This window comes from Tasmannia lanceolata, unplaced genomic scaffold (genome assembly GCF_043159265.1).
Source record: "Tasmannia lanceolata isolate RefF3 unplaced genomic scaffold, GAP_Taslan_0.1 ptg000037l, whole genome shotgun sequence".
NCBI classification, from domain to species: Eukaryota; Viridiplantae; Streptophyta; class Magnoliopsida; order Canellales; family Winteraceae; genus Tasmannia; species Tasmannia lanceolata.
In genome coordinates, this window is record NW_027518714.1 from 63,120,522 (window position 1) to 63,236,615 (window position 116,094).

The following is a 116,094-nucleotide window of genomic DNA, read 5'->3' on the forward strand; positions in this document are numbered from 1 at the left end:
TTAAGGTGTGGATATGATCCTATGTGAGGAACTTTTGAGACAGGGCCAAAAGGTGCTCTTTCAGGTGAATAAAGTGGAGATGTTGGAGATCAACACCATCTCCATATTGAGTTCCTACTCTTACATGTTGTTTTTAGCACGTGCAGCCAGTATATTTTCTTACTTGTTACTTGGTTTACTGTGCGTGTGTGCTATTGCATAGATATAAATTAGGCCATTAACTTTTTGATCTGAGATTGCATAGTTGCACATAGTGGATGATGTCTAGTTTATTGTATCTAATAGGGTGTTTCCCCAGTGCAAGAAGTGTAATTCGAAACAGACTAAATTGTTGATAAATAGGAATTGCTTATGCTCTGCCTTTTACTTGATTTCAGATAACTCAGCAGGACTCAATTAAGGCAGTCTTTCCAGCAGATTGTGTAGCAGAGAGCATGCAGAGGGATTAGGAAAATGGGGCCGCCCGACAGCCTGATGAGACTTGTTATGTAAAGAATGGAAAGAGTGGTATTCTTCTGCTCCAATCAGCTGCTTCTGTGTCTTTTTTATGCATTCATTTTTTTCCCTTCTTGATGCTTTATTTGTTTATGACACATTGCCTTCTTTCCACGGAATGAGCAGAAAAAGGGATCCGGCCAACAAAGTCTTCAAGCTCCCCTAAGTACATCCTACTCATGGCTTCGTTTGTTAAGGAGAAGGCCACCATTTTCGTTGCAGGTGTGCATTGCTTCTGATGGTTTTTATTTGTGTCATAAAAACTAAGGATAATTGAATTTTTATGACTTCACATTATTACTCCTGACATAATATATATTTCTAGTTCTTTTTTATGGTGAAAGTGCGAAAATTTAAATATGTTTGAACCACAAGTTGACTATATTAAATTTCCTACTGCTATTAGTTTCTTGAATTGTCGTTTTATTTTAATAAGAGAAGTACAAGATGATTGTATGGCATTCCTGTTTGATATGTGCATGTGCTAACTTAATATTTTTTTCCACCGCGTTTAAAGCAAGCTGTTGATTTTTTATATATTATTTGGTGAAGGCATATGGCTAAGCACAATTATTCCTCTATGTTATGGAAGTGATGCTTCTGTAGCTAAATGAAGATACTAAATCTAACTTGGGAATTTCATCGTATCCAATTTTTATATTTATATGCAGTTTGCTTCATCTTTATTTAATGGCTGAGGTGATCATTAACTTGATCCATAAAATTACCTTTATTTTTTTTCTAGACAAGCAAATAATTAACTAAAATTAAGACAGAACTTATTGGTTTCAGTTTATGGATTGGGGTTGATTATTTTCAATTTGCAGGGCATCTGTTCTGGTGAGGGGCTCAATAATTAAACAAAAGCTTTAGCCCTGCATTAGAGAGGGTGCCTATTCATGATTAGTGAAGAAGACTTCACATCAATTTGGCTAAAGCCACATTGTTTTAAGTTGCAATTCATCAAAATGATATCTATTTGCTAGTGTTAAAGTATAAAATATTTAATAACACCTTCTCCTACAGCTTAAGCTTTTGGAGTTACTGGTTGTTTCAATTGGTATCAGAGCAAAGGTCATCAGTTCAAACCTCCTTGATAGCAAAAATCCACATGCAATAGCCAAACCCAAAAGAGGGGCCACATGTGCCACGTGTAGGCCAGACCTAGAAAGAGAGGCCACACATGAGGGGGAGTGTTAAAGTATAACAGATTTAATAACACCTTCACCAACAGCTTAAGTTTTGGAGTTACTGGTTGTTTCACAGCTGGCACTATGTCAAGGATCTCCTGCAGCTTTTAGCATTTCAGAATTAAACTTGCTGTTTGGGGCTTTCATCTGTTAGGATTATGATGTCAGTGTTACCTATCCATGCATAACATCTCGCACCAAGACCTACTTGGGAAACCCCGTGGTTTATGTCATCCCACAGTTCAGGGTCTCTTTACTTTGATGCATGTGAAACTAGAACACCTTTAGTTAGTTTTCTAAGGATGCATTTAATGTGTTATGAGGTTTGTTATCAAAATAGAATGGTTCTAGTGTTGTGAGTTTAAAGAATTTAGTTTGGGCTATTGTTGATGTCATCCTCATGTTATCTGCTGATCGGCACTCTAAGTGGGGCTTGGTAGACAGGTTGAGAATTAATTGGTTAATCATTCTCTAAAAAGTGTACCAAAAGAACAGTGGCTCTCCACCCATTGTTGGTAATTATGTAGAGGTTGTGAAAGACGTGAGTTGCCACTTCTGATCTAGGATGAATTAAGAGAAAGCTTCCGAGAGACTTCTCTACAGTACAAAATGAGCTATGGGATGTTTATCCAACTTATAAGGAATATGATGAGCCACTATTTTGGAGTTTAGAGCCATTTGGAATTTGGTATCATGTCCTGTTATTGGTCTTTGTTGGCAGAGCAACATAAAGTTACTCATGAGTTAGTGTGTTTCAAATGATGGTTCAAGTCCCTAAGGGCATTTATGCCTTTGTGCATCTTACTTGATATACAGATTGTAATATGTTTTTTAATGGTGATAATTTTATTAGAAGAACAAATTGATAGTGGATAATTACGCCCTCTTTGTGGAGTCAGGTGAGTCAGTTGATCACATGTTTCTTCATTCTAGATTGGCTAGAGAGGTGTGGGGCCGGATGAGTAGATCTGGCATGTCTTGGGACTTTCCGTCAAGGATGATCGACCTCTTAGAAGGTTGGTCCCATCCCACGTCCCCTAGCGATCACAAGGAAAAACACTTTGGAGTGTGGTCTTGACGTAGGGCAAGGTGCGGAAGCGAACCAAAAATTTCAGAACTTCTTTTCTACATCCAATGCTTGACCTAAACGCTCTTTAAATAGTTGCAATGAATTTTTTAAGGTGCATTAGGAACTTCAGAATATAAAAGAGTTTGTTTACATAATTACGTACCAATAACCATTATAGCATTTTACCTTTTGCAGGCTCAGCATATATCTGTCTCTAAATGTCTGAAACTCTGTCTTTGAGTCTAATATGGGATCAAAACTGTCAACTGAAGAAAGAAAAGGTCTTGGTCAGCACGAAGTAAAAACTCTGCAATTTTTCTTTCCTGAAGTGATGGAAGGATCTGAAGACATCCCTGAACCTTCTGCTGAACTTAGCGTTAGTTTTGGCTATCAGTGCAATACTTCTTTTCTGGCTCCTCATGATTTCCAGTTTTCCTCGGGAATTCAGACCCATAACACTAACATCAGGACAAGGAGCAGCTCATTTGCTTGTTTGTCTGGTGCTGCCCTTAGTGCGAATGCTACCTTGGCAAACACAAATATTTGTAATGGTCTCATTGGAGAAGAAATACTGCCTGGTCTGGATTCTCCTAAAGCATTTAGAAGGATGTCTTCTTCTCCTTCTCTTTCAAGGCTAGATCCAACATTATCATCTTCTCAGAGCAGCATGTCCACCTTGGGGGGCAGCCTATCAACAGAAAATGACCTGCTTGAAAGTGGAAGAAGTTTTTGGAAGCCTATGAGTGCCCCCACAAGGATGGAATCATCAAGCTTTCTCAATGCTATGGATGTTCAGATGGCTGGTGGGGCTGCAGGAGAAGACAGAGTCCAAGCTGTTTGCTCAGAAGAAAATGGTTGGTTGTTTTGTGGAGTATATGATGGATTTAATGGACGAGATGCAGCTGATTTTTTGGCTGGAACCCTGTATGAAAATATTGGATTTTACCTGCATTTGTTGGAATGGCGCACAAAGCAACAAGGGGACTCATCAAAGAAAATTTCTCCTAAATGTTCATCAAAAGATGGAACCATCAAAAGCAATTTATCTTTGCCTAATGAATTCGATACTTTAGATACAGAAAGTAAAGTAACTGTGTTTCCTCATTCTTTGGATGGAGAGCTCTCATCTGAATCTTTTCGTCTTGGTGTTATGGATTGCCTTAGTCGTTCTCTTGCCCAAGCGGAGAGTGATTTTATGTATATGGTCGAACAGGAAATGGAAGATCGGCCTGATTTAGTGTCTGTTGGATCCTGTGTTCTGGCAGTGCTGCTTCATGTGAAGGACTTGTACATTCTAAATTTGGGAGACAGCAGAGCTGTACTGGCAACAAGTAGTTCTTGCGAAAATGGTTTGTTGAAAGCCACCCAACTCACGGAAATTCATACGGTTGATAATGAGACAGAGTGCATGAAAGTTTTGGCCGATCATCCTGATGATCCTTCGGTCATTGTTGGGGGAAGATTGAAAGGAAAACTGAAGTTAACCCGCGCATTTGGAGTCGGTTACCTGAAAAAGGTATTCCTAATTTTGTTTTTTCAGGTTGCTGGGGTTGTGAGAGTTTCAATCATCTTATAATTTTCTTTTAAACTATACCTTTTCAGAGAAAACTGAATGATGCATTGATGGGCATTCTTCGAGTTCTCAATTTATGTAGTCCACCTTATGTTTATACTCATCCATTCACCATGCACCATAGAGTGTCGGAGCAGGACCTGTTTGTCATTATGGGGAGTGATGGACTGTTTGATTTCTTCAGCAATGATGAAGCTGTGGAACTTGTTCATCTGTTTATCCAGGCTAACCCATTTGGTGATCCTGCGAAGCATCTGGTTGAGCAGCTCGTACTAAGGGCTGCTGAAAATGCGGGTAAGCTAGAAGACTTGTTTCTTTTCTATTTTCTCTCTTCAGTTGATTATTTTCTAGTCATTCATAGGACTTGTAACTTTGACATGGACAAGTGTTTTGGTATCTGACATGGCCATGGGCCGTCAAACGGCTGTCATCGGGAAAGTCTGACATTCAGAAACTTCAGTAGAGTTATTTGATAATATTGGAATTTATTTGTATAAATATTAGTTTGTAGCAGCATTATTACCGTGCTTCCTAGCTGTCTCGTGCACGTGGAAATTACATTGATTGATATGAACTAACCTCATAGTACGATTTCAGAAAAAAAAACCCTAACCTCATAGTGTGTTTTTAACTTGGATTGGACGTACTCCAAACAAAACCATTGAAAACATGGTTAGAATGGTTGATTTTTGGGCTTCATCAATCTACGGTGAACAATGCCCTGCAACTAGTTCATATCAATCAATGTGGACCTCATGTGCATGATGTAGCTAGGAAACAAGGTAATCCAATGCATTGAGGAGTCGTTGGATCATTCCTCTCTCTCTCTCTCTCTCTCTCTCTCTCTCTCTCTCTCTCTCTCTATTATATATATATATATATATATATATATATATATATATATATATATATATGACGAAATGCTAAAAGACGATGTAACCTGATCCAAATTGTGCTCATCTAGGTTTCAGTACTGAAGAATTGATGAGAATTCCTGCTGGGCGGAGGAGAAAGTATCATGATGATGTAACAGTAATTGTAATCATCCTCGGAAATAAGCAGCGGACATCAACAGCATCGACAATGTTATAGGTAGGTAATATGCATTTCATCCTTCTCATTTTCTTATCAAAACTTTAGTAAATCAGGAGCTTTTAAGTGTTTTGTATTAGGTCATTCTGGTGTACACCGAAATATCTGGTGTAAATTGGTTGAATCGTACCTCAATTTTATGTTATAAGGTCTTCTCATTTTATTGGTAAAGTTTGAGGGTTCCAATTTGCTATGTACCAATAGTAAAAACTTCCTTCTAGTTCAGCTACAGCCCTGGACATAGTTACATATGATGTTAGTTGTGGAATACTAAATTGAAAAAGGGTACTGTACAAAGTGGAGAACCTGAATTTCCTGATTAATGTTTACAGCAATGTAAAAATTCACTTTCTTGCTCAGGAATTGAGCTTTCGTGGCTTGACTGAGGAATGTTGGGGGTTCCACGCAAAAAGCACGATCCCACATCAGAAACATTGAGGGATGTGGATGGGCTTGGAATGGGCACCCTCCCCTCAACGGCTAGCTTTTTAGGTTGAGTTCTATCCTGGTCCCTACAAGGAAGATCCAATCTTGCTGCTTTTAGATTGACTAAGCTGAAATTTAATAGGGCCTCAGCACATAGATCCTGGCCAAAGCAAGTCAACTTAGCCGATTCTAGGTTGATTGATGAGTTTTTGGACATCCATTACTCTTTTCCTTAAGAGGCAATTTGTCTAGACAAGAAAAAGAACCGTTTGAGCAGACATTGGATGAGAGATTTGCATGAGAAAGCCACATTATCAGGAAAATATCCATCATCAAAGATGAGAACACTCCAAACTGTAAATGCAATGTTTGTCTAGGCCATTAAGAGGTACTGTCTGCATCAAACCTCTTTCCTTATTCATTATGCTTATGAGTTTGGAATGTTGAGTTCATGGAGTCAGTGCAATCATAGTCCCGAAAACTCGGAGGACCAACAAATCTGTTAGAGCCTCCATTAATGACATCACCTTCCAATCACCAATCAGGTTTAAGAATGAACTTTGGTCCTCTTGTAAATCTTTTTTTTTTTTTTTTTGAAATGGCAAATTTTAGTTTGCCCATTTGTTTCCTTTTTATCTTTCTTCAGGCAGAAAAAATGTGTAGTTTTGCAGAAAATGATTTTCCAAACACAGCCTTACTCAACTGTAAATTCTTTAACTTGGTGGTTGCAGATTCTGGAATCCCTGATTTGTTTCAGTTACAAACTAAAAAATAGTGGTATGTCTCGCTAAATTTGTGAGTAGAAAACAAAGTTTGTAACTATTATGTGACAATTGGTATTCCCATGGTTTTGGTTTCCCGTTGATTCATAAATTTTTGAGCAGCATTGAATTAAGGCTCTATTTCTTTGGACGTAAAATTTGTTACCCTTATTTTTTTCACTTAAAATTTGAATAAAAAGGGAGTAATTGTCGTGGGTATGAGAGTGAGTGGGGATGATGCCAGGAAGCCTCCCCATTGTTTTTCTGGAAGCCCCAATTCAATCAAAATCAAATGCAAGTAATACACTTGGTAGGGAAGTAGAAGAGAGAGTGTGTGTGTGTGTGTGTGTGTGTGAGAGAGAGAGAGAGAGAGAGAGAGAGAGAGATAGACACGTGGCATGACTTTATTGCCCTGACTGGTCAGTACGCGCTTTCCACCATGATACGTGCTCTACTTTTTTTTTTTTTTGTTGGTTGTCTTTTCCTTCTTGACTCAATCCGAAGACTTGAGATCGACGTAATTTCGAGGAAAGAATGCACAATCGATGCTCTTAAAATCCACTAGTAGAGGGCTCGGCCTCTAGCATCCAAGTCACCTCTCTCTCTCTCTCTCTCTCTCTCTCTCACTCACACACACCTCAACACCGGCGTGGTCATGGCTTCTCCGACTGGTCCGAGGCCGACGGAGGAAAGCCTGGTGATCGATACAGATAGGCTGAGCCGTTTGAAGCAATCGACGGAGGGCGATCTGTGGACCAAACACTCCATCTACAAAGTCCCACCTTACATGTTCCATCCCAAGAAGAACGCATACGAACCTCATCTCGTCTCCATTGGTCCTTACCATCACGGCAAACCCCACTTGAGATCCATGGAAGAACACAAACACAGAGCTCTCCATCACCTCCTCAAACGATCCAACAAACACATCGATGATTATAGGAAGATGTTGAGCGACGTTCTCCAAGATCTCATGGATTCTTATGAGCAGCTCGACGATAAATGGCGCGATGATCGTGACAAATTCTTGCAGCTTATGATCCTCGACGGCATCTTCTTGCTCGAGCTCTTGTGCTCCTATAGCGGCATCATCAAGGATTATGGTATCAACGACCCTGTTTTTAGCTTTCATGGATCTGTCAATATCCTTCACTATATAGTATCCGACGCGTTGATGGTTGAAAACCAGTTGCCTTTGTTGGTTCTTGAGAGGATGGTTGCTGTTGAAAGCGGCACCATGGTTGAGAAAGATAAGGTGAGTGAGTCTTCTTCATCCACTCCAATTCCAATTCCAATTCCAATTCCTGCTTTACAAATTAATTCATCTTATTTCCACAATTCCACCCCGTTTTGTTTCACTTTTCACTCGTTGCCCTTTTGACTGATCGGAGCAGTTCACATATTTGGATGATCTAAGCCCTTCATTTGTTGCCCCCCAAACCGTTGTAGATGGGCCGTGCCCTAGATTTCTTCTCCGTAGCCGTAGGATTTATTTGGTGTAAATTGGACAGCTCAGAAAATTTAGGAAGACCGATTGTATAGAAATCTCAACAATCGAAGGGTCTGGATCCTTTTATGCAGAAGATTTCTGGGGCACGAAATATCTATGGTAGAGAAGAACAAATGAATGGTTTAGATCATCCAAATAGGCAGGAGCGAGGCCACCCTATTATCATTTCCTAGAAAGTAGATACTGTTGCACTTGTTTTTTCTCCTTCAAATTGACATACCATTTGTCTAATCTGCATACCTGTAAAATGAAGCTGTCTGTTGTCCTAATCGTCAAATAATCAGACAACTTTACCTATTAGATGTGAATTGTTGGTCAATTTTCATTTGGGTTAGGATCATCTGAGGGGTATGTTTTTCTGTCTAGCACCTATCCATGATGTGGCCAATGGATGAACGATTAGGATCTTCGATTGGGCCCACAAATCAGGACTTTACCATGAAGTTGATATCATGAGAAGAAAATTGATATATTTATGAGTAATATGGGATTGACCCTAATTTCATGAAGAAGGTGGGATTGACCCTCTAGTTCAATGGTCAAGCCTCTGTTCTTAATCCTAGTGGTAAACCTAGAGGCAGGACGCTTGATCTCCGCTTACCTACCAAAAGAACCGAGGAAAATTATATATTTGCCCGCTTTTCCTCCCCGGGCCACCCCCTTGTAGTGTAAATACTAAATAGAGAAGTCATTACTCATAAAAACACTAGAGGGGTGACCCAGGAAGAAATTGGGCACATATATCCTTTTCAGCTCTCATTGGTATGAGTGCATGAGTGTGACCTCCCAACAAGAACAAAGGGATTCCCCATTATCAGCAAGGAAAGTGATATATTCGCCCCCTTTTCTTCCATGGACCAGCCCTGTCTAGTGTATTTATGACTATCCTTACACACTATAAGAGGTAGCCCTGGGAAGGAAAGGGGGCGAATATATCATTTCCCTATTAAATATTGGTCCCATCGACACCACCAATGGAATTTTAGGGGTTGTCCATCCTTCTTTATTTATGATTCCCATGAAGTGAGAAAAGAAGAAGCGGTCAGTAGTAGTGGAAGAGGATCCAAATAGCCCAGAATCAGTCTCTCTTCTGGCATCGATGATCCATGCTCCAAAAATCTCATTCCAACCATCAAAATCTCAATAAATTGAGTGGTTAGGATCATCTTAGCGTGGGGTTTTTGGGCATGTCTCCATCGTGGACTACCCAAAGCCAAGGTGACCCGAACCCCACGTTTTACTTTAGTTTATTTTAAAGACAAATGGATGAATTGAAAAATATAAAGCTAAAGGCTTTAGTACAAATAATAAGTAGCCGCCTACCTCGGGGCCCACACATATTGGACTTCAGTTAGGAAGGGCAAAGTTTCAGGGACTGGTCCGAAAGGGCATGGGTTCGAATCCCATTCATCTGTTTTTTTTTTTTTTGTAAAAATACCTGCTGTCGATACGTATCATTAGAAGGAAAGAAATCATAATCTATTTTAGCATTTTCCATTAAAGAAATCCTAACAATTGTGTGTTTAAGTTTATGCAGAATTACAAAATCTTGAACAATCTTGTGGTGGGGTTCTTTATACCTTCCATGAAACCAGTCCCAGAGATAGGGGAAGGACTGCACGTGTTGGACTTGGTGAGAAAGGGCATGATTCTAGGCCCTCCAGCAAACACAAGCAGGCATTTACCCTCGGACGTCATCAGGTCGGCGTCGGACCTTCACGACGCTGGAGTTGAGTTCAGGAGGAGCAAAACAGAAAGCATCAGAGATATTACATTCAGTAATGGCATCCTTAGTCTACCAATTTTCATAGTGGAAGGTGGAACTGAGTCCTTCTACCTAAATGTCCTAGCCTTCGAGCGACTTCACCCAAGCACAGGCCGTGAAGTGAGTTCCTTCATTGCCTTTATGTATGGTTTGATCAATTCGGAGAAGGATGCTCGCTTGCTCCGTTCACTTGGGTTTATACAAAGCACGCTTGGTAGCGATGAATCTATTGCTGATCTAACGAAAGAGCTCGCTAGGGACATGTACTTTGATCCTTATAGCCCTCTATGCGAAGTGCGGGATGCTTTGAACCTATTCTATAAGAAGAGCATGAAGCAGTGGAGCAAACGAATTCGTGAGTGGCGTTCCAATCTCATGCAAAACTACTTCAAGACCCCTTGGACTTTAATCTCTGTAGTGGCTGCAGCTTTCCTTCTTGCCCTTACCATGACTCAGACCTACTATACAGCCCTCGCCTACTATAATAATAACCCAGCACCCAATCCACCTACCACACCACCTCATTGATAAACAACACAGTTGCTCTTCTCACTCTACACAAAAACAGCTGCTCTTCTCATCACCTGGTCTTGTATCTTCATCTTGTTTTATAGATTTTCTGATACTATTCTTTTTCACTCTGTTTTCTCTTTACTTTACTGCTTAAATATTCGTGTCGTGGTAACTCTTATGGGCATGTTTGTATGGCAACCATGAAAAAAATAATATTCCCTGGAATATTAGTGGGACCAGTCGTAAGAGATGGATAGTGAGCAAGAGACTTGAGAGGGTGGCAATGAGTTCCGAAGCGTGAAAGGCCCCTCGAAAAGCCCCAATTTGAAGTAGAGTATCCCCCCACCCCCACACGGTTTTTAGGGATTTTTCATGCTCTCCCCATGCTTCCTCCTCTCCAGCCTTCTCAGGTCTCTGTCCCTTCCTCCGCTCATCTCTCATATTTGGGTCCATGAATCCATGGAATAAGTTTTCATGCTTGCCAAACATGCCCATATATATGGCAGCGCATGGAGGTGTGGACCTCACTGTAGCGGATGACCCAGAAGATCATTTCATATAGTTTTAACTAGCCTAAGAGTATATTCCTAGCTACCCTTAATTGATTCTATGTAATGCAAGTAGGAACCCCTGATCCCAATGTAATTTTCATAATATCAATGAAATCGTCAATTTTCAAAAAAAAAAAACATGCCCTTATATATTAGTAGAGTCACATTCAAAAGATGGGATTGATTGAATCCTAATGATTAACATTAGGCCCCACATGAAAGTGTATAATATGAACCCTTGATATTGTCGAGGATCTTGGTATGACCCACATGGTCTTGGTCCCATGCCGATCTGACATCCCATTTGTAAGATTGATACCCAGAAAAAATCAATGCACTTTCCAGAACCACAAAAATGAGGCACCCTTCATGATATATGGCAGCAATTAGGATACTCTGAAAATAAGTCAGCTTATCCTTGGAAATAATTTCAATCTTCAAAGGATACTTGAAAGGAAAGGCAGCTGGCAATGAAACTAGTTAAAGGCTCTTAATTATTTCAAGTTTAAAAAATAAGGTATGATATTGTGCTTGTCTATTTCTACTAGAAGAAATATGGACAAGTAAGATACAAGTGGTGGCCACTTGTTCAATTATCGAAACCATTCATCTTCAAAGATTTAAAATACAGAGGTGATGTCTATTGGGGGTAAAATTGGCACTAACCGTTGATTAGCGACACGTGACACTTTCGAATACCCATTTGCATGACAAAACAAGTAAGAGGACCAGGATGGTTTCGACTCCATACGATGATAATTTTTTGGGGTTACCTAAGAACCTAAGAAGCCTAAAAGTTAAACTAAGGTAGCAGTTGGATATGTGTAAAGGTCTTCCCCATGAAATAGAGTTCTACATAAATTAGTTTTATGAAGTTTGAATTTGTAAAATATTGCAACTATTTCAGCCGGACTATGGTTCCCTAAACTTGAGTCATCAAAATTCAACTTAAGAAATCCACTGTAGGAAGGCTCCCATCATTTACTGACATAGTGGGGTGGGAGTCAGAAAGAAGTTTCTATTTAATTCGAAACGGACGACCTCTGATCGGAACTATTACATACCTCTCTCCACCCCTGCCACATATCATATGCAGACACAACAGAAGCTGGGCAAGACCGGCCCAGGAGATGGTTAGCACTACTATCTTAATGTAGAGAAACTGTGAAGATTTCACTACGCCTCTGAAAACCCTAGCCTTTCTTTCCATCCATATATAGCACTAGGATGGTAGATGATAGAATGATATTCTATAGAATTTTACCTTTACTTTGCCCAAGGGCAGAAGTTAGAGCGGTGCATTGAGGCTTGAGGATGATAAACCCAATGTTTCTTGACTGGGTAGTGGTGGAGGGAGATCCTTAAATGTTATTAGGAAGTTGAAGGGGAGTTCCCTGTTTCCTTGGTGGTTTGCTCATTGCATAGAGGAGATCTTGGATAGGTTGGAGCAATCCTCCTTTTCTTTCCGCCATGTTAGAAGGCCAGCAAATAGTGAGGCCGATAGGCTTACAGGGAGGGATTGTTAGAGAAATAATTATGTATCTGTTGGAAAGAAAAAAGCAGTAACCAGTTTGCTTCAAGGCGCGAAATCGCTTTCCTTAAGACAGATTTCACCCCCACTAGAAGTGTGCAAAGGGGATCCGCGAACTGCCACCAAGATACAATGAAGCCAGTAGGAATGTCCTACTAATTTGACGACGCTATGCACAAGCGGAGTCAAATCCGAAATGCCCTTAGAATCTTACAAGCCTGAGAGAATCAGTCTAATTTCTGTTACTGCAGTATAACAGTAATTAGATAAACAATAAGAAAATAGTTTAGTAAAACGAATTTTGGTGGGAGCAAGAAAGAGAGTATAATGCACTGGAAGTATTAAGAATTTGTCCAGAAATGGGTAAATTTGATTCTGCCTTGAAATGGCTGGGTTCTGCAACTTTTATAGAGCCTCTGGTGACTTTTCAGTGTGAAAAGCACCCCTGTATAGAGTCTTTCCAGATCGGTTTGAATTCTGGCCGTTAGATCGCGCCCATACGCAATTCAACGAACCAGATCAATCCTAGAGAGACTGTTGGGATATTTAAATTCCCGTCCTCCCATCTAACCGTTAGATGATCCATCTATGGTACAGATCGCACCCCTTAGATCCTTGACCGTTGGGGAAGGGACACAACCCAATGGATCGCACCCACTGACCGTTGGAGCACTGGGCCCGCTGGGCCGACCGTTGTGCTCAAATCAAAGCCCAACCCAATCGAACTATTCGACACTGGGCTTGGGCTTGATGGGCCTATGAACTATTCGGCCCACCCACTAGACCGATCCACAATCGTCTAGATCCAACGGTCCAGATCAAATCTGGAAAAATTAAAGGCTCCAATCGCTCCTCGCTACGATGCGGCGTGCGAAGTGCAAAGTGCGCCTAAAAAAGCGCCAATAAAGCGCCCTATAGCCCATTGCCCACGCCGCTCGTGCGTGTGCGCGGACGGTGCGTTGCACCGTCCCGCGGTTCGACCCACGGCTAAGACCCCATGTGCACATAAACAAATAAGAATAAAGAGTGAAGCTTTATAAGCTCAACTCTTTCTTTCTTACGAGTCGGTACGGGACTATCTTTTCCCTCTACTTTACACTCTTCTGTTTCTCTTGCAAAAAGTAACTATTTCCAAAGAAAAGTTTTTCCTTTTCCAAAACACACTTAAAGAAAATATTTTCCAAAAATTGTTTTGACAAAAAACACTTGATTTTGAAAAATCTTTAACAATCCCCCACCATTTTCAAAATCCAAAAAGGTTTTCTCATCAGGCTTGGAATTTTTATGCATAAATAAAGGTATCTTTCGATTTGAACCTTTACTTAGTGAAAACACATCAAAGTTAACCAGAATTGCATAGTAGATATGTCTTTGAACTAGCGATTCTATTTGGTTAACCGGACACATCTCACACATAAGAATTTATCTCTTTAGGCAATTTCTAAAAAACCGACACATGAATTGGCCTTGTGTCTATATCTTGGTTTCATGAGTGCTCTAGAACTAGCCAGGTCTCATAGGAAGCGGCACCACTCCCACACTCACATAGGTAGACTTATCAAGAGTACCCCTGTAACTATAACACTCCAACACTTTGTTATAAGTCTATTAAGAGCTCAAATGCTCAGCCTTTCCCTTTTATACATTACAGGTACCAAGCACTTTACCTTGGGATGGAAATATAATATATATTATAGTGCTTGCAATCACTCCATATGATGTACTTTGACTCATTGAACTCAAGACTTGATATTTATTCAAGTGTTGAGTCGAGGTTCCATCATTGGTGACTATTTGGTAATGGCTTTAACCCCATCCCTAATGATGTTTTACACACCATATCTCTCGCAAGAGCTTTAGTAAATGGATCAGCCAAATTTTGGCTTGATCTCACAAAATCAATAGTTACTACTCCATTAGTAAGTAACTCTCTCACAGTACTGTGTCTAAGTCCTATATGCCTGGACTTACCATTATAAACATGATTATATGCCCTTGATAGTGTGGCCTGACTATCACAGTGGACATAAATCGATGGCATAGGATTAGGCCATAACGGAATTTCCAATAACAAATTCCGAAGCCATTCCGCCTCTTTACAACATGCTGCCAGAGCTATAAACTCTGCTTCCATAGTGGATGTTGAAATGCATGTTTGTTTCTTAGAGGCCCAGGAGACTGCTCCCCCACCAAGGGTGAAAATCCACCCACTGGTTGATGTATGATCTATACGCTCAGTTATCCAACTAGCGTCAGTGTATCCTTCTATTACAGTTGGATACCCACCATAACATAAACCATAGTCTATAGTTTTCTTTAAATATTTTAATACTCTATAGACTGCATTCCAATGAGAGAAATTTGGATTACTGGTAAACCTACTAAGCTTACCCACAGCAAATGCTATGTCTGGCCTAGTACAGGTCATAGCATACATAAGGCTACCAATCACACTAGCATACCCTAGTTGAGAAATAGTCCTTCCAGAATTAAGATATAACTTCCCACTAGGATCAAAAGGAGTTGAAGCAGGTGAACAATCAAAATGATTAAACTTTTTAAGAACTTTTTCAATATAATGTGACTGGGTTAGAATCAAACTACTGTTATGTCTTATGATTCTTATACCCAAGATCACATCTGCTTCACCCATATCTTTCATATCAAATTTTTGAGATAAAAATAATTTAGTACTTTGAATACATTCAAAATCTGTACTAAATATTAACATATCATCAACATATAAACATATAATAACACCACTACCACCTTTAAAGTTACTATATACACATTTATCTGACTCATGAATTCTATAACCATTAGAGACTAACACCTTATCAAATTTTTCATGCCATTGCTTAGGAGCTTGCTTTAGGCCATATAAAGATTTGACTAATTTACAGACTTTATGCTCTTGACCAGGTAAAATGAAACCTTCAGGTTGTTCCATATACACTTCTTCATCAAGTTCAGCATTTAAGAATGCTGTTTTAACATCCATTTGGTGAATGTGAAGTTTGTATATGGAAGCAAGAGCAATCAAGACTCTAATGGTAGAAATCCTAGCAACGGGTGCATATGTATCAAAATAATCAATTCCGGGTTTTTGAGTAAACCCTTTGGCAACTAACCTAGCTTTAAACTTTTCTATAGTTCCATCTACTTTGATCTTCTTTTTGAAGATCCACTTACACCCAATAGGTTTAGATCCAGGTGGTAGATCAACTAAATACCAAGTCTTATTACCCATAATAGAATCCATTTCGTCATTAATTGCTTCTTTCCAAAAAGCGACATCCTGTGACTTTATGGCTTCCGTATAGGTTTGAGGGTCATTTTCTACATTTAAATCTAACATTATAGAAGATTTCAGTTTTTCTCTTGTCCTTTCTACTAGGTAAGTAATAAAGTCAGGACCAAAACTCTTTTCACTTCTATCTCTTTTACTTCTTCTTATTTCACTAGGTTCACCATCTTTTGATTGTGGTTCTAAAGAAAGTTCCACAGAAGTACTAGGCTGAACTTCTTTTGGAATTGAAGTGAACCTATTCTCATAGAAGAAGGCATCTCTAGATTCAATTATTGTATTAATTTGTAGAAAATCATTAGGTTCTATAACTAGAAACCTATATGCCTTACTATGGCTAGCATATCCTAAAAAAATACACTCTATACCCTTCTCACCTAATTTTCTTAATTTAGGTTTAAGAACTTTAACAATGGCCCTACAACCCCAAACTTTAAGATAATTCAAGTTTGGTTTTCTTTTCTTTCAAAGCTCATAAGGGTTTATATTATTCTTTTTACTTGGTACCATATTCAATATGTAACAAGCAGTAAGTAATGCTTCACCCCAAAAACTTTTATTCAAACCAGAATTAACAAGCATAGCATTAACCATTTCAGTTAAAGTTCTATTTTTTCTTTCTGCTACACCATTTTGCTGTGGTGTATAAGGGGCAGAAGTTTCATGAACTATGCCCACTGATTCACAGAAAAGAGGGAAATGGTATTCACCACCCCTATCAGATCTAAGGCATTTAATGCATGTTTCACATTGGTTTTCTACTTCTGTTTTATAAACCTTAAACTTTTCCAACAATTCATCTTTATGACTAAGTAAATATACATAGCAAAATTTAGTAAAATCATATATAAAAGTAACAAAATACTTTTTACCTCCCTTGGTAGGAACACTATGTATATCGCATACATCGCTATGTACAAGGTCTAACAGATTAGAAGTTCTATCTACTGAGGGAAATGGTTTAGTTATTAATTTAGTTTGCATACATATTTTGCATTTATCTACTAAATCAATTTCACATTTTGGAATTAAATCTAACTTAACCATATCATGCATTTTCTTAGTATTAACATGTCCTAAACGATTATGCCATAAAGATAAAGAGTCAACAACATAAGCAAAGACATTCACTTTATTGATATTGAGTTTAAACATCCCTTCATACATATATCCCTTTCCAACAAAGGTACCTCCCTTAGAAAGAATGAATTTGTCAGATTCAAATACGAGCTTGAAGCCATTCTTGTTAAGAATGCTTCCAGAAACTAAATTCTTTCGCACTTCAGGTACATGAAAGACATCGGTAAGAGTGAGGCGCTTGCCGGATGTAAATTCCAGTTCTACTTTGCCTCTTCCTTTGACTTCTGCCGTCGACGAATTGCCCATGTAAAAGACACTTCCATCTTCAACCGTTTCATAGGTCGAAAACAGATTTCTGTCTTCGCAGACATGCCTCGTCGCACCCGAGTCAATCCACCAATCATTGCCATCTTCAAGAATATTTGCTTCTGAAATCATGGCCACAAACTTGTTGTTGTCTGTTGGTGTTCCCGACTTCTTATCATTAAGAAGTCGACATTCACTCTTGTAGTGGCCTGGTGCCACTGGTTTGCCACAATTGAAACAAGCACCCTTCCTTTTCTTATTCTTATTATTCTTCTTGTCAGGGTGTTTGTTTCTCTTCCGATTGCCTTTCCCTTGTTGGTTTGGTTTATTGACATTTTCCACCAAGTGTATCTTAGAGAAAGAATTCTCATGATCTTCTTTATGATCTCTAATCCTTGACTCTTCCTCAATCCTGAGGCATAGAGCCAAGTCATCAAGAGAAATCTCATCTTTCTTGTGTTTAAGACTTTTTCTAAATTCTTTCCAACTTGACGGAAGTTTGTCAATAATCGACGGAATTATAAAGGAATCATCAAGTAAAATGCCTTGCAAATGAATTTGACTCACCATGTGTTAGATTTCATGCAGTTGATCAATAACAGGTCTATCATCTACCATGCGATAATTCAGGAAACGACTCACAGAGAATTTTTTGCTGCTAGCATCCTCCGCCATGTACTTCGCTTCGAGTGCGTTCCAAATTTCACTTGCCGATCCCATTCCCTGATATATGTCGAACAAAGTATCCGACATAGCATTGAGGATGTGCCCTTTGCAGATGTAATCATCTTGTTCCCATTTCATTCTTGCACGAGCCTGCGCTAATGTCTCATTTTCAACTGTCGTCGGCCTTGGGGATGTGAGAACTCGAACAACTTTGAGCGACGTAAGAATGAAGTGCAACTTCTTCTGCCATCGCTTGAAATTCCCTTTGTCAAATCGCTCAAGTTTGACAAAGTCTTGGGACATTTGACGGATTGAGTACAACGCCATTGAAGCAAAGAATAAAATCTGTCTTAAGATTGTTAGAGAAATAATTATGTATCTGTTGGAAAGAAAAAAGCAGTAACCAGTTTGCTTCAAGGCGCGAAATCGCTTTCCTTAAGACAGATTTCGCCCCCACTAGAAGTGTGCAAAGGGGATCCGCGAACTGCCTCCAAGATACAATGAAGCCAGTAGGAATGTCCTACTAATTTGACGACGCTATGCACAAGCGGAGTCAAATCCGAAATGCCCTTAGAATCTTACAAGCCTGAGAGAATCAGTCTAATTTCTGTTACTGCAGTATAACAGTAATTAGATAAACAATAAGAAAATAGTTTAGTAAAACGAATTTTGGTGGGAGCAAGAAAGAGAGTATAATGCACTGGAAGTATTAAGAATTTGTCTAGAAATGGGTAAATTCGATTCTGCCTTGAAATGGCTGGGTTCTGCAACTTTTATAGAGCCTCTGGTGACTTTTCAGTGTGAAAAGCACCCCTGTATAGAGTCTTTCCAGATCGGTTTGAATTCTGGCCGTTAGATCGCGCCCATACGCAATTCAACGAACCAGATCAATCCTAGAGAGACTGTTGGGATATTTAAATTCCCGTCCTCCCATCTAACCGTTAGATGATCCATCTATGGTACAGATCGCACCCCTTAGATCCTTGACCGTTGGGGAAGGGACACAACCCAATGGATCGCACCCACTGACCGTTGGAGCACTGGGCCCGCTGGGCCGACCGTTGTGCTCGAATCAAAGCCCAACCCAATCGAACTATTCGACACTGGGCTTGGGCTTGATGGGCCTATGAACTATTCGGCCCACCCACTAGACCGATCCACAATCGTCTAGATCCAACGGTCCAGATCAAATCTGGAAAAATTAAAGGCTCCAATCGCTCCTCGCTACGATGCGGCGTGCGAAGTGCAAAGTGCGCCTAAAAAAGCGCCAATAAAGCGCCCTATAGCCCATTGCCCACGCCGCGCGTGCGTGTGCGCGGACGGTGCGTTGCACCGTCCCGCGGTTCGACCCACGGCTAAGACCCCATGTGCACATAAACAAATAAGAAGAAAGAGTGAAGCTTTATAAGCTCAACTCTTTCTTTCTTACGAGTCGGTACGGGACTATCTTTTCCCTCTACTTTACACTCTTCTGTTTCTCTTGCAAAAAGTAACTATTTCCAAAGAAAAGTTTTTCCTTTTCCAAAACACACTTAAAGAAAATATTTTCCAAAAATTGTTTTGACAAAAAACACTTGATTTTGAAAAATCTTTAACAGGGAGTTTCCAAGGCAGCTCTCTTGAGACTTTCTTCCCCATTGAGGAGTCTGTCTATTGCTAGTTTTTGTTTGATCTTTTGTTGTTTTCTTTTGTATTGTATTGATCAGCTCGATCGCTGGGGTCTTCCACATGTTTTTTCCTCATTAATATAATTCTTTGTTATTCAAAAAAAAAATCATGACGCAATATTCCTCTTCAAAAAAAAAATTGTTAGTCTGAATTTGAATTCAACTGATTTGAATCCTTACGTTTGTGCAATTATTAAAACATGGCGGTTCCAGCATCAGCATCAGTATCCTAACCTAATTAAATGCTTCTATCTATCTTATGAATCGACTATTAACCCACAAGAGCAGAATTTGCTTTTATCCAACAATTTAATTAAGTTATATGTGGGCAAAAGAATCAAAACAATAAAAGAATTTGAACTCCTCCCTGAGATTCCCATATGGATTCACCTACCGGCAAGGTTTTAAATTTCGACCGAAATCAAAATTGATGTTATTCGAAACGTTACATTATTTCGGTCGAAATTTCATTTTTCTGAAATTTCGGTCCGAAATTTCAGGGATTTCGCCAAAAAATCTAGAATTTATTCGTTATTTAATATCTTCCCGTAATTTTGGCTGAAATTTCAGGCGGGATAAAATAATACTTTTTTGATTTTGTGGAATTTCGAACGAAAAAATTTCAGTTTTGGTGAGTACCGAAACGCATCCCGAAACTGAAATTTAAAACCTTACCTACCGGGTCTTCACCTCAAGTTATGGACTTCTCACAATTTAAGCAGGATGGCAATATCATTGAAAAGACTCTCTATGTGGACTCCCCAGCTACCCATTCGACAAGGTTAAAATATACTAGGATGTGCATCCAAGTCAAAGCGGACCAACCCCGACCAGATTCAAACTCAGAACAACTTCTGGAGTGATCATGCAACCAATCACCTTTGATTGGAAACCCAAGTGTCACGGGGAAACAGTTCAAGACACAACCGGTATTAAAATCCATCTCGTCTCGTCTCGTTGCGTCTTGGAAATGCGTTGTTTATAGCACCTTTGGTCGCCACTCGCCGCTAAGCTGGTTGGTTGGCCAAACTCTATAGGAGGAGTTGACCCCGTGACTTGCTGACTCCTCCCCCGTTAGGCCCAGCAGGTGTGGGCAGGAGCCTTGGTGGCTTGCTCATGGGTTGCAAGAGGACTTACTTGTGCATTTGTTGCACACAGTAGGAAATCATACTTCAACTCGTAGGCGTGCCCTAAGGGAACTTTGGGTGCGGACTGCGAGCTATCCATAGGGATGCTCCAGTTTCTTTGGTTGAGGATGGGGGCCAAAGACAGTGCATGTTGGGTTGGGTTCCCACATGCATTGCGCGGCGGACCGGTGCAGGGGGCTACCTATACTGTTTGCCCCTCTGCACCGCGGTACGTCTCGTGGGTAGGCCATTCTCTAGGTCTTCCATGGGTTCGTGCCGGGGCGACTTCGGTTGCCCTCACGAGGTGTACACCTTGCGGATCAGTCCACGGGGCATCTTGCTCCTTGGATGACCAAGCCCTAGTGCTTGGCGGATTGGTGCGTGGCATCGTCATGCCTCGTACTCGATGGACTTTGCATTAGGCCCCAGGGCCTTATGTTCGATGTACTCGTGATGCAGGCTGATCATGAGTGTGGGTATCTAGAAGCGCATGTCAAGATCTGAGCCAAGTAGCCTGTTGAACAGCTTAGAGTTTGTGTGCACATTCGAAGCATCAAGGGGTGTTGGCGTGTAGGTCCTTTAAAGGCTTGCACGATTGAAGGCTGGCCCTAGCATTCGTGCATGTTGGGGCGCCGCACAGGTTATTCCGTTGCTCAAATATTTGGCCCGTGACAGTTGGTATCAGAGCAGAATGTCCAAGCTATGTATTCAGAGTGTGCTTTGAGAATTGGTGCCAGATGGTATCTAGTGCCAGATCAGAGCAGTTATGAATCAAGAGTTTTTCAAGGAGCTATGATACAGTTGGTGTCTGTGTTGGCATAGTTGCAGCAAGTGGCAGTGTTTGCGGCTATGATTAGCGCATCTCTAGTGCATGTGGAACGGGAAATGCTTTCTGTTGTGGCGGAGTTGGAAAGAGCTTGAATGTTAGCACACCAAGTTGGAAGTGCTAAGTTGCGGATGTCTTTGAATCTAACACTTTGAAAGTCCATTAGTCAGCCGAAGAAGAGCTGAAATTGCGTGGGTATGTTCCTTTCGGGGGACTCTCCCTTATTCTACTTGAGTCGCGCAACAGAGGCGCGATGGCCTGCAAAGATTAGTACCATCAGTGTTTGTTCAAGCATTGCTCAATGGATTTGCTCGAAGCTTGATACAGTGTTAGAGCTGCAACCGTCAGCGAACAGGTTGGCATCTTTCAGTGACCCACCGATGTGTGAGATCGGAAGTGGCAGTTGGGGAGTTGTGAATGCTCCGTTGCAGTGTTGACTAACATTGATGTGTTAGCATATGGCCTTAAGGGCTTGCTATGAAAAAAGGGTTGGCTGGTGGCATAAGCCTTCCCCTATCAGATGAGGTGTTGAACGTGTCGGCACCAAAGCACTCATAGAAGTGAATTTGCTTGCTCAGTGTGATGGCATAACCAGTTTGACGAATTAGCAGACATGCTCAGGATGAAGAGCTGGTCAATGACTGAAGTACTTTTATGGCAGTTCACAATTACAATCGAGCATGAGTGATGCTCTTCTCAGAAAAACCTTGGAACGAACGCCAAGGCCGCTTAGATTTGATAATGGGTTTGCTGTGCTGATATGGGACAGTGTGGTGAGCTCAGATGGCATATGGGCAGACTGTGTTGGTATGGGACGACATGGTATGTTTGTGTGTTTCTTGCTGCTTTAGAATCTCTTTGTTTGTTGAAATTGAAAGGACAGCTCAATCTGAATGATGGAATATTTGGGTGGTTAGTAGTGTGAGTACTAGCCGCAAGTGCCCAAGGAGACCATTTGTGGCATAAGGGTTGATTGTTCAAATCAAGTTCTATAGTGTTGAACAGAAGCAGGCAAGACTAAGCGTCGCGTTGATTGATCCCAACAGGGGATTCTTGGCCTCAGGAGGAGGCGAGACCGATGTGGTGGTCTCTTTGCTTCGGAGTGCTTGTGGACTCCGTTGTTGGCTTGCACTTTGCGGGTGGCAAGTGCTGCACTTGGCCGAAAGTGAAGCAGGTGCTGTGCCGGAAGTGGTGGCACATTCAGGGAGAGACGAAGCGGTGCAAGTTGGTCATTTTCGGAAGACCACTCCAGAGGAAGCTCGAGTGTAGCTAAGGAGGAACTTGAGAGTTGCTTGAAGGAAGGATTCAAGTTTGGTCGCTCTGCCCTTATGGAGTTTGGTGGAGTGCTCAGAACCATCATCACCGGTTGTAGGTGAGCCAAAACCTTCCGTGCCAAAAGTGTTGGCACGTTATCCGGTTGTAGGTGAGCCAAAACCTTCTGTGCCGAAAGTGATGGCACGTTATCCGGTTGTAGGTGAGCCAAAACCTTCCATGCCGAAAGTGATGGCGTGTTATCCGGTTGTAGGTGAGCCAAAACCTTCCGTGCCGAAAGTGTTGGCACGTTATCCGGTTGTAGGTGAGCCAAAACCTTCCATGCCGAAAGTGATGGCGTGTTATCTGGTTGTAGGTGAGCCAAAACCTTCCGTGCTGAAAGTGATGGCACGCTATCCAGTTGTAGGTGAGCCAAAACCTTCCGTGCTGAAAGTGATGGCACGCTACCCGGTTGTAGGTGAGCCAAAACCTTCCGTGCCGAAAGTGGTGGCACGTCATCCGGTTGTAGGTGAGCCAAAACCTTCCGTGCCGAAAGTGGTGGCACGTCATCCGGTTGTAGGTGAGCCATAACCTTCCGTGCCGAAAGTGATGGCACGTCATCCACAGCGTTTGTAGGCACCGTCAGAAAACCTTCGCCTAGTTTGATGGAGTCCGGGAAAACCATCGTTGTTGAAGATAACTCCAGCAGAGCTATAGTGCAGTGATTGACAGAACTTGAGGCAGTGTGGTATGCAGTAGAAGTCAGAATACGCTGATTGTCAAAGTAGCAGTGGCAGCTGTTTTCAAGATTGAGAAGTCATTGTTATTGTGGAACTGAGCTTCACAGAGCGTTCAGTGTCGACGAGGGCGTCGACGTTATCAGGTGGGGGAGTGTCACGGGAAAACAGTTCAGGACACAACCGGTATTAAAATCCATCTCGTCTCGTCTCGTTGCGTCTTGGAAATGCGTTGTTTATAGCACCTTTGGTCGCCACTCGCCGCTAAGCTGGTTGGTTGGCCAAACTCTATAGGAGGAGTTGACCCCGTGACTTGCTGACTCCTCCCCCGTTAGGCCCAGTAGGTGTGGGCAGGAGCCTTGGTGGCTTGCTCATGGGTTGCAAGAGGACTTACTTGTGCATTTGTTGCACACAGTAGGAAATCATACTTCAACTCGTAGGCGTGCCCTAAGGGAACTTTGGGTGCGGACTGCGAGCTATCCATAGGGATGCTCCAGTTTCTTTGGTTGAGGATGGGGGCCAAAGACGGTGCATGTTGGGTTGGGTTCCCACATGCATTGCGCGGCGGACCGGTGCAGGGGGCTACCTATACTGTTTGCCCCTCTGCACCGCGGTACGTCTCGTGGGTAGGCCATTCTCTAGGTCTTCCATGGGTTTGTGCCGGGGCGACTTCGGTTGCCCTGGCGAGGTATACACCTTGCGGATCAGTCCATGGGGCATCTTGCTCCTTGGATGACCAAGCCCTAGTGCTTGGCGGATAAGTGCGTGGCATCGTCATGCCTCGTACTCGATGGACTTTGCATTAGGCCCCAAGGCCTTATGTTCGATGTACTCGTGATGCAGGCTGATCATGAGTGTGGGTATCTAGAAGCGCATGTCAAGATCTGAGCCAAGTAGCCTGTTGAACACCTTAGAATTTGTGTGCACATTCGAAGCATCAAGGGGTGTTGGCGTGTAGGGCCTTTAAAGGCTTGCACGATTGAAGGCTGGCCCTAGCATTCGTGCATGTTGGGGGCGCCGCACGGGTTATTTCGTTGCTCAAATATTTGGCCCGTGACACAAGGTTTGCAGCAAATGCAATAACTTCAGCGACATCACGGAGTGCAAGAATCTTCCAGATCAAAAGCCCCGCCAAACTAAAAGAAAATGGAGGCCTATTATGAAAAGTGGAGAAACCAAAAAGCTTCAAGCACTTGGGACTACGGTTTCTCAACTTAATGAAAAACCAGAATATTCCCAAGAGGACAAAATCTTCGTAGGGGGGGAGCGTCTGGAAAAACTGGCAATCCATCACCAAGACATCTATCAGGACAATCGGTTTTCAGCTCTTAAGAATCTTGAGGTTAACCCTACCCACAGTGAAGGAAGCTCTTAGACCCTGAAAGAGAACAAGTCAGATAATTTGGAAATGATCCCTTCGCCCAATTCCACTGATTCAAAGCGATCCCTCCCCTTCTTTTCCTTTCGTCAAAGGCATGCACGCCAGCTCCTTTCACAAAATCTTCCTCTATGGGAGAAGCTGAGGAAGAGCCCGAGAAACAGGAAGGTGGGCCAGAAGATGATAGCCCACCTCCCACTTAGGACAAACCATAAGAACAGAGCACCAGAAATTGAGGAAGGGCCAGAGAAACAGGAAGTTGAGTCGGAAGATGATAGACCTCCTGGAACATTAGGGGCATCGATTTCTTTGCCATCGGTTTGCTCATAGGTCTCTAAGAATTTTGGATAATTTGAGTCCTTTGTTTTCCCTATCTAGTGTGTCACTAGGATAGGGATGATGGCTTTCATTCTTAAATGTATTATCTTTCTTTCCATTTGATAAATCGGTATGGGTCCCAGATAAAACGCAGCTTACCTACCAAAAAAGAATCAAAACAATCACTCCCAAGACGCAAACAAGAGTTAACATCTGGAACCAAATACCCCATTTCAACTTTGAGAGCGCGATGAAAAGAATCAAAGCCCGTGCTTCCCTGTCACAAACAAGAGGAACAAAGGCATGAACCAAACACCTGATTTGGAACTTTGTAAGGAATTGGATTCGACTTCTCTGACATGAATTTGTTGCTTTTCGTACAGAATTCCTTACAATAATCATAACAAAGGTGATGGAATCATCCTGCCATATATAAAAACCTGCTAAGCTCTTTTCTTTTTCCCTTAACACTTCAACCATACTCTCCAAGGAAGGCCCAGTAAAATACAGGTTTAATGAAAGCTGCCCAAGAGATCTCTTCCCCTACTTAATTGTAAAGCTAAAGCACTGAAACTTAGATGGCTTCTTTTGACCTTCTTTATTACAATTGCCTAAAGAAAAGACAGAAGAGAAAAAGAAGAAGAAGAAGAGCTGATGCTGTTATAAGTGAAGAGGAAGAGCTTTTGATATCACAGAATATCTGTTTTTCTAGTGATAACAAAGATGATGGAAGCAAGAATGATGGGAGAGAAGAACTGGGTTCTTGACATTAAGGAGAAGCTCGAACAAATGGTTTGTTCAGATGAGGAGGAGCTTTGGAAGAAGCATTCAATTTACAGGTTACCCACCTACCTCAAGGATCTCAAAAAGAAGGCATACATGCCTCAGGTTGTCTCCTTCGGCCCCTACCATTACGGCGACAAGCAATTGATGCCGATGGAAGAACATAAGCAGCGAGCACTTATTCACTTTCTTAAGAGAACAGACAAACCCATTGAAAATTTTTTGAGTGCCATGGAAGGAGTAGAGCAACAACTGAGGGGCTCTTATGAAATGCTAGATGATGTATGGAAAGATGGGAATAAGTTTGTACAACTGATGATCCTCGATGGATGCTTCATGCTCGAGGTCTTACGCGCCGCCACTATGAGACCAGTCGATTTACAGAGTAGCCACCAGTCTCAAAGATCCAATGGCTATGCTCACAATGATCCCATCTTCAGCTCCCATGGGAAACTCTATAACATGCCTCACATCAGAAGAGACATGTTGATGATGGAAAACCAGCTTCCTCTATTGGTTCTAGAGAAGTTGGTAGCTATTGAAACTGGAAATCCCATGGTAAGAATTCTTCATCACATTTCTTTTTTGGCATGTTACATTTTGCTAACAAATCCCTGCTTGCTTAGTCTTGTTGAATGACTTCATCAAAACATCCAAATAAGAAAACGCTAGAGCTCCAGATATTGGCAATGTTTAAACAGTGGGACCCATAATTTGGATTTTGTGCTACACTAGGAAGATCGGTTCCTTCCCCGAAAAGAAGAAAAAAACAGTTTATAATCATTTAACTTGCTATTCTGATTTGCCGCACTTGATATGATACAGAATGAGGACTTCATAAACAAGCTCATATTGAAGTTCTGCAACCCCAACGCAGAAGTCTTTAAAGTGGCCGAAGGCCTCCATGTACTGGACGTGGTTAGGAAGAGCATGCTTCAAGGCCCACATAGTAGATCGCCCGGCCCAGCTCAGGAAAGCTCAGGCGAGATCATCCGGTCCGCAATGGAACTTGACGAGGCCGGAATCCAGTTCAGGACAAGCAAAAGTCACAGCCTAAGGGACATCAAATTCCACCATGGCATCCTCAGTCTCCCTGTCATTGTGGTGGATGATACCACTGAATCCACGTTCCGCAATCTCATGGCCTTCGAGCAATATCACATTGGCGCAGGCAACGAAGTGACTTCCTATGTATTCTTCATGGACAATATCATTGATTCGGCGAAAGACGTTAGCTTCCTCCATTCCAAAGGTATCATTCAAAATGCGATGGGGAGCGATAAAGCCGTGGCAAAGCTTTTCAATGAACTCTCTAAGGATGTGACACTTGACCCAGAGAGTAGTTTAGATGAGGTGCATAAGATGGTGCATGACTACTGCAAGAAGAGTTGGAATGAGTGGCGAGCCAACCTCATACATACCTATTTCAGGAGCCCATGGGCTGCTCTCTCCCTCCTGGCGGCAATTTTCCTTCTGGGTCTCACCGTGGCTCAGACGGTTTACACAATTGTTCCTTACTACAAGCCAAATGATGACTCTTTCTCCTCAACTATTGCACCAAACTCATCTCCATCTCCCCTTTGATTTGTTCTCTCTCTCTCTCTCTCTCTCTCTCTCTCTCTCTCTCTCTCTCTCTCTCTCTCTCTCCAAACAAGCTTTGCTGTCTATTTCGTTGATAGTGTCAATGGCACCATTCCTTCACATATCTTCTGTTGATTCTTCATAAATCTTCTTCATCATGATCTTTACTTCCTGATCGAATCTTCCTTTTACGAGTTGGGTTTTTGGTTGCAAGTTATCACGACGTTTGGTTTGATTTCTTTATACCTTATGCTGTTTGCTCCTATTTGTTATTTGTTGTTGTGATCTTTGTTTCTCTGATTGATTTCCTTCCATTTGTTCTCCTCTTGCATTCTTGGGTTTTCTCTGATGGATGTGGTACTAGTTTTGATGATTTCACAGACGCTTTGAGTTGTCACATATCCACATTTTAAATCAAGGTCCAAGATAGTTTAGCAGCTTATAGACACCTTGGTCTGTCTTTTTTTAAGGATTTCAATTAAATTGGGCATTATTTGTTCTCCAACATCATAATCATCCACAAATGGAGCCAATGAAGGACAAAAACTATGAAGCAATGTAAAAACCACCAGCATACAAACAATATATTTTGTGACAAATGTACAAGATATTGAGGAATTGTTATGCAGGTCATTTCCACCTAGAACGGGGAATTATTTTTTTACAATAGAACCGAAAAGTGATGTGCATCATTCAAGAATCAAAGTCAAGTTGCTTTATATGATGCTTTCCAAATTTCTATAACCTCTCCCTTTGGAGCTGTTATATGTAAGTGTGCATCCATTTCCTCAGGAAACATGTTATTTGCTGAAATTAAGGTGGCCGCTTGTTTGTGTGTGGAAAGTAAGAACAAAAGGAACAAAACCACATTCATTGTGAAAGTCTCCACAAATCAAAGGGTTAGGATGAGATTCCATGTGATATATTTGGGCCATGACATATTAATAATGCTGACTTATACATGAATAGCTTGGAACATTAAATAGGTTAACATATAACAGCCAAGACCCTTCACTAAGACTCTTCACTGTAAATAATAATAACTCTTTAAGCTATTTCACCAAATAACCAGTCACTACTTAGTAAGGATTTTAGAATTCAGATGCAGGATGCTTAGATGATGATGGTCAAGTGTAAATGATGCGGTTCATGTGCAAGGGAAAACTCAGATGATGCTGTTAAGTGTAAGGGATTCGATCCTGATACGTATTATGCAATGTATGATTAAGATGTATATCAGTCTTGCTGAATTCTCATACTGAATCGGCTCTTTACAACTCTCGAATTAGAAAGCATAGCACTTCTACGAAACGGAGAATCCTGCATGTCATTGCCTTCTACACCTGTACAAAACTGAGGCTGAGCCTTCTTTTCTTCCGTATTGTGTAACAAAAATGGTAGGAATTTGGGAGCTGATAAAGAGAGAAAAGGGGAGGGACATGTGGTTTCGCCTTCCCCAAGGAGAATCCTCGGAAAAAAAATGAGATGAGCTTTCTCCCTCCCTCCAAGCATCAAGAACCAATTCCAATTAAGCTCAACTGCAAACAAGAATCACAAGCAAACAACCCAATATCAGAACAGATGCTTGTTTTTACAAATGCATTCTTGTGAGGAAGAAAGATTGGGTTATGTTACAATGTTGTTTTGAGGGTTCCTCCAGTAGAAGCCCTGAAGTATAACCGGCAAGATATTGCAGGCTATTAAAATATAAATCATCAGGGCATGCATCCCCAGCCACTCCAAAACCATTGTTGGGCGCCTATATCCATACACATCAACCTGTGGAAGCAACAAACCAATATGATCCTCATTGTACTAGGACACAACAAGTGGGGTGACACAAGTATCAACTGCTTCACTAGCAGTAGCAGTCATAAAAGTAGTAGTAACAACTCTAAAAAGTTACAGTAGTGGGATATAAAAGTTGGAGGCGTAGAAAAAGAACAAATTTAAAGTTCCATTGAGAATTTACCGAAGCATAGTATGTTGAATAGGTCCAATATGTTCATAACAATAAAATGAATTATGTTTACTATCAAGTTTCAACACTTCTGATAAGTAAGAGATGAACATGTGGCCCCTATCGTTTTAGTTACTAGAAAACAATGACGCCTCACCATTGTCCCTTCTTACAAAAGTTGCAAAGTTGACTTAATAATAAAAAAGACAGCCAAGTAAGTTAGTTTTGGAAATAGCAAGAGGATTCTGGGCTTATTTGGAATGAAAATAACACCTTCAAACCTTAACCCATGGCGCATTCAAGAAATAGTTAGCTTAGCAAGTGTCAGATTCGAGTAATGTTTAGCTTGGCATGTTAAAATTAAAATTCAAAAGCCTCCATGAGAAGGGAGATTTAGAATCTCACCAGCACATAAATTCCAGTGAAGAGAATGCCAGCAGCACCAGCAGTGACGCATGTATAACTGAATGTGTAGAGAACCTTATTCACGTGTATTCCTGTATCAAGAAAATGATGGGGTTAAATCAACAACAATTAGTGTCTACTACTTCCAAATTGGGATGTCATTCACTGAGACACGAAACAAGAGGGGATTTCTAACCAAAAAAATCCAAGGAAAAGCCCAGGAATGCAAGGCAGAATGAAGGGATCATCCATTGTAAGATCCTATCCTTGTGGTACTGCAAAAAGTCGAGAGAAGAAATTTGTAAACTTTAAAAAAAGAAGTAAAAGAGGTTTACTGATTACCAAAATTTAGGATAAATTTTATTACCTTGAAATGAATTATAATATGGCCGAAGTGCAACCCAATCAAGCAAGTAACAATGGCCATCACAGAACTGTGATCACATAAATAAGAAGGGTCAATTTAAGTATACTAAAATACTTGTCTCAACAAATTTTTACTATAATGTAGAAACAGCCATAGAATGCTCTTATAAAAAAACATGGAACTGAGGGTGGTTTGAGGCATCATGTTGTCTACATGTAAAGTCATGTAAATATGGCTATCTTTATGAGTCATGGACCTGAGAATATCCATGCAGAAAAATATGATTTTCTAGTAGAATTCAAAGTAAAACACTTCGAAGAAATATAATATTTAGGAAGAAAGTGAACAAGTTAAAAAAGAAGAGGATTCGATGTGTGAAGAATAGTCAAACTCTGTGTGCTCTGGCAATAATGAATGTTTTAAAACACAGTCCCATTTGCATGTCTCAGAGGTTAATGGCGGAACATTAAAGGATGCAGAGCACAATGAGTGACTCACCGAAATTAATATATATATATATATATATATATATATATATATATATATATATAGAGAGAGAGAGAGAGAGAGAGAGAGGAAAAGGATTGTACGCTCGACCGTACCTAAAGTTAGGTACGGTAGAGTGCCAAATCACATGGGTCCCCCATTTTTGGTGGGCATCTAAACCATTCATTTGCAAGGCCCCATCATAGATAGGGTGCATACCAAAAATCAGCACCATTGAATCATCCTAACCCCTCCAAAACTGGAGGCCAAAATGGGCAGATTTGTGGACAAACACTGTCTGTCCATTTTGGCCTCCACAAATGGATGGGTTAGGATGATCCTATGGAGCTGATTTTTGGTATGCACCCTATCTATGATGGGGCCTTGCAAATGAATGGTTTAGATGCTCACCAAAAATGTGGGACCCATGTGATTTGGCACTCTACCGTACCTAACTTTAGGTACGGTCGAGCGTACAATCTTATTCCTCATATATATATATATATATATATATATATATATATATATATATATATATATAAGTGATTTCGAAATTGAAAGGCATGAAGAAAGATATCATCATATGCATCATATATGAGAAACAGGTAACATACCTCAAGAGTCCTTCGGGATCAAAGGGGGCTTGACACCATGAAGGAGCATCAGCTGGAAGCGGACCATAATCTGGGGAGTTAATACTACATTCCTGCAAACAAAAGATGAAAGACATAAAATGGCATTTCATGAAATTGATAATTCAAAAGAAGACGAAAGAGAGAAAGAATAGGAAGAAAAATACAATGCTATTCTATTCAAACCTTTGCTCGTGCGTAGATAGGCCGTTTATATAGATGCTGAATGCCAAATACTTTACGATCAATCATCCCAACAGCATTACAAGCAGGTCCAGTGTCACCCCTAACTCCACATTCCACCTTACGATAGAAAAGACTAAAATTAATATTTTGGGCCTGAATAATCATCATACATCGGGAAAAGATGTCCACTATAACATACTCCTACCATAAATTAAGTCTTACTTATAATGAAGAAAATGGAATAATTTGAATTGGACAACACTAGGAAGTCATATCAATGCTACCATTACTAATCTGTTTACTACCAGAATGAGGAAAAACCCAAAGCTTAAACTCACTAAAATTGTCTTTGATGCATCAGTGGAGCTTCCACTTGGTACTTGGTACTTCCAGTCAGGTACATATAAGCCGTACAATAAGACCATGTAAATGGTAGTAAGAATAGAAGCCACCAGCCTAAACAAAAAAATGGGTAGCAAGCAATTAGAATCAAGTCAACAATGAATACATGCATATTTTCCAAATTTTAGTTCTTTCATAAAAGACTATGCACCAATATACAAAAGGATAAACATTCAAATGCCACTCAAATGACCAATCATGCCTTGGAGTATGGGATACTTAAAAATAACATTGAACAATTGAAAAAAAGCAGCATTTAAAATACTTCCAGGTAACATCAGTTCGTTTAAACGGTAACATCAGTTCTGCTTCAGTGCCAAGAAATAACAATTTTACTCTGTAAAAGAGCATTTAATCAAACTTACAACTGGAACTGATACTTTTTCAGTAATGACGAGCCAGAAGTAACATCACCATCACCCTTGAGCCAAATCTCGCATACTGCTGCTACCAAAAACGCTATTGCTATTCTCTGTAGGAGAAAAGAAGTCATCAGTATCCTTCCATGCCATAAGCATATGAAGAACTTAGACTTAGTTTATGGGAATTCAGTTCATTTTACCACATGTCATGAATGTGGAATGAATTAATCCCTCACCCGTAGGCATTATCAATAATCGAGATTTTATATTTCACTCGGAATATAGCTTGTACAAAAATTATACTATAAGTAATGATAATCAGGAAACTAAGGCTTAATCGAGATTTTATATTTCACTCGGAATATAGCTTGTGCAAAAATAAAAGTAATGATAATCAGGAAACTAAGGCTTGTGTAGTCACTTGTTTTCATACTGGCAGCCTTCTATTTATGTTACATCACCAAAAGGCTATTAAAATTCAACCAGCAGCCAATAACAAAAGTTTAGTTATGATTGCAAAATATCAAAACAAGGGAGCATATGCTTCGTCTCCCCAATAATAACAATGGTGACCTATTGAATATTAAAGAAAAAATAGTAATAAAGATTATGTTGAATAATGTATTAGGTTAGTTTAGACATTACTTGTATTAGTTAGGGGTATTGTAGTCATTGTATGTTGTTGCCCTAGTTTGGGCCTATATATACATCATATTCATGAGGAGCTCCCGACTGGAGACTCTCCATCCTTCACTCCTCTTCTTCCTCTCATCTAAGCCTAATCTCATCTCTAACATGGTATCAGAGCAAATATCCTTTGGGAAGGGGTAGAAAGAAAGAAGAAGAGTATCTCCACATCATATCTCTCTTTGCCTTTATACGCAAGGTGTTGTTTCGTCTTTGTCCTTTCTCCTCTAGATTCGTTATCTTTTATGTCTTTTGTATTGTTCTTCAAGGTGCCCACCAAGTGGTCGGTGAAATGTCCGAAAGAGATTTGGTGCCTTGGACGTCTTCCTTCCATTTCAAGTTGAAGGCCCTTGGCTCCAAGTTGAGGGGGAGTGTTGTCTAGTGTTGTCATCTCTTTCTTTCCATTGTTTTGTATGTCTTTTGTGTTGATGTCATCTCTTCCTTTACATTGTCTAGTGTTGTCTTCTATGTCTTCTTATGTCTTTTATGTTGTTCTTCAAAGGTGCACACCAAGTGTTTGATAAAATGTCTAAGAGAGGTGGAGTGCCTTGTTTGTCTTTGTTCCTTTGTCTTCTTCTTCAAGGCGCACACCAAGTGTTTGATGGAATGTCCGAGAGAGGTGTGGTGCCTTAGTTGTCTTCGTTTCGTTGCAAGTTGAAGGTATTAGATCTTCAACTTGAGGGGGAGTGTTCTCATGTAGTTCTTTGTGTCTTTTCTTTAGGGGGAGAGTTCTTTTTTTTCCCCTTGCTTTTGTCTTCTTAGTCGTCTTTTCTTGAGGGATTGTTGTCATCTTTGTTGCCTTTGCTTTAGGGGGGTCTTAGTATTGTCTTCTTATGGGAGTGTTGCCTTATCTCTTCATGTTGTCTTGATATTGTCCTCCTTGCCTTGTCATGTCCGGGCTCATGTAGTCTCCCCCAAGGGGGAGTATTGCTGGTGATTACGTTCTTCGTCTCCTTCGTCATGTGTCTTCTCTTTCATGTCTTATCCTCTCTTTTCGGTTTTATGCCTTATCCTCTCTTTTCAGGGCGATGGTTTCCATTTCCATCGTTGGTCGGCTCTCTTACAGGTGACTGTCTTTTCCCGTCAACCTCTCCTTTCTGGGCTATGGTTTCCCCATCGTTGGTCGGCTCTTTTCAGGCGACGATGTTCATGCCGTCAACCTTGTCTCCAGGCGATGATGTCCCCATCGTTGGTTGGTTATCTTCCTATTCTTATCTTCAGGCGTCGATGTTCATGCTGTCGACGTTGTCACCAGACGATGGTTTCCCCATCGCTGGTTAGTTATCCTCTTCCTATCTTATTATCTTTTCAGGTGACGATGTTCATGCCATCGACCTAGTCTCCAGATGATGGTTTTCCCATCATTGGTTGGTTATCCTCTTTCTCTCTATCCCTTCTCTCCAGGCAACGGTTTCTCCGTTGACCTTGTCTTCGATGGTTTCCCCATCAGTTGCTATCCTCTTCACTTAGCGTTGTGCTGCTTCGCCAATGTTCGTTGTGCGCACCTTTGGTGTGCCCCTTTTGCTTGCTGGATTGTAGTTGTTCTTGCCATGGCGCCTCCATTGCCCTCGATATGCGGATATGTTCGCCGTGCTCTCATTCAGGGAGAGGCCCTATTTGATCGCTCTCGTTGTTGTGCTACTTCAGGGGAGCTACTCTTTTGATGGACATTGATCTCAATGTTGTTCATGGTGGCCTTTGTTTTTTTGTTTATGTTTTTCATTATGTATGTACCACACCAGCTTGAGGATGAGTGTTATACCAAGCTGGATGCGCATGAGCTTCTTGAACTTTTTTAGTTGTTGACGTAGTTCTTTGTAGCAAGTTGGAGCTTCATAGTATATACACTCCAGCTTGAGGGGGAGTGTTGAATAATGTATTAGGTTAGTTTAGACATTACTTGTATTAGTTAGGGGTATTGTAGTCATTGTATGTTGTTGCCCTAGTTTGGGCCTATATATACATCATATTCATGAGGAGCTCCCGACTGGAGACTCTCCATCCTTCACTCCTCTTCTTCCTCCTCTCATCTAAGCCTAATCTCATTTCTAACAGATTCATTAAATCTTGAAACTCAATATTGAATCTGGAACTCAAAACTTAAAACATAAAAAGGTCCACGAAATTTCACGGACTCTGTTCAATAATGCACCAGCCAGGAGTGAGATCCACGCAAGCATGTTTTAGACTTGCGTAGTCTTAGCAAGGAAAAATGGTGCAAAATATGGTTACTCAGGCCATGTTTGGCAACCATGAAAAATTATTCAATGGAATACTCAAGGGCCCAATTGTGTGAGAGGGGTGGGGGAAGAAATTGGAGAGAATTGTGTAGGCGAGAGTATAAAAAATCTCTAAAAACTAGTGAAAAAAACTTTCTAATTAAAATTGGTTTTTTTCCTGATTTTTACAAGATTTTAGGAGCTTTTAATGCTACCCTCACTTCCATGGAATATTTTTTCATGGTTTCCAAACATAGTTAGTCTTCGCAAGGAAATCTCGTTGAAATTGTTTCAAGTTTCATCCGATTAATAGGCCACTTAAAGAGGTTGAAACATTAAAGAACTTTCATTACATTCAACAGATCATGCACCAGTTACACACTTTGACAGGTCTTCTTTCCAGGCCTAGAGTAAATAGACCATGCAATTACTAGCCCAAAAAACAATAAAAAAGATGCCATTGACAATGCGTACCTGTAGTATACCCATCCATCGAATACTTGCTATATCAACTCCATAAGTTAAATCTTTGAGGCCATGAAAATAGCCACCTGGGTGCACAAAAAGAATAACAAAGTAAGGGAAATGCAGATAATTTCAAGCATTTTAAAGAGATTCACCGTAGAATATATATATATATATATATATATATATATATATAGGGAAATGTTATCAGCACAACCATGTTTTGATATTTGCACTAACACGTCTTATCTTCTAGTATTGTTAAAAAGTATAAAAGATTAAATAATACCTTCTCCAACAGCTTAAGCTTTTGGAGTAACTGGTAGTTTCACATGGTATCAGAGCAAAGACCTGAGTTCAAACCTCCTCGATACCCAAAATCCACATGGAATGGTGAACCCAAAAGAGAGGCCACATCTGTGCCACGTGTAGGCCAACCCAAAGAAAGAGGGACCACACGTGAGGGGGCAAAAGAGGGGGCTAAAGAGAGACCACGTGTAGGCCAACCCAAAGAAAGGGGGGCCACACATGAGGGGGAGTGTTAAAAAGTATAAAAGATTAAATAACGCCTTCTCTAACAGCTTAAGCTTTTGGAGTAACTGGTTGTTCTAACAAGTATTTAAAGAGCTCTCAAAGGTTATTACCGTTCCCATAAAAAACTCTGACAAGCCAATTCAAAAAGATAAGATAAGTTGCATTTGTGCAATTATTACAATATGGTTGTGCTAAAATCATTTCCTCCTCAATAATATATATATATATATATATATATATATATATATATATATAATTGATTTAAAAATCATAATTAGATTATAAATAAAGTAATAAATATCAAAATAAACAAATTCCCAAATCTATTAAAAATGAGTATATCAAATACCTTGAAGAAAAAGACCTATTATTAACAACTTCAGTGCCCGAAGTACAGCCTTCCGGGTTGCAACAACTTTGTTTGACAATTTCTGAATGCAGGACAGATTGTGGTTAGCCCAAGAACATAAAGGGCTTATATACAAATTCAGGTTCTTCCCTCACGGTAACTTTCAATGTGTTTACTTTTTTCAAGCCCAAAAAGTCATTTAGAAATGATCTTGAAATGCTAATACAGGTTTTTTTAAGAAATGCTAAACAGTGTGCATTCCTTTTCAGTGTCAAACCATCAAATGCAGAAAATATTAAAACAAGAAATGGGGATACTGAGATTTCAGAGTATATGTATAGTATCCCTAAATATCAGAACATATATGATGGGATGATATACCTTATACGCAAGAGCAAGTGAAACCCCAACAATAAACAAGAAAAATGGCATGACAAAATCTGCGAGGGTTACACCATTCCATGGAGAATGATTTATTGCAGGAAGAATTCCACCAGCATCATCTACAAGAATCATGAGCTGCAATAGCGATTGCACGAGGGAAGTCATAAGATAACAATTCTTTGTTATACATGATACTTTCTACTCATATGAGACGCATAAATTAAACTTGATTAAACAAAGTACAAAAAAACAGATAAAAACCATCAAACTGAATAATTAACCTAGCAAACATAAAAGGAACAGATGTTATGTGCACCAAATCATAGTACAGTACAATGATAGCCCAACATGCGTGGGTAGCGCAGATTTAGGAAGATACATGAGATTCATCATATCAAACTTATTTTTTTAAGGAGCTGTTCTCGTTTTGGATTTTGAAATTTCATTTTGAGTCCAAACAGATTATTGGACTCAAAATTGAGTTATCTTTGAGTCCAATAATTAATTTTGGACTCAAAATCAATTCCCAAAATCCAACACAAACAGGGCCTAAAGAAGGGTCAGTGAAAAATAAGGGTATATATATAACCGTGAAAGACAGAATAAAAAGAGGTGCAGATTAATTGAGACTAATGCACTGACAATTTCTTTGTAACATAACCCTCAACTGCAATCCCCAAATACATAGACAAATAATATGAGCTAGGCACCATGCTATTTTCAGAGGCTTCACATATCTCAACCACTGCATCATTCTGACAAAACAATATCTCAACCAGACACATACACATAGATTCATTTATACTGATACATGCATTAAACCATCACCCACTAATACAACACCAACATTATTAGATTCCAAATTCAGAGCAATGCCTATGGTACCATCATATATAGTTCTACTATTTATACTTCCCTAAAATCGTTGGCAAGCAACAGTATGACAATGCACAAAAAGTTAAGCAAACTTCACAACGCTATATATAGGGCGATGATAAATTAGCACCCCCTGTAGGATAATTCGCACCCCTTCGATGTTCAAAAGCGTTAAAGTCTGCCACATATCCTCCTTTAAAGGGGTGCGAATTATCCCACGGCGGGTGCGAATTTATCATTGCCTACACACACACTGTTAAAAGGCATGTGCGCGTGCACGCGAGAGAGAGAGAGAGAGAGAGAGAGAGAGAGAGAGAGAGAGAGAGAGAGAGAGAGAGAGAGAGGGTTTTTTCTAGGAAACTACTCATCCTTTTTTTTTAATGAATCAAAATGGTATTTACATGGACATGGCCATGTGCGCGCGCAGACACAGAGATGTGGGAAGGCTGTTGAAGTGTGAGAAGGTTATAAGCTTAGGTGGAGGGGTTTTTCTAGGAAACTACTCATCCTTTTTTTTAAATGAATCAAAATGGTATTTACATGGACATGGCCACGTGCGCGCACAGACACAGAGATGTGGGAAGGCTGTTGAAGTGTGAGAAGGTTATAAGCTTAGGTACACACATAAATGATAAAATCACATCTTTCATGATGTGATACTGATAACAAAGAAAAGAAAACTTTTTAAGCCTATAGGCCCAGGAAACCTCATTGCAGGAAAGTTTGGATAGAGAAAAGTTCAGCTTCAGCCAATAGAATTTCACTGGAGGGTGACTGAAACAAGCAAGAAGAGTTTGTAATGAATGACCCCAACCATGTAAAAATGTAGTGCTGATACCTGGGCGTATTGCCCAATACATCTCTGATTTTCAGATGTAAATAGTGTATGTATATAGCCCAGACACACTATTCAATCCAGAAAAGATTACTTCAGCCCAAGACAATGTTTATGCATCAGAGTTTGAGATGTCCAACATGAATCAGAAATCCATTTCATACTTCAAAACATGACATCGAATTAGAAATCCATTTCATACTTCAAAACATGATATCAAAAGTTTTGACATTCAACAGTATGCTTCTATGAGTTAGTTGGGATTAATCTACAATTCCATTCATAAAAAAATAGTATGCTTCTATATATGTTACAAATTTAGAGAAAGCTTGTCTTTTCTGTTTTAATTGGCTTCTTAGAGCTTTTTGGAAACTGCAATAACCTTTGACAGTTCTTTAAATAATAAAGACAAGATGAGTTTGTGCAATTATTGAAACAAAAAAGACAATCTGAGTTTGTGGAATTATTAAAACATGGTAATGCCAATATCAACAGCCTATATATGCTTTTTAGATTCAAATCTTAACACCATCAGTTGATGTGCCTGCTGAGTGTGTCTTTTGAATGAAATGGCCACCATGGCAAGCTGAGAGCATAATCAAAATGCTAGCATAGATACAAATAAATATCATGAATGACGACATTGATGAGCTATGTCAGCACAAAAGTGCTTGTCACAACTCCTTAGCAAACAACAAGAAGCTGTATTTGACATCCAAAATACAAGCTAGTATGCTTGGAAACCGTGCTCGATGTCATCAAGGCTGAAATTCTGATTACCCATCTTAATGTATAAACTATAAAGTAACAAACCAAAGCTTTCACAAATCCCAAATGACCCAATCTGTTTTTAACATGTGGGTTCCTTTCTTACTAAATTCTAGAAGGGGTTCTCACTATCAGATATCGTTTTCCTTCATACACGCACATCATTCTAACACCTAAAAGTTATCTATTTCGTCCTATTCTACTTGGCCCATTCTATCACTAGGCCAAGTCACTGCTCTGCCTCTTGACAACAGTAACAACATCATGAAAGCCGAACTTATTACCACTTGCTATTTCTTTGAACCTTTTGTTACATGCTGAGAATATGGTCAAAAGTCACGTAGCAGCATATTAGCCCCATGGGAATAAAGTCTTCATATATGGCAAATGGAGAAAAGGTTAAATGCAATGAAATAGAGGGAGTGACAAAAGTTGTGGTATGAAGCAGCCCAATGATGCCCTTGAGCACTCTCAGCTTCTTCTTACAGCTGAAACGGCCAAGATAAACATGCACTGCAATATAAATGCAGTTGACATGGAAGGTGTGAGCAATACGACGAAGATACACTTTACCAAAAACCTCACTAAAAGCAAATATCATAAGAAGCCCAACATCTATAGGGCCTATTTCACTCAAAACCTATCGTGTCTTCAGTAATAGTACACTGAATACAGACGTATTAAGCACTCAAGGTTTCCCATCCACTAGTAAAACAGGGAAAGAAATGGACTGCCTATTCATCTTTGTTTCAGTATCTGCTTAAATGTTCTGATGGTTTTTGGTTTTCAAGAAGGGGAGACCCGTCAGATGTTTCAGGCTGAGAACAACAAGACCTCACGCAACGTAGCGTCAGCTGTAGCCATTAAATGGGCAGAAATAATCTGCGACTACTATAGGAGAGATATGATGATGATATATAAGCAGTGGTAGCAGCAGACCTCTATTTCTGTGAATGAATGAAGGGGTTTTCATTGCTGACAAGAGAAAACGACTCCACACATAACACATTCATTGAACTGGATCGGCGTGCAATCCCGCCTCCCATAGAATAATAGCTCACTCACAATCAACATGCCTTCCAAGTTAAGTTTGTGACTCCCAACAAGCAAAGACCAGAGAAAGAGAGACCCTTCCAGCAAATAAATTCAGGTTGCAAATAAATGGTGTACTGTGTGTTAATGTCAATTCATTCAGGAAAAAAAAAAATATATATATATATATATATATATACACATAGGATGTCCATTTGTGGGGTTAAAAATCAGCTCTATTGGACCATGATGTCCATTTGTGGGGTTAAAAATCAGCTCTATTGGACCATGATGTCCATTTGTGGGGGTAAAAATAGAGAGATACTGTTTGAAAAACACCCTATCCTTGAAAGGGCCTTCCAAATGAATGTTTTGGATCCACCCTTTGTTATATGTCTTATATACGTGACATTGAGGTAAAGGGTAGAAGAAAATCAGGAAAAAAAAAGGTAAAAAGTCTTCCATACATACACATGGTTGACTAGGACTAACTAGATCTTTGAGTGAGAAAATTCATATCCTAGTGAAAGACAGCAGCAAAACTAGACTAAAAAAATGAAGAGATTATTTATATCCAAGATTTTAAGATTTAATATAGTGAGAGTCCATTAGAAGTACACAACTCGCCCGACCCAAACGTTTGAATCCTGAACTATTTAACACCTCATGCATCTGACTTGTCAACTCCAGAGAGACAGCCAGGCAAATAAATCCCATGACTTTGACAGCCGTTGATTATCAAGCCAACACATATGCTAAGCTGCTTTAAAAAAAAATTTATTCAGCCGTGAGAAGCAGCAGATGTAGATGTAGATGTAGATATGATATGATGGAAAAAAGAGTCCCAAGTTCCAACTGAAAACTACACTCAAAAAAGAAACAGAAGTGGGCGGCAAATGGGTAATAGGAAATTTTGAGTGGGGACCCTGTTCCTCCTAATGGCATTTTTTGTAAATTCAATGAAACCCATTGGATTATTAAATTGTAGATTTATTAAGGCAAAGAGGAAAATGATTGGCGAGAGATGGAATACGATGCGAAAAAAGTAAAAAGAAATAGAAAGAAAGAGAGGGGTGTAGCTGCATTTCATTCAATTCAAAAGATTATCAAAATCTCAGGCGGATCGGAAAGAAGGGAAAAATAAAGAAAGAAATCAAAAAGAAAAAGGAGACGGAACGGGAAAAAGAGGAAAGAAACGTGAAATAGGGGCATGCTTTAATTATAGTAATAGAAAGAAATCACGGATATGAATAGAGAGCTACTCATCTAAAACCAAGAAAAAAAAATCCCAAATAGCTAGAGCCCCAAAAAGGAAAATAAAAATAATAAGGAATGAGATCTTCCCATCTTTCCAAGTAGAATTAAATTATTATCACAATATATTTCAGAAATTAAAGAAGAAAATGGAGAATTCGGATCAGTTAGCTTGAAAATTTTAATTCAATGGGAGGAAATGCAGGAATTGATTCAAAGAAGCGAATATTGAAAAGACAAATCGAGAATTTCCTAACTAACAATGCTGGATAATAATCAAGTAACAAATTTGGGGTTAACAAGTTTCGAATGTTACGGCAACGGTGACGCCTCGGAAAACATCGAGAGAAACGAGACGTCGCTTTGGAGCGTCATCTTCTCCGCCGACTACTTTGTCGTCCCCTCCGGCCGGAGGAATCTCGAGTTCTTTCTCTGTGTACCCTTCCTCGATCATGATGTAGTTTTTGTTTTCGCTCTTCTCCTCGCCTTTGACCAGCTCGTACATCCCCATTTCTTCCCGCCCCAACAAATATGTTTATAAAATTCCGGTTTCTTTCTTTCTTTCTTTCTGTTTTTTTGGGGCGTGTCGGATAGGGAAATGCAGAGCGCGTGGGGCGAAAGATCTCAGAGATGTAGAGATCTGAGAAACCGCAAACTGACACAGAGAATAAGCAAAATGAATATAAAAGAAACAAGCCTCTACTCTACCAGGCTCTGCAAAGGACTCTTGAGTGCCTCTGAAGAATCTGGAGAGGATTTCGTTCCAAGGAAGAAAGAAGAGGACTCCTTTTCTTCCCTGTAACTCTGCCCTTTTCCCTTCTTTCTTCTTCTTCTTCTTTCCTAATCTTATCTTTCTTTTTATATACAGTTAGAGAGAGGGGACGCTTGGCAACCGTAATCCCTTCCGATTCGGGCCAAAACATATGCCAGGAGAGAGAGAGAGAGAGAGAGAGAGAGTCCTCAATCCCAAATTCCCAATATATCCATTTTCTAACTGACAGATCACAGATGGAATTTATGGGTGCAATATTATTATGAGAAACAACGACAAAAAAAAGTGACCCATTTCGCACTACCATATTTTAATAATGGCACTACCCTCTCTGTTTTCTTGCCAAGATGCTAAAAACAGTGCAAAACAAAGTGGGGCTGTTTTGCATGGTAAATTGGTAAGTCGGCAATCTACTATTTCATCAGTAGATACACGTACGGGCGCTCTTGTTAGATGGGCCTTGTTATAGGTGGGCCATGCTACACAATTCTCTCTCATCAGACTATCTTCAATTTCAAGCAGAGATTATTTTAAATGACGAATATAGCACTGTGAATTGACAAGTTTAGAGTGATGGAATTTCCCTAAATTGGTCCTTTTTTTTTTTTAATTATAACAAACTCTAAACAAAGAAACTTTTTATTCGATTCATATTCTAAGGTTTGAAATTAGCTTGGATGGCGACCAAGACGTAGCCACAACAGTCGATGGAGCGTCCTATATCCTAATGTGAGTAGAGGTGTTATATGGTAAGTCCGCTATTTTTTAAAAGCTATTTCATAGGATGATTCAACTTAAATAGGTTCTACTTTGTTAATCATCTAAATAAAATGGCCCTAACCCTCCAATTATGTAGAGAGCGCACTTTAAATAAACTCTATGGATCAATGGTTAGGATCAACCTATGGAAATGATTTGCAGGGAACAACATATTTAAGTTGTGGGTCATGGTTTGAACGGTTTCGATCGTCCTATAAATTGGGCCTATAAAACATTCTAAAAAAATAAACCAGACTTCACAAGTAAACAACATGTAAAATCTCATGTAAGGCTGGCCAAGGACACTCAGAAATGTGACATATCATGACCCAAGCTCAGAAAATGAGATGCTGAAAGCACTCTGAATAAGGAATTAAAATGGATCGTGACGAGGACATGGGTGGATCCAATCCGAGATGGATCCATTGACTCCCTACTCAAATTTGTAGGTTTAGCAAAAACATGAACCTAAATATAGCAGGCCTATATACACCTAAATTGAAACCCTATTATATAACGAGATAAAATAAATTGTTTGAAACAAGCTGTTCTTCTCTTATTACTCAATGATTAACTTAAATTTAATCTCCAACTCAGAAAAGTCTAGAGACAATCCGGAGGGCCGATTCAACTCGGGTAGTTAAATTTAAATTTTAAAAGCTTCTCAGATCGCACTTAAAACAAACAAATCTTTTGAAGATGGAAAAAGTAACTCACGCATACATAAACGACAAAATGAACGAACATCACATCACTAAAATCCGTAGAATCAGGGCAAGATGGAACTTTTACTCGTTAAGGGTAGTACCGAGATTCTATTAAAGATGGAAGGGCATCTTAGTCATTCTGAGTTCTAACAAAAACGGCTCACCGTCTATCACCGCCTCACCGGCACTGGTTAGGTATCGAATCTGGACGTAAAGCCACGTGGAGTGTCTGTTGAATTTCGCATGGATCAAGTTCGGAACTCTTTCGTGACGCCGCGTAACCAATTCTTGCCGACTTATTTCCTGACCGCCACGTGTCAGTCAGAACGTACGTTAGGTTTTTATGATTATTTTTAGCGTGTAAAGACTAGTAATTGCCCATAAAAAAAAGACGAGTAATTGGCCGGAATTCCCACCTTTGGCGATTCGGGAGCCACTACTAGTGCCGATGATAAAAAGAAGATCCGATAACAAAGAGATCTTCGCATCTTTCCTTCTTCTGCACCCTCTTGTTTTGATAGCACGCCCTTCTTTTTCTTAATTAACTGCAAAGTTTTGGGGGAATTAAAATAAATAAAGATTTAGCCTAATAATTTTTTTTTGAAGAATTTCTAACTATTTATAATAGATTGGCAAATTATTAAAATTTGAATTATCAAAAATATTATTAAAATTTGAAAAGTGAATTTGCGTCGAAATAGGAATGCTAGAGGGGCGCATAGTACGAAATCAGGGGGCCTATAAACCAAATTTGTTTTGATTGGTGAAATTTCTTATATTTATTAAGAAATGTAGAACCATCTGAACCCAACAAAATAGAAAAAAAAAAAAAAGAAGGCATATGACAAAAAGGAGTGGGCGCTGAAAGGCTGGCACTTGTGAAAGAAGGTGCCGGAAAATATCTTTAGTTAACCGTCCAGGAATCATGTAAAGTTTTTTTCTAATGGCAATGGAGTTTTTTTTTCAAATGGCAATAGTGATGGAAATGGAATTTTTACCGTTTTGAAGGCTCGGGGAAGAAGAAGATAACAGATGAAAAGAGTAGTGAAAGTGCATTGGGATTAGTGTCTAAAAGGTGGAAGGAAAAGCAAGAAGGGTGTTCTTGTCCTAAAACCACTCTGATCGTACCTGACAACCCTCTTTCATGAATTTAAAAAGTCTACCCTTGATTCACAATTTCAGCAAAACTTTGCGTTTTTTTTAATAATTTTCCCTATAATAATTTAAGTTAAGGGATAAGAAAAGGGAAATGATATCAGCGCCGAGTGTTTCAATAAACATGCGCTCCACTTAATTGTCGTGTAGTATTTAAAAGGTTTAAAGAGCTTTTTGAGAACCGTAATATCCACTACACGACAAACAAGTGGAGCGCTTGTTTATCGAAACACCTCGGCGCAGATATCATTTCCCTAAAAAAATATCCTCCTACTTTTACTTGGATTTAGCTATTCATCCAAATTGCATTCAGTGGCTGCCACGCCACATAAAAAAAAGGGGTTCGCTGATCTTTAAAAAGAAAAACCTTATCAACATCTATCACTAGTAGTACGTGAAAGTTGTTCACAATTTTTTAGTGCTTTAGGAATTAGGACCACTTGGATTCATTAGTCTCACATTTACAGTCTTGGAGATAATGTCCTGAATTTTCCATGTGTCTTATTTAAAACTTTTGAAATATCATAAACAATTTATAATTTGTCACACTTTTTAAGAGTTAAATGCGAAATTAATGAATAATTCGTTGATATTTCATTAATTATAAATCCCTAATAATTTCCTGGCGGATATAAAGCACCTACTAATCTAGAAAACAGAAGCACTTAACCGTTCAACCATATACTTTTTTATTTCTAAATTTCCAATCCAAACTTACTATAATTAATTAAAGGTGACTCACGTAAGAGTGATTTGGAAGCTTTTTTTTTTATTTTTTTATTTTTAAGAGAGAAGTGGCATTAATTGAATGGTGTCATTAATGAGACCACCTCCCCCTCTCACCAAGGATCTGCCAACTGTGATGGTGGCCCACCAGATCAACGGCTCTCATGGCTTGTACATAGACGAATAGTCACAGTCGAACTCCGCAAAATTCTTATTTCTGATACAAATAAATAAATTTTCTTAGGATACTACTGCCAACTCTGGTGGTGTCCTACCATATCAACGGCAATTGTCCTTTGATATTTGATCGAATGACAGCATTAGAAATAGTGGGCCCCGCCCATAAAAATGAGGTGTAACCCACTCTAAGCATGGGTTTTGATGTTGATGATGGGACCCATCCCATCAAAACATGAGGTTTAAGATAGTGGGTCACCCCATCAAAACATAAGGTGTAAATGGTGGGCCCCACCCTATACAAGGGTTTAGTTGGTGATAATGGGCCCTAACCATCAAAACATGAGGTAAAATGGGATCCAGCATTTACTGTGTTGAAATGGCACCACATGATTTGTAAATAAGTAGAGCTCACAAAGATGACACGTGGACAGAACGTAAGTTGGATTTGTGGGTGAAGTACTTTTGTCTTCACCTTTCCTCTTAGATAGCATGTGCAATCCGCGAAAGCGATGTAATTAGGTCCCGATGGAGTTGCTTTTCCCCCATTCCTTCTAAAGTGTTAGCTAAGAAATTTCACCCCGATAAAGCTAATATCTTTTGTATGGGCCTCTCTCTCTCTCTCTCTCTCTCTCTCTCTCTCTCTCTCCACCACCAAATCTTTTTTGTTAAGGGAAGAGGACCACCACCAAACCCAGGTGTTGTTGGCCTCTCTTTCAAAGGTTTTGATTAATGTTAATGGCATCATTGATCCTCCCCCCTAATGCTAATTGCCCTTAACACTATCGCTTTTTTCTTGTCGGATCCGGTATTAATGACATTGCCATTAGAGGTTTGATCAGTTTTGTTCATATTCTCTCAGCAAGATGCAACATGACCTGGGCCAATGGGATTCTCAGGTAAACATTATCCATCCAAAATGGATGGACACGAAAAATTGAGTGTTATCGTTGTTGTTGTTATTATTATTATTATTATTATTATAGCTAAAAATATATAGTAGAGGTCTAAATTAATATCCTAGAGACTAGTGCGACGGTCTTAATATAAACATATTATTAAGTTAACCAGGGAGGAACTCCAGATGCGAGATGCCTTTCTACGATGGTCCCTAATAAATCCCCCTAAAGATTCATGGCCGTTCCAATTAATAGGTTAACGACGGTCCTTTTAAGTTAAAAAGTGTAAAATCTCTTTCAATTAAACAAGGCATTACTAATCAATAATGATTGTTTTGTCCAAGAGGCACTCTACCAATGGTAAAAGGATCCGTTCAGAGCACATTAGATAGGTTTTTAACTAGTAATCCTCTTATATCTTTAGGTTAATTTTCATTTTATTAATATATATATATATATAATATATATATATATATATATATATTAGACCAGGAAAATAATTGAAATTTTTTATTAAATTATCATATAGAAGTTATTAACTTAGGCTTAGGTATCAAGTCTAGACGGGTGATTTTCTATTAAGATAGAGAAGTTTATTAACTTATAGCCAGTATCAACTTAGATAGTTTATACTGTTTGTCCACAAATCTGCCCATTTTTTCCCTCCACAAATGAAAAGGTTAGGATGATCCAATGGAACTGATTTTTGGTACACACCCCATCTATAAAGGGACCTTCCAAATGAATGCTTAGGATCACCACCAAAATGTGGGCCCCTAGTGGTTTGTGAGCTTCGCTCAGATAAGCTTATATGAGCAGAGCTCACAAACCATTTCCTCATATATATATATATATATATATATATATATATATATATATATATGGAAAAGGTTTCTAAGCTCAAGCTTAGCCTGAGCTAGAGCTCATAGACCACTACTCCCATAGTTGGTTGAGTCATCCAACCCATTTAGTAAATTTCCCACTTCGAAACCGAAATTTAAAACCTTGGTTATGGTTATGGTTATGGTTATGGTTAGGGTTATGATTTGTGGAGGCTTAGAATGGATGGCTAGAAATTATGGTCATATAGATCGGATGGTTAGGATTATGGTATGAAGCTGGTTTGTTAGGAACACCCTATCTATGTGAGATAGTGTAAAATGAATAGGTTGGATGAGTCAAACTACTATGGGAGATGGTGTATTCTAAGCTCTAGGATGATTGTATGCGGTTTCGTTTGTTAGTAAACGAAACCGCACCACCTATATATATATATATATATATATATATATATATATATGAGGAAAAGGATTGTACGCTCGACCGTACCTAAAGTTAGGTACGGTAGAGTGCCAAATCACATGGGTCCCCCATTTTTGGTGGGCATCTAAACCATTCATTTGCAAGGCCCCATCATAGATAGGGTGCATACCAAAAATCAGCTCCATAGGATCATCCTAACCCATCCATTTGTGGAGGCTAAAATGGACAGACAGTGTTTGTCCACAAATCTGCCAATTTCGCCCTCCAGTTTTGGAGGGGTTAGGATGATTCAATGGTGCTGATTTTTTGTATGCACCCTATCTATGATGGGGCCTTGCAAATGAATAGTTTAGATGCCCACCAAATATGAGGGACCCATGTGATTTGGCACTCTACCGTACCTAACTTTAGGTACGGTCGAGCATACAATCCTTTTCCTCATATATATATATATATATATATATATATATATATATATATATATATATATATATATATAGAGAGAGAGAGAGAGAGAGAGGAAACTGTTGGTGCGCTTAAGCTCACCAAACTTTTGGTGAGCTTAAGCGCCCCAATCACATGGGGGCCCACTTTGTTAGGTGATCCAAAGCATTCATTTTAAAGTCCCTTACATGGATATGGGGTGTACCAAAAATCAGCTCCTTAGGATCATCCTAACCCCTCCATTTGTGGAGGACAAAAATGGACAGACACAAATCTGCCCATTTTTGTCCTCCACAAATGAAGGGGTTAGGATGATCCTATGGAGCTGATTTTTGGTACACCCCCTATCTATCATAAGGCCTTTAAAATGAATGCTTTGGATCTCCTAACAAAGTGGGCCCCCATGTGATTGGGGAGCTTAAGCGCCATAGGTTTGGTGCGCTTAAGCTCACCAACAGTTTTCTCAGATATATATATATATATATATATATATATATATATATATATATATAGGGGGGAGCGAGGTTTCTGGGCTATAGCTCATATAGCTTATATGAGCAACCCACTATAAGTACACCATCTCCCATGTTGTTTAACCCATCCAACACATTCATTCATTCCATAGAACCTGACATAGATAGGGTGTTCCTAACAAACCATCTCCATACAATCATCCTAACCACTCGATTTGTACAAGCATAAAATGGACCCATTTTCTAGACGTCCATTTTAAACCTCCACAAATCAACGCTCACCATGATCCTATGGAGATGATTTCTTAGGGATACCCTATCTATGTTAGGTCCTATAGAATCAACATGTAACATAACCCAAGATAGTGACTGGTGCGGTTTCGTTTACTCACGGAACCTTTGCTTGCTGGGTACATGGTGTTTTGATGATTTTCTACGGGTCTTTAAAAAATATCTAGGGAATTAATATCCACACTTCCTCGGCATTCCTCGCGTTGTTATACACTTTTATAATGTTCTTTCATGTTGTCAAAATTCCCAAAGATATCAACATTGGATCATAAAGACTGAAGGGAGGAGTTGCATTATTAAAACAAGGCTGTGCATGCATTAGAAAATTGATACTAGCACTCCCTTATTTTGATAATGGAACTCCTCTAATAATTTCTAGTTCTAATAATTTATATGAGCACCAGCACAAAAAACAGTGCAGCCCATATTATTTGGGTGGGGCCCTGATATAGATAGGGTGTGCCCAGAAAGTCTCCCGCATAGGATGATCCTAACCTTCCAATCTTTTGAGATTTCTTTACGGTGCCGTCCATTTTAAACCTACCCAAATCAGGGGGTTAGGATCACCCTATGGTAAAGATTTTTTGGAAACAGCCTATCTAAGTCAGAGCCCAACAAATAAATGGTTTGGATCACCCAAACAATGTGGGCCCCACGTTTTGTATTTTTTGGTGCTGCACGTGCATGCAAGGCCGTCCACCGTATAATTTCTCATTCTTTGATAGGCTATTGATTGTGCTTAGGCAATTATAAGAGCCTTTGATAATGGAAGAGAGAAGAGGCAGGTGATAGCTGAAATTTTAATTATTTATATGAGGAGACACTTATACAGTTATACCGTGAGAAAGGGGCTGCAAAAATTGCTTTGGCCAGCTTTGACATTCTGTTAATGTTTGGACGCGTGAACTAAACACCAAAATCTGAGTTGTCTAATGATAAATTGCAACGGTTCACTCTTCGTTGGAGACGTGCCCCGTGCACGTAACCAGATAACTCTGACCTGCATCATTCCATAATCAAAATTACTTTATATATGTCCGCACATAACTAGATACGCCTGAGCCACATCATTCCATTATCAAAATTAGTTTATGTTCTACCAGTAATCGGATTTCGTTGACCTAATTCTTAATCACATGAATTAAGGGCCTTGATAGCACCCTCTGAAAAGTTCACCTTTTTTCTTTCTTAAGATTTTCCTTTAGTTAATGTAACACACGTATTTGTATTAATAATAACATCTCATCTTTAACCTTAGATAAGTCTTCATCAATGGTCTTGCCTACCCCAGCTAGGGTTCTCCTACTAATCTCCTTGTTTATTCCATTCTTACTCTTCTTAAGCAAAGGATGATAATAAATAAATAGAACAGAGTGCATGAAATCTAGTCAGCCAGATCAATCCCCATTCGTCCAATTATCGATCTCCAAGTCAAAAAGTCATTAACAATAGTAGGTGCAATGCTCACATTTAGGGTAATAATTAAGTGTGGATAATTCTAAATTTACCTACATCAGCTATGCCTAATCAAGCTTTAATTGTGTTTAATTAGGTAATTGATGTGATGGGAAGAACGTCATGAGCTGTGGACTCGTGCTAGAGAATGTCAATGATTGACTTGTTAAGTTTTTAAGTAATAAGACACCGAACAATTTCTTATTAAAAGCAATGGTTCTCACAATGGAATTGATATTTCCACACCCTTGCTATTAGAGGGGTTGGAGGAGTTCCTCCCAACCGTTCTGGAGGCCAGTTTTTTCTCTCACGATTAGGCCATAAGCGTGGAAGCGTTTATTTCTTTCTATTTGACTTTGGAAGTGTAAAGATAACTACAGGGAAGAGTTTCGTGAAATCACACTAGAAACCTAAGTTTCAATGAGTTCTATTGTGTTATTAGTATACGATTTGGAGATTGATGCTAAGAGTCATGATCACTGCATATAGGATGCAGAGATGGTCAAGTACACCACCAAAAAAAAAAAAAAAACGTTTACAATTATGGAGGATTTGATTTGGAGGAAACTAGGAGACTACAATGAAAAGCTAATTAATTAGATAAGTATTAAACAAACGAGTAGTGTCATTATCAAAATATGGTAATGTGGATATTAGTCCAATGAGAAATGATTTCTGGGCTCCAGTGTTTTGATAAACATGTGTTCCACTTGTTTGTCGTGTAGCATTTAAAGGGATGTGATAAGAGGATATTACAGTTGTCAAAAAGCTCTTAAAACCCTTTAAATACTACACAACAAACAAGTGAGCGCATGTTTATCAAAACATTTGAGCGCCGAAATCATTCCCTAGTCCAATATGTGTGTATCGAGAGGGGAGTGGATATATCAGTCCAATATGTATATGCGTGTGCATGTCGAGAAGGAAGGCGTACCAGCTTTTGACATCTTCACACTTGTGGGACCCATGTCGGGTTTCCCATTGCCTGAAACATACACGGATATGGAAGATTATAAGCTACTTGACCAAAGGTATTATTGGTCCCAATTAACTTTTTACCTTGAGTATGCATCTTTAGTTCCTCGAGGTAGAGAACATCTTCACCCGTCTATGAACTAACGTGACTATTGCCTAAGTATTTTCTGTCTTAATTATTTGCGAGCTTGTGATCAGATAGTTAGGAATTTAGGGTTGTCCGATCAATCTGACTCTTAGGACATTGGAGATCCATGGCGGGGATAATCAAGTGGCCATGATCATTCACAAATGGTACCCCATATGCATAATAGCTAGGAATGCCTCGTTACAATGAAAACATAGTCGCAATGAGCCATTCCTATTAAGACTAGTAGATTACTGTTAATTCCTCAATTAGTAACAGGACTATATTTTTAAAAGCTCTTTTGGGGTGTGATAATGCAATGAAACTGTGTACTTTGAAGGGAATTGATTATTATTTTTGTGGCATTAAAGGAAAAATTTTAAAAGGAAGAGCATATCTCAATCAATAATCACCTTGTAGCAAAATGAAAGGGAAGCATCTATGGAGACCCAGATGTGTAAAGATGAGTCCCTGAGCACCATAAGGAATACGCCGAAATCACAATATCCTTCTTTCTTAGCATCGCCAACGTGGCGCTTTTTTAAGTATTGAAGAAAGATATTTTTTTAAGTATCTATTTATCTCATGGTATCTTATCATTAATCTCTTTTAGACCCTTTTCCCTGCCCCTTTGAATGATGCTTTTTTCCTTAAAAGAAGCTCCTTCCACAAGTCTTGCTACTCACTCCGCCTTAAGATCCCCTAACTTCTACTTTCCCTTGAGAAAGATGACCTAATGTGTTTGCTACTATACGTTCATGTTGACACTTGTGTAAATGCTTATGCTTTTGAATTCTAAGTTCTACACTTTCGAGTTCTTGTACGCTGGAGATTGATCGACCACTCGAATTTAGCTTTAGGGAAAGTCTACTTTTCAAGAGAGCATAGATGCTAATTGAACTCTCCCAATTCTCCATGCATGAGTGGGTTAGATTTCATTTGACTAATTAATTTGTTGGTTATCCTGAAGATTGCTTTTGGGTCAATGATGTTGATCATTGGAATCATCATAGGAATCTAATAGACAAGAAAAGGGCCAGGATCATTTGCAGAGGGGGCCCAAGTCGACTAGGGATGATTCATGTTGGATTTGGCTGAAATTTTGCGGCCTTTGTCATTTATAATTTAAAATAATTTAATTTTAGTGGATTTTAATAAAGTTTGGGAGCGACTTGGAGCTGATTTTAGGTGAGGTCTTTTAATAAAAAAACACTTTTAGGTCTATTAGTTCTAATAAAAATTATGTGTTTGTTTGATGTTTGCTCTTTTTCTCTTATTCCTAGAAGTGCCAGTGATTTGGCTGATCGCTTAGCCAAATTCAGAGCTTCTAGCGAATCATTTTATAAAAGGCAATCCTTACACCCTGAAGTGCACATGTAATCTATTGTTATTTAATAAAATTGTTTTCTTCAACAAAAAAATCCTAATACAGAGTTAGTTCTTGCTTTTCTAACTGTATTTATGATTCTCTATGTCTAAGAAAAGATTTGTCTCGGCCGATAACAATGATTTCCTAAGAGGTTATAAGATTGTCTATAATCTTATATATTAGCTGTTTAAAGGGAGTTTCTTAATTTTTATGGATATCGCATATTGAACTATTGAACTTTGTGAGTTGATTCTCAGTGCATTGGGATAGATTCTCCATGTCTGCATGTTGATTTTTCCCCTCTTGCTCTAGCATGTTGTTCTGATGTGATTGTTTCTCTCTTTTGATTCTTGCTTTCTCTAATGCTCTCCCATGTTCTCGTTTCTTGCTTTTTTCTTCCTTTCTCTCTCACTTTCCCATGTTGCTCTTTTGATGTGATTGCATGTTTCTTGCTTTCTTGCTTATGTAGAAATGTACCAGATTTAGGATTGGCACCTTCAAAGGTTGAGCGTTGGATGTGGACGGTAACAACCTATCTATAAATAGCGAAATCAAGCAAAAATTTTGGGGAGAAAACCTAGATTTATGAACAGTCGGGGCTCTAATAACTAATAATGTTGGTGGACGAAATTTTATATAAAGTATTTAAGAGTATTAATTACGAGATAACTCTTGTTCATTCCCCTCCCCTCTCCCCCACCTAACTCTTTGTTATGGTGCAATAGGTTTTATACTTATTTGTCGGAAAGGAGAAACCGGGCAACCTCCTACTGACATTGTTAGATGGGAGTCTAGTGCTGCTGCCATGCTTTCACTTGTTATTGGTGCCGTTGTCGCTGCCACTGCTATGTTAGAGTCCATTGCTGCTACGACCGCTACAACAAATTTCTACTAAAGAGATTGAATAATGTTTCCTACAAACCTATGAACAGCCTTATTCTTCACCTGCTTGTAATTTGAACAATGTTTCTCTCTTTTATCTTTTAACACTAGATTTTTTTTATTCAAGTATTAGAAATAAGAGAGTATCAGGTTACTTCTTGATAAACAATAAGATATAAGAGGTTATACATTTATGGAGCATTAATTATTAGGTCCCCACCTATAGTTCACTTCCAAATCAAAGCAACTTCAATAGGAGCGGTCAGAGTTTCCGTTGTAAAAATGAAAGTTTAAGACCGGCATTGTCCATCACATTTTAAACATCCTACTATAAGTGACGGGAAACACTCTTAGAACAATAAGCAACTCACACACATAACAAGCGTGCTACCACTTCGAAAGCAGTCCGAAAGCACCCTGATGTGTATCGTTTAAAACCCAAGTAACCATTTTTTTAATGGGAAGCTGCGGTTAGGCGGCCCCCTACCTGTATATTAAAAAAAGAAATATGACACAATGTAAGGGCGATTCTCGGCAGAGATTGGCCCTGCATTCAGTCTGATCAACCCACAAAACCCAGCATTGTTTAAGAGGATAGGCACAGAACAGTGGTTCAAAGGCTTCTTCCCAAAGGAACTCAAAGGCAAATCATATCTTAACTACATGAGGATAGAAAATGGGGAAGCCATTACCAAGGTCCCAATTGGTTATGTACACCATCTATCTTAATTAAGCGTGGAATGTTCAACTAGGATAGGATCAAGATCGAGCTAAGTAACCATTTATCTTAATTAAGCATGGAATGCTCAACCAAAATGGGATCAAGAGCGTGTGGGTCCCCTCAGGATATTCTACAATGTCAATGGTCTTGATTTCACTTACATGTCACCCTCTGCCCTCCTATAAGACAATTGAAATTGCCTTTTGTCAATTGATCTTAAAATTGGCTTTCTGCGTAGTCCTTCTCATAATTCATTAGTGCAACTTCTATACAGTAAGTAAGCAGGTGCTTAGTTTTCAAGGCAAGGCAAGGCACCACATGCTTTCGGCCTTCTTTCTCTGTATTTCAGACGTTCTCGTCTCTTTCTCCCAATTATTCCTTCCCTCGTCCTCACTCCAGCCTCCAAAGTCAAAACGAGCTTCAGGGTAGATTTTAATGGGCTCAACTCAAGCCATGGGCCTTGTTGGGCCTGGATGGGCTCTACTATAAAGGCTTCAAATTCCTTAGAAGCATCCAACTCTCATGTTATATGTTACATTGCTCAATTAGAATCCATGCTAGTTTGTGTAGGGGTGTAATGCACCCATATGGTCTCAGTGGTGCATAGGATCTAAACGTTAATAGACAAGAAAGATTTGGGCATGCACAACAATTGGATCATCTGAAGGTCTTCTATCGGATTCATATTGTCGGGGCCTAAACTATTCTAGGTCGGGAACGTGGCCGCAAAATCCGTTGGAGTTTATGAGATCTGAATGGAGAGCGCTGATGTATAAAACATCATTCATATGTTATATAAATTCACATTTAAAAACCTGGTGAAAACACGAGAAATTATCTGGTGAGTGGGTGTGCATGCAAGCTATGAAGCATGGGTACGGGTACGACACGACACAGGTACGTGGGTACGTGATTTTTCAAAAAACTGGGCGCGTGTACGTTCGGGTATGCCGAATATAATAATATATTTTAATATTTATTATATATTTATAAAAATTAAAAAAATAGTTGGACAGCAATCAAATAACAATAACATCACCAAAATGAAAAATTCTAATATTAATCTTCATTTCATAAGTGATTAAGTTCCATATTTCATAACTTGAGGCATCAATACATCATTCATTAGAAAAAAAGTCTGTCGCCAGTGTGTTGATCAGTGCCTGACAAAATGAATAATTTTTAGAGACCAAATTATGAGATTTTTTTTACCGGACTTTTGGGATTTAATAATGTTTGGACATGATAAATTGTATGAATTTTTAGAATTTGAAAAATACCCTACCGTTTGGAAGTTACAAAAGTTATAATTTTGACTCGACCATTTTTCTTCGAATTTTCTACTAGAACAGAAGAGTTGACTTTTTTTTCTTTTAGATTTGGGTCTTGAAACTATTTTTAATAAATCCAGATGGGGGGGGGGGTATTCTGTTATTTACATGTAAATCTTAAGTTACTTAAATGGTTTACATGTAAATACTAAGTACATGAGAAGAGAGAGAAGCAGCATGAAGGATTTACACCAACTGAGAGAAGCAGGATGTGTCGGGTACGCATGGGTGCGCACCCGACACGCACCCAACAACCACAATTGGGCTTTTTTTATTCCTATATATAAGTACGTACCCAGGGTGTACCCAAACGTACCCGTACCCAATACGTGTCGGGTACAGGTACAGGAGCCCTGGGAGAGTACCAGTGCTTCCTAGCATGCAAGTGTAAAGGCCAACCACCCTTGATATTTGATCCAAGGATCAAGAGGATAAAAGTCAATAATCCTCTTCATCCTTTGATCAAATATCAAGGGCGGCTGCCCTTGACAATGCATGCACGCCCCACTGACCATATAAAAGGATATTTTGTCTTTGGGATGCGAACTTATTTTGAAATGTCAGATGGGACCCACAAAATTTTAACGTTACTGAAAATGTTAATGAAAATGCTTGTATCACCTTTTTGTGAGAATCAAAAGATAATTTTACCCTCTACTCAAATAAAGCATAGAACTCTTCTCGTCTACTTTCTTTTTTAATCGTTTTTCATCTTTGGAACACAACAAAAGATGAAGAAAAGAAAGAAAAGAGAGGAGGCAGAGGAAAAAGAAAAAAAGAGGAAGAAGAGGAAAAAGAAAAAAACGAGGAAGAAGAAATGAAAGTCGCGGAAAAAATGAAAAAGAAGAGGAAGAAGAAAGAAAAGGGAATGGTTGCCGGATAAAATGAAAGTCGACTTAAAAAATTGGAGGCGCATAAAAAAGAAGGGAAAAAAAGGAAGTTGGTGTTATCAAGGTCAGAATCGGATTTATAAAGATATAATTGGCATTATCTGTATAAAACTCGGGGAGGTAATTTAATTACATTTGTTTATTTAGAGAGAGAGAGAGGCTTTCACCATCCCAAACAAGAAAAGAAAGGAGAGAGAGAGAGAGGCTTTCACCATCCCAAACAAGAAAAGAAAGGAAGGGAGGAAAAGAGATGGAAATAGAAAGGGAGAAGTTGCAGCCTTGTCTTCTCCCGCCCGCCGAGGCCGTGTTTGCTTTTCCATAAAAATCAACAAGAGTGATCAAACCTTCCCCCACTGATATCCCCTTCTTCTCGATCCATAAGAGTGATCAATTTCAAAATGAATTATGACATTCCCATGCCTGAAACTTGTCTTTTTTAAAGTGTAGAAAGCATATCCTTGCATAAGATGCACCTACTAGCAAGGAGACTTTGGTCACATATAATAATCTTTTTTGTCATAATTGTCCAAGCAGAGTTATCAAAATCTGATCCCAATTTAAAACCTATGAATCAAGCAAAATCCAAACAAAAATTTGTATTTGTAATTCAATTCAATTTAGAAAATTATAAATTACAAAATTCGCTTGAAATAGATGGAAAAAACTTGTATTAATTTTAATGTTTAAATGAGGCCACATATGTGTCACGTGTAGGCCAACCCAAAGAAAGAGGGACCACACGTGAGGGGGCAAAAGAGGGGGCTAAAGAGAGGCCATGTGTAGGCCAACCCAAAGAAAGAGGGGCCACACGTGAGGGGGAGTGTTAAAAAGTATAAAAGATTAAATAACGCCTTCTCTGACAGCTTAAGCTTTTGGAGTAACTGGTTGTTATAACAAGTATTTAAAGAGCTCTCAAAGGTTATTACCGTTCCCAAAAAAAACTCTGACAAGCCAATTCAAAAAGATAAGATAAGTTGCATTTGTGCAATTATTACAATATGGTTGTGCTAAAATCATTTCGTCCTCAATAATATATATATATATATATATATATATATATATAATTGATTTAAAAATCATAATTAGATTATAAATAAAGTAATAAATATCAAAATAAACAAATTCCCAAATCTATTAAAAATGAGTATATCAAATACCTTGAAGAAAAAGACCTATTATTAACAACTTCAGTGCCCGAAGTACAGCCTTCCGGGTTGCAACAACTTTGTTTGACAATTTCTGAATGCAGGACAGATTGTGGTTAGCCCAAGAACATAAAGGGCTTATATACAAATTCAGGTTCTTCCCTCAAGGTAACTCTCAATGTGTTTACTTTTTCAATCCCAAAAAGTCATTTAGAAATGATCTTGAAATGCTAATACAGGTTTTTTCAACAAATCTTAAACAGTGTGCATTCCTTTTCAGTGTCAAACCATCAAATGCAGAAAATATTAAAACAAGAAATGGGGATACTGGGATTTCAGAGTATATGTATAGTATCCCTAAATATCAGAACATATATGATGGGATGATATACCTTATACGCAAGAGCAAGTGAAACCCCAACAATAAACAAGAAAAATGGCATGACAAAATCTGCGAGGGTTACACCATTCAATGGAGAATGATTTATTGCAGGAAGAATTCCACCAGCATCATCTACAAGAATCATGAGCTGCAATAGCGATTGCACGAGGGAAGTCATAAGATAACAATTCTTTGTTATACATGATACTTTCTACTCATATGAGACGCATAAATTAAACTTGATTAAACAAAGTACAAAAAAACAGATAAAAACCATCAAACTGAATAATTAACCTAGCAAACATAAAAGGAACAGATGTTATGTGCACCAAATCATAGTACAGTACAATGATAGCCCAACATGCGTGGGTAGCGCAGATTTAGGAAGATACATGAGATTCATCATATCAAACTTATTTTTTTAAGGAGCTGTTCTCGTTTTGGATTTTGAAATTTCATTTTGAGTCCAAACAGATTATTGGACTCAAAATTGAGTTATCTTTGAGTCCAATAATTAATTTTGGACTCAAAATCAATTCCCAAAATCCAACACAAACAGGGCCTAAAGAAGAGTCAGTGAAAAATAAGGGTATATATAACCGTGAAAGACAGAATAAAAAGAGGTGCAGATTAATTGAAACTAATGCACTGACAATTTCTTTGTAACATAACCCTCAACTGCAATCCCCAAATACTAGACAAATAATATGAGCTAGGCACCATGCTATTTTCAGAGGCTTCAAATATCTCAACCACTGCATCATTCTGACAAAACAATATCTCAACCAGACACATACACATAGATTCATTTATACTGATACATGCATTAAACCATCACCCACTAATACAACACCAACATTATTAGATTCCAAATTCAGAGCAATGCCTATGGTACCATCATAAAGTTCTACTATTTATACTTCCCTAAAATCGTTGGCAAGCAACAGTATGACAATGCACAAAAAGTTAAGTAAACTTCACAACGTTATATATAGGGCGATGATAAATTAGCACCCCCTGTAGGATAATTCTCACCCCTTCGATGTTCAAAAGCGTTAAAGTCTGCCACATATCCTCCTTTAAAGGGGTGCGAATTTATCATTGCCATGGACATGGCCATGTGTGCGCGCAGACACAGAGATGTGGGAAGGCTGTTGAAGTGTGAGAGGTTATAAGCTTAGGTGGAGGGGTTTTTCTAGGAAACTACTCATCCTTTTTTTTAAATGAATCAAAATGGTATTTACATGGACATGGCCACGTGCGCGCACAGACACAGAGATGTGGGAAGGCTGTTGAAGTGTGAGAAGGTTATAAGCTTAGGTACACACATAAATGATAAAATCACATCTTTCATGATGTGATACTGATAACAAAGAAAAGAAAACTTTTTAAGCCTATAGGCCCAGGAAACCTCATTGCAGGAAAGTTTGGATAGAGAAAAGTTCAGCTTCAGCCAATAGAATTTCACTGGAGGGTGACTGAAACAAGCAAGAAGAGTTTGTAATGAATGACCCCAACCATGTAAAAATGTATTGCTGATACCTGGGGTATTGCCCAATACATCTCTGATTTTCAGATGTAAATAGTGTATGTATATAGCCCAGACACACTATTCAATCCAGAAAAGATTACTTCAGCCCGAGACAATGTTTATGCATCAGAGTTTGAGATGTCCAACATGTATCAGAAATCCATTACATACTTCAAAACATGACATCGAATTAGAAATCCATTTCATACTTCAAAACATGATATCGAAAGTTTTGACATTCAACAGTATGCTTCTATGAGTTAGTTGGGATTAATCTACAATTCCATTCATAAAAAAATAGTATGCTTCTATATATGTTACAAATTTAGAGAAAGCTTGTCTTTTCTGTTTTAATTGGCTTCTTAGAGCTTTTTGGAAACTGCAATAACCTTTGACAGTTCTTTAAATAATAAAAGACAAGATGAGTTTGTGCAATTATTGAAACAAAAAAGACAAGCTGAGTTTGTGGAATTATTAAAACATGGTAATGCCAATATCAGCAGCCTATATATGCTTTTTAGATTCAAATCTTAACACCATCAGTTGATGTGCCTGCTGAGTGTGTCTTTTGAATGAAATGGCCACCATGGCAAGCTGAGAGCATAATCAAAATGCTAGCATATATACAAATAAATACCATGAATGACGACATTGTTGAGCTATGTCAGCACAAAAGTGCTTGTCACAACTCCTTAGCAAACAACAAGAAGCTGTATTTGACATCCAAAATACAAGCTAGTATAATTGGAAACCGTGCTCGATGTCATCAAGGCTGAAATTCTGATTACCCATCTTAATGTATAAACTACAAAGTAACAAACCAAAGCTTTCACAAATCCCAAATGACCCAATCTGTTTTTAACATGTGGGTTCCTTTCTTACTAAATTCTAGAAGGGGTTCTCAATATCAGATATCGTTTTCCTTCATACACGCACATCATTCTAACACCTAAAAGTTATCTATTTCTTTGAACCTTTTGTTACATGCTGAGAATATGGTCAAAAGTCACGTAGCAGCATATTAGCCCCATGGGAATAAAGTCTTCATATATGGCAAATGGAGAAAAGGTTAAATGCAATGAAATAGAGGGAGTGACAAAAGTTGTGGTATGAAGCAGCCCAATGATGCCCTTGAGCACTCTCAGCTTCTTCTTACAGCTGAAACGGCCAAGATAAACATGCACTGCAATATAAATGCAGTTGACATGGAAGGTGTGAGCAATACGACGAAGATACACATTACCAAAAACCTCACTAAAAACAAATATCATAAGAAGCCCAACATCTATATGGCCTATTTCACTCAAAACCTATCGTGTCATCAGTAATAGTACACTGAATACAGACGTATTAAGCACTCAAGGTTTCCCATCCACTAGTAAAACAGGGAAAGAAATGGACTACCTATTCATCTTGGTTTCAGTATCCGCTTAAATGTTCAGATGGTTTTTGGTTTTCAAGAAGGGGAGACCGGTCAGATGTTTCAGGCTGAGAACAACAAGACCTCACGCAACGTAGCGTCAGCTGTAGCCATTAAATGGGCAGAAATAATCTGCGACTACTATAGGAGAGATATGATGATGATATATAAGCAGTGGTAGTAGCAGCAGACCTCTATTTCTGTGAATGAATGAAGGGGTTTTCATTGCTGACAAGAGAAAACGACTCCACACATTCATTGAACTGGATCGGCGTGCAATCCCGCCTCCCATAGAATAATAGCTCACTCACAATCAACATGCCTTCCAAGTTAAGTTTGTGACTCCCAACACGCAAAGACCAGAGAAAGAGAGGCCCTTCCAGCAAATAAATTCAGGTTGCAAATAAATGGTGTAACTGTGTGTTAATGTCAATTCGTTTCAGGAAAAAAAAAAAAAAAAAAAAAAAAAAAAAAAAATATATATATATATATATATATATATATGTATATATAGGATGTCCATTTGTGGGGGTAAAAATCAGCTCTATTGGACCATGACAAATGGACACACCTTAAGATGATTTTTGATAAACACCCTATCCTTGAAAGGGCCTTCCAAATGAATTCTTTGGATCCACCCTTTGTTATGTGTCTTATATACGTGACATTGAGGTAAAGGGTAGAAGAAAATCAGGAAAAAAAAAGGTAAAAAGTCTTCCAAACATACACATGGTTGACTAGGACTAACTAGATCTTTGAGTAAGAAAATTCATATCCTAGTGAAAGACAGCAGCAAAACTAGACTAAAAAAATGAAGAGATTATTTATATCCAAGATTTTAAGATGTAAGATAGTGAGAGTCCATTAGATGTACACAAAGACCTATTTTTTGTTTTTTATTCATTTTGTGGTTTTCCCTATCAAAAGTGTCAAGAGACTCTAACAGTTCTCTACAACTCGCCCGACCCAAACGATCCATGTAAAGAACCGTTTGAATCGTGAACTATTTAACACCTCATGCATCTGACTTGTCAACTCCCGAGAGTCAGCCAGGCAAATAAATCCCATGACTTTGACAGCCGTTGATTATCAAGCCAACACATATACTAAGCTGCTTTAAAAAAAAAATTATTCAAGCCAACAAAATAATGTAAAACGGAAAAAATTATTAAAAAAAAATATTATTCAAACCAATCTGCTTTAAAAAAAAAAAAAAAAAACTGAGTGTCAGCTCTTTTTCAGATTATACCTTCCCTGTTTGTGGTCATTCTACCCATTTATTTTATATAAATAAATGTATATTATATATTAGAATAATGTAAGAATAGAAGTTTGAAGCGTGAGAAGCAGCAGATGTAGTCATGTAGATGTAGATATGATATGATGGAAAAAAGAGTCCCAAGTTCCAACTGAAAACTACCCTCAAAAAAGAAACAGAAGTGGGCGGCAAATGGGCGGCAAATGGGTAATAGGAAATTTTGAGTAGGGACCCTGTTCCTCCTAATGGCACTTTTTGTAAATTCAATGAAACCCATTGGATTATTAAATTGTAGATTTATTAAGGCAAAGAGGAAAATGATTGGTGAGAGATGGAATACGATGCGAAAAAAGTAAAAAGAAAAAGAAAGAAAGAGAGGGGTGTAGCTGCATTTCATTCAATTCAAAAGATTACCAAAATCGCAGCGGATCGGAAAGAAGGGAAAAATAAAGAGTGATCAAACCTTCTTCTCGATCCATAAGAGTGATCAATTTCAAAATGAATTATGACATTCCCATGCCTGAAACTTGTCTTTTTTAAAGTGTAGAAAGCATATCCATGCTATAATTGGCAACAATACTCACTTATCTTAAAGCAAGGATAAACAGTCACATATTTTAATGCAAGGATAAACATACACAAATGTAAGAACCATCGGCAGTTATATCCTAACAATTCAGAATCACACAAGCAAATCATTGATTCGTTAACGTAAACATCACAACCTTGTGTACGGACCATGAGGCCCATGACAAACTGATGCCCGTGACTAAAAGGTAAGAAACTAAACTGATGCGTGATCAAAAGGTAAGAAACTAGATAGTGCTGTGTAGGTCCGATACTACTTGATGTAAGACCAGTTAGGGTAAACAATTAATCGCACAGATCCGACAGAGCAGATGCTTGGCAAATGCTTGGGGTTTCCTAGGAGGGTTTAGGAACAGGGAACAGGGACAGGTTTTATAGGATATAAATAACAATGAGATGGAGAATAGGTCCGACTGTTGGGACTGTTTTGTAACAGTACGTTGGGACCGTTGGATTAAAGAGTTTGGGGTCGAAAAAACAGGATATGTAGGGTGGTTGACAATGAAGGGTTGGACTGCAAGCACTGAAAGATAAACTGCACATATGCTAGGATCCCATCTGAAATTCTGGACGGATTCAAGGTTCTTGAATTGGATGACAGATTTAGGACTGTTCTCAGGTTTATGGAAGTTCAAGAAAGTGTCGATCAAATTGGTTTTTTTAAGGACAGTATCGGACTGTTTGGGATTGTTAGGGACTGGTCTCTGTAACAGATGCAGGGACTAGAGTACGTGCAGGATTTGGGCAGTTCTCTTGTATCTATAGCAGATCAAGAAAAGACTGATTTTAGGTTTCTAATATGGCAGTAGCGGATATATATGGGGGAGTTTTGGGTGTAATGGATGTAGGTTTAAGGCTGCAGGTAGGGATATTGTAACAGTTCTTGAATCTGTGACAGATCAACTGTTCAAATAAAGAAAACCAAAGGGTAAGTCCGTTGGCAGTGTAGCGGTTGGGAATCACCAAGAGAATGGGGGGTAGGTCAGCTGGTTTAGAGGGTAGTGGAGTGGATTTCTTGAGCAGGGATTACAGTTTTGTGTGCAGAAAATCAAGAACTGAAAGTAAAGGAAATTAAATCAAGAATAAAAAGGAAGAAAAGGGCTCTAGGCATCTCAACAAGGGTGTCAAAGCATCAGACCGAGACAGGGGGGTAAGCATCTCACTCGAACTTGCAAAGGCTACAACTGCTGAAAATTTCATTCAATAATTCAATTGTGTATTCAAAGAGCCAAGGTCCTTACATTTATGGAGAAACCAAACCCCAGGTAATTGTGGGTGGGAGGTTGTAGAAGTCTACTTCTACTTCAACTCTGTAACATAAAAACCTATCCTATGATGCCACTTGGACAAAGACTAAAATATGGAATTTAAAGAGACTAAAACAAGGATTCTTGCAAGACACCTCCATATAACTAGAACTCTAAATCCAATGTTGCAAGGTATAAGTGGGTCCTCTTTATTCACATAAATGAGTTCAGTGAATTTAAAGGTAAATGACTTAAATACCATTAAAAAAAAAACAGGGAAAAAGACTTAAATAACCTCAAATGACTTAAAAAACTATCTCCCCACTTAAAATTTTCATAATATATGTGTGGGGCCTCTTTAAAATACTTAAAATGATTTAGGTGGAAAAAGACTATACTCTCCCCATGACTTAAACGGACTTGAATAACACTCTAAGACTAGTTAAAAGACTTTCAATACTGATGATGGGCCTCATCTTCCCAACTCCTTGATTCTCATGAAGGATGCTCCCTATGAATAGCATTATAGAAATATTAGTTCAAAATCTTAAGCATATAACAAGATTTATAGAAATATAGGGAGACATGCTCCCTATCAATAGCATTCTATTAACAGCCATGTTGATGTGCATCTGATGAGCATGTCTTAGATGTTTGTCCCACCAGGCAATTTTCCAAAACCTGTATTTTCCTTTGTTTCAATCGCATTTTAAATGCAAGCTCTAATTTGTGTATTTGTGATAAAGACTTTGATCAATCACTGCATTTAGCCAGTCAATATTGTGTCTAAATTGAACATTGATTGCAGACTGGGAGTGAACATAGATCGCTTAGCATCTGTTGCACTCTTCAGACTTCATGGGGAGCTTGCCAAGGATGGTAGAGAACCGTCAGCAGTGTCTGGTAAGAAACGTGAAAAATCTTCTTCTGGAAAGTCCAGCATTGTAAAATCTTCTGATAGAAAGAAAAGTTGGTGGCTTGACTTCCTATTTATTCAGGTTTATATCATACCTCCTGATTGATTTTCCTGAGTATGGAAATGCTACAAATGCTGATGGTTTAAATCTTTTCATCAGAGAAAAATGCATTAGCTCAATTCTGTGTGGATCTCACTGCTCGAGCCAGCGAAGGACTCATTGATCCTGTTATTGGTTGACACACTGAAATTCAGAGAATTGTCAGATCCTTTGCCGGAGAACCAAGAACAACCCCATTCTTTTGGGCGATCCAGGCGTTGGGAAAACTGCCATTGCTGAAGAGCTAGCACTTAATATTGCAAATGGAGATGTTCCTATTTTTCTTTTGGTGTGTTATTTTCTTCGTTTAAGAGTGATGTGCGTTCCTTTTGTGCTCATTATTTTGTATCTATCCCACTGTTTCAAAACTCCCCACATCAATTGTCGACTCGCCGGAGTCGACTGCCTTTTACCTTGGCCGAGTTCTTGTCCAAGTCCACATTTCCCCCCTACCAAAGTCAATCAAACCTCCTTTTGACTCTCCCGAGTTATGACCGCGTGAACTGAGTACTCGGCCTCATGAGCCGAGTATTTTGTCTTGCCGTGCTGAGTCAACTATAATTTGCTTTAGCCATGTTTCGAAATAATGATTTAGCCTCCTTATCCAATACATAATGTGCATCCAAGCTATCTTTTCTTCAGTTTTCATACTAATAAGGATTAATTTTGCAAACTTATTTGCGTGTGTGATCTAAAGTCCCTACAGGACAGGAGTCGGAGAATCGAGGCAAAAAAAGAATGGTCGGCGGATTGGCAGTGTTGTAGTTGTTCCTATCGAAATTTTAGATGGAGGAAAAAGTGTAGAATATGTTCGCAGGGTAAACTAGCTCTATCTCCTCACCATCATCAATTCGGGGTAAGGAAATCATTCAACAATGGGTTTTCTGATCTTGATGGTTGGTTGTGCTCTCCTTGCAAATATTTCAACTTTAAATGGCGGGAAAAATGTCGATGGTGCCATCGGTCTGAACACCCATCTATATGGGTTGTCCGTGATAGATCGGATCCGTCGGAAAAAGTGGAGGCGGATAATCGATGGCCTGATTCCAGTAAAGTTTTTTTTCTTAAGGGTAGTGGGAGCCCGGCCTTTTCCATTTCGGGCAAGGAAGTGCTTACTCGCACGGATTCCCTAAAAGATTGCTTAGTTGGAAAAACGAATGACAATTTCCGATCCCTGAAGGCCCCCTTTGGTCCTAGGCACAAAAAGAATGGGACTCTCCCTCGCTTTGCCCTTGTACTCTTGCGGAGGATTCATGAAATCCTATTTGGCAACCCAAGAGGGGGGTGAATTGGGTTTCTATTTAAATTTTTGATTTTTTAATTTATAAAACTAGATTTTTGTATTTTGTCTTGAAAATATAAAGTAAAAAGGAAGAGTGTTACCGATAACCAAGAGAGAGAAGAGAAAAATGCAATCCCCACAACACACGCGATTTATAGTGGTTCGGTCTCCCGCGTCGAGAACCTACGTCCACTTTGCCAAGTTTGTCTTCTTGGCTTTCTCCACTAAAAATCTCCGAATTCACACCAAGCCCGATTCAGAAAGGCTTATAGCACCAATAGAGATCTCGTCTCTCTCACCACACCATCACAGTACAAGTGTAGCCTCTTTTTAGACTTGATACAACTCTCAAGGCTTTGTCACTAAAGGGGTATTACAATAAATGAACCTATGATCTCTCAATTGAAAAGAATCAAAAGCTAAGGCATATCAAGGTAAGAGATCATCAATGCAAAGATATTTTCAAGGGTTTTTCAAAAGCTTAAGATAGTGATAATGAAGGCATGGAACCCTTTTTATATAAATCAAAGAGGATTTGACCGTTTTACTTTCCAAACAAAAAAGATTTATCAAATCCCGTGATTTAGAAAATCAATTTTAAATTTCAAAATTCAAATCGCGACGTTCACGGACGGCAGGAAGTTTCGCGGACGTCCGGAATAACGGATGTCCGCATATTGCGGTAGTTCGAGATTCTCACTGGAATTTTTTTATAAAACTTCTCGGGTAAAACAGAACACTCCGCGGACGTCCGTTTTTTAGGATCGTCTGAGACAAAAACATGGTTTTTAAGATTGTTTTAAAAAACCACTTTGTGTCCTAACAAGAATACAAGTCATGAGAGATCTTGTACATACTATTTGGAGATAAACTTGGCCCTAGCCTAGTTGTCTAAGTTCTAGTCTTCGAATCTCCAGATTTTCAAGAATTCATTTGCTTGGCTCCTTATGGCTTCATTCTCACTTGACTTCCTTTTGCTCTTCATGCTTGATTGCTGCTTAAGATTAATGGCTAGCCACCATAACTATAATTCTCTTGACCTGCTAGATACACACATCTTTGCGAACAAGTCATTAGTCCATTTTATTTCAATCAATATAGGTTTGTGATCTATCAAAACTGGGTACATATGAAGCACTTAGACTAACAATCTCCCCCTTTTTTATGATGGCAAACCTAGATTGATTGGAGGTTCAGCGGAGATAAGATAACAGAATAAATGCTCCCCCTGAATGTAAGCTCCCCCTAAGTTGTTCAAATTCTACCAGATATATTTACCATACTGTATGTAAATTTCAACAAATATCCAATCAAGCTTACCAATTCTCCTCCTTTTGACAGAAACAAAAAGGGATATAACAAACAAAGTTCGAAAAATAACAACATGAACACAATAAGAGGATAGCCAAACCAAAAACAAAGACAAAGCCATCAAAAAGTGATCCAAATTTGTCAGAGAGGAAGTGTCTGAGCACCATAAACATTTAAATCAGCCAAGCATCCAAAAAGTGAGTAAACATCAGCATATCAAAAGAAGAACGTGCCAATCATCCAAACAGATAAGGTTAAAGACGACCAGAGCAAAAGAAGAACCAGTGAAACCTGCAGCAAGGTCTATGCATCAGCTGGGGGACTGCGGGGCGGCAGACGAGACCGAATAGTGGAAATCTCCCTGGACTGAGTCTGTAACGTCCGGTCAATGCTGCCAATGGAAACATACATACTTGAGAGCTGCTGTCGGAGACTAACATAGTGAGTCGTATGAGCTTCAGATAGCTCAATCAAGCGACCGACAGAGGCTTCTAAACCAGTTAAACGATCCCCAATCTTGCTAAGAACAGGAGGGGCAGGCGAGGAGGGCTCATAGTCATCGGCAAGAGCAGCAGATCGAGAGGTGCGACGGCGAGGAGGGGCACGAAAGATAGGAGAAGGAGGGACCACAAGAGTGGGATTTGCTGGATCCCAGGCAGGTCCGTCAGGCGGAATATTCATCCGACCAAGAGTAACACGAACCATTTTCGGTTTCGGATTCTCACGAGGTTCACGCTCGAGGTTGATATTGAAATGGTGAAGAAGCTTGGTGACAATGAGACCATATGGAAGATCCGTGTGAGGACGAGTGAGGGCAGTGGCCATGTGACGAAGGAGAACATACCCAAGGTTAATGCGAAGGCCAGTGATGAGTGCAAACACAAGAACGGCTTCATAAGATCGAACCTTGTCCTTATTGCCAGCCCGAGGAGTGATATTGTTGTAAACAACATTATGAAGGATACGAGCGTAATCATGCAGATGGTTTGTAAGTTCACCGCTCATGTTTGCCTCTTTAATAATGGCGCGATAGACAGTACGGCGAAGTAAGTCGTGCTGACCCATGTCATCATCCGGCCAAAAATAAAGATCGCGGCCATCATTTTGAATTTCAAGAATCGTGCAAAACTCAGCAAGGGTAAGATGAAAGAGCTTGCGACGAAATTTGAACTCAAACAATCTGTTCTCGATAGAAATACTAAGAGTCGAGAAAAACTCTCGAACGAGAGCCGGGTAAACGAACCCTCGTAGGTGAAGGATCCCGGTCCATCCAACACGGTCAAAATCAGACACAAGAGGAAAACGTGTAATGTAACGAAAATCTACATACCGTCCAGTGAGGATTTTGCAGGAAGCTGTGCTTGGCGCAGGACCCCGCACAGGACGGCGGGATGGAGGTGGAGTTGGGTCCCGTGGTGGGGGCGATGGAGAAGATGGTGGAGGTTGTCCGCGCCTTGGGCGTTTGCCTCAAACGGCCCGTGAAGAACTTTCCGCCATATTCCGCACAAAAAGAGGGTTTTGAAAGAGAAGGATTTGGGGTTTTTGAAGGGAGAAGAAAAAAGGGAAAAATCTAGAAGGAGTTGAGGTTTTAGACAGATCTAGAGGCTTAATAGAGAAGAAAGAGAGTAAACAACGAGAGGTAGGAGAAGATGGATGGGGGAAGGTGAGTTTGAGGGATTTGAGGAAATCAAGGATGGAGTTATAGGAAAGAGAGGAAAGCAGGTTAGGGTTTGTTAAGGGCTTTTGAAGGATGAAGGAGTTAGAGAGTTACGGATTTGGAGAGGAGGGGAAGAGAAAAACGAAAAATAAGAAAAAAAGAGGCAAAACGACGTTTTTATAATAGAATCCCGCGCCGCGAACAGTGTGCCTCGCGGACGTCCGTAGTTTTTCGGCCGTCCGGAATAACGGACACCCGTAAAATGCGGCTGTCCGCGTAGGTCACTGTTTGAGGATTTCTTTATTTTTATTTTGTGTCATGAAAGGCTTGGATATACACCAAAATTAATGAAGGTTGAGATGATTGAATGCTAGATATCGACCGTGGCCAATGATTAAGTGGATTTATTTAAGTGACAATGTTGTTCCCATTAACAGGGCATGAGCACTAATTGAGTGATTTTTAAATTATATTTTGAACATCTAGACTTTCAAACAAATCAAGCAATCAGTTAAATTCTTTAACTTGTTGAGTTGTCCACATATTTAATGCACTCTTAAGATCACAAAAGCGATCTTCATCCAATGGTTTAGTAAATATATCAACTAATTGATCGCTTGGGTGGATGTATTGTAGTGCAATGTCACCTTTAAAAGAATGGTCTCTTAAAAAATGATGTCTAATATTTATATGTTTTGTTCTTGAATGTTGAATTGGATTTTTAGTTTGATTTATGGCACTAGTGTTATCACAGTTAAGGGGAACACATTTCATATCTAAACTATAATCTTTAAGTGTGTTTTTCATCCATAAGATTTGAGCACAACAAGCCCCTGCAGCTATGTATTCAGCTTCTGTTGTGGATAGAACTACAGAGTTCTGCTTTTTACTAAACCAAGAGACTAGGCATCTTCCTACGAATTGGCAGGTTCCACTGGTACTTTTTCGGTCTATCCGACACCCAGCAAAGTCAGCATCTGAGAATCCAACCAACTTGAAATTTTCAGACTTTTCATACCATATTCCAAGGCTGGTAGTTCCTCTTAAGTATTTGAATAGCCTCTTTACCGCAAATAGGTGTGATTCTCACGGGTCCGATTGAAATCTCGCACATAAACAAACACTGAACATGATATCGGGCCTGCTAGCTGTCAAATATAGAAGACTTCCAATCATTCCTCGATACTTTTTCTGATCTACTTTTGGGCCAATCTCATTCTTTTCAAGCTTGACAGATGTGCTTATGGGAGTTGGTTTAATTGGGGAATTTTCCATTCCGAACTTCTTTATTAATGCTTTAGTGTATTTTTCTTGGTTTATAAATATTCCATTTTTAAATTGATGTACTTGTAGACCTAAGAAGTGCTTCAGCTCTCACATCATGCTCATTTCAAACTCTCCTTGCACGAACGTAGAAAATTCTTCACATAGACTTTCATCAGTAGAGTCAAAAATGAAATCGTCTACATATATTTGAACTATCAAAATGTAGTCATTTTTCTTTTTAATAAATAATGTTTTATCCACTTTTCCCATTTCAAAGTCCTTGTTTGTTAGAAAGGTGCTCAAACTTTCGTACCAAGCTCTAGGAGCTTGCTTCAGACCATATAGGGCTTTTTCAAGTTTGTACACATGGTCTGGAAACTCAAAGTCTACAAATCTTGGGGGCTGTTTCACATATACTTCCTCCATAATATAGCCATTTAAAAATGCGCTTTTTACATCCATTTGATATAAGTTGAATCCCTTATGACTGGCAAATGCCATGAGCATTCTTATGGCTTCCAATCTTGCTACTGGTGCAAATGTTTCATCATAATCTATCCCATCTACTTGATTATACCCCTGAGCTACTAGTCTAGCTTTATTTCTTTGAATATCACCATGTTCGTCTAACTTGTTTTTGAAGACCCATTTAGTTCCTATAATGGGGTGATCCTTTGGTCTTGGAACAAGTTTCCATACTTTGTTTCTTTCAAACTGGTTTAACTCTTCTTGCATAGCTATCATCCAGAATTCATCTTGCTTAGCTTCTTCTATGGTTTTAGGTTCTATTTGTGAGATAAAAGCCGAGTGGTAGCACATACTTCTGTAGTGCGATCTTGTCTTCATTCCCTCTGAGGGTTCTCCAATTATTTGGGAGCTTGGATGACTATCCATTATTTTCCACACTCTCCCTTCTCCTTGAGTTCCTGTTTCATTTTCTTCATTTTGATCGTTTAGTCTTTCCAGGGAATCTTCTTCAATATTTTCAGTTAATTGTTCCTTTCGCTTTTCAAGTGGGTTTACAATTGTTTGATCATCATCATCAAATTGAATAGTTACTTGTTTTTCATTTTTCATTTCATCGAATTTTACATGCACAGCTTCTTCTACCATTAAAGTTCTTTGATTAAACACTCTATAGGATTTGCTTCTATTTGAATAACCTAAAAAGATTCCCTCATCTGCTTTAGGATCAAACTTGTGCATATTATCTTTTATGTTTAGAATGTAACATTTGGTTTTCTTCCTTTCCACAGTTCATATGGAGTTTTATTTGTATGAGGTCTTATAAAAATTCTATTCATTACATAGCAACCCGTATTTACGGCTTCGGCCCAAAAATTTCTTGAAATATTATTATCATGAAGCATTGTTCTTGCCATTTCTTGTAAGGCTCTGTTCTTTCTTTCTACCACTCCATTTTGTTGTGGTGTTCTCGGAGTTAAGAAATTGTGATTGATTCCAAATTTAGTGCAATATTCATCAAACTGGTAATTCTCAAACTTTGTTCCATGGTCACTTCTTATTTGAGTTATATGCCATCCTTTGTCTTTTTGTAATTGGTTACACAATTTATAAAACATTTTAAAGGTCACATCTTTTGACGCCAAGAAAATAACCCATGTGAACCTAGAATAGTCATCAACTATTACGAACACATTCTTTTTCCCACCTAAGCTACTTGTCTTTATAGGACCAAAGAGGTCCATGTGAATTAGTTGCAGTGGCTTTGAGGTTGATATTATATTTTTTGTTTTGAAAGATTCTTTTATTTGTTTTCCAAGTTGGCATTGTCTACAAATGTGATCTTTCTGAAAGTTTAACTTAGGCAAACCATCTACAAGTTCTTTTCTTGATAATTTAGAAATTAGTTCCATATTTGCATGACCTAATCTTCTATTCCAAGTCCAGGAGTCATTCTCAAAAGAGGTCAAGCAGGTAACACTTTGTTCATTTAATTCTTCTAGTAAAATAGTATAAACATTACCTTCTCTAGTAGCAACGAATTTAATTTTATTATCATGCTCAAACTTAACTATGCATTCTTCACTCTTAAAAGCAACATCATGACCATTATTACATAATTGACTAATGCTTAGTAAGTTATGAACCAAACCATCAACTAGGAGAACATTATTAATCGTGATATTCTTAAATTTGATCGTACCTTTTCCGATGATTTTACCTTTGGCGTTGTCTCCGAAGATCACACGTCCTTGCTCTTTTCTTGTAAGTGATGAGAACTTTGAAGGATCAAATGTCATATGTCTTGAGCACCCGTTGTCAAGATACCATTTGTCTCGGGCAGATCCACTTTTCAAGCACATCTACATCACCGAGTTTTAGACCTTTGATTTAGGTACCCAGATCTTTTTGGGTCCTTCATTGTTAGTATCATAAAGCTTGTCTTTTCTGATCCATACATAATTTAGAGATTTCTTAATTTTGCATTCAAAGATAGGATGTCCAACTATTCCACAATAGTGACATGTAGGTGTGGATTTACTTGAACTAGCTCGTGAAGTGCTAGTGTGGTAGTGATTTTGACAGAGGTTTTCTGTCCTTTCCTTATAGGTTTGCTTCTTATGAAAACTTTGGTACCCAAGACCTTCCTTTCCATAAGGTACATTCCTATCAAGGACTTCATCCACAACATTTTTTCCACGAGCGAATTTCAAACTGAACTTTTCTTTATCCCATTTTAGCTCTTTGTTTTCTAACTGCAGTTGTTCAAGATCATGCATTAATTTATTGTTTTCTTTTAAGCATTCTTGACTCAGGGAATCTAATTCCTTAACCTTTTCAAGTGATAGTTTGTTTTCATTTTTATACAGTTCGCATTCCTTTCTACTTGACTCAAGGTCTTTGAACAATTTGTCCAAATTTTTAGTCAATTTTTTATTTTTTGAAACTTCAAGAAGTAGACCTTCTTGAAATTTCTCGCATGCATCATATAGTTCTTCATAAGTGAAGGATAATTCATCATTTAATTCACAAGCGTTACTTACTTCTTCTGAATCTTCGTGAGTTTCAAATCCCATGAAAGCTTTGTGAAACTCTTCCTTGGAACCATGTTCTTTCTCGGAATGGCAGAGCTTTTGTTCATTACTTGTCTCTTGTTCAGAGGAATATCTATCAGTTACGAAGGCGGTGTTTGACTCTTCTTCATCACTTGAGTCACTTCCAGATGAGCAGCTCAAGCCGTCAATGGTTGTGCTAAAGCTCTTTTTCTTGAATCCTTCTTTCCCTTTCTTCTTGTACCGATCTCCAACTTTGTATTTCTCATCAAGCTTGTTGAGTGGGCAGTCGGTCCGGATGTGTCCGAGTTTGTGGGATCGGAAGCATCGAGGTTGCTCTCCTTCTTTGTCATTCTTTGGTCCTTTCTCCTTCTTGAACTTCCTATTAAACTTTGATAAGCGTTTAAATTTTCTGGTGAGAAGTGCAAGTCCTTCTCCAAGTGCTTTCATGCTCTCTTCTTCACTTTCATTACTATCATCCTCCAGGTCCGTCTTGAATGCTATTCCTTTTCTTTTCACATCTTCTTTAAGATTCTCAATTTCTTCGGACTCTCTCTTCTTCAACTTCATCTCATAGGTAATTAGGGATCCAATAAGTTCTTCCAACTTGGATTGATCAAGTTGTTTGGATTCCTCAATAGCTTCTGTCTTGGCATCCCAGGACTTTGGGAGGGATCTGCGAATCTTGTTGACCAGGTCTTCGTTGGGAATATTTTACCTAGACCTTTCAACTCATTTATAATGTAAGTGAATCTAGTATACATGCTGGAAACAGTTTCATCTTTTTTCATATGAAAAGATTCTAGATCACTTAGTAAAAGATTTATTTTTGTCTTTTTCACTTGATTGGTTCCTTCATGAGTTACCTCCAAAGTATCCCACATTTCTCTGACGGTCTTAAGGGTAGAAACCCTATTGAACTCTTCTGGAGAGAGAGCGCAATAAGGGCATTCATAGCCTTATAGTTTAAGGTGAAGGTTGCCTTTTCTTCAGTTTTCCATTCATCACAATCAGTGGTAGGTTCTTTATATCCTTTCTCTATTATCTTCCAAATGCCAAATTCTTGGCCCTTGAGATAGATCTTCATTCTAGACTTCCAATATCCATAGTTGGAACCATCGAAATACGGTGGTCTAGTTGAAGATTGTCCCTCAGTGGTGTGGGAAGATGAGTAAGAGGTTGCCATGGATCTTTTTCTCTTTTGGATTTTTAGAAAAACCTATATGGAAGAGCCTGGTGCTCTGATACCAATTGAAATCCTATTTGGCAACCCAAGAGGGGGCTGAATTGGGTTTCTATTTAAATTTTTGATTTTTTAATTTATAAAACTACATTTTTGTATTTTGTCTTGAAAATATAAAGTAAAAAGGAAGAGTGTTACTGATCACCAAGAGAGAGAAGAGAAAAATGCAATCCACACAACACACGCGATTTATAGTGGTTCGGTCTCCCGCGTCGAGAACCAACGTCCACTTTGCCAAGTTTGTCTCCTTAGCTTTCTCCACTAAAAATCTCCGAATTCACACCAAGCCCGATTCGGAAAGGCTTACAGCACTAATAGAGAACTCGTCTGTCTCACCACACCATCACACTACAAGTGTTTTGAATTACGGGGTAAAGAACTCTCTAGCCTCTTTTTAGGCTTGATACAACTCTCAAGGCTTTCTCACTAAAGGGGTATTACAATAAATGAACCTATGATCTCTCAATTGACAAGAATCAAAAGCTAGGGCACATCAAGGGAACAGATCATCAATGCAAAGATATTTTCAAGGGTTTTTCAAAAGCTTAAGATAGTGATAATGAAGGCATGGAACCCTTTTTATAGAAATCAAAGAGGATTTGACCGTTTTACTTTCCAAACAAAAAAGATTTATCAAATCCCGTGATTTAGAAAATCAATTTTAAATTTCAAAATTCAAATCGCGACATTCACGGACGGCCGGAAGTTTCACGGACGTCCGGAATAACGGATGTCCGCATATTGCTGTCGTCCGAGATTCTCAGTGGAATTTTTTTATAAAACTTCTCGGGTAAAACAGTACACTCCGCGGACGTCCGTTTTTAGGGTCGTCCATCTGAGACAAAAACATGGTTTCTAAGATTGTTTTAAAAAACCACTTTGTGCCCTAACAAGAATACAAGTCATGAGAGATCTTGTACATACTATTTGGAGATAAACTTAGCCCTAGCCTAGTTGTCTAAGTTCTAGTCTTCGAATCTCCAGATCTTCAAGAATTCGTTTGCTTGGCTCCTCATGGCTTCATTCTCACTTGACTTCATTTTGCTCTTATGCTTGATTACTGCTTAAGGCTAATGGATAGCCACCATAACTATAATTCTCTTGACCTGCTAGATACACACATCTTTGCGAACAAATCATTAGTCCATTTTATTTCAATCAATATAGGCTTGTGATCTATCAAAACTGGGTACATGTGAAGCTCTTAGGCTAACAATTCAATTCTTTTTATGTTTGATTCTGAATCCCAGGTATCTAAAATCATAGGCACGGGACCTAAAGCCCTTGGAAACCAATTAATTTCTCTCCTACCCTGGAATAAGGATTTTATTCAAGGGAAGGAAACCTATGGTATTCCTTTACACGTTTGGTCTGTCTCAACAGTGGAAGCCCTAGGAAGCTTATTTGGAAAAGTTCTGGAAACCAAAATGGAAGGTAATAATATGCACTGTATGAGCTTTGTATCAGCTAAACTTTTGGCCCCCTGGTGGCGTTTCAACAGTTCCTGTGTCAGTATTAAAGTTCTTGATAAGGTTTATGCAATTGGGGTTGATATTCAGAGACATCAATATTCTACAAATGGCGATTCACAACCCATTAGTTCTTTGGGTTTTGCTGTTCCGTATGTCTCTCTGCCGGGAGGGGTTCCTCCGCCGATTGGGGTGTCCGTACCGCTTGTGGGTAAGCTTCCTGTTGATTCAAATTTCAAATTTACAGATAGCGTCTACAAGGGCTCTGAAAAAACCCAGGTGGATCTTGTTATGACAAGCCTGGGTCAGAGGAGCAAGACTTTGACTATGTTTCCCCTAAAAAAAAAGTTGCTCGGATGGATTTTTTGGAAAAGGTCCTCTTGATAAGACCCTCGGAACCTCTGTTTGTCCTTTATCTAAGGCTGGCATTTCTACTCCTAGACGCAAAAGAGATTTCTTGGGCACATACTCCAAGTCGGATGGCCTTCTATTAAAAATTAGGAAATTGATCAATTTTCGAGATGGGAGAAGGTACGATGGCACAAAGGAGGTGACTAATCGGCTTGGGTCCCATAGGAGTACTATGCTGCACCTGCTGAACGCTGTTCTGGATTTGATGCCGGGCCCTAGGAGGGGTGGGGTGCTCAAGATCTTAAAGTCGTTGGCCAAAAGAAAGGGGATTTGATTGGTCTGATGGTTCTGTCCATGCAGACCAGGGAGATGTTTTCTTTTGGAAATCTAACTGGAAATCTTGAAATTCTAGGACCTGTAGAAATATTACTTGGGAAGATGTCTTTTTTTTTGGGAAGGCGTCTTGTTTTTTGGGAAGGGATGGCTTGCTTGAAAATAACAGTAATAAGCATTAATTCCTTAATTCTCTCTGGAAACCTGGAGATAGCGATAGCTAAGCTCTCAAGACCTTCTCTGGAAGTCGAAATGGATCATTTTGATCTCCAGGAATCTCCTTCTTGCGCTGGAAGTCGAAAGCGGAACCTCTTCATGGAAACTATGGTGTTGAACACGATTCTTCAAAAGATAGGAGGGATGGCATATGTTGGTGAGTTAGCAGTAGCTAATGGCTTCAACGCTAGGCCTGGAAATCGACCAGATCGGCCAGAGGATAGGTTGAATCGTAATAGAGTGTGGCTTGCCTCTAGAGAGTTGGCAATTTCTGTTTTGGAAGGTGAAATCGCATCTCAATCTTCCTCTGGATTCATGGACAGGCCTTTGGGAGCCGAAGGAGAGTGCTTGCTGATTTCCCTTCTCCAAAGCTTCCTTGATGAGCTTGGAAAATATTCGTATTAACTATAGGGCGATGATGTTGCAGACATGAATCTTCAATGTAATCTACCTATGTGAGCACGCTTCCAAGTTACTGCTTAATGGATGGTGAGACTAAAAGTTAACATGGAGAGACCATGCTCTCTAAGACGTCCTTGTCTAATCTTCATCGGCTAAGGACGGGTATATGAGGGTTTAGAAGTCTTTGGAAAGGCTGGGGGTGGAGGTGGTTATTCGTGGCTTGGTTCTTGAAGAATTATCAGACCTTTTTGCTCAGAGATATAATCCTGGTCTTTATCTGTTGACTCTATGTAATGTTTGTAGGGACTCCTGGTCCCCACTGTCATCTTTAAAAAAAAAAAAAAAATTGCAAACTTATTTCAATTGACTGTAAATGCAGTCAAAGCGGATAATGTCTTTGGATATAGGTTTATTAATGGCAGGAGCAAAACAAAGGGGAGAGTTAGAAGCCAGGGTAACTAACTTAATCAAGGAAGTACAGCAAGCAGGTTGCCGAACATGTTTCCTTGGAGACCATGCTCTCTAAGACGTCCTTGTCTAATCTTCATCGGCTAAGGACGGGTATATGAGGGTTTAGAAGTCTTTGGAAAGGCTGGGGGTGGAGGTGGTTATTCGTGGCTTGGTTCTTGAAGAATTATCAGACCTTTTTGCTCAGAGATATAATCCTGGTCTTTATCTGTTGACTCTATGTAATGTTTGTAGGGACTCCTGGTCCCCACTGTCATCTTTAAAAAAAAAAAAAAAAATTGCAAACTTATTTCAATTGACTGTAAATGCAGTCAAAGCGGATAATGTCTTTGGATATAGGTTTATTAATGGCAGGAGCAAAACAAAGGGGAGAGTTAGAAGCCAGGGTAACTAACTTAATCAAGGAAGTACAGCAAGCAGGTTGCCGAACATGTTTCCTTGGATGTTTGGATTGCACATAAGTGCGTCCTCTTTTCATTCCCACAATGATGCTGTGCAAAAATGCAGGTAACATAATTCTCTTTATTGATGAAGCTCATACACTTATAAGGTCTGGCACGGTTGGAAGAGGAAGCAAGGGATCAGGTCTTGACATTGCTAACTTAATAAAGCCTGCACCTGGGAGGGGCATTGTTAAAGTATAAAAGATAAATAACGCCTTTCTCCAACAGCTTAAGCTTTTGGAGAAGTTGGCAAGTTAACAGCCATATTACAGGTAGTGGTCCCATTGACAAACTATGTACTCATATTGTGTTTAATATTAGATAAGTGAGAGGCTGCTGGTTAGAACCTGTTGGCCCCTTCCATCCTCTTACAGCCGTTTGTTTATCATGAGGCGGAAAAAAGGATAATCAAGAGTAAAATAAGATAATCTGAGAGGGTTGGAAACACTATGGAATGCTTCCTGCTCCATTGTCAACATGACATTAGTTACAAATAATAAGGTTTCATGGAAGAATTATTGGAGGATGACATATATTGTTTCTTTTTATTTTTGCTTTTCTGCTCTGCATATTATGGATGACGTATTGTAAGTGCCAAGAATTTCTGTTCGAGAACTGACATTGAGTTAACCCTCCAACATCTGATATTGTCAGTTGAGTATCTTTTAGCTGAACATGTCATTATAAATTTCAGAAACATTTGAAGGAATTCTCAACAATCTAGAATTATTCTTAGCTTAATATGTAGGAAGAGTATTATGCAATCAATGAAATTTGGACTTTGAAGTATCTTTACATGATTTTTGAAATTTCTTTTGGCATTTGTTGATAAATAATTTCTATTATGTTTATCTATTGTTGTTATCCATTGTATCTGGAAATCACTTACAATATGTAGTGACCAGTGTATTGCATCTACAACTATGTATGAACATAGGAAGCATTTTGAAAACGATAGAGCACTAGCTCGCCGATTCCAACCTGTATTGATAAATGAGCCTAGCCAGGTAGCCTCTAGGTTCTAATTTATATTAATGTATAATTTCTATGTGCCATGTCTGTATTTTAATCACTGTTTAGTCTTTCTGTAACATTCATAGGAGGATGCTGTAAGGATATTAATGGGTCTACGTGAGAAGTATGAATTCCATCATAGATGTAGATTCAATTTGGAAGCGATAAATGCTGCAGTGTACCTCTCAGCAAGATATATTGTTGATAGATACCTTCTTGATAAAGCCATTGATCTCATTGATGAGGCTGGGAGTAGAGCCCGTATGCATGCTTTTAAGAAGAAAAAGAAGCAACAAACATGCATACATTCGAAGCCACCTGATGAATATTGGCAAGAAATGAGAGCCGTTCAGGCAATGCATGAAGTGGTAATTGGCTTTTTTCCTTAATTTACACTGCCTGGTATTTGGGTTAAATCTGTTTAGATTTGTACGTTATGGATACCCGTTTCATTTTGTGTGCAGGTGGTGGCAAATAAAATGAAATACTCTGTGAATCAGGTCAGTGGGGATGGTGTTGGTGCTGCTGACATAAAGGATGACATCAAACTCACTTCAGAGCCCCCTATCCCATCTACATTAGATAACAATGAGTATGATACTGAGTCTCCAAGTCTTGTAAAGAAATAAATAACTAAAATTCCTTGTCTCGACTTAAACATTGATTTGGACCTCATTTTCTCGTCGTGGGTTTTGTTTTCTAGTCCTGTAATGGTAGGACCAGATGACATAGCAGCCGTTGCTTCGCTATGGTCAGGTATCCCAGTCCAGGAGCTCACTGTGGATGAAAGAACCCTTCTGGTTGGTCTCGATGAGCAGCTTAGGCAACGACTGATTGGCCAAGATGATGCTGTCGCTGCCATTTCTTGAGCTGTGAAAAGATCCCGCATTGGCCTCAAGGACCCTGACAGACCCATTGCAGCAATGCTTTTCTGTGGCCCGACCGGAGTTGGCAAAACTGAGCTCGCAAAAGCCTAAGCAGTATGCTATTTTGGATCAGTAAGTCCTAATCTCTGTATTTGCTAAGGACCATCGCAGAAGGCATTTCGCGGGCCGGCTGTTGCATTAGAGTGCAGCCACAGGCTTACTTTTCAACAGATTTTTTCTTATCCATTTAATTTATCTGAGGTGGTTGCACTCTCCTGCAACACCCAGTCCACGAAATGCCTTCTGCGATGGTCTCTAGCAAATCCCATCGATTATATCACGAGATGTTGAAAATGTAGTTGCACAAAACTATGATTTAGGGTCTCACCCACTGCATTGCCTTGCAACTATATGCTTTGGCCCATACAATTGCTAATTTTCCTCTTCCTTCTAATCCTGCTTCTGCACCTTTTTGAGCATTCAGGCTTCTGGCCTCCTCCAGGAACTAAATTCAAAACATGTAATCCGAACTTCTTTATTAATGCTTTAGTGTATTTTTCTTGGTTTATAAATATTCCATTTTTAAATTGATGTACTTGTAGACCTAAGAAGTGCTTCAGCTCTCCCATCATGCTCATTTCAAACTCTCCTTGCATGCACTTAGAAAATTCTTCACATAGACTTTTATCAGTGGAGCCAAAAATGATATCGTCTACATATATTTGAACTATCAAAATGTTGTCTCCACTTTTCCCATTTCAAAGTCCTTGTCTATTAGAAAGGTGCTCAATCTTTCGTACCAAGCTCTAGGAGCTTCCTTCAGACCATATAGGGCTTTTTCAAGTTTGTACACATAGTCTGGAAACTCAAAGTCTTCAAATCCTGGGGGCTGTTTCACATATACTTCCTCCATAATATAGCCATTTAAGAATGCGCTTTTTACATCCATTTGATATAAGTTGAATCCCTTATGACTGGCAAATGCCATGAGCATTCTTATGGCTTCCAATCTTGCTACTGGTGCAAATGTTTCATCATAACTATCCCCTCTTCTTGATTATACCCCTGAGCTACTAGTCTAGCTTTATTTAATATCACCATGTTCGTCTAACTTGTTTTTGAAAACCCATTTAGTTCCTATAATGGGGTGATCCTTTGGTCTTGGAACAAGTTTCCATACTTTGTTTCTTTCAAACTGGTTTAACTCTTCTTGCATAGCTATCATCCAGAATTCATCTTGCTCAGCTTCTTCTATGGTTTTAGGTTCTATTTGTGAGATAAAAGAAGAGTGCTCGCACATATTTTTGTAGTGCGATCTTGTCTTCATTCCCTCTGAGGGTTCTCCAATTATTTGGGAGCTTGGATGACTATCCATTATTTTCCACACTCTCCCTTCTCCTTGAGTTTCTGTTTCATTTTCTTCATTTTGATCGTTTAATCTTTCCAGAGAATCTTCTTCAATAATTTCAGTTAATTGTTCCTTTTGCTTTTCAAGTGGGTTTACAATTGTTTGATCATCATCATCAAATTGAATAGTTACTTGTTTTTCCATTTTCATTTCATCGAATTTTACATGCACAACTTCTTCTACCGTTAAAGTTCTTTGATTAAACACTATAGGATTTGCTTCTGTTTCAATAACCTAAAAAGATTCCCTCATCTGCTTTAGGATCAAACTTGTGCAGATTATCTTTTATGTTTAGAATGTAACATTTACACCCAAATATTTTTAAGTGACTTATATTTGGTTTTCTTCCTTTCCACAGTTCATACGGGGTTTTATTTGTATGAGGTCTGATTAAAATTCTATTCATTACATAGCAAGCCGTATTAACGGCTTCGGCCCAAAAATTTCTTCAAATATTATTATCACGAAGCATTATTCTTGCCATTTCTTGTAAGGCTCTGTTCTTTCTTTCTACCACTCCGTTCTGCTGTGGTGTTCTCGGAGTTGAGAAATTGGGATTGATTCCAAATTTAGTGCAATATTCATCAAACTGGTAATTCTCAAACTCTGTTCCATGGTCACTTCTTATTTGAGTTATATGCCATCCTTTGTCTTTTTGTAATTGGTTACACAATTTATTAAACATTTTAAAGGTCTCATCTTTTGATGCCAAGAAATTAACCCATGTGAACCTAGAATAGTCATCAACTATTACGAACACATACTTTTTCCCACCTAAGCTGCTTGTCTTTATAGGACCAAAGAGGTCCATGTGAATTAGTTGCAGTGGAGTGGCTTTGAAGTTGAGATTATATGTTTTGTTTTGAAAGATTCTTTTATTTGTTTTCCAAGTTGGCTTGCTCTACAAATGTGATCTTTCTTAAAGTTTAACTTAGGCAAATCATCTACAAGTTCTTTTCTTGATAATTTAGAAATCAGTTTCATATTTGCATGACCTAATCTTCTATGCCAAGTCCAGGAGTCATTCTCAAAAGAGGTCAAACAGGTAACACTTTGTTCATTTAATTCTTCTAGCAAAATAGTATAAACATTACCTTCTCTAGTAGCAACAAATTTAATTTTATTATCATGCTCAAACTTAATTATGCATTTTTCACTCTTAAAAACAACATCATGACCATTATCACATAATTGACTAATGCTTAGTAAGTTGTGAACCAAACCATCAACTAGGAGGGCATTATTAATTGTGATATTCTTAAATTTAATCGTACCTTCTCCGATGATTTTACCTATGGCGTTGTCTCCGAAGGTCACACTTCCTTGCTCTTTTCTTGTGAGTGATGAGAACTTTGATGGATCAAATGTCATGTGTCTTGAGCACCCGCTGTCAAGATACCATTTGTCTCGGACAGATCCACTTTTCAAGCACATCTACATCACAGAGGTTTTAGACCTTTGATTTAGGTACCCAGATCTTTTTGGGCCCTTCATTGTTAGTATCATAAAGCTTGTATTTTCTAATCCATACATAATTTGGTGATTTCTTAATTTTGCATTCAAAGATAAGATGTCCAATTATTCCACAATAGTGACATGTAGGTGTGAAGTTACTTGAACTAGCTTGTGGAGTGCTAGCGTGGTAGTGATTTTGAGAGAGGTTTTCTGTCCTTTCCTTATAGGTTTGCTTCTTATGAAAACTTTGGTACCCAAGACCTTCCTTTCCATAAGGTACATTCCTATCAAGGATTTCATCAAGAACATTTATTCCACGAGCAAATTTCAAACTAAACTTTTCTTTATCCCATTTTAGCTCTTTGTTTTGTAACTGTAGTTGTTCAAGATCATGCATTAATTTATTGTTTTCTTTTAAGCATTCTTGACTTAAGGAATCTAATTCCTTAACATTTTCAAGTAATAGTTTGTTTTCATTTTTATACAGTTCGCATTCCTTTCTACTTGACTCAAGGTCTTTGGACAATTTGTCCAAATTTTTAGTCAATTTTTTTTTTTTTGAAACTTCAAGAAGTAGACCTTCCTGAAATTTCTCGCATGCATCATATAGTTCTTCATAAGTGAAGGATAATTCATCATTTAATTCACAAGCGTTACGTACCTCTTCTTAATCTTCATGAGTTTCAAATCCCATGAAAGCTTTGTGAAACTCTTCCTTGGAACCATGTTCTTTCTCGGAATGGCGGAGCTTTCTTCGTTGCTTGTCTCTTGTTCAGTGGAATATCTATCAGTTACGAAGGCGGTGTTTGACTCTTCTTCATCACTCGAGTCACTTCCAGATGAGCAGCTCAAGCCGTCAATGGTTGCGCTGAAGCTCTTTTTCTTGAATCCTTCTTTCCCTTTCTTCTTATACCGATCTCCAACTTTGTATTTCTCATCAAGAAATTGAAAGCATCGAGGTTGCTCTCCTTCTTTGTCATTCTTTGGTCCTTTCTCCTTCTTGAACTTCCTATTAAACTTTGATAAGCATTTAAATTTTCTGGTGAGAACTGCAAGTCCTTCTCCAAGTGCTTTCATGCTCTCTTCTTCACTTTCATTACTATCATCCTCCAGGTCCGCCTTGAATGCTATTCCTTTTCTTTTCACATCTTCTTTAAGATTCTCAATTTCTTCGGACTCTCTCTTTTCTTTTCACTTGACAATAAAAAATGCTAATTATCTAGAATTTGAAAATGACTTGAGAATAGAACTGAAAAACTCTAAAAATACTCAAGAGTTAGAGACTCTTTCTGAATTTGAACAAACACAAGAGATTGAGTCTGAAAGTCAACCTGAAAGAGAATTACCAATAATTCAAAATCAAATAGATGATACCAACTCTGAATTTGGAAGAGGTAAAAGACGAAAAATTGAGAAAAATCTAGGACCCGGGATGTTCACTTTTAATGTAGAGGAACCCAAAGATTATAATGAGGCTATGACTTTACCTGATGTTAAATTGTGGAAGAAAGCTATGGATGATGAAATTAAGTCTATAAAAGATATTAATACTTGGACTTTAACAGACCTCCCACCTAATACACAAACTTTAGGTTGTAAATGGGTGTTAAAGAAGAAATTAAAAGCTGATGGAAGTATAGATAAATATAAGGCTAGATTAGTAGCCAAAGGTTTCAAACAAAAGAAAGGAATTGATTACTTTGAAACCTCTTCTCCTGTGACAAAATTAACTTCCATTAGATTAATGTTTGCAATATAGCTTCTATCTAGAATTTAGAAGTTCACCAAATGGATGTGAAAATCGCATTTCTATATGGTGAATTAGAAGAAGAAATTTATATTGATCAACCTCAAGGTTATATTGAACAAGGATATGAAAATAAAGTTTGTAAACTTAATAAATCATTATATGATCTTAAGCAAGCACCTAGACAATGGTATAAGAAGTTTAAACGGGAAATAAAGAAATTTGGTTTCAAGAGTAACAAAGTAGATAATTGTGTGTTTTGTAAAGGATCTGGTGAATCAAGTGTTGTTGTTACTGTTTATGTTTATGATCTACCTATCTTTTCATCGAATATTAAATATATAAATGAAACTAAAGCCTTTCTATCTCAAGCTTTTGAAATAAAAGATATGGGTCATGTGGATGTAATCTTAGGTGTAAAAGTAATCAGACAAGAAGGAAAGATCATCCTTAGTCAATCACATTATATTGAGAAAATATTAAAGAACTTCAATTGCTTTGAGTGCACACCTAGTAATACACCTTTAGATCCACATAATAAATTAATGAAAAATGAAAATAAACCAATCGCACAAAAAAGATATATTAGTTTGATTGGTAGTTTAATGTTTGCGATGAATTGTACTAGGCCTGACAATGCTTATGTTGTAGGTAAATTAAGTAGATTTAATAAATGTCCTAGTAGTGAACATTGGAGAGAAGCATATAGAGTACTACGATATTTAAAAGGTACTATAGATTATGGATTGCATTATACTGGTATATCTTCTGTGTTAGAATGTTATAGTGATGCAGACTGGGCAAACAAAAAGGTAAATTCAGTATCTACAAGTGGGTGCCACTTTGTGCCCGAACAAGAATACAAGTCATGAGACAAAAAATGCGCTAGTAAACGAAGTTTCCTTCATTCCTGCCAACTGCTACACCGTATACACAAAAACAAGGCAGGAGTTCACACGACAAAAAATCTCTTTGAGCTCGAATATTTTTAGTTACATGGTGTGGCGGTTATGTCTGTGAGCTCATTGGCCGTTCTTCTTGGATTTCTTCTAGCTCTTCATTGTCGCCGCTCTTTCCTGCTTGTGCCCTCCAGTAGGCAACCATCTTCTTTAAATGGATGACTTCCTCTGATGAGACATTCTTGCTCGGATCATTCACAATGGAGGAAACTTTTGATGCGTACCTAAACCAACATGAGAAGACATTTTTTTAAAACCTACGTAACTATGCCACATTAGATCCAAGAAACTATTACTCCAACATTGAGCAACAACTATTTAACGAGAAGATCAAAACAGTGCATACATTAGAGAATTGTGAGCCTCGCCCAAGTTTGACTCCGCTGGAGAGACATTCACAAACATGAGAGTTTTAGCATTGCCTCCGAGGGAGTCGCTCAGTAGCATCGTCAACTTGTTGTTCCTGTAAGGTATATGTTTTGCCTCGGAGGACAGAGCACCGATCACATCCCCGAGGGCTGAGAGGGACTTGTTGATGCTTTTAGTTTCTTTTAGTTTATTACCATAAGAGCCTGATTTCTTCAACCTTTTTGAGCCGGCAAGATCTACAAAACTAAGCTGCAGGCAGGAGAAGTTTTGCTATTCAATTTATAAACCAAGATTCAAAATTGAGTTTCCAACACCAAAATAGTACAGGTCCCCATGCATTGGACTTGATGATATTTTGTGGGCATGGGCACACACACACACACTAGTAGAAAACCTCGTGCGATGCACAGGCTGCCAAAGAAATAAAGATTATTAAATCATAATTTTTAATATACAAATATCTAGAAAATAAGAGATTGAAAATGGTGTCCTCTAACTGGCCCTGAATAAAAATAAATGCAAAGAAATTGATGATGACAATTATAGAAATTAGAGTTCAAATTATCCAATGTACAAAATACCAAAGGCTGTTTTTACCTCTAAATAATAGTCAATATCTGAGAACAAAACAAAAGGAGATGGGGATCTCAATGAATGAAGCTCTAACCAAGGTTTTGAATGTCCAGATGTATTTGCTATATCAGATCCAATGCCAATATGTAAGGCAATATTCCAAAATGTTCTCAGATACTCCTGATGAAGGGTGCCGATATATAGACCTTCACTAAAATCTGAAACTAAAGACCAAAAGAGAAATAGGGAAATGACGCTTAGAACCTATGAAGAATTTGGAATTTATGTGGAACTAAACCCATGAAAGAATTACTTGACCCACCAAACAGAATCATCAAGTTAAAAATAAACAACAATTTACTCACAGAAATAAATAAGGTCAAAAGTTTTGACCCTCTGATGAATAATTTTTTTTTTTTTCAGAGAAAACATGACTCGTATAAATATAAATTTCAGAGAAAGAATTGTCTGAACATCAAAAGAAAAAAAAAAGACTGACCCAACATACAGATTCAAGACAAAATAAACAATGTACTCACAGAAATCAAGACAATTAACTTATCAAGGATAATTGATGATAATTCAATAAATTGTACAAAAGAAATGTAATTTCTAAGTTTTGGCCTTAATCGTTGTACTTTCAGGAAGTGAAACAAAATAGTGTAATCCGTTATAGCATATTAATATATCTATAAGCTCTGAAAACACACATCAGACTTCCACCCATATCTGTGCTATTGGAAGGAGAAATCAAACAAACCCATGTAAAAAGCGCCAAAAGAAAGACTAACAAAGCATAGAATCATTAAAGTATACATATCACAACCACAGTAATCTGTGACAACCTCTAAACAGGGCACATGTATACCTTGAAAAACTACATCAGCAGAACTGTTATATTTAAGTTTTTTTTTTTTTTTTTTTTCTTTGCATACACTAAACGGGGCCATACATACAATGTCTTAAATCCTAGGACACAACGGAATTCATGCTTGAAAAAGTCCTAAAACCAGAGCATTATTTGTTATTGCTCAATACATTTTGACAGATGAACATCTTGCCAGATAATGACAATTATCAGACCAAGAGTTTCTTCAGTCTCTATAATTGAAGTCAAGTAAAATTGTTATTATTCCCTCGATTTTCAGTGTCTATATTTATATGAGATTCGATCATGCAGATATTACCAATTCTATAACAAATTTGATTTCCAGTGTCTATATTTAAATGAGAGACCATTAAGAATACCAAGTCCATATATATAAAAGGAGAGAGTAACACACCATGACCTACGTATGAGTGAACAAAAATGGGAAAAAGATACGAAGAAGATATAAATGAATCATCAGAAAAAAGAAGAATAAATCTAGATACATATATGGAGCGAATAAAGAGAGGAGAAAATCTAGATCCAATGATGAAGTGAATAGAGGAAGAGATCATGACGGAGAAACCTTATGACTACCTTTCCTCTAGAAAGAGACTGTGTTTGAAGGTTAGTAGTCTCAATAACAATTGAAAGTATCAAATGTGATCCTGAACTTTTTTCGTTCATCCAAGTCCCAGAAGTGTGTCGTTGCTCAGAGCCTCTCAAAATAGTACTTGCTAAATGCTCATGGCTTGAAATAGGTACAACTGTCACGTTTTCTACAGATACCATCCCCTGGAAATGAAAGATGAGATTAAAGCTTGAATTTGTTAAGAGTAAAAGATTTATACGTTCAAAACCTACATCTTTCCCATGTACATAAAGATGAATAGCATCCAAAGAAAAAGAAGAGAATTATCAGGCATTTGAAAGAAAAGAAAAGTACAGTCACCTTTGAGTCTTTTTTTATTTCCAATTTCATGCGGTTTGAATTCTTTGGCAATAAGAGATCTACTAGTGTATCCTGATGGAGCTCTATAATATACGCCTGCATTATTTCATCAGTGATGTCACTTTCTTATGAAAGATGAACAAAAAGAATTAAAATTGATCTTGCATCAAAAGAGTACAACAGGTGGGCTTATAACAATTGTACAAAATCTAATTCAGTCATTTTTTGGAAAGAACTGGAAATTTTATAGAAATAAGAGAACCTAACAAGAAAGAAAATTGACAGTAGATGACCCCAGCAACAGAAACTAGAAAAATAAATCAGAAGAAACAGAATAAGAGAATTACGAAAGCAAAGAGAGGAAGCATATCATCCAATCCCATGATAAAAAGAACGTCCTCCCCAATGATGATTATATTATGACTGGTTGCCAATAAGTAACAACCTGAATTGTCAATTTTATTCTCTACTGGAAGGAATTTCCAGAAAATTCCATTCTACAATGGATCCCGAAACACAACTGCGAGCAGAACATTCCAGCCGGAATTCCAGAAGTTCCAGTTCGTCCATGTTAGATTTCAGTGTAACAAAAATTCCGGTCAGCGTAAATCAAGCTAAAAATATGGGAAAAAAATCAGCCATAGATTTTTCTGGTTTCCCTGTTTTGCCCCTAAATATAATTATTGTAATTCTGTTAAGGGACTTTTGACTTACCAATCTAATGCGATGGTAAAAAAATATAAAAAGCCTATCGTTTGCATACATTCGAGATTTTCTAGGTTTTAATCGAAGGTTGAAGACAAGGATTTCTCACCAACTTTTTGTGCAAGCTCCTGCCATCAGGCTTTCCATAAACATGGGGCACCTTTTAAAATATTTTCTAATTTAAAAAAAATCAAATTAAAAAATACAACTCTTGTAGCATCTTTTCTAGAATGAAATACCATTCCAATCCAGGAAATGAATGGAACGACCATGGGAACGGAATTACAAGTTAAAGAAATCGCCAACCATAAAGCCTCGAAATTCCTCCTTCCATGTCCATCTAATGATTGCTAAGTTGTTTTACAAAATGATCCTTACAAAATGATCCTCTTAAAAGATTCTCTGAACTCAGGTTACCTACCAAAAAAATAAAATATAAAAAATATATAGCACCTTAATTCTTTCTACCCAGATGGACCAAACCACCGCATCTGGTATCACTTTCCAATTATGTTACCTTCATCTCCAAAGGGCCATTTCGATCAACCCACAAAAGTATTGAGGACTGATCCTGAAAACACCCATCTTATGCTAAAACATGAAATTATTGCATACCAAATTTTATGTGCTGCTTTGCAATGAATAAAACCATCGCCGGACTCCACTTCTCCAAAGAGCACAATGTTACTACCAAAACTAAACCTCTTCTTCTTTGGCGAATCGCATGTATCAAGTCTGGCTTCTGCCACCATTGAGCTTCCACAAGAGGTGCAGCCAAGTCATTTACACACATGCAAGTGGAGACCACTCCTCATACACCAATATCGAGTTGAAAAAGTACTTCACCTAGAAATGACCTTCCAAATCATGAATACAAATCCTGTCAGCTTCAAAAGGAAAGATAAGAATATTATCAAGTAATCACACGAGTGCAAGAAATCATCTCTCATTTTGCTTAAGGTTTCTCCTAAACACTAATACCCAACCACCCTCCCATCCTTTCATTCATAACAGTCATTTGTTCTCACTCCTTTGCATTACACTATGCAGTATGGCTCAGAAAAGCATGGCACAATGGCCCCTCCCATGACCACAAATCCTCCTAGAACCCCCGCCATCTCCCACCCTAAATCTACCTTTTCGATTGAAAACTACATTTGGAAGAACAACTAGACCTTTACCTCTTGAGTCTTTTCCCAAACGAGGTTCCCTACATTCCCAATCTTCCCATACCAACCCACATTTGTCCAAAATTATCTTGTGACAAAGGCATCACCATTATCATTTCCATAAAAGTGGTGTATTCCTCAATTTTAAGTTGCCTATGACAAGTCCCCCTTTTCCTCCGATTTACATATTGCCATCCATTTCATAAAATGTTTAAGATTCTTAACTTCCTACTTACTTTCCCATACAAATTATCTTTGGAGTTTCTCCAACCTATATGCCATTTTTTTTTAAAGAATTCAAACAATGACATAAAAAAATAAAAAATAAAACACTTTACTAGACAAAGGTGGTTTAGTGGGAGTTATCCTTTCATCAAAATGATAAGTAATGCTTCTTTATTCTCCACTCATTCCACCATCGAACTCCATCGAGATTTTGGAGGGACTCAAATCCCAAGGGGCAAACTAAGACTGATGATCGGAAGTCTACCAACTTCACACCCGACCCTATTGGAAAGGGCCTTGACTTTTACGTCTTCTACATTGACTCCCACCACAAAACTCTTCCACATATTCAGCTTTTTTCTGAAAAGAATTCCACGTATTCAACGTAGTCTCTAAACACTTCAAAGTTCAAACCATCTAAAATACCTTGGAGAATGTAGACTGTACCTTATCATAACCAAAAATTATGATATCGTCTCATATTGGAAATGAGATGTTTTGGGCGTGTTTGCACTCTAGACATACTTCGAAACCTTTTATGTCCCCCTCATTTTTGCGTGACTTAATAGAAGGCCTAATGCTTTGGAACCATCATTAATCAAAATATAGAGTGGGTCCTATCACTTTTGAACTTTTAAATAAATCAATTAAGAGCCTCCTTTTGAAAAAGGAAAAAAAGACCAACCCAATTTGTGCCATTTTTCCCCAATGTGCGGCATGCACGGTTATAAATTCGGCTAAAACATTTCATTTCAGCACAAATATTTTGATTACGGCTGCTACCAAAACGAAACCCACTTGTATTCAGAAAAACACCTGATTTCGCCCAAAATTTCGAGATTTCACTAGAAATTTCGGGATTTCATTAATGTTTCAGTCAAAATATGTGAAACATGCAACTTTTCAGATAAAAAAAGCAAAGTTTCGGGATTGAGCCTCTAGCTTAATGGTCAAGGCTTTGTTCTTCAACCTAAAGGTCGGAGGTTCAATCCCAACATACCTACCAAAAAAAAGCAAAGCTTAGGCTAAAATGTCGATATTTCAACAGGAACCCTGACAAAATCAAATCCATTCCCAGAAAAGAGAAGAAAAACAAGATTTTTGTATGACATTTCTAAAATACAACCAAAAAAAAAACCCAGTGGTGAAGAATCTTACCTGGATTTCAGTTGTAATTTCGTATCAAAATGATTCCGTGATTTTACAAGATTTCCACTGACATTTCTTACCAAACTGAAATATTTTCATTACGTTGATTACTGAAACCGAAACCAAAATCAAAATTTAAAACCTTGTTTACATAAACTAGGTTAGAGAGGATGACTTGACGATAAGTCATTTTTAGCCCATTTTGTAATGATATCTTTGTAAGTGCATGACATGTTTAAAATTTCGGTTTCGGAACCGGTTTCAGGCCCTTAGGTTTCCGAAATTTCGGTCAAAATCAAGCACTAGTCTCATTTTCTGTCGGTTGAAATTTCGATCGGGATCGAAATTTCGGGAATTTCGATTGAAATTTCAACCTTTTAAACCCCCTAAATTCCGTTCGAAATCTGACGAAATAAAAAAATCCACTTTTAATCTCGCCTGAAATTTCGGTAATTTTGGAAATACGGTGTGTGAAACCAAAAGGCAGAGAAAGAGCGAGAACAAGCGGTTGTAAACAGAGAGGGAGAGGCAAAGGGAGGTATGGTGAGGGCCGTTGGCGGTGTAGCGGTGAGAGGAGGAGGGAGATAGAAGAGAAGGACACGATTTTTAACCCGGCGACTTTCTCTCTCCCATCTTTATTCGACTTTGGCTGTATCTATAAAAAAAAAAATGGGCTGTGTTTTCAAAGAAGGGTAAAGGAGATACTAAAGCAGGGAAGGACAAGTAAAGGGTTACGTGCCCATCGGTAACACTTATGTGGTGAGAAGATAGACACGATGAAAAAAAAAGATAGACACGATGAATAAAATATAATTTTTTCCTAAAATTTTGGACAGAAATGCAGGAAACAGAAATTTCGACCGAAATTCTCGAAATTTCGGTAAAATAAAGTACCTTTCGGGTATTGGCTGTTTCGGTGTCGGTCCCAACCGAAACCCGAAATTTCGGATTTCGGTCGAAATCTAAAACCATGGTGCATGAAGAAGGTCAAAATATTAGTTTCGTGTATCTCATGTCATGTGTGTGTGTGTGTTTTGGGTTGGTGGCGGGCAATAGTGGAACATAGCCCACTCGATGCTTAAGTGAACTTTAATTTGATTTAGGCCTTTACATGATAGGAACTTTTGAGGCATGAACAAGCATTTCTATTATTACTTTCTAGAGCAAGTGCTAGGCATAAAGTCCGTAGTTGAGAAAATAATTGCAGGGTACATACTGATCCCTCCAGCACAATCTGTCAAAATAAAGCATTTGTTGATAATTTATATCAACCAAGTAATCATTCTACCTGTAGACAGTGTCTAGCAAGAAAACAGCTTCATATAATGTAGACTTTTATATGTTTCTATGGTTGCTACTGAGACCAGTAAAAGACATTAAAGAAAAAACCGCTTCCAACTTTAGTGACGTAACACAGCATATAACTATAGAGAACAAAGTTTAAAAAAAAAAAAAACAAACAAACAATCAAACTCTGGATATGGTTCAAACAAAGTACCTTCAAAGAGAAAGAGAATTTATTGCAGTCACGCCTTAAAATCTTGAAGAGCTCCTGACTTGCTCTAGTGGTGAGTCCTGGATTGCTTTCTGACCCATAAATTGTGAATGTCTTGCCCGAACCAGTTTGCCCATGTGCAAATATGCACACATTATATCCATCAACAGCTGACTGAACTAGATACTGCACAATATTCACAAAAAAAGCATTCTTCAGTTCAAAATTGGTTCAGTTACTATCAATAGCAGTGAACAAGAAGGCTTGGCAAAATTTTGAAATGGGAAGGATACTACTCTGATGTCAGTGAATTGTTGAACCTCAATAGGTCTTACCTTTGTATCCTCAAAAACATCTTCCTGAGAAGCATCACTGTCAAAAACATGATCATAGAAGTGTTGCTTTGGCTTATCATCCTTCCAAGGATGTTCAACGGTATACTCATCAATACTTGTAAGAATACTCCTTTCCTGGTCTGCAATCTCTTTTTCACTAAGAGGCCGCAAGCGACAATAAACTCTGATTTTGCCCTTCATATCTGCACGAATGTGGCCCAAACATGTTAAAGGTGAGAATGAAGATAACAAACATAAGTACTCTGTCCTGACAAAAATGGGAAAAATAGCTTTTTTTATGACATAGGGTATCCCTACGCCATTTAGGTTATGACTAATCCCTATGGATGCACGCAATCACCCTTAAACCAAGTGCATTGGGTAAGCCATAGGAAAAATAGCTATGATGTACATAAGAATGGCGTACAAATGCGGAATGATAAACAATAATACATATATGAAGAAACTTATACTGTAAATGCCAACCTTCGATTGTATTGAAATATCGCTTCCTAAGGACTTGTTCTTCCTTGTAGAGAGCTTCTAGCTCGACCAACCGTGCACCTTGCGTGTTCAAAATTGCAGCAGTTTCTTCATTCTTTCCATCAATGTCCTATTGAGGCATTTGCGAGGCCAGAAAGGTTTTAGGTTTTCTTTTTTATTAATTCATAGAAACAAAAATCTATTGACATGGCAAGCTTTGTGATATTAAAGAAAAATTTAAACATTTGATCCCAAAACCAAATGGTTAACCTTTAACAATGGAAATATGAATGCTACCTCTTTATGTTCTGTAGTCCCTTCCAGTTTCTTTTCCAGTTCGGAAATACACAGCCTAAGTGCCTTGCACTCTTCCATTTTCTTCTTGATCTCTTCATTCAAATCATTAACTTCTGCTTTCTTTTTTGTCATTTGTGCCACTGAACAAATACAAAGCAAAGAAAAACATTAACATCATCAAATTTGACAATGATTTCAAACTTACAAAGGTAAAAAAAAGAATTACCAATTTCAAATTCCCTTATATTGGCAGATTTCAATTCTTTTTGAAACTCTTTGATACAAGCCTTGAGTTTCTTTATGTACCGAGTCATGTTCTCACATTTCCCCTATAAAATTAATTAAAATCATATAAACAAAAGAATACAAAACAAACAGAAGGCACATAAAAGAAATAACACAAATTCATATCCAACCTTGTGATCGAACTTGTTCTTCCCCTTCATCTTTTCATTTAAAAGTGATTGAACATAATCTGTGTTTTCACCGCTCCCGCATTCTGAAGTCATGCAAAGATCTGGACTAGAATCAACGGCCTGGCGACTCCGGGTGTTGTTGGCCGGCCCGGCCAACACGATTCCTACCTTTCTCCGCTTTGGTAGCGGAGTCTCAGATACCTCGGCATCGTTCTTTTCTGCCCCAATCTCTACCAGATCTTTCTTCTCATCCGATGTTGGATTTGGTAAAGCCGATGAAGATAAGGGCATATCTTTCTTCAAAGAAGAGGCGATGGGGAGCTCCATTGGTGGTGCCGTGAAAGGGTTTTTTCTATTTTGCAGGGAGATGAAGGAGATGCCGAGATGGTAGAAGGTTGGGGTGGTCGGAGATGGGGTCGCCACTCGCCGGAGTTGGAGAGGCGGCGGATGAGGAGTAGAGAAGAGAAGAAAAAAAAAACTAGGTTTTCCCTTTTGGTGTCTTATTGATGCGCATGAAAAGTAAGAAAAGAGCCCAAATCCCACAATTAAATTCTCACACCAATTTGAGGATCTAATTTTCAAATAAGGAGTAGCAATTTTTAGTCCAATACCAACACCGATAGAAGTCTCTATGTCCGATCCCTCCACTAATAAAAAAATTGATTTAAATTCATGACGGTCATTGGACTGCTTTTCTGTAGTCAGTTTATCCTCCAACCCCGCATTGACCTGACAATGAGACCTGTTTATGTGTTAATCTCAAAGCTTTAGTTGACAACTTAATCCTTATTAAGGGAAATTATATATTCGCACCTTTTTTTTTACTTGGGGCAGCTGCCTCTAGCGAAAAAGGATAGTCATAAACATGGTTTAAAATTTCGGTTTCGGTAACCGTTTCGGACCCCACCAAAAACCGAAATTTCGGTCCGAAATTTGGTAATTTGGTTCCAAATTCCAGACCGAAATTCCAAAATTTCGTAACACTTTTTTTTTTAAATAAATAAATGTCATTAAACCGAAATTTCGTACCGAAATTACAAAATTGAATTTCGGAAATTTTCGGTTTCGGTCCCCACCGGTATCCAAAATTTCGGATTTCGGTCGAAATGTAAAACCATGGTCATAAATACACTAGAGGGGCTGTCTGTGGACCCCGATCCGAAGAAGTAGAGGTGAGGGAACTAGTCCCCACACCATCTTCTGGATCATCCACGTGAATGAGAGCTCTGCCAAGGAACTCTCGAAACGGATGCCACCCTCATAGCATAGCACGAGTGGCGATATAAAAAGAAAGAGATATGGTTGCACAGGGGCGACAAGGAAAGAGCCACATGGCTAGGTCTAAATCTGAAAAATTGATTGATATGATTAATTGAATTAAATAGGGAACCTCACTAAATAAGTAAGCCCTAATCTAATAATCAATAAATATACGTATATATACATGCATACACCCTAACCAGGGGCACCATCCTTAGTCTAATTTAGCAGAGTCAAGAAAATCTTGACTCTTGACAGCCTGATGAGTGTACTACGACTGCGCCTTTAGCCACATGAAGTGAGCTACCCTAATCTATAGATGGGATAAGGCTCTTAACTCTAGGCTCCACAAGTGTAAGTAACACATGTTCGTCACTATATGCAAACAAGAGGACAATGCAATATATAGAAGGGGTACCGTTGTGAGGTCCACCTGGCCGGGTGCATAGTTACTTGTACACTGTGACATAGAGTCCAGTGTACGAACTATGTCCGTTTTACACACGAAGTGTCCAAGTGCTGAGTATACTACTGGTGCGGTGGCACTAGAAGGCGGGTATAGCCCTCACGGCTCCTACTTATAGTATCTCTCCGAGAGTAACCTGATAGCATATCCACAGCAGAAAAGTAACCACAAAACAGATAATATATGCAATGGATGAAAGTGAGTGTGTGAGCCCTTGTTTTATTTTGTATCTATTTGGTGCCCCTAGCATTCTAACGGAAAAGGTTCCCATTTAAAATAATTTTAGTCCAAATTTCTTCAAAATTAGTAAAAATGGCATTTTTACAGAGTTAGGCAATGTTCTAAGAACTCCCCAGCAGAGTCGCCAGCCTGTGGACCCCGATCCCGAGGACGGCGGGCGAGGGACACGAGATCCCGCGCCGATCCTCTAAGATCTCCACAATGTGAAGGAGAGCTCTACCAAGGAACTCTCGAAATGGTGCCACTCACAGCATGGGTGGCGATATAAATGAGATACCTCTCGATTCAAGGACTAGCCCGGAACCCAGATGTACCTATAACAAAGAAGAGTCGCCATCCAAGGAAGTAGGCCCTGGATCCCATGAAATACTCTGTTGCAACGGATAACCAGAGATACAAAAGTCCGTGCCTGATGACGAATGGGGAAGGTGTTAAGCGCCCCCAATTCGCCCAAGTGCGAGCACCTGGTCTCTTATGCCATTTTTAATTGATTTTGAAGAGTTTTGGGCTAAAATCATGTGAAATGGGAACGAGTATCCCCGAGAAAACGTCTATCTAAGCATGCATGATCCGGGGATGGGCAAAAGAAAATAAACATCCAAATCCTAACTCACCGCATCTAATCCTAACCCATCACATCTAGGAAAGCAGTAACATCCACACGCACAGCTACGGCTAAGCAGATAATCAAGATAAGATGAATAAATGCTACAACTAAGCAGGTGAGAGGACAGACAAGCACAGCAGTAAACTACCAAAACAATAGAATAAACACACTAACATGCGAGCCTATGTAAGAGATAATGCTAAGAAAATAATAATCAATCTCATGCTAGGAAAGTAAGCAAGCTAACAGTAGCACATAAGAAGTCAAAGATAAACATACAATGAGCTAAAAGATACAGGGAAAGAAACGAATCGGAAAATCATCGGTACATGAGGACCAAGAATGCCAGGAAAAAGAAAAGGGAGCGTACGATAGGCTCAGGGAGCGATTCTAATGAATCAAGCTCAGCGATCCTGATCCGCTAAAAATCGGATAAGTTTTTTTATCCCTTTTTATTGAAAGGGGTTATGGCTCAAGAGGTTGCCGTCCATCATCGCCTAAACCCGACAAAGCGTTCCCAAAATCGAGGGGGATCCCGAAGCACAAAGAGTATCCCAGGGAAACAAGGAGGTTGCAGATTTGCAAGCCCAAGACATGCAACTAAATATTGAAGACCAGCTGAGATTATACACTAACCCAACATAGTTACTGATAATATTCTCAAGAGAATGATGGAAAATAATAAAGGGTATCCCTAACCATGAAACCCCTTAACACATAGCAATTCTACATACCTGCGCTGGACGAAATCGCAGTCACCAAAGGCCCATTGGAGTATCGGTGTCACCAAACGCTCATTGGAGTATCGGTGCCGGTATCGGAAATGCCGGAAGAGAAGCTGATGGTGAAGCTTGAATTAAGAGGCCGGAGATGAAAGCTGAAATAATAGGAATTGAAATGGGTTTTGATGGGGTATTTGACGTGTGTATTAACGAGGCCAAAATGGGACCAATTGGGATTAAGAAATTGAAATTGAAGAGGGGAATTAGTGGGATAGAGGTGATGGCCTGAAACGGTGGCGCGACACAGCCGGATTCCGGCAAGATTGCCGGAATCAGTAGTGTTATAAATGGGGGTGGGTTTTGGGTTTTGGGTTTTGGTAGATGAAGGGAGGAATGGCTACAAATAGAAGAAAACCCAAATGGGTTGGATGGGTAACAGAAAATGGTGGTAGGGGCGGTGGCCGGAGCAAATGGTCGGCAAGAACGAGGTCGGAGAAGACGACCCCAAACCTCCCTCTCCCTCTCTCTCTCTCTCTCTCTCTCTCTCTCTCTCTCTCTCTCTCTCTCTCTCTCTCTGTTTCTCTCTCTGTTTTCCCTTTTTTTTTTTGAAAATGGGGATAGTGGTGGGGGAGGGAGGAGGGAGGAGGAGAGATGGGTTTGGAAGAAGGGTTTGGGGTGGATTTGAACAGAGGTGGAGGATCCAGATGGGTTTGGAAGAAGGGTTTGGGGTGGATTTGAACGGAGGTTGCAGAGGTGGGTCGTGGGTTGCGGCTGTGAAGGAAGGGATGGAAATGGGTTTCGGTTTTCGGGTTTGAGAGGATGGTGGTGGGTTTTGGGTTTGGAGTTTCGGGTTTGAGAGGATGGTGGTGGTGGATGACGGTGGTGGTGGTGGATGACAGTGGTGGTGGTGGATGACGCTGGTGGTGGTGGATGACAGTGGTGGTGGAAGAGGGTTTGTAAATAAAAAATGAAAAATGGGTTGTGGAGGAGGATGGTCGTTGGTGGAGGTGGCGATGGGGGGTGGGAAGATGGCGATGGTGGCAGCAGGGTTGTTGAGATGTTCTTCACGTTCCAGCTTGTTGAGATGAACTATCGCAGCAATAAACTCCCCATAGTCGATGGTGCCACTGTTGTCCACATCAGCTACATCCATAAGAGCACGGATCTCTGATTCCTTTAGATTAGAGCCGTATCTTTTCAGACCAGCTTTCAGTAGAGTTTTAATCCTCGAACTAATATACCACAAACAGGTTGACTTCTCTTTTTTTTACTCTGTTTTAAATGTTTAAAACTGGGAGACAAGCATAAAACAACTAAGTATTCCCTTCAGATTGTTATAAATAAAAGAAAACCAGTATCAAAGCATTCCTCTTATCTCATTCCTCATTGATTATGTATACAAGATCATATGGAAACCCAACTACATATAGCAACAGGGAGATTATGAATAACATTTTCTCATTTATGTGCATATGACCAAAACATCTCATGTACTTCATCAAATAACTTTGAGTGAGATTCAAAACATTCTCAAAGCTACAACCAGGGGTATCAAATAAAGCAGATGGCAATTATATTCAAATCTAAAAGAACTTAAATGTAAGTATACAATATCTTCTCCTGAAAATTACACATCCAAACACTTAAGTAAGAATGACCATAAGTATCACAGTGAAGTGGTGGCTGTTATCAAGTGAAATGAACGGCTGCTACTATCGAATATAGTGAGGGCTGTCAGCGCAAAAATAAAGAGGTGGCTACTGTTACCAGGTTTACCATTTCATTGAAATTTACATATTAAAGTGGGGTTAACAAATATCACAACAGGATTGATAACTCATTCTACAAGAGCAAAGGTAGCATATGCCACATAATCAAGAGTAGCAAAATGCAAGTGAATTGATTTTACCTTATGAATATTATTGTTTTACATGTGAAGTGCCCTGATAATCATTTTTTAAAAAGAAAATAATGAACTAATATGATATTTAAGCAAGCAAGTTATTTACATATTATAAGGAATGATAAACTGAAAATAGAGTTACAGATATCAATAAAATCTCCTATGAAACTAATGACAACCTGTCCGGATAAATGTACTAAGCACAAATCATCAAATGAATGCCAATACACATACTATAGCTATTTAAACCTCACTTCTTAAAAGCATTTATACAAACAATTTATTCCATGGGTAGATTAAACATAATGTACTATATATATCGTACACTCACCTGTTCACCTTGCGGTTTTGAAAATCTATCATTCAGGTGATATTACATCTAATTAAATGATTTACATAAGTGAATTTGACAATATAAACAAGCTCACCCTAACTACTTCTTTTAACTAGATTTTATTTATTTTAGAGATTCTTAGACATTTGTCCATCTGTCATAAACTACATCCGGTACTGTTTTATTTACAAATAGGGACAACCAAATTTATTCTAACCTACTGACTATTTGCACCTTCTTGAAAGACCATTTTTTTTTACTTTGCAATATGAACAAAAGATTTGCACATTCCTAAAATTTTTACAATATTCCTTTAGTCACAAGTGCTGATCCAGTGATAAAGTATCACAGTGTCTGCTCTATCTGAATGTCATAAAAAATATATATATAATAATATGCAACAGTGCATCTTTAACTATTAATTCTGTAAACCCGCATTAATCCTTAAATTATCCCTAACTCAATTTACCTTTTGGTTTGACACAAGCCTACTAATTTTACTCTTTAACTCTTAAACTATTGTAAACCAACAGAATCATTTCCATCAACATTTTCCCAACTCACAAGAACAATTGACGCCACAAAATTGTAAGAAAATGCATTAGCTGAATATTCATGTCTTTAAATTTTGAATGGACAAATCAAAGATAAAAGCAAACTACAAGTCTAAATTCTAAAAAAAAAAAAAATTTAAAACTAAACGTATCTATACAGAATCTCATAGGAAAAGAGATTTCCAATTAAAAACCGTATCTCTAAAAGAGATCACAGTATCATTTACTCTAGCACATCACAATATCACTGAAGAGTGTATAACTAAGACTCCCTATATTCCTTACGTTCAATTCAATAGCTTTACTACAATCACATCATTCACGAAATCTATACACTGCCAAGAAAAATCATATGCCATTTCTGAAACATAATGATGTAACCTATACTTCACAGAAATCAGAACTATGACAAACGAGTCCAAACACTTAAAAGAGAGTCTTAATATATAAGTCAGACATCAAGCTTCTCAATCCAAACTTATTCTACATGTTTCTTAAAAGTCATAAATGATTCAGATCTAAAAGATTTCAGACATACAATAACTGACTTCACATAATTCTAAAAATCAAATAAACTTTTTCTCAAGTTATTATCATTTTTAAGTAATGAAAATCAATGACAAGAACATCCTCATAAATTCGTCTCTTGAAACATAAACTCCATTTCAAATTTCTGCTATTTCCTAACAATAATTGACAGTATGGTTCATGAAACTCACAAAATCATGCAATAGAAAGCATCATTATCTACACATCTCTGAAATCTGCATTTAAATCTTAATATAACTTTGATAACCACAGAGAAGACAAACATTACTTCCTAAAAAAAATCAATAATTAAACATTATGAAACATGAAAAAACTAAGATAAAATTTCTCATCATAAGAATTATTCTTATAAAAACAATCACATAGAATCTAAAATACAGAGCACAACTTGCAACCTCAAATAATTATAAACAAAAACTTTGTATACTTACCCGAACATGAAATCTGGCCCTTATGATGTAATTTGAGAATCAAAACCATCCCACAGTGAATCAAATTAAGGAAAAATAACAGATCCGCATGCCAACAACATTCAATCATAGAGATAAGGGCAATCACAAAAGTCTCACACTAAAATAAGAATTAATTGACAATATTACCTGAATGTGATGAACTCCACCAAATTCTTCTTCTTCTTTTTTTTTTTACACAATGAAAAGAAAATATGACTACTAACAAGAACTAAAAAAAAAAATGGAAAACTATGAAAAGGTTTATTAAACACAGATAATATGAAAATCTCAGCAAGAAACTGAGCAAGAATCAAAGGATTGAGAACAAAATCCAAAATAAAAGAACTCACAAGCAACTCAAACATGAGCGGATATTGTAATTGATTTACAAGAGAGGAGTAAAATGATGCTTACCTCTTCGAAGGAATCAGTCTTCAACGAGATGATGAGTACAATTGAAGGAATTGACCGAGCCCTCCGAGAATTGCCGGAATCCGAGAGGATCTACCGATGGCAGATCTGGCCCGAGCTCGCCGGAGCTCAATCGGAGCTTGACCGGAGGGATAAAGCTTGAGAAGAACTAGGGTTTCTAGTTTAGAAATCTAGAATAGTAGGGCTTCCAAAGTAGATCCGAAATAATCAATCAGAGCAGAAAGATCGAGGATTAGGGTTTGGGGAAAACAAGATAGGGCTTGGATTTTAGGATTTTTCTCTTTCTAGCTCTCTGCTTCTCTCTTCTCACAGAAATCTCTCCTTTTCTTCACAGATCTCTCTCAATCTCTCGCAGATATCTCTCTTCTCTGTTTTAATCTTCCTTCAATTTCTCAAATCTGCTCAGATCTAAGGTATAACAGCAAGCTCTAAGGTTAGAGGTAAGTAGAAGAGCAAGATAACAAGTTGAAATCGACCGGCCGAAGCTCTGACGAGGTCCCCGGGGAAGATGATCGGAAGAAAGGGAAAAGGAACCAGATCTATTTCCTCTCTCCTAAAATCGAGAGTTTCTCTCTCTAAAAACAATTTACAAAACTATGATTCTCTAAAAAAAACTTAAGATCTGATGAAGATCGAGGTTTATATAGAAATTCAAAGCAAATGACGATGAAGCTTAGAAATGGAGTAAAAGAGTGCGAAGAAGTAGCTAAGACTATGACTGACCGGAGGAATAGTCGGATTCCGACAAAAACTTACCGGAGAAGAAGAAAAAAGAAGGATTACGGTTAAGGTTTTGATGAAATCTGCTCTCCCTCTCTCTCTGTGCGAAATCTTTTTTTTTCTTTTCCCCTTTAAAATGAGAGAAAACGAATATTTATATCAAAAATGGGGTGCGGATATTGGCACTACAATTTGATAAGACGCGCGACTTTTTGATGAGCGCGCGAACAATGATAAGGCGCGCGGAATTACGTGTCTTATTCGGCCCAGAATTCGCCCCCCTCTTTGGTTACACTGCGGACATGCATTCGGATCGTTCGCTAGGCAAACGCGCTCGGATTTCGACGAAATTTTGTTGGGAGCTAGATGGGATCCTAACCTAGCCTAGGGTGAAGTTTGGGACCCTAATTGATTGATTTGGTTGAGTTTTGCTCAAACTCGGAAGGATTAGGGCACGATCAAAATGGGGTGTCTACAGTACCACATAATCAAATGCAGCAATTATCATATTACAAGCTTGGGTAATACAAACACCCAGGTATAAATAGGGGTGCAACTCGGGTCGGGTTGGGTCGGGTTGAAGCCAACCCGACCCAACCCGAGGAACCCATTTTTCCAACCCGACCCGACCCAACCCGATTTCCAGCCCGACTAGACCCAACCCGACCCAACCCGATTTGCAATTTACTCAACCCGACCCAACCCGATTTTCAATTCGGGTTGGGTTGGGTTGGGTCGGGTTGGGTTGGGTTGGGTTGGGTTGGGTTATCTCGTTAAGAATCAGTAAGCTTTGTAGGCTGATCCTAGCCCCTCTGTCAGTAATATGGTGTATCTGGTAATCGGGTTCATGCCCTACAGGAGCAAGTACGCAGTCGCAGATGCTGAGTGATCCTACAGAAAATATGGTTGAATAAATAAAATTGACAACTTTGTATTTGAAGGATGTTTGTTACTTGGACAAGAACACATATCAGCCTTCAAAAAATATATATTGCTATGTATATATTAGGACATAAAAGTATAGTTACAAACAGACTTATATTAAATTAACGAAAAAGGATGGCAATTGCACTTGTTTTGGTATCTGCACTCTGCAGCCCTGTTGATAGTATATTCCATGCAGAGAAAACATGGATTTCAGAATATGGACAAGCAAAAATAATGAGATAATATCCATACCCCCAATCAATAAGCTGCTTGTTGAATCCCTTTGCCTGGATGAGGATGAAATTCTTAACCCAAGTCTCCACAACCTGTATGAAATTCCAAGAGCATCAAAGTTACCGAAACGAAAATGATCCAAATTACCAAATGCAAATAGAATCCACAATAAGACTTCCCAGATTGTGAGATTACTTAAACAATCCTAATTAAACAATATACATAGATAACACTCTAAATTTACTATTGTTATTAGGGCAATAGATCATTAGATAATAGTAAAAAAAACTAGGAGTTATTCAATATAGGAGGCAAATTTTTGATAATCCAGTACAGAGCATAAAAAAACATGAAATTTCTGCTATTACTATTATTATAATATCTGTGGAAGAGAGAGCTTTGCATTTTACAAACCCTTTACAGAAAAAAGGACAGAGGGATTAACAAAGATTTTGATTCTCGAAACAAAAGGAACCCAAAGTAAACAAAAAATGAAATCTCTGCTTGTAGCATAAACCCATTAAGAAATCAAAACCCTAGAATAATTGTGTCCCTTGTCCACAGATCTTTAGATAAACCCTAACAAATAAACATAGGGCAGTGATATTTCCCCCTCTGAGGCTCTGATGGCTATTTCCCCACCTTTAACAGTTTTCGTTAGCTTTTAATCTTTTATGAAGGGGTGGAGAAGCAACCGTTAACTCCAAAAACAAAAGGAACCCAAAGTTAACGAAAACTGTTAAAGAGGGGGAAAATAGCCATCAGATGGGGAGAAATATCACTCCCCTAAAGGCCTAAACAAAACCCATAAAAAAAGAAAAAAAACGAGAGAGAGAGAGAGAGACAGAGAGAGAGAGAGAGAGAGAGATCTTACCTGCAAGGAGGGGAGCTGGAGAGGGTTCGTCGATGGTCCGATGGAGGAAGGGAGAGGCGAGCCTGAGAGGGTTCGTCGAATGTCGATGGAGGAAGGGAGAGGCGTGAGGCGAGCCAGAGAGGGTAGAGGCGGTAGAGACGAAGATGGGAGAATGGGTTTTTTCAATTTTTATTTTTTAACTTTTTATTGGGTTAGGGACTTAGGGTTTTGACTATACGTGTATTACAGATTTTGGGTTTTTGCCTTTTTCAGTTTTCTATGTATAAAAGTATAAAACTATAAATCATTAAATCGTAAATGACTAAATTCGTAATACTGAAAGTGAATAAGGGAATAGTGGAGGAATTGTCGGGTTTCGGGTCGGGTCGGGTTGCCCGACAACCCAACCTGACCCAACCCGATTTCCAAATCGGGTTGAATTTTCCCAACCCAACCCAACCCGATTTCCAAAATTGCTTGACCCAACCCAACCCAATTTCGGGTTCAACCCGTCGGGTTCGGGTTCAACCCGACCCAAGTTGCACCCCTAGGTATAAAGTACCCATATCATTGCTCATTAAGAATAAAAAGGGTATGAATTATGCAAAACAAAGTAAATTAGTTGATTCATCAGGTAGTAACTGAGAGAAATTGTCATGAACTATTTAGGAAGGAAGAAAACTAAATACATACATAATAGTATCATTTAAAACAAATGGATAATTAAGAGAAACTTGCCTTACCCTACCTTATATAATACAAGTTGAACTAGTGCAATTGTTATAACCTGGTAGTGTCAATACCAGTAACACTATGCTTTAATACTCACATCCAAACCATCTTAGCTCACACCATCCAAACAACCTTTAAAATTATTCCAACCTTCTAATATTTTCACTCACCTTGCTTGCCTCTATTGATTGCATAATACGTAAAAACCTCTGTAACCTATGAGAGAAATCAATCAGTTCATATGATGCCCACTAAAATTTGACAAGAAAATTAATGACAACTCATCAACCCTTTAATTGGTTTGTTACTACCCACCGATTTAGTGACCCTTAAAAATGATAGTAATATCTTGATTATTCTATTGACTTTGGGAAAGCAAATTGAAAGAAAGTGATAATAGTAAAAGCTCTAGTATCGAAATGTGGTAATATGGGCATCACTTCTCCCAAGAGATCAAAAGACAACAAACTTTTAAATCCATGCATTTAAGTCATGTATATCTCACGGTTTTCAAGGGATGGATGAAGTATAACACCGAAAGCTACAATTTTCTTTTAAAGTCTAAAATATATACTTAACTTTTCAAGGCTCTTGACACAAACCATCATGTCACGGAATTCTTTTTAATCTGTAGCAAATCTCTATATAAAGTAATCAACACACCATATGCCATGAACATTTTGAGAACACCATAAGCATCTTATCTATTTGTTCTCAGGGACTAATATAAAGATATTTCAGTTAAATAATCCCACAAGCGCACCAAGAGTACAATTCCCTAAGTATTACACAGGTATTATTCAAACAAAAGCAGTTTTAACACCATTTCTCTTAAGAAACTAAATACATGACAATCAGCTCTGTTACAGGGGTGGATGTTACCCTCTACAAATTCAAAACACCAAGGTGCATACTGATGTACCATAACAGGAGGAGACCCCTTTTGCTTCAGGCATATGATTAAAACCCAATATTACTAACAATACTTTCAAAACAAACAACTTCAATCATGTAACCTCCATTATATGCCCCAACTTTGTTAATCAACATGACATAGCCAAATCTTGCATTATCAGTCCACAAAGAACAGTAGTATTTCAACTATAAATTGGAAATTCTACATAATGATGACAAATGCACACAAGGAAGAACAACAGAACGCAAGATGAGCATTTTAAAGAGAATCGACATTTATAAACAACACCTATTACAAAACAGAGTTATTGTCAGATAATTTCATCATGTCATTGAAAAGATTTCCATACACTACATATGGGTTTCATATCATCCTGCTTAAAAGAAATCCCCTAAAGCAAATCATTAGCTTGTGCAACCACCCTACATATGAATATATTTAATAAAGCTTTTATGGATGCCATCATATTCTTATACAAAAGAATTATTACAATAAAATACAATATATATGTATAAATCACTTCTTCCAATTGAGAGGTGCCAAACAGTGCATGTATCATAGGCTAATAAAAAACATTGAGGACCTGGTCAAACCCATGCTTCAAAATAAAAATACAATTCAAGTGATTAATAAAGCCGAACAATCTTAGTCTAAAATTCTTTAAACCACTGGTAACAATAATCAAATCTCATGTAAAATGAATTTAGCACAAGAATTCTTCACAATCACAGCTGAAATATTGATCGACAAGATTATCCATCAATATCTTATTAGATTCAATAAGAAAATAATTCTGGAAACAACATATCCTTTGATTCAGATTAACTCAAGAGAAATAACGAATACTTCAAAACACAGGAAAATCCAATTTCAATTTAGAAGATTGCTCAAGAGACTCTCTCTATATGCCTTAACTAATGCAAGTTGATTAGCCTTAAACTAATGCAGGTGGGCCCTACATCCTATGGGTATCTAGGCTGTGCAACCTAAGGAAAACCATGGGCTGACTATATGCTTCCTAGTCTATCCATCGGTTCGACTAAATGTCTAACCGATCGACTCGAGGCCTCCTAACTCTAGGGACACTCACACGACAGGACACACCATATCAATACAAATCAGGACCGACTCCTAACTCTAAAACGCCCTAAATATCTAGGACAGACTCCTAACTCTATGGGAAGATCTTTTTGAAAAGGTTTTGAAGTTTTTTTTGTATTTTTGGGAATGTTTGAAATATTTATTTTTAAAGGTTTGGCTGGACTTGGGATGTGGATCCCAAGCTGCACTACGTACCCTTTGGAAAGGGATTAAGCCAACGTAGTTCGGAAGAGAATTCCTAACTATTCTCCTAATAAGAATTTTAAGATTTTTTTGTTTTTAGATTTTTTTTGAATTTTCAAGTGTTTTTGATATTTCGAATTTCTGATATTTTGGATTTTCAAAAGCTTAAATCCTTTTATCCAAAGGGAAACAAGGAGACAACCAGAAAGAAAAGAACACTCCTGTGATCCATAGCCTGGAGAAGTGTCAGATGAAAAGACGAAACCCTTTTAGCCTAAGGGTCGTCCTAAACAAGCAAATCGGTATCTCACATAGATGATAGAATGGATGAAATTTCAAGAATGGTGAAGCTCTGAGAAGACTGAGCTAGTCTCCAAGAAAGAAAACTAATGAGACAAAACCCGTCTCCCAAAAGGAAAAAAGGTAAACAAGAAAGTGAGACCGGGCGAATCTAAATAAGAATGACCTCCTAACGAGACAAAGCATGTCTCCCTAAAAGATATGACAAGTAAAGCAAAAGAGACAAAGCCTGTCTCCTAAGAGTGGGTTATACTTTATTTAGTTTAATGATGATTTATGCTTTGAAATGAAGCACACTTTTTTTTTCTCTATAAATTATGCTATTTTTGGTTTTTTCTTAAGTTTTCTATTTTTCTTTATTTATTTTTTTGAAAATGATGGATGTTTTTTCAAATAAAATTAAAAGAGCCCGTGACCGAGGTGGTCAGAGCTATGATACATGATCCCATCAAGATACACCAAATAGCAAACCTGTCAAGCTGGTTAGAAGTCAAAAATCTCTGATGATGCCCTATCAACCCTAGTCAATATCCTAACATGTTGGAAATGGACTTGTCATTCTACCACATGATCTTGAATCTCGTCGATCAACTTCGAAATCTCATTGGATGAGGGGAGCTCCTGTTCATCCACCTAATGACATTAAGGAATTTCCCTCAAATAAGATTATCCATATATCTGGGTCCACAATCCTTAACCCTAACAAAATGGCCCTCACTTCCACCACATTAGATTCCTTAAATTCAATAGGCCCCGAAAAGGCCCACCTGACCGACCCCGACTCGTCTCTAAGGATCCCTCCATTCCTTGTTGGACCCAAATTATTTAGGCTTGACCCATCTAAGTTTAACTTAGCCATCCTGGATCCGGGAAGGACCATTTGGAGGCTATAACCTCTGACCTTTCCTTAGAGGAGCAAATCTCACATTTAATGTCGTCTGATATCTAAGGTTGAATATAACCTAAATTCAGGAAGGATCCTAGCCCAAGAGATAGTAAAGGAGCTCATCCTCTAGTAGGTAAATGATGAACTCTTAGCCACATTGTTGAGGGTTCGGGCATTCCTTTCTTTCCAGAGAGCCCAGGGAGTCGCTAGCAGTGCTAGCTTCCGAAGGGTCATCCATTGGTAGCCATCCCTTTAAATTTTTGTGTAAGAAACTCAAAAAGTTGCCTCACACTGAGGCTTATCACTTGCCGCACAAGAGAGTTGAACACCTTGCCTCATGTTTCTGCCCCTGAAAACATTGGGCTTATTATATATACTTAATATAAAATTCATCTATATTAATCCTTAAAGGGAAAGAAGATTGATGTTTTTTTTCTGCCGTTCTGTTTTTAATCTTAAAGGTTTCCATATACTTCCTCCTGATAAGATGGTTTCGCTGTTTTTGGTGACTACCAATTCTGTTTAATAAACGCTATATGACTCTATTCCCTCTGCTCAATTTGTTTCACTCCTTTTGACTAGTTTTTTATTGACTTTTTACCTCCCTATTCACTGAGTTTGATGTTGAGCTATGTCGTCAAGTCTCGGAGACAACTAGGAACAGGACCACTTTTCTCTATATTAGGCTTGGAACAATATTTTCCATTGGTTGAGCTACTTTCTGGTTTATTGTTAACACAAAAAAGTTAAACCACGCATGTCATATGCTGATTCTAGTGTTCAGATATACCAGACAGGAACTAACTATTATGTCCTTGAAAATTTATATCAACTTTGGCTTATAGTCATAGGTAAAACTTTTTGAATTTGAAAAAAAAATGGATTATGGACATTCCTATCATCAAAGATCACTCTATCAATACACTCTGAAATTATGTTCGCATAGCCATAGCCCCTTTCTGTAAAAATAAACATGTTGTATAGTAGGGACTGAGAAAGTTACTACTTAGTTCGGTTGTGTTCTTGTTTTGTTTTACTGGTGTTCTTTAGATCACATATAGCGCCTTTATGTTAAAACACAAACATTTTGCACTCTAGGGACTGAGTAAGTTACTTGGTTCGGTTTTTAGCTTGTTTTGTTGAACTGGTGTTCTATAGATCTGTCAAACAACCAATTACTCCAAAAGCTTAAGCTGTTGGAGAAGGTGTTATTTAATCTTTTATACTCTTGACACTCCCCCTCACGTGTGACCCCTCCTTTTTAGGGTTGGCCTACACGTGGCACATGTGGTTCTGTTTTGGGTTGGCCATTAGATGTGGATTTTTAATATCAAGTAGTTTTGAACTCAAGACCTTTGCTCTGATACCATGTCAATTACTTCAAAAGCTTAAGCTGTTGGAGAAGGCGTTATTTGATCTTCTTTTTTTTTTTGAAAAATGACAAATATATTCATTCCAACAAAGTATACAATGGGGACCAGTAGTCCCACTGGAGAATTCCCCTAGGCCCAGGAGCATTCTCCTAGGCCCAAAAGAAAAGCCATTCCTTCTGAAGCTACACTAATTTTTACATATTCCTTGACATTTTCCAAAAACTCTGAGCAAAACTTTTCAAGCACCAAAAAAACCCCATGGAAGCTATGCCCCTCTTGAAGGGTAGTCTTGGGATTCCTTTCCTCATATGCTATCTTCTTCTAAAAGCTTCCAAAGACCAAAGAGTAGGAGGGTCAATTTCTTTTACTAATTTTCCAACATTAGAATCCCCAAACCCCTAACAAAACAGCTCAAGACGATCTAAAAAACCTGAAATTATGATCCAGGGGAAAAGAGGATACCTAACTTTTGAGAGCATCAAGTTCCCTTCTACCTCTTCCTGGGGGTTTTCCTTTTTCCGGAAATCCCTATTTTCTATATCAATGAACCTTTTCTTTGTTTCTCCAATATTCTCCCAGTATCCTATTCCCAGGTGATCTCCCAATTTTGTCATCTTTTCAAATTCCTCAGAGGTTACCTTTTCCTCTGCATCTGACGATGCTTCCCTTTCCTCTTCCGAGGTCTCCACGCCAGGGTTCAACGCCTCCCTTTCTTCATTAGAAGTTTCCATCCTTCCTACTAATAGCTGCTCTCCCCTCTCAATGCAAGTTTTGATTTTACCACTGAGTTCCACTTCCATTGAGCCTCTTGTCATTTTGGAGCCTTCATCTGTGGGCGTTATCCTTCTTTATCCTTTCTTCTGTCCTACTTTTCTGCCGATTCTTTTCCTTACAAATATGCTAATCAAGCATAGGTGTTCTGCCTTCAATTTCAAAAGACAACAGTTCCAAGGGTAAAACCGCGTCATCCTTCGAAAGTTTTGAGAGTTGGAGCTGCTTGAACTCCTTTGCAATCTCGCTTTTTGATGGAGACACATCATAGTAGCTTCATTGTTTTTGTCCCCGACCTCTCATATGATGCATCCTTCCTTTATTATACGTACCTCTTTCTTCCTTCTCATCTGAGGGTCTTGGGCCCCCTGATTTCTCATAGTTGTCTAGCATTTGTATTATATTTGAAACAAAATGTTTCCTTTTTTGGACTTTGCTATTTGAAACACTTCTCTCCCACCGTTTCTTGGGAAACGTGTACATGCATTTCCTACCTTCGTCTTGAGGGTAAGGGATTTTGGTCTTGTCAAGGCGGCTTAAAGGGAAGACTTTATTTGCACGGAAACTTTGCAATTTCCGTTCATTTTCACCTTTCCATCTGAGGTGGCTCTTCATAGAAGTTCTGGGGTCTCGACTTCGATAGAACTTTTTGAACCCTAGCTTCACATTTTTCAAGGCTATTCCTAGCCTGCGGTCCTTACTACCCTATGATTGAGGGCAGCACTTTTAAAAGGCTGGCGATTTTCCATGCACCGATTTAGGCCACCACGATTTGGGTGCTCCTAACCAGGTTCTTCAAAAGATAGGGCATTTAATGTTGCCTCTTTGTAGAACCTACCCTTGGCCTAAGCGATCCAGCTAGTGAGGTCTCAACTACCGAGTGGTTAGGTGTAAATTTGAATTTTGAATTCAACGATTCCTTTTGGCCCTCCGGATCTTGCCTCAAACTGCCATGTTTTCCTTTCTTCCAAATTTCACCTTCCTCCGGTGCTGGTGGTAGAAGGCCGGTGATATTATTTCCCAGTTGGCTAGTTGATTGAGAGGAAGCTTCCTCATTTTCTGCCTCTAGCATGCACGTCACTTGAACTAAGAAATTGTTATCCACTTTTAACTTAATAAACGGTAGTATCGATTTTCAGTGCTCTGTTAATACTTTCACTGAGGGAAAAGCCACACAATAATTGTGATTCCCTGATAGTTGAACTTGGATCACATGTCCAATTAGCTTTCCCAAAGCTTCAACAGTTGATAATGACCATGCATGAAGAGGGATATCATAAAATCTTAAGCAAACTGTTGGCTCCAGAGTGTATCGTTGGATTCCATGAGAGCAAGGAGGATATATTAGGACCCAGGGCATCCCCCCCTTTACGTAGAGCCTGCAATGCCTGCTGTTCCGAGTCAAATCGGAATGGAACCTCCTGGTTATTAATGACAAGTGGTTTTGGTAGAAGTGGAAGATGCCATTCTTTAATAGCCCACTGCCATATCTCATTAAGGTCCCAGGAACCAGTTTTCATACGCCCAATCAAGCATTTTTTTAAGCTCCTTTTTGCGGTCTTCCACTTCTTTACCTACTACTTCAAATTCTGGATATTTCCCCAGGGTTCCCATGTCAAAAAGAACAGAGGACACTCTCTTATCCAGTCTCGGTTTATCTCCTTCCTTCTCCTGCTCGAGATCTCTGTATTTTGAGCACTTTCGGCATCTATTATGCGTGCCAAAATTGTAATATTCGCAGGATCCGCAGGTCCAATTGGCTGAGTGATTCGGATTCCAATTTTCTGCTTGTCTTCTGCGATTCGGGAGGAGTTCTGGTGACCTTTCGCATCTACTACCTGAAAATGAGTCATGTTCAGGCTTTTCGGCATTGATCGGGGAGATGATGACCCGTGACCATTGCCCGAGAGAATTAGGTTTCTCCTACAACAATCTCTGTCGATCTCCAGCCACTACAACAATCTCTGTCGATCTCCAGCCACTGCAGCGCTTCAAAGACCGTATAGCCAGCCACCATATGTCTTGATATAGACCTTTGAGACTTTCTATTCTATAACCACAAGTGCAAGTTCCGTTCGCTATATTCCTTCCAAAATAGAATATGTCCGGAGGGCTTACCGGACGTTTACCGTAGTAGTTCGGAGGACTTACCGGACGTTTACTGTAGTAGTCCCTTACCCCCGTCTGACCTTATGCCTCCTTTCACTGACTTGCTCACATCCTCTATAATTGATGAAATATAACTCGAAGCAATGTTTGATATATTTTACTTCAACAAGATCATATATCATGGCTGACAGGCTGAGTGTGTCAATCATTCCCTGACAATACATATATTGTTGTTTGATGGGTCTACTTAAGCTACTTTCAGTCATTGTCAACACAAAAAATGCTAAACCACGTGAGTTGTATGCTGATACAGTTAAGTATTGGCATTAAGTTGTAGGTAATGATTGATGAACCTCTCCTTACGTTGACATGCAATTTTATTGTGGACTGGTACGAGGCAAAAATGATTGGATTTTCCATACATCTTAAATCACATGAAATGTTCCTTAATGTCTGCTTTGATCTTTTTTGATGGGTCACTCTGGAGAATTCTACATCAAGAAAAACTCATCGATCGACTTGGAACTAGCGAAGCCAGTGGCCAGGCTAGTACCAAGTTGAGACTACAATTTTATAAAGATAATGTCTGAATCAAACTTTGACTGATTTCCCAGTCGTCTACTAAAGTATGGGTATGTTACTTGTTCCCTCAGTACGTTTTTATCTCATAGTTTTATTATTTCTGCCTCATCTCCCAAATCAGCTTCCTGCATGACAAGGTGAATCCACATGTGGTGCACCGGAATATCCATGCCAACAACATCCTTCTTGACGAAGAGTTCGGAGCACACTTAATGGGTGTGGGTCTCTCAAAGTTTGTTCCTTGGGAAGTAATGCATGAACGGACGGTGATGGCTGGCAATCATGGATACCTGGCTCCAGAATTTGTGTATAGAAATGAGCTCACCACAAAGAGTGAAGTTTACGGTTTCGGGGTTCTGCTACTGGAAATTATTAGTGGGCGTAGGCCCGCACGGGCAGTTGATTCGGTGGGTTGGCACAGCATATTTGAGTGGGCGACTCCCTTGGTTCAGACCCACAGGTACCCTGAACTTTTGGATCCACTCATCATCTCTGATATCCCTGAGGATTCTGTGATACAGAAGGTGGTGGACCTTGTATATTCTTGCACACAGCATGTTCCTTCCGTGCGGCCAAGGATGTCACATGTTGTCCATCAGCTGCAACAGTTGGGATTGAGAAGTGCCTCCCAGCAGCTGACAAGTGGGGCAAGCTCGACTGCTGCCTCTCGAATGTCGCCATTGGAGGTAGAATCCATTCTCTAACAACTTTTTTTAATGCTCATGACCAATTGTAGGCCTTTTCAACTTAGAGCTGGTAAAAATGTATTAGATTGTTGTATTATGTATTGTTAATTAAGCTCTTAAATAGAACTCAGTAGTACTACATATCTGCTTGCTTCTTCTTACCCGTTGGAGAGCATTCCCTTCAAATTTAAGTACATATATGGACTTCCAAGAAGAGTTGGTTGGGTCATTCCTCGGAAGTTGGCAGGCATTATTGATTTGATTGATCAAGGCAATGAGGTAAATGATACTGTTATCTAGCAAACAGGTGCTGTATTGGACAATCTCTGCCTCCAATGTTGGTCCTTAACTTGCCTTTTGGTGCAATTTCTGTGAAAGATTGAAGTTTTACTCACAAATTGCACCAAAATCCAATCGTGTTACAACCCAATGAATCTTTCGGTTTATTCTTGGATTACAAGGAGTTTTTAATATGATGCAATGCACATCTTTTTCCTTTGTCCAAGGATAATCACGAGTGGGCAGAAGAGGTGCAATTGGCCTATGTTGG

General features: G+C 38.6%; 4 protein-coding genes, 1 long non-coding RNA gene and 1 pseudogene across 14 annotated transcripts in view; 4 read left to right on the forward strand and 2 right to left on the reverse strand.

The window, feature by feature from the left end:
* Positions 1 to 6,395, forward strand: part of LOC143859953 (putative protein phosphatase 2C 39) — an 8,345-nt gene extending 1,950 nt beyond the window's left edge. For 2 of the 3 annotated variants that reach the window (XM_077370430.1, XM_077370428.1), the window contains exons 2-6: positions 378 to 507; positions 622 to 717; positions 2,950 to 4,270; positions 4,357 to 4,621; positions 5,292 to 5,726. In XM_077370430.1, coding sequence (XP_077226545.1) covers positions 3,002 to 4,270; positions 4,357 to 4,621; positions 5,292 to 5,419 — 1,662 coding nt within the window. In that variant the 5' untranslated portion in view covers positions 378 to 507; positions 622 to 717; positions 2,950 to 3,001 and the 3' untranslated portion in view covers positions 5,420 to 5,726. Of the gene's footprint in view, positions 1 to 377; positions 508 to 621; positions 718 to 2,949; positions 4,271 to 4,356; positions 4,622 to 5,291; positions 5,727 to 5,779 lie in introns of those variants that run through there. The other variant, XM_077370429.1, reaches the window with a different exon arrangement.
* A 689-nt stretch (positions 6,396 to 7,084) lies between these two features.
* Positions 7,085 to 10,519, forward strand: LOC143859954 (UPF0481 protein At3g47200-like). 2 transcript variants are annotated; one of them, XM_077370432.1, is made up of 2 exons: positions 7,085 to 7,861; positions 9,645 to 10,519. In XM_077370432.1, the coding sequence occupies exons 1-2, from the start codon at positions 7,262 to 7,264 to the stop codon at positions 10,407 to 10,409; spliced, it is 1,365 nt and encodes a 454-aa protein (XP_077226547.1). In that variant the 5' UTR covers positions 7,085 to 7,261; the 3' UTR covers positions 10,410 to 10,519. The 2 variants fall into 2 exon arrangements, with proteins under 2 accessions (XP_077226547.1, XP_077226548.1); XM_077370433.1 differs by having other exon boundaries at positions 7,086 to 7,861; positions 9,654 to 10,519.
* A 15,026-nt stretch (positions 10,520 to 25,545) lies between these two features.
* On the forward strand, positions 25,546 to 28,278 carry LOC143860907 (UPF0481 protein At3g47200-like). The gene is made up of 2 exons (XM_077371765.1): positions 25,546 to 26,480; positions 26,748 to 28,278. Exons 1-2 carry the CDS (start codon positions 25,863 to 25,865, stop codon positions 27,504 to 27,506), a joined length of 1,377 nt encoding a protein of 458 aa, XP_077227880.1. The 5' UTR covers positions 25,546 to 25,862; the 3' UTR covers positions 27,507 to 28,278.
* A 405-nt stretch (positions 28,279 to 28,683) lies between these two features.
* LOC143860906 (uncharacterized) lies at positions 28,684 to 106,115 on the reverse strand. 7 transcript variants are annotated; one of them, XM_077371758.1, is made up of 22 exons: positions 105,927 to 106,115; positions 105,071 to 105,144; positions 95,653 to 96,394; positions 95,463 to 95,565; positions 95,237 to 95,376; positions 94,943 to 95,069; positions 94,457 to 94,659; positions 94,125 to 94,307; positions 89,379 to 89,474; positions 89,024 to 89,221; positions 36,939 to 37,076; positions 36,558 to 36,639; positions 35,684 to 35,760; positions 32,307 to 32,413; positions 31,878 to 31,995; positions 31,540 to 31,656; positions 31,336 to 31,427; positions 30,236 to 30,302; positions 30,065 to 30,143; positions 29,869 to 29,960; positions 29,139 to 29,282; positions 28,684 to 29,041 (listed from the first exon to the last, which is right to left on the reverse strand). In XM_077371758.1, the coding sequence occupies exons 3-22, from the start codon at positions 95,977 to 95,979 to the stop codon at positions 29,015 to 29,017; spliced, it is 2,517 nt and encodes an 838-aa protein (XP_077227873.1). In that variant the 5' UTR covers positions 95,980 to 96,394; positions 105,071 to 105,144; positions 105,927 to 106,115; the 3' UTR covers positions 28,684 to 29,014. The 7 variants fall into 7 exon arrangements, with proteins under 7 accessions (XP_077227873.1, XP_077227875.1, XP_077227876.1 ...); XM_077371760.1 differs by lacking the exon at positions 95,653 to 96,394; XM_077371761.1 differs by lacking the exons at positions 95,463 to 95,565; positions 95,653 to 96,394.
* Positions 58,572 to 85,191, reverse strand: LOC143860910 (uncharacterized). Its single transcript, XR_013239835.1, has 2 exons — positions 83,730 to 85,191; positions 58,572 to 58,797 (listed from the first exon to the last, which is right to left on the reverse strand). It is a non-coding gene; the product is annotated as an uncharacterized LOC143860910 (long non-coding RNA).
* Positions 64,692 to 81,206, forward strand: LOC143860222 (chaperone protein ClpD, chloroplastic-like; annotated as a pseudogene).
* Positions 106,116 to 116,094: the final 9,979 nt, after the last annotated feature.

Excerpts from the sequence above, each read along its gene's own strand:
- LOC143860907 (XM_077371765.1), top strand. The coding sequence starts at position 25,863 with ATGATGGAAGCAAGAATGATGGGAGAGAAGAACTGGGTTCTTGACATT. Across the intron at positions 26,481-26,747 it reads TTGAAACTGGAAATCCCATG|AATGAGGACTTCATAAACAA; the intron begins GTAAGAATTCTT and ends GATATGATACAG.
- LOC143859954 (XM_077370432.1), top strand. The coding sequence starts at position 7,262 with ATGGCTTCTCCGACTGGTCCGAGGCCGACGGAGGAAAGCCTGGTGATC. Across the intron at positions 7,862-9,644 it reads CCATGGTTGAGAAAGATAAG|TTTATGCAGAATTACAAAAT; the intron begins GTGAGTGAGTCT and ends TGTGTGTTTAAG.
- LOC143860906 (XM_077371758.1), bottom strand. The coding sequence starts at position 95,979 with ATGGAGCTCCCCATCGCCTCTTCTTTGAAGAAAGATATGCCCTTATCT. Across the intron at positions 89,222-89,378 it reads AAATAAAAAAAGACTCAAAG|GGGATGGTATCTGTAGAAAA; the intron begins GTGACTGTACTT and ends TTTCATTTCCAG. Across the intron at positions 37,077-89,023 it reads AGTCTCTTTCTAGAGGAAAG|CTCATGATTCTTGTAGATGA; the intron begins GTAGTCATAAGG and ends TCGCTATTGCAG.